Source organism: Harpia harpyja, chromosome 5 (assembly GCF_026419915.1).
Source record: "Harpia harpyja isolate bHarHar1 chromosome 5, bHarHar1 primary haplotype, whole genome shotgun sequence".
In the NCBI taxonomy this organism is placed as follows: domain Eukaryota; kingdom Metazoa; phylum Chordata; class Aves; order Accipitriformes; family Accipitridae; genus Harpia; species Harpia harpyja.
The window spans coordinates 63946423-64090601 of NC_068944.1; the positions used below are offsets into that span (position 1 = coordinate 63946423).

General features: G+C 41.9%; 1 protein-coding gene across 1 annotated transcript; it reads left to right on the top strand.

Moving 5' to 3' along the window:
* Positions 1-14266: 14266 nt before the first annotated feature.
* On the top strand, positions 14267-84718 carry SLC30A8 (solute carrier family 30 member 8). Its single transcript, XM_052786812.1, has 8 exons — positions 14267-14316; positions 71038-71242; positions 75163-75301; positions 79162-79315; positions 79832-80021; positions 80420-80525; positions 82814-82948; positions 83956-84718. Exons 1-8 carry the CDS (start codon positions 14267-14269, stop codon positions 84099-84101), a joined length of 1125 nt encoding a protein of 374 aa, XP_052642772.1. The 3' UTR covers positions 84102-84718.
* Positions 84719-144179: the final 59461 nt, after the last annotated feature.

Genomic DNA, 144179 nt, shown 5'->3' on the forward strand with positions numbered 1-144179 from the left:
CAGCTCAGCACCACACTTGGTCACTGAGGCCAAATGATGCAGCAATTTGACATCCAGTTCCGAAGTCAGATTGCTGAGCACAAGCCAGATGATCTCTGCCCTGTGCTCCAGTGCATGGTGCTAGCAGCTCAGCTGTGCCCAGGCCTCTGCTCTCACAGCAAGGGCAGTATCCTGCTCTGGTCAGAGCCAACACAGACCAGTAAGAATGAACCCCTCCGCTTGTCTTGGGCAGCCAGGTACCATCCCACCTCAGAAGCTACTGCTCTTCCAGACCTGCTGGTGTATATTCAGTGTGTGAAAACTGTCATGCAGTTCAGACCTCGGTTAGAAAAAACCCAGTCTGTAAATTTTAGTTCGAGTTTTGACAAAATCTATGGGGAGCAATTATGCAAGCAGCTATTCCAGCAGATCGGAGGGGTGGGATGCCTGGGATGGAATCCCTGTCTGCCAGTAGTGTCCTCCTCACACCAAAAAATGTGTCTGCCCTTCGTCTGATTCTGACTGAAACGGCTCTTACTCTTAAAAAAGGAAAGAAATCTTAATGCTTCGTTTATTGCATATATTTGTAAGTTTGGGCTATGACAACACCTTGAGGAGTAAAGACAAAACTAAATATTCAGGTTTTCCGATCAAAGAATATACTTGAGTTTCTTTCTATTATTCAAAGGAGGTTTTGAATTACATGCAGGTCTAAGTTTCTCCATTAGAGTGGACAGGTGTCGAATTTTCATATGAAAAAGTCATTTATTATACGTATATTGTAATAGTAGGTAGCTGTTGTCCTTGATGCCTATATAGCACTGACCTCATTTAGGCTGACAGTCTGTGAGTGGATGGAGCTATATGCAGTTAAACCATGGAGCCCTCCCTCAGGGTAAGGACTCCGCGGTGGAGCACTTCTACTGTGCCTGTGCAAGATGGACCCCATCAGCACCAAAACTGCTTCTTGACAGAATTTACTTGCATGACTCAGTTCTGCAGGACTGGACCTCTGGGCTTCTTCCATTAACCACTAACATATGAAAACACCAAATATCATTCCAGCTCCATCTTGTACTCTTCCCCTTCCATTTAGCTTTAAAAATGGGAAAACTGACTGACTCTGTTTCAGTAGGATCTTTATTGCTAGAAGGAAGGATGTGATAGCATCTGAGATATGGCAACTCCAAAATGCTGCAAATCTACTGGTTTAAGTTAGTTACAGGGGGAACACCACTTTGTTGTCAGCGAGTTGGTGTAAAGGACAGTTTGGGACAGTGAAGAGGAACTATTAAGAATTGAGCAACAATTTTGAAGCTAAGCACCCATCTATGTTGTGACCCAGAGAGCAGCAGGAAATGTTTGGTACTTCTAGCTCTCATCTCACATTTATCTATTTTACACCATTCTGCACATCCATACGGATTCAGCAGAAAATTTCTTTGAAATTAAAACAAGAGTGAAGAGAACTTGCAAACGAGAATAAATAAGAAACAAGGGACAGCAACACCTTGAGGCTCTCAGTTATTAGAACAGATTTCAGCAAGTGCCTTGGAATGATCTAGCTGTTTGTCTAGACTTTCTAAGACAGGTTATTCAAGGGCACACGCAGCCTTCGTCAGGACTGGGCTCTGCACCATGTGGCTCTCAACCAGTCACGGAGCTGGAGGGCTGTGTGCTCTTCTGGACTGTAGATCTTTATCGACCCATGCAGTAAACTTGTGCCTCTTAGTTATCTGTATGTCAACCTCTATCCATATTACACTCCTAAACAAAGCGGTTTCATCAAAAAAGGAGAAAACTGTAACACTGTTACATTACATCATTACATATAGCACCATGGTTCTATCAAACCACAAGGGAAAGAATCTTTTGGGAATGTTTTGCTAGTGTAAGTTGAAACCCGTTGACTTTCTTGCTGGCAAAACTACATTTGTTTGTGGCTTTTATTCCTGGCGGGTGCTTCTGGAGCTGGGTCTTTAAATCTGGCAGCACCAAACAGCTGCAGCTTGTGGTGGCCCTTTTGTAACATCTTGCTGCTTTCCTCTCTTTCCATGGACAAATCCCAAAACTATGCGTCTTTTTCCTTATTGCTGACATAATGGTGCATCCTCCCAAAAATAATAAGAGCAGACCGGGAGTACAATAGCTGGCCTTCTGGCTAAGTATTTTGTAAATACCACATGAGTATTTTAGGATTAATGACCTATTTGTATTTGTCAGTCAGGAACATTGTCTGATTCTCTGTCTTTTCACTTTCTTTTGCTTCTGTGTTAATTAGTGTCAACATTGCTTATATACAGAGGAATATTATTAATCTGATAACTGGTTGATCTGTTATTACTGTTTTCCCAGGTCCATCCAGCTATCTAAGGTGATTAGTGGATTCCATACATTTAATAAACTCTAAACATGTATTTAGGCCATTAAAATAAATGTACTTTTTTTAAAGATTTTTTTTAAAACCATGCTTATAAATTAACAGTGAACAGATCAGAAAAATTATTATTTTCTTCAGTTTAAGTAGCAAGTTTTACGGTCACCACCAACTATAGGGCAAACATGATGATTCCTTGGACTTTTGAGGAGAAAGATGTGGATGCAGAGGGAAACAGCTTCATTGCAAGGATCAATGGAACTGCTACTCATTTAATAACTGCATGCAGTTATATGCTGCAACTGGAGTAACACTTGTGGAAGGCAAAAGGGCTGTTCAGAGAATCATTTAAGATTTTGTAAGTAAGTTCAAACACAACATACACAAATTAAGAGGATGAAGAGCTTGCTAAATACTGAAGTCATTTGATCACAAGTACAAATTAAGGCAAAGGCAATGGAAAAGCTTAGGAAAAAAATAGTGGGAGAGATGATAAAACAAACCATTTAGGAAACATCTCCTAACAGAATTAGAATCTCTTTCATCATTGTTATTCAGGCAAAACCAACTTATGCAACAAGGCTGTTAGAGGTGAACAACAGGCGAATTGGAAACAAGATGATGGAAAATTTGATATAGTTTGGAAGAGTAAGGGGAGACCTTAACAACTATCAGGAGAGATTCACATTGGGAGTTTTTTGCTATACCAAGAACTGTCGAAGTTTTGAGCTTTGAATGTGTGCTGAGAGCTAAGAATAGGAAAACATTTTCTTGAACATATATCTTGTTCCTTTTTGCTGATTTTGATGTGCCAAGAAGGGTAAATGTGATATTTCTTTCTCCTTCTAAGAAGAACAGAAAAGGACTGCCCATATGGGCTTACCTTTCAATCACTAAAGAGCGAGAAATGCAACAAATCTATAATTCTTTTTTTTGGGATATCTTGGTATACATACAGGTGCAGAGCTCCAAACATATGCAAACACTAGCTTGTGTATATTGATGGGGAATCTTTCAATAAATGCAGATGTGGCACTCCAGAGGATTGTGCATGCCAGTTTTTGGATGTCACAGCTGCTTGCAGTTAAATAATTGTGCATTGAAATAAATCCATTAGTGTCTGTATATATTTGAAGCACTGCACCTGAATACAACACAAGGCAGCCAAATATATCCACTAACTATAAAAGGTTGCTTGATGAAAACAGATGTCCCACTGTTTGGCTCCAGACATCTGGGTACATTATGCAATGGGGTTGTGTGTGTGATTTTTGACTGTGAACTTTATCACTATAGAGAGGTCAGGTGTTGGCACTTTTGGCATGAGCAGGAGGATGCTTCAGGTGGACCGCCAGACCAGATACCAGGTTCATGTTTCAGACTAGACCTTCAGCTGGGGTACAGCTCCATGAAAAGCAATGGAACACGGAGTTTGGTGCTGGCTGAGGACCTTGCCCACACAATCCTCTCTGGTAGGTGTTTATGAGTAGGGGAATTATTTTCAACACATTATTTGTAAAAAGTCCAAAGTGAAGTGATGCATTTAATTTCCACAGGAAAAAAAAAGAATTCTTTCGTCTGGATTAAAAAAAAATGAAGAAAGCACTAGAAGAGAAGTAGCCGTGACCTTTTATTCAATAGTTCTCTGGATCAGCACTCACAGAGGACATGAGAGATCAGGAGAACATGAACTCCAGCTTCTGTACCCAGAGTGCCCTGAGAAGAGCAGAGGAGAAGGGCCAGGCCAGCTGGAGGCAAATGTGTCTCCACCTCCATCTCTTATCTTTCACCACTGCCTGGGCAGAAGGACTGCATGGCACCTGGTGACAAAGGAGAGCAGTTCAGGGTGGAGTCTGGAGCTGGAAAACATCCATATTTCACAAAAAAATATTTGGAATCCGTCCTTTCCTCATTGTCTTCCACCGGACTTACTCCAGCTTGTGTAAAACGTCATTGGAGCAGGAGCTGGAATTTCAGTGTTTTGGTTTTGATGAAAATGCTTGGCATTGCCTTTTTTTCAGTAAGGAGTAAACAATATTCTTTTTCTTACCAACCCTGTTCCCCCATCACTATGTACTGTAACCTGCAATCTCCCAATCTCCTGCCCAAAGCAGGTTCAGCACTGAATTCAGACCAGGTTGCTCTGGACTTTGTCTAGTTAGTTGAAAATCTCCAGGGAAGGAGATGCCACAAACAACTTCCTGGATAACTTGTTCCAGTGCTGACTGTCCTTGTGATGAAAATGTTTACTCTTATGACCAGTCAAAATCTCCCCTATTTCAGTTGATGAGCATTGTCTCCCATCTTCCTGCCAGGCACCTCTGTAAAGCCTGGCACTGTCTTCTCAGTCACCTTCTCTCAAGCACTGGAAGGCTGCTATTGTGTTCCCACAAGACTTCTCTTCCCTGTTCCCTGTTTCTTCATCCTTGTGGAGTCTAGAATTACATACAGTGGTTTTCAAAGCCATTCTTTCAACTTTCAGAATGTGAACAAGCTTTGTAAACAGGTATTTTTTTCCTCTTTTCCTCGCCATTAACCATTAGAATAATTATTTAATGTCACTGAAACTCAGTGAAACACAATATTCTACCCTGCAATGAAGAGGCTTCTTACAAGAAAGATTCCCACTGAGTTAGTATCACTAGGTCCCATATCAGCACAGAATCTGAGGGCTTTTTAGAGACGTTGAGCTTTTTCCTACATATGCATGCAGAAAACTGTACTAAATAGACTTCATCTGTGCTGGTCCAAGACTACATGGTAATGAATTTGCATTGAACAGAATGATACGAGGGACAGATGATAATGGACTGATCTACTGCAATATGCTGATATGAAGAAAATCACTCCAAACCTTTCTTTCAGTTTATGGAAAGAATTTACATCAGCAATTATAGCAACTGCCTGCTGAGAATATGGTTTAGGTAGTCACACAGTAAGAAAAGAGAATAGTTCATCTTAGAGGGCTGCATGGAAAAGGAAGAATCAGAAATGGAAGCTAATATGAGAAAAAAAAAAACAACCAAACATGAAGAAATATAATAGACAGCAGACAGACCCAGAGCATTTAAATTAGACTTGTATTTATTTGTATAATTTCTCCCATTATTTGACCATTAACATAGCTTTTACAATTAAAGCTTTGGACATTTTATTTCACTATATGTAATAATGCTGTAAAATGACTTACAAAGAAAATACTTTCAAGATTTATCATAATTCTTTTGGTATATTAATGTTGAGATATCTGTTGTACTAGGCATGAATGCAGAAGAAAATAGTCCTTCCTTTAAAGCAATTACAAACTAATGATGTGAAGATATGGATGCCTTAACTCCACACAGAATCATCTGTGGAATGAAGCCCTAAAGAGCTAAAATAGTAGGGGTGACAGAAAGAAATTTGTTTCTGGTACAGAAGTCCAAGATAAAGCTGTGAGAATCACTGCTGTTTTCCTGTGTATGTTTTGACAAAAATGTGCAATTTTGCAAAGGCAAGCATTTTGTTCTGACCAGCAGCAGGGAAACACACAGGGTGAGGAGAATCATTTGTCACACAGAAATTGTGAGATATGTTTGCATATAAACTTTTAATTAAAATTGCTGCTCTTACCCTACTGCTGGTGGAAGCTATAAGGGTGACAAATTAGCTCTCTTGCAACCCAAACAGTATGGATGCTAACAGTTAGAGATTATGAAGCAGTATTAAGTCTGGAAGAAACCTGGTTTATGATCTTACATAGGGATCCATGTAAATGATCCCATTTTTTAACACAGCTGTCACAGTTCTCAGAAATACTGTGATTATAAAGCCAGCAAGGCTTGCAGTTACCCATATACTTAAGTACAGATTTGGCTCTAAATTACAGTGATAATATAAGCATAGGTCCTGGTTAGCTCTGTAGCAAGTTTTGTGCTGGCAAATGCCTGTTCAGCTCATAGTTTCACCAAGGCTTTGCAGGGGAAGGGGGTCTCACTGCAGTACATGTGCCGGAGCTTGCTCCTCATGAAAAGAAAACATTGGCCAAGGTGGGCAAGGGTAGGATGACCAAAGGAGGTAAATGTCTCTAATCTGCTGCTGCTGGAAGCCACAGAGACTGGGAGAAGTGCACGACGTTGCTCAGCAGAGGGGAGACTCTGCTCCCCAGCACTGGGAATTGCCATTGCATTCTTTGGGCCGTTATTGCATACAGTTTCCCAAGCAGACAAAGTGGGAGCCAAAGAGGAAAGTGGTTGTGTCAGGGGTTACAGAACAAATCAGTGCAGGAGATGGGAAGAGACTCACTCCTCAGTAGGAGTCTATTGATTTTTTAACTGCTGGACACATCTGGCTGCTGAAAGAGTCCCAGAACTCAAATGAGATACAAGAACAAATAATTCACAGCAGACCTCAAAGATGAGAAATTTTTGGTTATATCTTACCTCCCCTATAATTTCTTTTCTCACTTATTTTAGTGCAAGATTGTGAAAAGTGATGTAGGGTAAAACAAACTAATAGGATTTTGTCTTCAGCAGTGGAAATATGGATTGTGAAGGAGTGCAGAAAAATAACTCATGATCATCCATAAAATATGAAGGATGTCAATGCGTTGCCTAATCACAGACATATTGGCTTACTTGGGTATCTCACCTGGTCTTCAGCTGCCACTCCAGAGTGAAGCAAAACTCCCATGGGTCCTCTGTCTTCTCTTCTGGTCTTGTTTATCATATCAGAAATGTACACATATGCAAATAGAGCTTCATTCAAGGTGTGGTTCTCTGTTATAGTGCAGGCTGTTTCAGGTCCATGAACAGCTGGGTTTGGTATGGCTGTGTAGTTAGTTCTCACTTTTAGTTACGTCTACACCTTCTGTGCTTTGGGGTTTAAGCAATTGCTCTTGAGTTCACTTGAACTTTCACGAACAATAGTGTGTGCAAAATCCAAATTACTAGAAAAAGCACTTCCTTTCTTTAATTCATCTGTCATGTTTGTGGGTAGGGCTTATCTTGGAAATGGATTGGTGCAGCTGGCCTGCTTGGGAAAAAAGAAAAGACTTAAGTATTAGAATGAGTTACCGATTATATAATCTGGAGAAAAGAGGCTTTATTTCTCCAGAAACTATTAATCTCTGTTTTAAGCTAGTCTTTTTCTCAGAGGCCTAATATGTTTGGGGAACTGTATATCTGGAGGAACTGAGATGGAAATGGGACATCTTCCTCTTTTCTATCAAATTTAAATTATGCCTAAAGAATTATGCAGAAATGGGAAACAGATTTCAGTAATTCAGTGACTCATAGGTAATAAAGAGAGGTCTTCCTCTGACCCTCCAGAGGACAAAATCCACACCACAGTGTCAATGGGGCTGTTGGGAGCCTGACAGCTGAGAAAGGCTTCTCAGTCACATTGCCAGGAGAACGCCTTAGCCAGAGAGAAGTGGTTTTGGCCACATGATTTAAGGGTAGACTGTCACTGAAGGTGTGGACAGGCATTTTTGAACCCTTTGACAGGCTGTAAATACTGTTATCAAATAAAGCACCTTTCAAAATATCAGTTTTGGAGAATATGGCAAGATTTTTAAAACTCTGGAATTTCCAGAAGTCAGCAGGAGTGTGTAATTTTGTCTGAATTTGTATCAGGATCCTACTGTGTTGGGATTATGTTATTAAAAATATAATTTCTGCACCTCAAGAGCTGCAGGGTATGTCTCTGCAAGAGGATGGTTTCAGATGGGATGACAGGAGCCATCCCCAGCCTGGCTGTCAGCTTACCCACGTGCCGTGCTGGAGACCAGCAGAGCTGGTCCTTGCTGGTCTGGAGCCTCTCCCAGCCACAGCTGAGCACTGCTCCACCCTGCTGGGGTCTGCTACCAAAAATTGCTCCACCAGCTCCCACTGTCAGGAAGGAGAAAATGTAAGTCACCATCTTCCCATGGAGGGTCACTCCTGCTGATAAGCACATAATGCCTACTTAATTATGGCATGGTCCTAGGCTCCTTTAATTAATTTAGATTAATTTAATGTAAATAAAGTGTTCTGAAAATTTAAATCGCAATGGGTCCAACCCACAGTGAAGTACCTTTCGCCAGGAACCAAGTATCACCCAGTAAGTAACTCCAATAACATTAATTCTGAATACCTGCTGCTTGTGTAAATTCTAGTACTTCAATCAGTTATGTATATTTGCGGGTGCACATAAGTTTCCTATGGAAATCTATATTGATCTCCAGAGTAAATGCTCTGTTGTATTGGTTGCCTGTTTAAAATGTTTGTGGTCTTGTTTTTCTTCTTTTGGGTTGTGCCTGTGTGAAGTATCTGTCTGTCATTATACATCTAAAAATATGAGACAGTTAAAACGAGCGATTTTTAGGCTTTGGGCAGCACTATGGTTTGGAGTGAGAACATTATGCAGTGGAGTGAGATTACTGATTTGAGATGTGCAAAACTATAACTGATCATTGATTATGTATACATATATATGTATGTAGGTGTATATATATAGATGAATATATATCTCATGGCACTGAACTACTTCTGTAGGCAGTCTTCCAGGGAGGCAACTTGTGAAACATTGCTTCTGATAAAAGCCGATCAGGGCAGGTCTATGCAGAGCTGGAAGGGGTGCTGGCTGTGGCACCCTGTGAGTTTGCTGCCATCCTGTCACTGTGCTCCTGTTTCAGGTCTTGGATGCCAGTGTTAAGCACCCTTATCTGTCTTACCAACACTTGGTCCAAATAATGCATTTCCATCTGTAGAGGTATAATTTCAGCAGTGCCACAGAAACTTATTTATTGGATCAGTGTCTTACACTGTCTCAAAGTCTTTGAAAGTAATGAGTAGAGGTGAATAAATGAGTACAGAGAATTACTTTGTGTAGTCTTAGCATCCAGAACAGATAATCCTCCTAAGTTTTGGAAGTTCTGCTTCATTCTGTCACGGCAGTGTGAAATATGTGCCTGGATCTCACTTGAAATCAGGAGGAGTTTGGAATTCAATCATCACTTTAGCTGTTATCTCTGTAAGTTTGGCATAGTGCTGCAGGTTTTAAACTCTTTCCCTAGTTTCCTGTCTCTGAAAATTACCACTCCTACAAAGGTGCCATATCATCCCTATTGTAAAGGATCAGCACGGAGAAGCAGATATGAGCTGCTGATGTGAGCTATATGTACAGCCTCCCGGTGCAGGAGGTCCTTAGCAGATACCACTGTGAACCACATCATCATAACTGCATGAACATTCTTGCCTTGAGGACGAAGGTTATTGGAAGCCAGTGAGGAGGAGAGAGAACACGCATACATCTCCAAGAGCATCATGAGAGACTGTGTTGGTGCTGCCTTCTTATGAGCAGGCCAGGTCTGAGTCAACTATCTCCCAAAGCAATGACACTCTAATAAGCACCACACATTTTAGGAGCTTTTCTGGTCCCACTGAATCTGTGAAACGGGACCGTGCTGAGCAGTGAGAGGAGTGGGATGGAGAGAAGGGCAAGTTTGTTTGAGTTAGAGAAGCTTTTGGTTCAGCTTGGTTCCCAAATTAGAAGAGGAAGATTGGAGTGCCTACAAGCTGATGGTCCATCAGAATGTTTGTTAATCTAGAGGCCCTCAGGGTAGGCTACAGCTCCGGATCAGTTGCGAGTCCAAAGTTGACCATGATAAAGGACATGCTGCATTTTCCTGACCAACTGGCCTTATCAAGAACTGTATAGTCTCACAGCAGACAACCTGTCCTATCACTTGAAAACCATGGCTGTTGATGGGCCTGGGAACTGAAATAATATTATTTTTCACTTCAGCAGAGTTCTAAAATTAACTCACAATTTATAGCAATAGTAAAATACTTCTGTCTTTTTTATGTTAGTTATTAACTAAGAATATTTTTCACTAGAGGTTTATTTTGCCAAAAACCTCTGAAATTACTTGCATCAGCGAACTATAATATAGGTAAAGCTCCATATAAATTATTTGATATGGAATTAAAAAATAACAAGACAGCAGAGCCTGAAGAAATCACTCGCTCTTTGATTGGATTTGAGACCCCTCGGGTGACTCAGTTGATTTGCCAGGAAATGTGAATTTTAAAAGCAGGCCAACAAAAAGCAGAGCACACCCTCAACCTAAACCAAAAGCCATGCCTGAAAGTTTAACACACAAAGTTTTAGCATATTCTCAGCTATGACTGACTGAGGTTTTTATTATTCCACACTGCTCAGGGGTCTCTTTTAATTAATATCAAACACTGCAGTACAGAAGGAAATACATTAAAAAGGAAATTATTAAATTTTCCCCCAGCTGTTATTGCTAGATGTACCATATTTTTGACTAGTGATTATTAATAGAATTCTACACCGTAATTCCGATGCTGCTCTATTACATACCTTAAGAGGCAAAAATGGTCTGGAAATGAGAGCTCAGGTCTGAGCTACAAGATTATTCATTAACCTCTTTCACAGTGTGACCTTGGGAGACTGCCTCAATTTCCCCATCCCTCAGTTAAGCTAATAACCGCTTGCTTCCCACGGCCGCTATGAGGTTTAATTAATAACTTGGATTTGTCTCAGGTCTGCACTTCTTTTTTTTTTTTGCTGTAGCCTCAAGTGCACAACTCCTGTCATACAATGCACGGGAAGGGAGGTAACAGCATCGGAAAGGATATCTCCCCAGTGCCTGCAGGCACAGGGACACTGGTCTGGTCTCTAGGTCAAAAAGGGCTTGGAGAGGCCAAGAAAAGACAATTTGACTTGCAGACAAGAAAAGTCTCCTATGCAGAAAGCCAGAAAAGGGATGAGTGCTGCCTGACAGCTGTCCTGGTAGCTGAGCACCCTGTAAGAGCAGGAACCTCTCCGGCACGTGGAGATGGATGCTTTTCAATCTGTGAAACCTCAGCAAGGGATATTGCAAAATATCCACACTGAAAGAGTGCATGTATGCAAAATGTATCATAGAATGAGACGTAAATTGTGGAGGAGAAAGGAGAAAGGTAAAGGATATCTTCTCAACTATGGGTAGGTCAATCAGCAGTTTCATGAAACGTGTGCATAGAAACTGTCTGCAGGTACAGGTGGTGCTTGTGCAATTCTCTGTGCCCTGTGCACCCACAAACATCTGAAAATTTGCCCCTGAAAGCAGTGCTGTCCTAATACAGTAGCTGCAAGTCTTTTTAAAAGATAGCGAGACGGGTTTCTGAGGTCTGATACCTACTTTTGAGGACAGAACCACACAGGAGACTGGAGTCATGGCCAGAATCCAAGCACTTCATTATGTTGTGCCATTTCCTCAATAAGAGGCAATTAAAATGCAGCAACTTGTGCTGCTCCACTGCAGTGCAGCCATTAAGCTTCGGTTTGCACGTTAGGGTCCTATTTGGCAAGCAGAATATTTGTGCTAGTTGCACAAAAAAGATGCCACAAGACCATATACATCCCTGAACGCCCAGAGTGACACTTTGGAAAAATCTGTGTGTGTTAAAGTTATGAGGTCTGGTGAGTTTATGAAGGTTTTGTATCTGTAAATACCATGAGCCAGGTTTATACTTAAAAGCACAATATCAGTATTAGATTATTAATATAATAACAAAGCATTCATGGTGTGGCCACCAGTAAAGTTGGCCACAAAAAGGAAAGAAAATTGCGAGCAGCGTTTTTCTATGATATCTAATTTGCAGACAGATTTTTTTGCACACTAATGTTAGCTGGGAACCAGAGCTCTCAATGCCCTTGACCGAAAAAAAGCTTACGAGCTGAAATGTGTAGGCTCAGTGAACATGGAATCAGCGATTTCCTAACAGGGTCTCTGTCTCCAGATTTAGGTTGGAAAGATTGACACAAAAAATGGAGACTCTTAACCTGGATAATCTGTGATTCGAGTGCAAGCACTGTAGAACAGTGGGAGAGATGCAGCACAGGAAAACAGCAGGTCTCCTAAGATTGCTTGTGTGAGATGGCCTTAAGGCCATGGAAAAATCCTAGCAGAGAAGCAATGAAGAAGCAATGCGCAAAAACCTTATCTTACAGACCCAGAATTTGGAAGAATGAGAGAGCAGATGCAGTTTGAGCTAAGGAAGGTAAAGGGAAGTTGGACAAGGTCTGAGAAGAGGTAATGTGACCAGGAGAAGCCTGAAGTAGCGGTACAATGAAAAGGGACTTCAAAAGGAAAATTCCCCAAAATGCTCAAGATAGGCAAAGACGCTCTGGAAAGGATGTATGTGAAAGTTCTTCAGGCAGATCCTATATCTCCTTTGGTGGCAAAACCAGTTTGGAATTGTTTAGTTTTTCTAGTCAAACAGCATTCTGGGAGCTCCTAACATAACCCAGTGCCATCCTCTTTGCTCTCTTCTTGACCTCACCCACTTTTATTTTTTGCAGTGGCTCGGATATGCTCTGAACCTTGTGGCTTACTTTCTTCACTTAATGCATTTTCCTGAAGAGTTAGCTTACAAATGAAGGGGTGCAGGGAGGAGAGCTTTGAGTAATGGAGTTGAAGTAATGGGGAATTTTGAGGCAGTGGTCATGAGACAAGACACAAATGCCCCAAGCTCTCCTATCTCCTGCAGAAGGCAGCAGTCAGTCAGGCTCTACATGGGAGAGGTCCACATCTGCAGCTGGCGCTTACTCAGTCTTAGGAGAACCTACAAATCCCTGTGTGTTCTCGGTGTCCACAAGTAAAAGAACAGTCAGGAATGTAACATATAACTTTTAAGGCCCTTTATCTTTTTTTCTAGAATGCAGAAGTATAGGAAATGTACTGGACTGGGATCTTTGTCTGACTTTGAACGTTCAAAACTTTATTGTCCTGAGGAACTGATCTGCAACAGGCCAGTTGCTCTTTAGGTTTATGACCCTCTATTAGATGGGAGTGGGAGTTCTCCAGACAATCTGCTCTAGAATTTATTGTACTCAAATGATCAAGTGAAAAGCATTAATTTTTAGACCTTCCCCATTATTTTAAATGCTTTCTCTGTTTCTTCCTAGAGCTATTCTGCCAAATGTATAGCGCTCTTGCAGATAATGGTTTATTTGCAGGCTGTAACTACATTCATTACGGACAGAGAAAAACAAGAGACTGTATGGACATTATAACTGCAGAAAGAACAAGTCATATATAAAAAGCCCTCCAACTTCCACATAACAGGAGGGAAAAAATTTAAAGATATTGCAGACATTTAAAAGCAGAAATCACTTAGACTTTCAACACTTCTAAAAGCTTGTAGTACTTTAAAAAAATATCTACCCCCTCCTTTACCGCATCCAAAGAGAGGTGTTCAGGATCAGCAAGATGAAGGTAGAGGAGTCTGTCCACTCTTACATTAATCTAAACAGAAAAAAGTATATGACATCTAGGCTTTGTAAAGCCAAGCTTTAGATCTGTCACTGATGTCTGTTCAAAGGGCCATCGCTGTATTCAGCACAGGAGATTACAGGGCACATGGCACCAGCTGTCCCCCTCCCAGTACAATGCAATCAGAAAATGCCCATGGTGATATTTAGTTAGCTATTAAATTCAATTTAATTTTCATAGTGCTGCATATTTGTGAGTTGGCTGTGCCCAGGGCCATGAAAGAAATTGTGAGTGTTGAGCAGAGTTTTAACAGCTCAGCAGGGGAAGTTGGAATAGCTTGTACTTGGGAAGGTACCGGATGGTGCCTGGTCTGTCCTTCCCGGCACTAAGCAATGAGCAGTCTCACAAAGGGTACAGCCATCTTCCCAACTCTGTTGGGCTGTAAGAATTTGCAGCAGTCTAGATGAATGACTTTAGGAAAACACAAAGTCAGAAACTTAATTTCAGAGATCTCAAATGTAAGCATTGGGAACCAGGGCTTGGGAAAAGTGGCAAGAGGCAATTTGAGGTGCAGAAGGCAGCACTGGTGATGCTGTTGTGGATGGCAGAACGTCTCTGTAACTTCAGTGGGACATGATTTCAGCCCAGGACAAGGAGCGACGATGGTGGGCTCAGCAAGCGTGGCACAGCCGTCAGAGCTGGACAGTGGCAGGTGGGCAGGAGGAAAGCTGTGCTGCTGCCTGCACTGCACACAGCAGCTCTATCTTCTATAGCTGGATGTGTAAGCATCCTGTTATATTTCCATCTCTAAATTAATTCAGTTAAATGGGCGTAATGTTATTTAAGACATTTCAGGGAAGGTTTTGACTTTAAGAACCTCTAGAAGGCATAATTGTAGAGATTTCCAGCTATTGCAGCCTTGCCTTTCTCCAGAGCTATACAGAATCCCTCGCTTCAGGAAGGCTTTTTGTGCCATCAGGTTTAAGAAGAGCACATGCAGAAATCTAACACCAGTGCTTGCATGGGACCTCTGTGGATGTCTGGGGGCATGAGGAAGGTGACAAGTGCAACAAGCACCTGTCACGATGAACACATCTCTGCCTCCTAAATCTCAGAGGTCCTACTTAGAAATGGAGACATTTTGGGGAGATCAGTCTAGATCTGTCCCCAGGGTAAGAGTGAGATCTTGCCTCCCCACTGAGGCAAGGCAAATTTTGTTATTTCCTCATGATAAATCTGTATTATCTCATGTCAAATGAAACTTCAGCAGTCAGCCAAAGAGGAAGGACGTGATTTCTGACTTCCCCATATCTGAAGTTAAGTCCTTCTGTCTTCAAAAAACTATTTGTGAAGATTTCCTTGGGTTACAGAGCTCAAATCAGCAATCCACACCACACCGAGCTTTACTAAGCTTTTCTGGTGATGTTAGTGTGACTCTTGGCATGAATAACTGCTACATTATGAGTATCAAGTTTTCAGAAATTTTGAGAAATCCATCTGGTTCTGAAGTCTTCAAGCCAAATTTAGGGATGGCACATGGTCTCGTACATGGTCTCATGCCTCTCTAGTGCCCAGCTTGCTCAGTAGTCACTGCAGAATCCCCAAGGACTCAGCAGGCAGCCTTCTATTGGAAAATTTCTCTAAATCATTTGTAAAGATTTGCCAAAGGCTTTGGACTTCAAAAGAGATCATTGGTACAGCACAGTTAGCAACTTTGCTAAGCCCAAGAGAGACTGGAAATCCTGCATGTCATCAAGCTTACACAAAAATCACTACGATGTTTGCCGCAAGTCTCGTATTTCAGGGGTTTGAATACAAATCCATCCTTCCTTTGGAAATAGCAATGCAAATCTGTTTACTGCCCAGCTTAGAAAATATCTTCCAGCTCCCCACCTGCCCCAGTGTCCAGAGCTTGGTGGAAGCCTTGCTCAACTGGAGTTGGGATTGTAAATGTTGTGTAAGGGAAAACGATGCTTAGCAGAAAAATAGTGGAAGTGAAAAAGGAAGGCTAAAAAAAATCCCATATATACTTGCATCATCCTACTCTAATTCATCTAATATGTGTCTGTCAAAACTGTCTTTCTCAGCTGTCAGTCTAAACATATCACTCATTGCCATGGATATTAACTTCCTCTGCACACTCTGTTATATTTAACTTTTTTTCCTTTCACCAATGCAGCATAGTTTTTCTCTGTCGTATGCCTCCTATTCTACAGATATTCTTTGTCAGTAATAATATGCTGGTCTTGCTCTTCAATTCCCTAGCTGCCATCACTCGTTTTTGTCCATTTTGACGGAGAAAGACCTCAGAACTCCAGGTCACAAAGTTGTTGTTTGTGCCTCAGTTAGTCTTCCATAAAGCCAAAAAACAAAAACATTATAAATGTTGGGGGAGGTGTTTTTATGTCTATGCTCAGAGATATGTCTGTATCTAAATAGAACAAATCTTTCTCCTCCCCAAACTCCACAAAAATAAAGCTTCCTTTCCGAATTTTCCAGTGCATTTTATCTTTATTTGGACATAAACCATTTGGGAAGAAACTGCTATTATGATACAGACCAGAGAGTGTTATTGATGGGAGAGAAATCGTAAGTAATAGAATAATAATAGGAAAGTGCAGAGATGAAATTGTGGTACCTGAAAAAGCCTTTGCTCCACCCGAAGAATGCTTTTCATCCCACATGCATCAGTTATATGTTTTGGATAAGAGCAGGAAAATCGATTTGAAGTTGAATAGCGAAACCAGAATGTTTTCCTTTACAGAGCACCCATAAACTAATTTGGAATGAAATACTTTACAATTAAATCATTCTATAACAATATATGTTAAATATTCTAGTGAAAATTATTTCAATCTAAACTAAGAATGTTCCTGGAAATCATATCAATTTTCCTAGAAGAAAGGGTGCTAGACATAAATATGATGGAAACCCTGCCTTCTTCCCTTTATAATTAGAAATACAAGACCACTTTGCTGGGGAAGTTGTTGGTTATGGCTGGGAGGATTATGAAGCACAGTTTCATTTGCGATATCCAATGGGAACACAATAACTTCAGTGCTTTAGCTCCCCATTCCCTGCAATTTATGGCATCTCAGGCAATCCAGCTTCTGCTGGGTGAAGTGGTTCAGCTGAGTTAATAAATGCTGTCCTCACTTTATACAAACAGTGCATTGAAATTTAATTCCCCAAAGCACATCAGGTGTGATCAACAGCATCTGCTGTTTCTAATGACCTTGTTTAAAGAAATAAAATGAGTCTCAGAGAAATTATGTTTTCTATGTGTGTTGGGTTTGTGTGGCAAGGTTTTGGTAGTTGGGGGAGGGCTACAGAGGTGGCTTCTGTGAGAAGTTCCTAGAAGCTTCCCCGATGTCCGACAGAGCCAATGCCAGCTGGCTCCAAGTCGGACCCGCCTCTGGCCGAGGCTGAGCCCATCAGTGACAGTGGTAGCGCCTCTGTGATAACATATTTAAGAAGGAAAAAAAGTTGCAGGGCACACAGAAACTGCAGCTGGAGAGAGGAGTGAGAACATGTAAGAGAAACAACCCTGCAGACCCCCAGGTCAGTGCAGAAGGAGGGGGAGGAGATGCTCCAGGCGCTGGAGCAGAGATTCCCCTGCAGCCCGTGGGGAAGACCATGGTGAGGCAGGCTGTCCCCCTGCAGCCCAGGGAGGTCCACGGTGGAACAGATATCCACCTGCAGCCTGGGGAGGACCCCACGCCAGAGCAGGGGATGAGTAAGGAGTCCTCCCCCTGAGGAGGAAGGAGCAGCAGAGACAACGTGTGATGAACTGACCCCAACCCCCATTACCCGTCCCCCTGCACTGCTGGGGGGGAAGAGGTAGAGAATTCGGGAGTGAAGCTGTGCCCGGGAAGAAGGGAGGGGTGGGGGAAAGGTGTTTTAAGATTTGGTTTTATTTCTTATTACCCTACTCTGGCAATAAATTAAATTAATTTCCCAGAGTCGAGTCTGTTTTGCCCATGATGGTAATTGGTTGAGTGATCTCTCCCTGTCCTTATCTCAACCCACAAGCCTTTTGTTATATTTTCTCTTCCCTGTCCAGATGTGGGGGGGGAGTGATAGAACGGCTTTGGTGGGCACTTGGCATCCAGCCAGGGCCATCCCACCACACCATGCTAGGCCTGTTGTGTGAAAAAGATCTCAGCACTAAAAGTAGACAGCCAAGGTGCAAGGCTGCTCTGCACAATTCAGTGGTACTCTCATGTCCATGGGCTGGAACTGACATAAAAAACCATGACAAGCTGCTGCTTTGATGAGATACGTGTTTACGGTCTTGGATAATGGATCTTAAAACCCCCTTCCCCTGCAAAACCCCAAACCAAACAACATGTCTAGGTGTGGATGCCAGAAGAGGTAGGACCCCTGTAAGGGAAAATCAAGAATGAAGGTTTCATGGGTGCACTGTTTGGCCATCCATTGCTCATTTTTTTTCCCTTGCTACATCTGCAGGTGTCCTAACCGTGGCTGTGTGTTCCCACTAAGCTTTGCTTTTGAAGTAGCAAATAGCTCAAAATTGTCAAGGCCACCACACTGGCGTGACAACAGCTTTGATGCTCCATTCGTTTCCTTCCCAAGGTCCCATATGGAGCCGTTGACTCTGCTTCATCCTGTTTCTCCGAGATGATGTTGGTGATGTCCTCTCTCACCATGGGTGAGCTCTGTGTGCCTGCTAATCCCTGCTCATGGACACACATGGAGACGTTCATCTATTTCCTCCATACATCTTAAGAAATGGAGAGTTTTACCAGAACCCACGAAAGTCTGCCTCACTGGCCATCAATAAACTTGTTGAGGACCTTGGGTTTCCTCAGGGCTGACTTTAGACACTGGACCTTTGCACTTTTCTGGGAGGGTTTCTGGGGAGAATGAACCAGAGATGGCAGCTTCATTTCTGGCCCTTTTCCCTTTTTGCCCACTCCCTCTGCTATGAACTGCCTTGAAGGTCTTGTCCTGCTCCCTGTGGCACCAGGCAACACCAGTAAGGCGGAGGAGATGTCCCCCCGTGTCTGCAAAAGCTGGTTATCCCTTGTGCCGGCAGCAGGGTGGCACTGGCACGCCACAGCAACCATGTGGAGACCACTCCAACACCATCTCTGGTCGATGTTATGCTGTGCCTTAGTACACCCAGGCATCCCCATCCAGTGTTGGGGAAATGGACTCCCTTGAGGGGCTTCTCCTTCCCCATGGCTCACAGAGGGTCTCTGGCAGGCAGCTTGCTGAGCGGGGTGTCCCCAGCTCCATACCGTGTGGTGTGGGTCACCCCATTGTGCCTCCAGGTGCATTGGCACTCCCCTTTGCTTAGTGGGAGTTTGTTTCTTTTTGTTCGGTATTCAATTCAAGGTTAGGTAAAATGAGCAAAACCCCTCCCTGGCCAGCAGGACAGCTCTGAAAAAGGTGGAAATGTTAATCTCCAAGTGCTCGGCTCTGAAAGATGATTTATTTGTTTCTGGGGCTGAAGCCTCGTTTGTTCATTTGTTTTATTTTGTGCTCATCATTATCCCAATGTCCTGCCGAGAGGAGGAGGAAGGGTCAGAGAACAACCTGCCTCCTTAGTGGTGAATTACAAAGTGTTCATTCAGTGAATCTTGTTGATTGTAATCTACTGGATGACTTCTGCATGCTTCACTTATAATTAGCTACCATACATTTTCTTGGGATTAGTGACTTGTCAGTATTTTGGGGAGCTGGTGCTAGGAATTTTAAATAATAACAGCATTTATCTTCTGCATGGACACATTGTAGTTAGGCTGATAAAGATAAGTGAGGAGTTACAGCAGGTTTTTCTATGTCTGGGAGTGAAAGGTGGGAGATTAATTTCTTTTTTTTTGTATAATTATAAGAATAATTTCATCTAATAATGGTATTCCTTGTATTAGTAGACATAAGAAAATGAAGTACCTTTCTCATAAGTTAATATCAGGAAATAAGTTTTCTGTCCTGCCAAGCTTTGCACTGCCAATTCCTGGCCTTAGTTGCTGACCAAACTCCTCGTCCCTTCAGACACAGGAGCTCCGACGTGGAGAGGAAGAATTTAAGCCACCATCCAGGGAGGCACGTCAGTAGCTGCTGAAGTGCATTCCTGTTCGAGGCCAAATTTACACCCATCCCCTCAGCAGGTTCCAAAAGACTCTTCAATCTCACGGAGAGGGGCTTTACCAGGAGGCAGATGAATTCAAATTAGAAACAAAGCGTCCCTCTCCCCCTTGCTGAACCATAAATAATAATGGTGCTGGTGAGGAACTGTCACTGCAACCGGCCTTTCCCACGTGAAACTGCCAGTGCTGGGGCATCTTTCTGGAAGTGAAAGTGCTGGGCTCAGAGCAAGGCATGGTGACACTGCCTTCAGGCTGGAAAGTCTGATGCTGGCGTGATGTCAGTCACCCAGCCTTAGCATCTCTGAAGCTATGCTGCTGCAGTTATAGTTATGACTGGTGTATACTTAAATGAGGTTGGTTTTTTAATACAAAAATAATTCCTATAGATTTTCTGTGTCCTTGTGTATGAGAGCATGGGGACAAGCCTTACCAAAGATCACAGGGATGGGTACTGAGCCCCTGGGCCTGGTGCACAGCTGCATCCGAATGCTGAGCAGCACCGTGCTCCCTGAGCAGTGCTTTCAGACCTGGTCCTAGGTGCAAATCAGGATGCTTTCTTTGAAATTGTGCTGCTTTACCCCATGTGAAAGATGGGGCACAGAAGCAAAATCCTTGGGATCTGCTGGTGGGCAAGATTTCTTTTTTTGTGAAGTCCTTGGTCTGCAAATGAAAAACACCACTGGAAGATATTTTTTAAACAGCTGCATTAAACCTGCCTCCATTTCGAGACTGAAATGATTTCCATCAGCTTCCAGTCCTTGTAGCTGATCATCGTTTGAAATTGTGGGGGAGAGAGGGAGACGTCCCTGCAAGAATTAGAGCAGACCAAGTCTCTGTGTGTACAGGATTGGGTAGGTGAGGAAACAAAGCAGAAGCGCTTCAAATTGAAGTTGCATGTTAACCTTTTAATTTTTTAACCTTTCTACAATTTTAAAAAAACCACACTGACATTTCCACATACCATGTTTTTAAGTGGTTTCTCATTTCAGAAGGGATCTCGATGCATGGAAGTTTGTTTTTTGTTTTTGTTTTTTTTCTAATTGAGAAATGATTGCAATTAAACTATTGACCAAAGAATTGCAAAGGAAAAATACTGCTCCTCAGTATCTATTTAAAACCCTGCTAGAATACCAGTTTACTTGAAAATAAAGATTACTGTCTCTTCTGAACAATGAAAGAAATGCAGCACTAGGTCCTGTTTATTTGTACTGTGGCAGCACCTAGAGGCTCTTTACAGAGATGGCACCGTATTATAGCTCTAAGCATTGTCTGCAAACACAGACACAGAAATATAACTTAATAGCCTTTGTCACAAGCACCTACATTTTTAAACACTTGCATCCCACAAGACAGCACTTCTTAGGACCTCCTTGAAGAGAAAGTTTCCTGAAATTGCCATTAATCTATTTCTTTGGTAATAAATGGTTATTAAATGGTTATTGTTATTTGAGATTAATGGCTGGTAAGTGTTAAGGAACTGAAACAGAACTCAAATAATCAGCAGCTGGTATGTGGTTTGAACTGGTGGATAATTAATTATTTATAACGAAAGCAACAGAGGCTATATATTTTCTGCCTGGCAGCGAACACAGGAAGCTTACTGACTACTTTGGTTTTGACTTTTAACAGAAAGAACATGATCAATTCGGTGTTGGAGGCAGTGCACCTACACCTGAGCTTCTCCCTTCAATTGTGGCTCAAATCACCCTTATCGGTTCTTGTCTGAGTAAAGCTAAAGTGCTTTCAATGGCTGAGTTCACTTTACTTTGTCCATCTTCCTCTTGGTAATGTCTACAGGAGGAAACTTTGCTGTGTGTTGGCTATTAAATGTGGCAGATATGGAAGAGAAATCGCTAAGCTGTGTAAGAAGAAACTCCATTTTTCTAACTTTAAATTTGCCACTGAAGGATACAGCTTTGTCAAGGTTAACTTAGCCTTGCACAGTGATTTGGATGGATTGGGATGTAAATCTTGAGGAGTTCGCAAAGAACTGAGCACAAGCACAGAGGCAGTAAAGTAGTCAATATGAAGCAGTGCCAGTATTTGTAACCTTGTCTCCTCCTGCCCTGCGCTTCTGCAATGTGATCACGGACAGAGATGGGGGGAGGACCATCAAACAAATCCTGACTTTGTTAACTAACACTGAGTCCGATTCTTGATTTAAACGACAGCAGAACTAGTGCTGCTTATAAGAAGTACCGAGTAGTCATGCGGTGCATACACAATAAACAGATTTATAGCGTTTTCCCTCCAGCTGCTATTAGTAAGAAAATAAAGGCAAGATTGCCTAAATACAAAAGAGAAATTTAATCTCCAGCTAACCATAGTGATATATGGCAGGGAAAAATACAATCCATCTGTGCTTTCTCTGACAATGCTTTCCACCATTTGTTTCAGAGAAAGACATAAAGTTCTCATAATGCATCTGGATAGCTATGAAATACTCTGACTACTGTGGGAGAGAGAGAAGGCATTTCTCCCTGACTTCTGTCAGCAATGCTTCTTGAAACATAAAGATTATCTCTTGTAATCATTATCCTGCCTAGGACAGCTGCAAAGTCCCTGTTTAGTCAGGGACTGGATGTGCGAAAACCTGGAATAGCTGCACTGGGTAATGCAATTACTCCAAATTTTCTCAGAAGGGGAAAGACTTGACCCCAGATTAGCTAATTTTTTTGAGACTGCACTGTGATTTTTCTCCACATCTCAAAATTTTGGCTGTAATATAGAGTAGACACAGGGCGATTTCCCTTTTGCTCACTCCAGATTAGTTGCCTCTAGTTTTGACGATAGACTGTCTCCTTTGCTCACTTTTTACATAAAAGGGTAAAATGCTGTGGCCTTCTCCGGTGCATCCGTGGCTCTACTCCTCTTACACTTCTCACTTACATGTAAAGATAAACCTAGGAGCAGGCTTGGAGCATGGCTGTGATACCCTATCCGCTTAGTGGCAAGGGACTGTGCTGTACAGCTGGCCTGCCTGGCTCCACTTCAAGTCCAAAGGGCGGAGGCACAGTGATCAGTGAAGGGAATTTCCCGAGGGAAATGCCAGTGGCATCCCATTCCTCTTGCCATTTCTAGCTCAGGGGCTGGACACGTAAAAGGGGCAGCATCCCTGTCCCCTCCAGCTGGTCAGTCCCATCAGGGCACCCTGCCGTGAGCATCAACTGAGAAGCTCCTTTGGTCTGATTTTTTTTTGTGACTCTCTGAACACCTACAGGGCAGAGAAACCCTTACAGAAGTGTTTAAAAAGCTGTAGCTTTTGACAGGAGAACTCAGAAGCAGACTTAAAGATTCTCTTAATACCTTTGAAGAAAGAGAAAACAATGAAAAGTACAGATTTGGGTTGACACTGTCATGTTTAATAGGAATTTTTGCGTCCTGAAGAATCTAAGGGCTGCTCCCTTGCAGGTTTAACCTCAATTAGTCCCTTAACATATGCACATAATTAGTGTCCTTTAGCTAAACAATGTATATGCACAGACTAGATTGTTTTAATTATTATTCTCACAAAGTGCAATAACCTGAACTTGCTATTTCAGATCAGGAGAGGAAATTAAAGGTAAGCACAAAATGTCTTCAAGCAATGATCAAAGAGAATCCTTTGTGTTTTCCTTCTGGTGTTAATTAATGCTGCTTAGTTGGTCTGGTTTGCACTGACAATTTCATTTTTGGGAACATCGGGGCTTGCATAAGATTAAAGGCTAATTTTAAACATACTTGGATTAAGCCAGGCATATACAGCTATTGCATAATTCAGAAGGCTAGTTCTTCTAAGTCACTAGGAATGTCCACCTTGTTTTATAACATGAAAAATTATGCTGTCCCTCTTGCAATGGGAAGTTCCCTCCCCATGGGTAACTTGTTTGAATGACACTCCCACAGCAAACAAGGTGAAAGCATGAGACAGGTCTGGAAAGGTTTGCTCAGGCAAGGACAAACACGTAGCGTTAGTGCAGCCTGTAGGGCCCTGAGTAAGAAGCTTCAGCCTTCTTTTTTTCCCTGTCCTCTCTCTTTTTGCATTCCATTTCTTAGGCAGCATCAGACTGGGAGGGGACCCAATCTGGACTCACAGGGTGAGATTTACTTGATGCAGGCAAGAGTGGCAGAGCTGATCTTCAAAGGAATAGCACAGAGGTCTTCTGAGTGTCTTTGCAGATAAGAAATTACCCAGGGAGATAAAAGCAAAATCTAAGCAAAGTTAAAATCCCATGAGAGTGACACTTTATCAGGGAGTCAAGGCCTTTTCCTAAACCAAAACTTGAATATGAAAAAGGGGAGTAAGGGATCAGAGTGGTTCTGAGTGTGGGGAGCAAAGACCAGGTAGAAGATGCTGTCCCATCTGCTTTGCTTTGCTTTGCTGACAGTAAGCTAATTCTGCCAGAACAAATAATATATATTTCATTTGGTGTCTTCAGTCCTTTACTGTTTTCATTCAGTGAGTAGACAGCTGAAATACTGCCAATGAAGGAAAACAGATTTTATGATGAATAGTCCTACACCATGAAAAACGAGATTAGAGGAACGCCTAAACTAATTTCAGTTTATTGCATTACAATCTTCATCTCGGACTAATTCTCAGCAGCTTTATTCCAGGTTTATGGACAGAAATTTAAAGCCAGTACATTTTATCATCTGTATCATTCAGTCCTCTTTTTTTACTGAAGCTTTGCAATGTTCTCTTTAATTTCCAGGAGAATGAATTTCACCTTTTATAACATTCAAAGACAATTATGCTGTCTTTATGATGAATGATGTCACCCTGATCCCAGCAATAAAAGAAAATGTACTAATGCCAATAAATATATTAACTGTATCAATCATTCTCCTAATTTTTTTTATTTTGTTGTTCAGAAGAAATAGTATGCAACCTTGAGCTTTTAATTGGTTAACACTTCCACAAACACCATAATGGCTCTTTAAATCTTTCTTTTGTCATGAGAATGGGGAAAACATCATGAATAAATAATTGAATACCACAGCACAGCTCAGCACTGATCTATGGGTCATTCAGGAGGTGAACTTGATCTAAAGATTTATTCAAACTCTACAAGACGGTTGAGTTGTTTGTGCTGGAAATAGCTGTATAATACAATATATTTTCACATGCCCTTCCGATTAGAAAAGTGGTCCTCAATGAAATGCAATATTGCAATTGGACAGTGGTACAAAAACATGGACTGAATTCCACTGAAGTCGGAGGATGCGGGTCTTCTCTGACACGGTAATTAAATCAGAATTCTTAGGAAAATAGAATTTAAATCAGAAGATTAAACCAGCAGTCCCCAGCGGGCACAAGAAAGATGACACTGGGGTAGGATCTGCTTCTGCAGCACAGCTCTCCTTGCTGCCTTCCCGAGGAGCAGCAATGCTTTCTGCGCTCTCTCGTTTGGAAACACATCCTTGAGTTTTAGTCACATTTACCTTGCCTATGGTATTTGACAAGCGGCACGTCCCCCCGGATCGCTGCCTTTTGAAGCTAAACAGCTTTCCTGAATGGGATTTTAATTTGATATCTAACTATGCCGCGTTACTTGAGCAGAGCTCTGAGCTTGGAATACGACCCCAGCTCTATTCCCAGCGAACAACACAGTGAAGTACAGAGGCTGAGTAAAAAAAGGCCTTTTTCTTCCCTCTTTATCTGAACGTTGATTTTCACAAAATGGCTGGCAAATGAGGTGGAGAACACCTTTAAAAAGCAAATGACACGGGTGTGACCCGCACTGCAGGAGAACCCAGCTCTTCCCAAACGTGAGCGGCTGCTGCCACCTCGTGTTGCAGCCAGCCCCGCTCGCCCCGCCCCGCCCCGCGCCCCGCCCGGCCCCGCCCGGCCCCGCCCCACGCCCCGCCCGGCCCCGCCCCGCCCCGCCCCACGCCCCCGACGGCGGGGAGGAGGAGGACGGGGGGGGGCTCCTGCCAGCAGCGCTCCTCAAAGTACAGCGAAACAACCTGGTGAGAAAATAATGTAAGATTCTTTGTGGTTATTCCCGCTGCCGATTCCTCCTTTGTTCGCTTCTAGCTTCAGACGTGGTTCTTTATTTGACAGGCTGCGTTTCCTATGCGTGGTTTAGCTGCTGACAGTGAGGAGATGGTGGAAGTGCGAGCAAATAACGAAAGGGTGATGGAAGGGTAAACGGGCCTTCTTCTTCAGCCCAACCTAAGCTGCATAGTGCCTTGGCCGTCTTGTGGGGGTTGTTTGATTTCTCTGCGCCTTTTTAGTAACCTGAGCAATGTCTCAGGTGCCAAATCTCACTGACTTAAAAATCTTCACCCATGGTTTATGCTATTAAGGTTCTTCTGGTTTAAGGAGGGAGGCCGTGCATTTCACACAGCCACTGTGCACGCCAGCTGGCCTGCGCTCCCGTGAGGTGTGTGCTGTTACAGCAACGGCTGGCTCAGCACCGCTTCCAGGCATCACCTCATCCAGGGCACGCACTCAGCCAGGACATCATCTCCCCACACTCAGCCGGGACATCTCCCTGTCAGGCCACCAGCGCTAGCACGGGTCCACAGTGCAATCAGACGAGCAAACTGGTGTTGACGTTGGAAGCACTCGTCCTGCTTGCTCACCACTTGGGGCATCACGCAGCCTTTCACACATGCATCTTCCTGTGCTCTCATCAGCCCAAACCCATGAGCTTCCACATGCCCAAGGACTCCTCATCTCCTCCAATCTCACCTTGCAGTACGAGAGTGGCCTGCCCTGCTTAACCAGTGTCACGCTGTTTGGTTGCTCCCATTTTAGCTCTTGGATTGGAAGTTTCTCTGGAACAGGGATCTTGATCCCCTGCAGTTCTGCAAAGTGCCAGGCAAAATGCTAACTGTGATGACAGTCTAAAATTTGAGAGCATAATTGACATGTGCAATAGGGCTAACTAACTTAAATACAGCTGGAGAAATACTGAATTATCTTTTAGCTGTAAGAGAGCCCTCATTTGTCAAAAGCTATCTCATCTCCTCTAAATGTGGGAAAACAGTGATAAATAATTGAAACCCATGCTGAGGTTTTTTATGGCAATCAGTGTATCTGTGGCAAGTGGCCCACACATGGGTCTTTCTTCAGACAAGATAAGACAGTACTAATCAGCAGCAATTATCTACTGGCAAAACCTAACAAAATGCTGCAAATATGCACTAAATAAACAGTCTGCTTGCCTAATAACTGGATTCTGAAACAAGCTCACAATTGCTGTGGATAATCACCTTATAACTAACCATTGCAAGTTCTGACTGCACATCTACAAGCTGTGGATTTTACAGTCCGCAAAGGAGTTCCTGGCAGTTTTTACGATAATGGTGATAAAGTAAGAAAAACTTTTTTTCTTTCCTGGGAGGGAAAACAACACCCACAATATTGGAAAAGAGCAGATCAGTGAGAGCTACAAACAGGGTACAAAATGTTCTTGCCCATGTTTCTTGGTGCAGGGGAATAAGTTGTGAAGAGACAAGAATAAAGATGGAAAGTCTTGCAAAGCACAGGAGAAGGGTTATGGCCATATTTAACTATCCCTGTCTTTCCTAACAGAAAACTGCTTCTGCAAATAGACAAAGGAAACGGATAGGAAAGCACAAAGAGTAGGTGTTCACTGAATCCACATACCTGTATGGTATTTAGGAGTGTGTGAAAAGCTTTGTGCAGAATGCATTACTCTGAGATAAAGTATTTGATTTAAAAAAAAAAAAAAAAGCAATGGGAATGAGGCTTGGGACAACATTTTTTTCTGAAGACAAATAAGTCTCTGAATAGATTTTGTATGAAATATCACTTGGTTTCTTATAGGAGCAGCTGAAGGGTGAGTCACATGTATTGATATCACAAGATATATGCGTGGGAGGTAAGCCTGGCTCTTGCCTCGCACTCTGTGCTTTAATATAAAACATTATTCACCCACAGCATATATAGTTTTTCCAGTTGGAGTAGACAGGTGAATTAACTGTGTGTGGGCATCCTCTGTGCATGGTGCTAACACAAATAAATGTGAGAAAGGAGAGCTGACCCCATTGATGGGGTTTGCCTTGGCCATCAGTCATCACCTTTGTGGTATGGGTTGCTGCTCTCCATCCCCAGATCACCATCAGTATTGGTACAAGCCGTTGTTGACCTTCTGGAGTGAACAGCCATGGTAGCTGTGAGTTCATATCAGTAATGAGCAATTAGCCAAGTGGGTTATGAATTTAGGTACATATATTAGGCAGATTGGCTGTCCCTTTGGAAACCTGTGAAAGAACATCCTTGGCCCCATGTGTGATGAGGAATTTAGGTGCTTGCTTCTAAGGACTAGTCCATTAAGTCCATTAAAAAGGACTAGTCTCTCAAAGTACAGGCTGGGGCCTGTGTTAGATTGACTGGATCCTGTTTGTACCTTTTAATGCCAATCTGCTATGTGACTGAGTTCTCTAGTCCTGAGTTTCCTCAGTTTTCTTACCCCTGCTTTCCAGCGTATGAAGCTATATATTATGGCCCATATCATAATTCAGCTTAGTCTGCTTCCTCTGGTCATTATTTCTGTGGCTATCTAATGGCTGGACTTTCACCTCTGATCAGACACCTCTGGCTTTCACCACCAGTGTTGCAGGAGAAGACTGCCTTCGTCCTCCCCATTCTCTTGGCTGCTTCGGTGTCTTGTTCTTCTTCCTCTGTGGGGTCTCCGTGAACTATCCCCCATCAGTTTCTCATCTCTCCAGCTTATCCACACAAGTACAGAATCTCACGACTATTATAGCCAAGCCTTTTGATGCTCAGTGAACATCCATGGGATAATACCATCTGCAGTGAGGCTGAATTGGCGGTGCATATCATATCAGATGTACCATCCCCAATGATTTCTATTTCCTGACCCTGTTGTTCAGGTATTGTTCTCCAGTTGGTTTATTTTGCAGAAACGGCAGCAGTCCTTGACTGGAAAAGTGAGCAGTCTCTTGTCAGAAGTGATCTGTTCTCCTGGGTTAAGCTGGGATTTCACAAGGTTGCAAAGTACCATAAAGTACTTTTCTGTTGCTGATTACATGATTCCATGCATATCTGACACTAGTCTGTGCACAATCTGAGGCCATTCATTCCTGAACAGCAGATCGATCTCTGGTGTATCTCTGTGTGTTAAAATCAGGCTATAGTTCAACAAGCACTTAAAGCCAGAAGAGCTACTAAAAGAGATTGTATTGTCCCTTCTCATCCCTACTCAGCTGTTTCTGCCTCCACATTATCTCCTCCCCTGTGCTGAATCCCAGCCCCAAGCTGTCCAGCTGCATTCAGCTCTGCTTTTTGCTGGCTGAGATCAAGAACGTGCCACAGGTGACCACAGGTGACCCTGTGGCACCCTGAAGAAACCAGGCAGTGACAGCTTTTGTGCCCTTTCTTCCAGCTGTCAGGTCTCTTCTCCCAGGTGCTCCAGGCTGTCTGTGTCCCCCTGAGGCACCCAGTGTCACCTCTTCCTGTCCTGCAGGGACATACGGCATCCAGGGAGGGGCCATGCTTCTCTCTTTAAAGTGCTTTGGAAAGGTGATAATCTGAGAAATAAGAAAAGTGCAATATGAAAATGGTTTTTATTACTGTTCCGCCCAATCTAATAACCCCTGGTGCTCACTAATGCAGATATACTTAAAAACATGCACTCCTCTTTTCTGGAGGAAGGTGCCTCGGTTCTCTGAGAGGAGAGAATTAAAATCACTAGCATCAGCTAAGCAGAGTGTGGGCAAGCACCTTGAAACTCCCTCCGAGCTCTGGCAGTGCACCCTTCTGACGGGGAGCTGTGGGCGGCTGGGAGCAGGGGGACAGGTGGGCCATTCTCCCCATAAAATCATTTCAAGCCCCTTGTAAGTAACCGTCCCTAGACAATAAAGAAAACCAAGGGTTTCAAGAGTTCACCCAACTCGGAGTACATTTATTCTGGAAGTTCACCCCTAGGAGTATAACCTGAGTTTTCTGCAGAGGTCACGCTGACTCTGACGACACAGGACCTCTGCAGCACGTTTTCAGGTTGCACAGGGGCTGCTGCCCATCACTGTTTTTTAATTCAGTAAATGGTGGAAATGCCAGGGGTCCTCACCAGCCATATAGACATGACCCTTGGAAAGCAGCAGCATGATCTCTTCCACACCATTACTTTTTATTCCATTCACTCCTATATCTCGGCAAAACAGGGAGACAAAATACCCGTGGAGCTATTTTCATTCTTTGACAGAACAAGTCTGTTGCGCCTTGTGTGTGTAATGTGAAGAACATCAGTCATTTAGAGCCAAACTGCAGTTGAAAAGGTCACAGTCACTGTGACAGAGTAAATGAAATGTTTAATTCAAATAGAATATCAGTTACTGTTGCAGTGGTGCTCAAAGTCACTTCTGTTTTCTTTTCTTTTCCTTAAAGCTCAGCAGAGTATGGTACAGCATCAGCCGTAGGCACCCTTGTGTTACAAAGCCCTTCCAGAAGGTACTTTGTTTTTATTTTAAAGGTTGTATAAACTGAATAGCAGGTTCTGTCTGCAGAACTCTGCCTCCTTTCCATGGATCACACAGGAAGAGAAAGAACTGGGAGAAAGGAGGGATGCATGTCTGTTGTTTGTATATATAGTAGCATCAGTCAGAGAGCTAATTCTGGATTTATTTTTTCAGAGAAGACCGGGTTCTTTGGAAAATGAGTTTTTCAAAAAAGATTTTTTTACACAGGTTGTTTACAGGGAATAAAACAGTTCTGGCTGGAGACATCATCCCTGTCCTTCATCAGCTGGGCTCTGCTCAAGGCCCCAGCCAGCACTGCTGGAAACCAGCCTGGCCCCGATCCTGCCCCTACGGCAGGTACTCTGGGATGGACTTGAGGCTTACATGGACATAGGCATTCAAGCCTCTCCCTTTCTCCATCTTTATCGCAAGGATTTAACTCCATCATAGCAAAATTCAGGAGCAGCAGCTCTATTTATGCATTTATGTGGTTTTCCACAGGAGTGGAGAATTTTGTCTCCTATGCTCATGGTGAAACTCAGCACAATGACCTGTCTCAGCTATGGCTACATCCTGCATTCAACTCAGCGTTTAAAACTACTGTAGGCACCAGACCTAAGTGCTAAGGCTTGATCTCACTTCTCATCCCAGTGAAACACATCATCCTAACATGTTGAACACCAGCTAAACACCAGCAAGATATGCTGTCTTTTTGAAAATGTATTAATTGCATCGTGACTGTCAGCCTGACAGCGGAGCCCTGGGAAAGCTCTGCAGCACTAGTGCTTTCTCGGCTTGCCAGAGCTGTTATTTAAATAACAAGTGGAAGAGCATGAGTGTAAGAGGACAATGTTCCCTGGGACCCGGCAGAGCTCACTGCACTGAGCTTTGCTGTGGGCTCAGTGGTCAGCCAAGCTGCCATATGTCCATGGGTGATGCAAAGAGTCCACAGGCAAACAAAAATTACACCCAAAGCTGGATCACCAATGAAAAATAGATGGGCAGAGTGGTAGCCTGGATAAAATAAAAATATGTGCAATAAAAAATGTGCCAAATTCAGATGTGAATTAGGGGATGATGAAGAAGAGATTTCTGCTGCTGTCTGTGTGGCATTTAGTAGTGACCTACAAAGCATCCAGACCTGTGCCAGCTCATCTGGAGCCTGCGTGGCTCTCTCAGCTCCTGCTGGCATAGGTATTGTGCAGTCTGGCTAAGTCACTCACAGGTGCTAAAGGCTTTGCTCTGGCTCTGCACAGCCTAATGCTTTGTTGGTAGAGCTGACCCGTACTGGCTCGTGCTCGCCAGGGGCTCGGGGAATGCAAACAGGCTGTGACTCAGCAGAGGCACAGCATCTCCATGAGCCCTGAATAAGAGGCCGTGAGTTTCAGCAGACTACCCGAGCCTGAAGTTTGCTGGCTGAATCCGTAATCAAGCATGTGAGTGCACAGCCTGCAGTCCAGGGTCCAGTTCGACAGGAGCATCCGTGAAAAGGGCAGAAGGGAGGGCTGTGCTTCCTTTGGCTCTCTAATTTTCTCAGATTGGCTCTGCAGCTCAATATAAACCTCTGTGATTTTAACACTGGCTGGTTATCCATGCTTCTCATTTTTGACATGCTGTGGCTGTACATTTCCTGGGAAAAAAAAGACTGAGGGAAGCAGAGCTGCAGCAGGAATTCGAAGGTTTAGTGATTCGCACACAAAAAGCCCTCTTCTCCCAGGCATGCCTGCCAAGTTCCCGGTTTCAACCTCTGATGCCTTTACTATTAAATTACAGCCACTGAAGCGGATCCTGAATTGGTGCTTTCAAAGACAACAGCAGTTGCTTTGCTGAATGGCAGGAGTCCTAACAGCAGTTGCAGCAATCACAGGAACAGCAAGATCTCTCTGTTGTCTCTTTGTGGATGTCATCTTGATTTAGGCTCCAAATGTCACTGCTATGGAGGGTTCCTTGTTTGGTGTTTCTCCCTGCTAATGTACTCATAAAATCAGTTCCTTTCCCTTCATACTACACCTATTTCACAACTTCCTGGTTACAACTAGATTTCGTGTGTGCTGTATTTATTTGTGACTTTTTTATAGGGTGCTTGTTGGCTCGAGTATAAAAAGAGCTCTGGTGCTATTGCGAATGTTTAGTGTGTCTTTTGTATGGGACCACTCAGAGCAGAGAATTTGGGGAAATAGAGGGCTCAGATAATGAAGCAATGGGAGTGCATAAGGAGCCAGAAAGATCTTGCAATTAAACAGCACAGGGAAATCATCTGAACAGGGCTGGAGAGCCCTTGGTGTGGCACGGGCAGGTGAAGGCTGCCTGGAGCCTCTGCAATGCGGTGAGCTGCGGCTCTGCCCCTGAAAATCCTGTCCCTGGAGCTTACAGGGGCCTTTCTGACACTGGCCCTTATTACTGCTCACCATGGTTTTCCCCAGTCAAAATCAAACTTTATTAAGGTCACATGTAATTCCACCCTTTCTATTGCTTCTTGCTTTGACAGGGCTGGAGGAAGGCTGAAAATCATTTCTTAGGTGAAGTGTGACCTGTTAGCTATGGACTCCTGTATTCCTGTGGGATATCTCCTGATCAGCAGTGTCCGATCAGTACTAACACTTCTGAAAGTCCCTAAATGCTGTTTGGATGCTGTTCCTCATTTTCCTGAGCATCTCTGTCACTGCATACCAGTGGGACGCACTCATTGCCACAGCGTCACTGCCCTGCAATGAAACAGATGCTGTTACAGCACACCTTTGAGGTTAGGAAAACATCTTCTTCTCTGCCAGGTTCCTGTGTATATACCTGCAGCTGTCTGTTACAGAGGAGGGTCCCTAGGAATTTTATCCATAAATACAAAGCAAGAAAAATATAAATATACATTTGTTTCTTCTTGGCGTGACACACACTCAGAAATATTCATCATTCTGCTGTGCTTACACAAATAAAAACTGGACTGGCTGCAAATCACAGCTAGAAATACAGCTGCAAGATATGTACCAGGGGCAAGGCCATGTTATATGCTCACATGGCAAATATATTTGAGAGAAAGTTCATTGGCCGCCATTCAGCCCCTTTTAGCTGCTGTCCCACAGAAACGATATAGGTGCCTCTTGTGCTATAGAAAGTCACTGTCAATTCGGACCATCTCCAACAGCCTCACAGCCTTCAGCTCGTGTTTCACCCTCTGGTATTTTTTTTTATTTTTATTCTTCCAAAAAGCCCTGAATAGCAGTCAGATAAATACTGGATGCAGCATTGCTTGGACCACTGCACACAGGCATGGGACAAGCTAGACTCTGCCTCTTTCCATCTGGGTGATGGTGACTGTGTCACGTTGGGTTTTATATGCTTCTGTTTCCTCAAAAGCTATTACTTCCTTAGCTAAGTGTTTTGAGGTGTAGCAATATAAATGGGGCAAAAGCAGGATTCAGGTGAATTCATAGAATCATAGAATGGTTTGGATTGGAAGGGACCTTTAAAGTTCATCTAGTCCAACCCCCCCTGCAATGAGCACCGACACCTTCAACTAGATCAGGTTGCTCAGAGCCCTGTCCAACCTTTCCTTGAATGTTTCCAGGGATGGGGCATCTACCACCTCTCTGGGTAACCTGTTCCAGTGTTTCACCATCCTCGTTGTAAAAAATTTCTTCTTTATATCTAGTCTGAATCTACCCTCTTTTTAGTTTAAAACCATTACACCTTCCTATAGCAACAGGCCCTATTAAAAAGTCTGTCCCCATCTTTCTTATAAGCTCCCTTTAAGTATTGAAAATTGTGAGTTGTGGTTAAACTGTAGGTTGTACACAAACAAAGGCAAAACTGTCTTTGCATCAAACTAGCTAAAGTGAGTGTTGTGTAAGGTACGTTATGAGTAACAGCAATATAGAAAGCAGAAGAAATCCATATGTGGTGGATGTGCGCAAACAATCTGTCCTCGTGTCTTTCTCGGGGAAGTCTGACTCAGTAGAAGGCCAGAGCTCTGTAATACTGTTGTAAGTACAAGTGCTGAACCTAGAGCTTTGAAGCTGTCTATAGACTTGGGGAAACTGAACCCAGTAGACAGTATTTTTGCATATCAAATAATAAATCCATGGTCCTTCATGGTGATAGCCTGCAAGTCATGGCATTGTCATATTGGTTCTGTTGTGCAAAATTCCAGTCTTCTGGAAGTGGACAAAGTTTCCTTCCTTGGAGCAGAAAGTGTGTGCCCAGGTAAAACGTATCAATGACACCATTTGGGGGCCTTCAGCCAAACATCACCCTGAAAACAGTTTTGGATTTGCTTAAAACTAAAGCTGTTTGCACTTTTCTCAAGAAAACGATACATTTCAGAGGTTGTTTTTATCACAGATCAGTATTTACTTACCTTATTCTTCCTGATGAAATGGAAGTCAGCAGTAAGTATCTACCTTTGGTAGATTCTTTGAGCCCTTTTGTCTCCAGTGACAATGATGCTTGGTCTGACGAGGTTAGACTCAGACATGTAACTTTTGAATGCCAAAGTCAGGGCAGAACACCACCACGATCTTTACACCAGGGAGCCTGATGGGCAAAGTCCCAAAATTGAATTCCAATAGGGAATTCACTTTGAGGCTTGATTTGTGTGGGCATTGCTCAGATATGAGAGTAGGTCAAGGTATAAACCCTAAAATAGGCAATAGGGATGGAAACGTCTGTATATGCTAGATAAGAAAATTTATTCATTACTAGGCAGCAACTTTCCAGTAAGTTATCAACCAAGCATCTGAGAGAGCAGAATGAGCTATCATACTAAGAGAAATATGTCATAAATATTGTTGCTTTGAGAATGTTGCCTACCTTTTCCAAATATTTTCCATTTTCTCCCCAGTTTCTCTCCAGTCATTGTCAGTGGTAGACCTGAACTGAAAACAGTGTTTTTGTTTTTGTTCTCTAGGAAATAGTGACTTTTCTGTCATTATTCTCAGTTCTAAACAAAAACTTAGAGCCAGCCATGAAACTTCCCATTCAGTAGAAGTTCAAATAGTTTGAGTCAAAGCAACAAAATCTTTTCATTGTGATGATGTCACGTATCAGAAAAAAATGTTTTCTACAATGCACAATATCTCATTTATTGAATAAAATTGGAACATAAATACAAAAAGCATTTTGACACTGTTAGAACAAGCCAGCCGGACTTTTCCCCTTTGAAAAATGCAATCAAATTGTACTCTCAAAATTTAATACAACTGCATTTCCCAATTGAAGAACTGATCCATCAGCTGGCTTTAGCTTAAGAAGTCTGATCCTGCCAATAGGAATAGTAAAAATTGACAGCAATCTAACTGGGTTAGAGTTGCAGAGCTTTGGTCAAACTTTTTCTAGTTTAATTTTTTGTAGGATCATTAATCTCTGGGCCAGGGCCCTGGCTGATGGAAGTCAGTAATCAGCCTGACTTCTTTAAGCCCTGCAGTGGTATTGCCAGGATTAGTGTAATCTATTTGCTCAACTTTAGCTCATGGTTCAGAGAATGAGTATGCTGATCCACAAGAGCTGTGTTGGTCCCCCACAGCAAACACCTTGCCACAATTTATCACTTATCTAAACTGCAGCAAGAAGATGGTGAAAATCAAGTTTCTCTTATTACTTGTCGAAACCAGGAATTGAAGTAAATAATTTACTCAGCAAAGCATCTCCTTTCTTGGAGAACTCTTGCAGTGATCCTTTCTTTCCCCAAATCTGATATGATGTAAATCCATTGCTTGTTCAATTGTGCCCTCTTTTCTGCCTGACATTTTTGACAAGCCAAAATAATCCTTAGAGTGATGTTTTTTCCCTTAAAATGGTACAAGCTGGTTTTACACTTAGTCCTGCTTTCAAACCTAACACAGAGCCCTCTTTTTTTTTTTTCCCCACATTTTAGAGAAAGCATAGCAAGATAAAAAAGTTTTTCCATTAATTCTACCACGTTTGCTGCTCTCCGTCTTCCCTCTCTGAAGTAGGATTGATCCTCCCCTGCCCAGGATGCATAATGAGCTCGTTGCTCCTGCATCTCCACTCAGCAAGTTCGTCCTGCAAAGACACGACAGGTCAGCGTCCTTGTGTTGTTAATCCATTGAACTAACAACTGAAACCTGGGAGGCTTTTTAGCCAATTATAAATGAGCAAGTTATTAATGATTAAAGTTACTCAAGCATGACTTTGTATTCCTCCCTTCAACCCCACTCCCTTTTGAATAGTGCCATCATCAGATAAAGAAAAACCCTGATATTGAAATGTTCTTGTACTCACAGACTTTGACAGAAAGTTAGCAAAAAATCTAATGCTTACTGACTCTCTGTTATGTAGAAGTTGAATTGTTTTTAGAGCAGCTTTGTACCTGATAAATGAACCTCACCTGAGATGAATCCAGAGCCTTGCCTTGTTATTTTCCAGCACGCTGTTACAGACAAAGAGAAAATGAAATTCATAACCTCAAAGGAGAATAAGCACACCAAGGTCAAGGGGTTTACCTTGCATTTCTCACCTAGAAAATATTATTGCTGTTCACTGAACTGCTCTAGACACCTTCTTACAGTGATCAGATCAGCCCTTTCTAAGTGGCGGATCGTTCCCAGTGTGACGTGACCCGAGTAATGCTCTCCTAAGCCCTGAGCATGGTACACTGACCAGAAGGATGCACCATCAGGGGCCTGGTGTTTTGCTAATCTCCTCAGGCATTTCATGGTTTTTTGGAGCTCACAAAGCTTGGACAGCCCCACAGTCATTTTAGCTATCATTTAAGCACATGGTCTTATTTCACGGTGAATTAAATTTTAGGTTTTTCTAGCAGAAGGAAAGCAGCAATCATATATGATCTTCCCACAGTTATTCCAGGCATGTAATAGCTGAAATGTGCTTGAAAGAAGAGGTCTCGGTCAGTGCGAGGAGTTTTAAGACACCTTACCTAAGTTACAAGGTTAGTCTGCAGACTCCCTGGGTAATCAAGGGAAAGAGCATCCTGAGAGCAATTCAGAGGAGGAAGCTAAACTGGACTAAATTTAGGGTGTCCATCCTTCTTACCCTTCCCTCCTACTGGCAGCCCAGTTTCCCAGCCTCACTCTGACTTGACAGTCTCCCTGTCAACATATACTTCTGAGTATAACTCACTGCAGTTTTTTCTCACCACTGTCCATAACTCTGGGCAGATGACAGGGCTTGAGATACATATAATTCCTGATTTATTTGGGGGCGATCTGCACTGTTGTGAGTGAAAATATTATGTAAAGTAACCTAAAGACAGGGAAATTACTACCAACCAGCAAGCTAATCAAAGATACCTTCCTGTCATTACTCAAGCTAGAGGGTAGGCCTGAGTAGCACAGTTTCTTATTGCTTGTTTCTTGTTGTTGGAGCTGCAAAGATTGTCACAAAATCCTCCCACATCATGGAGGGAGCAATGGTCCTGATGTTTCATTTGTATTGCAGCAATAAAAATCAACAACAAGCATAAAGCTTTTATGTTGGATTTTACCTTTGGCACATCCAAGTCTGGGCAAACCAACCAAAGCAAAACAGAACTGCAGGGAAGCATCTGCCATTTCCCCTTTATTCTGATGTGTTCCATAAGCAAATCTGATAAGTAGCTTCTGAAAAAGGTTGTTTGAAATAAGACATTTTAATGAAATGCCATAGAAAGTGGTAGAAGTAATTCTTAATGCAGAGATCACTTTTGTTCTATTATGCATTGATGAGGGAATTTGCATGATCATTAGGGGATGACTGAAGTTTGGAATCTTTTTAATGAATATTACATTCCCATCTATTAATGGGAGGAATGACAGTAAATTCTTCTTGTAGCAAATTTCTGCCATCTGTGTAACTTTTCCCTAGAGCATTACTGGGAACTAAGTCAAAGGCGGCACCTAAATAGTGCAAAGGAAGGAATTTCAGCAGAGTACAAAGTAAGACCTAACCAGTTTTTCATGTAACTGGTATCTTCTCTCTTTGGCAGTTTTCTTTTTCTTTTCTTTATTCTTTTTCTTTCTCTTTTTTTTTCTTTTTTGTTTTGCAATTTGCCCTATACTTCAGAAGGTTCAACTGACCTGTCTTCACACTCTTTTTGTTTCTGCTTTTCTGAAATATCATCAAACACGAACTTCTTTTATTATATTCACAGAAGCATATTTGACAAAAAAGTTTGCACAGGTAAGTAGGTAAAAAAAAATCCAGTCAGTTTTGCAATAGTCTTCTACTTTTAGGCTCACAATTTTCCAATATCTTTATAGTTTAATTAAAGGCGGGCCAGATGGACTACTCGCCTGATTTTCAAGAGCATGGTTACGGTTTTAACCAGAATTTAATGTATATGAAAAAAACACAAGTTTGTTTCTTAACTGAAGTATATATTTTAAAATGATCACTGGTCTTGATTAAGAAGGGTCTGAGCAACAAGTACTTAATCATAGCATGTGCCAACTAGACCTGTTTAGAAAATGTTTCCCTCCCCTTTAATTATTCTGAATCCTGAAATCAGTGTTCTTCTCAGAATGCTTCTGAAAGCAGCTCCCAGTACAGTAGTTGTGATTTGCTTGAATTTACCTATAGTGGGTTGACCCTGGCTGGATGGGCCGCTCTGTCACTCCCCCCCTCAGCTGGACAGGGGAGAGAAAATATAATAAAAGGCTCCTGGGTCGAGATAAGGACAGGGAGAGATCACTCAGCAATTACCGTCATGGGCAAAGCAGACCTGACGTGGGGAAAATTAACTTAATTTATTACCAATCAAAATCAGAGTAGGATAATGAGAAATAAAACCAAATCTTAAAACACCTTCCCCCCACCCCTCCCTTCTTCCCAGCTCAGCTCCACTCCCGGTTTTCTCTACCTACCCCCCGCCCAGCGGCACAGGGGGACGGGGAATGGGGGTTGGGGTCAGTTCATCACACGTTGTCTCTGCTGCTCCTTCCCCCTCGGAGGGAGGACTCCTCACACTCTTCCCCTGCTCCAGTGTGGGGTCCCTTTCACAGGAGACAGTCCTCCACGGACTTCTCCAACATGAGTCCTTCCCACAGGCTGCAGTTCTTCACGAACTGCTCCGGTGTGGGTCCTTTCCACAGGCTGCAGTCCTTCAGGAACAGACTGCTCCAGTGTGGGTCCCCCACGGGGTCACAAGTCCTGCCAGAAAACCTGCTCCAGCGTGGGCGCCTCTCTCCATGGGTCCACAGGACCTGCCAGGAGCCTGCTCCAGTGTGATCTTTCCCATGGACTCACAGCCATCTTCAGGGGCATCCCCCTGCTCTGGCGTGGGGTCCTCCGCAGGCTGCAGGTGGGCATCTGCTCCCCCGTGGACCTCCATGGGCTGCAGGGGGACAGCCTGCCTCACCATGGTCTTCACCACGGGCTGCAGGGGAATCTCTGCTCCAGTGCCTGGAGCACCTCCTCCCCCTCCTTCTTCACTGACCTTGGTGTCTGCAGGGTTGTTTCACTCACATTCCACTCCCCTCTCTGCTGCAGGTTCCCCTTCTTAAATCTGTTATCCCAGAGGCACTACCACCGTCACTGATGGGCTCAGCCTTGGCCAGCGGCGGGTCCGACTTGGAGCCGGCTGGCATTGGCTCCATGGGACTTAGGGGAAGCTTCTAGAAGCTTCTCACAGAAGCCATCCCTGTAGACCCCCTGCTACCAAAACCTTGCCATGCAAACCCAATTCATTACCATAATCAAATCTGCTTAATTTATGTCTGTCTTGTTGAACTAGTCCCTCCCTTTTTATTGAGAAGCTATGTACATCATAAGACCTTTTTGCAAAGGAACATAAAGCAAGATGTAATCTTTGTAACAACAGGGCAACATGGTAGTAAGTAGAACCACAAAGGCATATTCACACTGAAAATCAGTCTTGGCTGAAATTGAGTATTTGGAGTATTAGATGATTTTGGTAGAAAACATTAAAATTTCCATAGAGAAAACTTTTTGTTTGCAAAGTCATTTATTTAGAAAACAAATGGAATTACTCTATTTTCAATTATTTTAACTGGCAGTTTAATTAATTCTTCAATTTATTTTCGAAATTCAGCCTCTAGCCTTTCGACATTGTTGTTACAGAATGACTTCCTATTTCTTTAGAAATCTTGCTGTTATCTGATATCTTTGTCTTTTAGATATCTTTAACCATTCTGCAATATTCTTTGCCTTTCAAAGGCTAAGTAAGTTCATCTCCTTTGGTTTCCTCTCTCCAGGTCACAAATCCTTCCTACAGTTTCCCTCTGAATTCTTTTTAACTTTCAGAATTCCTTATGGACTGTTTTCTGTGAGAGTTTTTCAAAACTTGGCTTTCCTTTTCAAGCATACTTCTAACACAGTCTTTCTTGTAATGTCAATGTGCAGGTTCAATAAGACAGGAATACATCTGACTACTTACTTAAAATGGCTCACCACCCCCTCATGCACCAGAAGCAACTGTCCTCCTCAGATCTGATGTCAAAACTGCACCAAGCCTGTCTGTCCCTTGGGCCTATGAAAATGACTTAAGTTTCAAATCCTTGCAATTGAAAGGATCAGAGCTAAGCAGGATCATGAAGCAGGCTCACCAGGTCTCCATTGATATGTACGACGGAGGGCAGACAGCGTTCCTCAGACAACAAAAGTGCTCCACAATGTGGGTGCGTGAAGCTCAATGTCAGTCATGCTACAGCCAAAAGACCTGCAAACATCGCCTGAAAATGTGCTGCATATTCCTACACAACATGTTTTTCATCTCTTTGGCTACTCTCCATCTTCTGGAGATGGAAGAAGTGAGCTTTGCATGACCTTGCTTTTCCTGATTCAGGGAGCGACCACCACTCCCACTGGAGATTTGCTACTAACCAAACCCAAAGTACTTTAAGCACACATTGCATAAATGCACACATTGGCTCACCACTACATTAAGGAGAAATATGCTTGCATGGAAGGCTCAGAGGAGAGAGGCCGTTTCTTCTGGAAATTCATTCGTACAGTGAGACAGATGACTACTAAGATACTGGTTTCAATGCTCCTACCACAAAAACCTCCTGGGAAGAAAGGGTGAGGGGATTGTTCCTTCAGCCGTTCTTCCTGCACTAGGTGTGGGAGAACTGGTCACTGTGACCTCTTCCTTCAGACTGTGGCTGCTCTTGGGGAAAAAATGAAGCAGCAAATTAAGTAAAGGAAGCAGTTGCTGTCTTCTCCTTTCTTTTGCTGATAGAGAAAATTGAAGCCACTATTATGAATTCTGACTTGGGGCAAGACAAACTCAACAACCCACGCCAGTGAAGAGCTGGTTGACTGCAACTTCTCAGCTCTGGTGGAGAAAAGAGCCCGGGTGAAGTCTGTTTTAACCCCAGTCAGGCTGAAACTGGGGACTCCACTGTCACTGGGGACTTACCAAGATTTACAACAGAGCTCAAAAGTAGAAAACAATCTAAAAAGGAGAAGAAGATACTGTTAATGCAGTAAGAATGGTATAACAATTCAACAAATCCAGTGCATTTCCTTGTCTGTCTGAGCCATGACCCAGTAGAGGTTAAGTACTGAATTGTATTGCCAAAATGTTTATTAATCAGAGTAATTATCTATCTTGCCACTTCCAGGAATCCCAGACATGGTTTTCTTCTATTTCCATGGTAGTATTTTATGGAAACCACTGAAGATAACAAAATGTTCAATTTGGGCTGAAGTACCTGAATCCATATGTAGCCGTCAAAATCAATGAACTAATTTTCAGACGTGCTAATTATCTCTGAGTTCATATGAGAAAAGGGAGCCCATAGCGGTTTGGAATTTGAATAGACATTTCCTATTTTTATTTGTCTTGCTCCAGTAAACCTTTATTCACTAAGAATATGTCGGTTGTTAGCTGTTAATTATTATGCTAACAGTATTCTGCTAAAGGTGGTCTGGAAACCTGTTTTCCCACTTACTGACTCATCTAAATTTTTAAAAATTTATTAAGGCTGTTTAAAATAACTGTGGCATTGATATTTTATCTAATCCCTAGTCTAACAGAAACAGTCAATATCTTCTCTTTGCGTGAGCAGATGAAACTGTATACTGCCACTCTTGATTCCCCAGTTCTGTGATTGGATTTCTTTAGCCACTTAGGCTTAACAGCAGTGCTTTCTACATGGAAAGAGTTAGTATCCATAAAGTTCGTCCCCATAATCTGGTGCTACAGGGGGAGTCCCTACCTCCCTCCAAGGAACATGTGATTCTTGCAGACTTCTTCAGTGATTAAAGGTACCTCAGATAAAGAAATCCTTTGTATGCAGGACAAGCATTCAGCTCAAGACTGAGGCACCTAAATTCTTCCATCCAAGAGTACTGAGGGAGCTGGTGGAGGAACTTGCCAAGCCACTCTCCATCATTTATCAGCAATCCTGTCAACAGGGGAGGTCCCAGATGACTGGAGGCTTGCCAATGTGATGCCCATTTACAAGAAGGGTCAAAGGGAGGATCCAGGGAACTACAGGCCTGTCAGCCTGACCTCAGTACCAGGGAAGATTATGGAGCGGTTCAGCTTGAGTGCGCTCACTGGGCATGTGCAGGACAACCAGGCGATCAGGCCCAGTCAGCATGGGTTTACGAAAGCCAGGTCCTGCTTGACCAACCTGATCTCCTCCTATGACCAGGTGACCCGCTTAGTGGGTGAAGGAAAGGCTGTGGATGTTGTCTACCTGGATTTCAGTAAGGCCTTTGACACTGTCTCTCATGGCATACTCCTTGAGAAGATGGCAGCTCATGGCCTGGATAAGTGTACTCTTCGCTGGGTGAAAAACTGGCTGGATGGACGAGCCCAGAGGATTGTGGTGAATGGGGTTAAATCCAGTTGGCGGTGGGTCACAAGTGGTGTTCCCCAGGGCTCAGTATTGGGGCCAGTTCTGTTTAATATCTTTATCAATGATCTGGATGAGGAGATCGAGTGTATGCTCAGTAAGTTTGCAGATGACACCAAGTTGGGTGGGAGTGTTGATCTGCTTGAGGGTAGGAAGGCTCTACAGAGGGATCTGGACAAGCTGGATCGACGGGCTGAGACCAATTGTATGAGGTTTAACAAGGCCAAGTGCTGGGTCCTGCACTTGGGTCACAACAACCCCATGCAGCGCTACAGGCTTGGGGAAGAGTGGCTGGAAAGCTGCCCAGCAGAGAAAGACCTGGGGGTGCTGGTGGACAGCCGGCTGAATATGAGCCAGCAGTGTGCCCAGGTGGCCAAGAAGGCCAACGGCATCCTGGCCTGTATCAGAAATAGTGTGGCCAGCAGGAGCAGGGAGGTGGTTGTTCCCCTGTACTCGGCACTGGTGAGGCCGCACCTCGAGTACTGTGTTCAGTTTTGGGCCCCTCACTACAGGAAAGACATTGAGGTGCTGGAGCGTGTCCAGAGAAGGGCAACCAAGTTGGTGAGGGGCCTGGAGCACAAGTCTTATGAGGAGCAGCTGAGGGAACTGGGGTTGTTTAGTCTGGAGAAGAGGAGGCTGAGGGGAGACCTTATCACTCTCTACAACTACCTGAAAGGGGGTTGTAGTGAGGTGGGTGCTGGTCTCTTCTGTCAGGTGGCTGGAGATAGGATGAGAAGAAATGGCCTCAAGTTGTGCCAGGGGAGGTTTAGATAGGATATTAGGAAAAATTTCTTTACTGAGAGGGTTGTCAGACATTGGAATAGGCCACCCAGGGAAGTGATTGAGTCACCATCCCTGGAGGTATTCAAAAAGTGCGTAGACAAGGCACTTCAGGACATGGTTTAGTGGGCATGGTTGATGGTTGGACTCGATGATCTTGAAGGTCTTTTCCAACCTAAATGATTCTATGATTCTATGATTAAGGTGTGTAAACGTAAGGGCTTGATTCAGGTGCCAAAACATAGGTGCCTACTGCTTTTCAAGATGCTCCTGTGATCCCTTTGAGATGCTTGTTTGGCCTTCAGTTACAAGTCCAGAAGAGCATGGGTGTCCTGTAGGTCCTGTGCTGTATCTGCTAGTTCTGTGTAGATATCTTAGGTCATCTCAAATGGCACTAGACACCTATGTTTACTAATTGAATAGAACCCTAATTACTATTAGATTGAGGAACATAGAGAGAGTCAGTAGAGAGATTCAGCACTCACCAGGTTGGCAGCTGGATTGCCCTAACCCCCACTAGAGGGTACTGACTATATAGTTTAGGCACCAAGGTCACATATAGACCTTTACTTGCAGACACCTAATTTTAGGGGGTTTTAATCCCAAACTGAGACCCACCCATGAAGTCTTTGTTATAACAAAGGATGAGTTCAGAAATGGAGGGCAGAACATGTGAAAAGGGGGAAACCTCTGTGTGTATGCCTTTATCAGGAACTCAACAACTGATACAAATACTAGCCTGTACTACTCTTCCCCTGAATGTTTCAGTGGGTGCTATGTCTATAACAAAGGTGACTATGAAAGGATAACTTTCTCTTTTTGCCTTCTGCTGTCTGAGATTAAACAGTGCCTCCCCTATGGAAATTCTCAGACTTATATCAGTGAGCAGCTGTAGTCCAGAAATGATTATGTGTTTTTTCAGAGCTGTCCTTTTATTAACACAATTGGCTTAAGCACCAATCACTGCATTAAAAATAATATGAACTTGATTGTGCCCTTCTGTTTCAATCAGGAATATCTACCATATGCTTGACAGAAAGGGACAATATTGAATGGTAGAATATTTGAAAGGCTTCCAAATTTCACCTTCCAGTTTCTTACACTATTAAAAACAATTCTCTCCTGCCGCTCAATGCAATTTGCACAAGGTGCTCAGAAGAGAACAACCTTGAATTGTCTTATGACACGAACTTCCATTATGATAAATCTCAAGGTGAGAACAAACAGGAAGATATGAGTCTCTCTTACAACCATGTTTCTGAATGACATTATAGTAAGAGATGTTCTTTATAGTTTCTGCTGCACAAAATACGCAGAATTTTATTGGCAGCATCTCTCTGACAGATGCTACTACTGTCCTTGTTTAAACCAGCATTAAAATGTTAAACATAACTTGAAAAACCCAGCTGTTATCAGAGTTTGTATTTAATGAAATACAGAAGTAAAAAAAAAAATATAATCCAGAAACTAAAAATGAAATGGGAATTTATTAAAATACAAATTCTGCATTAAAGGTGTGTTGTGTGGGATGCTGAATTCCAGAGACTAATCCAAATAGGTGTAAAATTGACAAAAGAAGTACTAACCATGCATGCCAAAACCCCACTTCCTTTCTTAACCACTCACTGAGTTTAACTTGTTTAATATCTACTTTTAGTACTGTTCTTTAGAAGCATAGATAACTATTTAGAAAGAGTTTTCCAAGCCAGTGCCATACCAATAACATGAAATATCACTAAATAGCTCCTTCCTAAGGACTACAGTCCTGGAAATAGAAGACACACTCTTAGTTTTAAGAGCAGAAAATTGTGCCCTATCTGACCTGTCATCTCTGCATTCATCAAGATAATTATCACAGCTTATTCTGTGGTCTAGAACAAGAACCCCAAATGTTCCCTGGTACACATGGCCAGCCAAGTGTTATTCCAAGTGCCTCAGATTCTTGCCTTACTTTCTGCATTCATTCCTCCTATGGTAGCATAACTGAGATTTTCTGTGGTGATGTGCTGGGTCCTCCAGAAACCTGATCATAGCTTTCCAAGACATCATCTTGCAATCAGGACCTCCCACACAGCTAATTGCACCAGCAGCGAGACTATGGGCAAGTAGTGAGAAGCTGTGGAAATTGCTGTAGAGCTGCTCCTGTGGAACTTGCTTCTGTGAAAGATAACAGCCTTCTACAAATCATCAAATCAGTGACCTGATTAGGAATAGCTTTAGATATCACAGACCCAGTTCTTGCCTTACCTAATCTGATGGACAATTCTGTAAAGTCAGTGGAGCTGTGCAGTAGGTACAACAGGAGCCATGTGTGGTCATGAAATTGGGTCCTGTTTTACGCTTGTCTCATTTAAATGCTGTTATTAACATTGAGTTTCAACAGTGAACGTCATAAGCATAGACTAGCGTATATTACTTGTGTAACATGTTTTTAGCACGTTCAGTATTGACATGCTCACTCATTATGAACACAAGCACACTAAGGGAATGGGTCTGTCTGGTCATTTGGGAACAAATGTTTCAGAGTCTTTCTATTGTTGCTTTACAAAATATGAAAAATGTCTGAAATATCAGTTTGTGGAGGATGGTAAAAGTGTTGCCTAAACAGATCCAATTACTATCATTCTGAAATCTCTTGTTTTAAAAATTGTCTTAATTTTGCTATCTCTTGGGACAGTAATTTCCATTTTTTATTATTTGCACATTTAATTATTAGAATTAAAAGCCTACAATGAACATGTATCTTGTTTGTGCTTTGACACTTTCTATTTTCATTTGTTATCTATATCATAGGTCATTGTCACTGATTTGAGTTTAGCTTAGATGCCTGGGCATTTTTTACTGTCATTAGTCAGCTATGTATATTTTCAGGTGTTTCCATACCTTTAGAATCTTGTCCTTAGTAATTCTTAAGTATTCTGGCCTCCACCATCTCGTGAGGTATTCCGTAGATCTGAAGTAGAATCAAGAAAATTATACCAGAGCCTAGCTCTTACCACGAAGTATTTCTTCTGATACTCCATTAAAGACCCGTACATAAACAACCTCCAAGACAATAAGAGACAGAAAGCAAGTGCTTGCATCAATAAGTCATTAGCAGCAATTAGGACAAAATAAAATTGACATCTTGCTATTTCAGATGACGATAGAAGACAAACATAATTGTAAAAACTGTAAGAATGTAAAAGAGGTATTGGAAATCCATACTCAGTGAACTAATGCAGGCAGCATGAGCACAAGCTATAAAAGTCACTAAAATTTGACAAGCCTTTTTGAGAAACACAGCTCTGAAAGTAGAAAAAAGGCATATGAAGTGTGCAGTGCTCTGTAAGTTAATAGCTGATAGACTGCCTAGTCTTTTCCCAGGTTCCTTTACTAGGTCGAAATAGTCAGCAGCAGAGGGTGTATAAACACAACCAGTTTCCTCTTGCACCTGTGTTACTGCACTGATGTCAGGTGAGTAGCATTTTGTTAGAGTAAAATTTGGTCTATAATGAGAAAGCAAAGCACAGAGGAAATGCCATTTGACAAAATATGGCAAAGCAAGTAACAGAGGGTGGCGTCGATACAGCTCACAAATGCGAGCAGGTGGGAACTGCAGGAAAAGGGACAGGCTATCTACTCCAGCATAACATAGGTCAAATAATCTCTATACTGAATTTGGATCCCTTCCTACTAGGAATCATTTAAAATAATTCAGGCTGATTTAGACACCCAGCCATGAGTGCATGGATCTCCTGCACATATCCTGCATGCATGAAGTGGCCAAAATCCTTAAATCTGGAAATCTGGTTGCTATCCATGGGGAGTTATTTCCCCTCTCAAAATCTGATAACTGGGGAAAACAACATGGCTTTTTTTCTGCTATGTAAATATCAACACTGGTATTTTTGTGCTCATAAAAATCTAGCAGTTTTACATGTGCAGAAAAGATGCTGGATATCTAAACTTGGCATCCAAAATACTCTGAAAATCCACGAAAGTGACTGCTAATGAATATAGCTCAACAAGTCTAACATTTTAGTCTGTGTCTGGTACGAAGTTCTTCTGCTGTGACCACCCCTGATGGGTTCAAAGACAGATGCCTGTGTGGCTGGAGGCACATTATTACCTTCAAGTGCTTTCATGCAGGTTGTTAACCCATTTCTCTGCCAATCCTTATTGGAACTATCAGCATCTATCAGTCATGCATTGTGGCTGTAGCGTTACACAAGTCCTACATACAGAATTTTTTATTAATAGCATCATGTGAGGCCTAAAGCACTGTAGATTCAACATGAAGGTCAAACGATGGCATAACAAAAGAGGGATCTGCTTCAGCTCAAGCAGTCTGTGCCCTTCTGGTCTGATTTGGAGGCCACCGAAGTAGCTGGAATGAGTATAGTCATTTCCAGCAGGCTTTGGAGCTCTCTTCTGGTTGTGTCTGTGAAGTCCTGAGCGTGCAGCAGAGTGGTGTTTGTGGGGCTCTTTGTGTTTATGACTGTAAACATAATCCTTCATTCAGATGCTGTGATGCTGAAAGCTGTAGAAATACCCTAGGCTCATATAAAGAGTAAGGCTGTTCAGTAAAAAGGAGATTTTTTTCCCTTAAAATACTGCAAAAATGCATTATTTCCATTTATTTAAAAACAGCTTCTCAGCAGTCAATGGATGTTTATATTGATGGATTATCCACTTGAGTATAGCAACTTCATGATTCCCAGTTGGTTTTTCTTTTACAATGCTATCAGGTTCCTTTTATCTCAAAATGTTTTCCAGAGAAGACCAGTGCCATTATTCTGCTTTTATAGCTAGAGAAACTAAAATCCTCAGAAATTCATCCCCATGGGCTATCCGTGGACCTACTATATTTCAGTTTGAAAAGTTCTTAGCTGTACACCCTTGTCTCACCACACTTCCCAGTGGATGCATATGAAATGAATTCCTTTAGGTGCTTTATCTCTTCAGAAGAGCTGTCGCTGATGTCCTTGGTGATATGTTATCTGGCCTCAAACTCTTAGTAGGTTCACACTGTAGCAGTGGGGAATTGTATCCTTGTTTGTAAGTGAAAAATTAATTCCAGGAGAGTCATAGCCACTATTTAGCTTGCTGTCTAACTAGGGAAAAATAATGAAGAAGTTAGCTATGGCTTATTTTATGTCCAAAGCAGAGCATTACTTGATGTTTGATTTTCTAAATTTTCCTCAGTGTGGATCTTTTTCCTTCATTCAGAGCTTCCATTCTGTGTCTAGCCAAGAACTGGATGAAGAGGGTGATCATGGACCCCAAAATCTATTGTTACCTGACGTGCGGAAAACAGACTCCACAATCAGTGAGATTGTAAAGTAGGTATGTTTATTCAGCACTGGGCCGCACGGGGGGTAGTCCCACCAAAGTCGTGCGTGCCGCACTCGGCAGTTTGTCTCAAGTTTATACAGTCAAGTGTTACATATTCACAATACGCCTATACATATGCATGACCTATCCCCGCTCCATATTAAAATTAGCTCTGAGAGGTCATTTCCATAGTCTCCTCTCAACTGCGCTTGCGCAGTGCCTCTTTATGGTGGTTGTCTGGTGGTCGCAGAGATGAAGATAGATGACTCCTCTTCGTCACCGCTAGTAACCTTTTTTCTTGCGCAGGCTCAGTGATTTCTTGGTATTCACCCAAGCCGCAAGACCAGTCTTAGCTGGCTCTTGGGGCCTGCTCCTGCTTCTTATCAGGAGCTGTCTTTACCTCATTGGCTGGTCCTTGGGACTAGCTCTTCTTATCAAAGACTGTCTTTGCCTCAGCTAATTTCAACAATGTAAGCGCTAAACATCATCCTTCATCCCCCCTTATTATGTCTACTGAGATTCTTTTGACTCCCCTTGTCTTATACCTCCTTGGAGTAGACATTTCTATATTTGCTTATGTTATAGGCACATTTCTTCTCTCCCCCACCTCGAAATATCTTTCATCTTATTTTTTCCCCACAAAACCTCCAAAATAACGTGTGGCCATTTATTTTGAAACTACCAGTCACAATATGTAACCATTTCATGTGTAATTTATTTAACTTAGTTTCATAGGTAATGCTAAGAGAGGTATCAAAGGTCTCATGAGGCTGGTGGAGTTGCAGAGGGGGAGCTGCAACGTTCTGAACTGAATTTTGTACCATTATTGTGTTCTCCACACTAAATATGTAGGAAAAGGCATGGGGAAAGAACCTTCGAGGATGTAGTAAAATGTACAGTTCCCCAGTCTGGGAAATGTGTGTCAGGATTAAATACCAGCAGGACTTTGTGCTTATTGCAGACAGCCATTATTGTTGGGTCAGGAAGTTTAGTTTGCATACAGGAGATGAAGTGTCTTATCTACCAATCCTGAAACAGCCATTTATACTACATCTCTATTACTGCCTGATGCAGGCTGGCCATTATTAATTTGCTATCTCATCAGGTTTATGTACTTCTAAATTTGTCTAGCAAGTGAAGGTTTTAACAAAGAGCTTCAGTACTACGGTGACAAGTAAAGAAAGCATAGAGGATGCCTTCTTTTAGGGAAGAGTAAAAGCACTGCCATGGAAACAAATAAGGTGATAATTGGTGCAGAGGATGCTTGGCAGACGCAGGGCTTTGCTCTGGAGCTTAGCGAGTACCCTTTGCTCCGTGAATGTGTGTGGGGCAAAAGCCATGGAATTTCAGTCATAAGTGAGATCTCGGGTTGAAATTCAAGTTGTCCTACAGCCGTAACTGTGGTGTAGCTGGAGATCAGGGCTGTGCCTGGGTGTGCACTCAGCCCACTTCATCCTTAATTCCTGGTTCCAGAGCTCCCAGCTGGTCTCTGCATGCATGAAAGAAGGGATCCACCCAAGACAAGAGACTGCCTTCTGACAAGGGGATTGCCTGAGCGCCCAGCCCCTGCACAGCAAAGCTGTTGGGCACCTGCTGCAGGAGCCCTCCAGGTGGAGTTTCAGCCTGGCCTGGAGATTCCCCTGGACAGCTCCTGCTGTGCCTGGATGGATTGACTGACAAGCACTATTTATGTGTTAGATGTGTTGATTAACCTGGCCAAGAACCTGGCCATCCAAGGGACTCACCCAGGCAGTTCCTGCTACAGAACTGACCAGACTGCACATAGGTAAGGTACTTGTAAATAGTGGAAACTGTTCTTGCAGATGCAGAAATGGGCACATAGCACAGCCTTTTGTTCACAGTCAAGATAGTTAGATATTTTGTGCATAATTTAGTAGTATCAATAGAAAAAGACCATGCATGTGATGGAGTGGTCATGCAGGATCATGGCCCAGCTGGATCATAACAAGTGAGCAGAGTTTGGGGAGTCTCACCAGGTCCAGCTGAAGATGCTGCGGCAATGACCCTCACAACAGAGACTCCCATCACCATCTGGACAGTAAACAACCATGGTGTTTGAGGGATTGGATCATTACCCTATGGAAACAACCCCTCAAATCTATTTATTTTTGTCAAAAGCTCTGTCTGTGAGTGTCTGTGCACAAAGTATACTAGTGGTGCAATGCTCCTGGGGCACTGAGAGAACGTGCATAGCAGCAGCCACTGACACACTCAAGACACAGAAAAGAGAAACATGATTTCCCCTCCCTTGGAGCAGCCCTCCTTTGGTGTAGATAGCAAATAGAGCCTGTATCTTACTCCTGAAACTCCTGTTTTGGACTTCAGCTCTTGTGCTAATGCGTATTTTGTTATTTTACTGAAAGTGGGATGTCTTTAACAAAGATCTTCTGCCATCTTATAGGTATCATGGTGATTAAACAGTCTCCTGACAGGGAGAATTGAATCAAATCTTTTGATGGGTAAACATGGGTCCTTCATATCCTAGGAGTCTGTTGTAACTTTGAGTAAGATCTGCAATCTCCTCTGCCATCTTGCTGGGACTTCCCTTAGCTACTACTGGGAGTCTACTTAAGAGCTAGGAACTCATGGCTTCCTTTATAGGGTACATTTTGAAGGAGCAATTAATATCTGTTTTAAACATTTCACAAAACCTTTACTGTCAGAGGATTTGTGCCCTTGGTTAATTGTTCCATTGATTAACTATTCTTCTAACTAACCAGTTTTCTTGCCCAGCTTTCTCTTTTGCTGCAAATTATCTTAATCCACTGCTTGTCCTTCTTGTCTTCCATCCCACTGTACAACCTCTGCAATATCACCTTTCTTCTGCCTTCCCACCAGTCTGCTAAGCTAAGTCAAACCCATTTTATTTCAGTCATCCCCTACAAAAACTATTTTCTAAGTGCCACTTTTCTAAACATTAGTCAGAGGGTCTTCATCTCTGTGGATGTGTAACATCTAAACCAGGACGTGACGCTCCTTGTCAAGCTTCAGAAGTGCTGATGAGAGGAGAACTACTGTCCAGTTTCCAGGATAGAAGATGCCTTTCTGGCAACAACATGACATCCGTTCTATCATGTTTAGAGTATGATTCCCCACAACCATCTTTTCTGCTGTGCTGCTGCCCAGTTCTTTTTCATTTTTCGATTTGTTCCTCTTTCCAAGTGTAGCACTTTTTGCCCTTGTCTATGCTGCACTTCATCTTCCCGACTTCAGATCATTTCTCCAATGTATTGTTTTAAATTCTAACCCCCTCAAGTGCTTCAGTTCCCCTTTGCTCATTATTTTCACATTTGAGGATGTCCGTGCTTTTCCATTACCCAGGTCGTTGATGGGGATATCGGACAGTACACCTAATTGTGCAGGACACAGTCTGTTCTGAGTTATTGAAAATTGAGTGCAATCTTACAGCAATTTGTGCATTCACCTTTAGAGTGTTTTAATCCACTCAATTCATGCTTATTTCATAAACTTCATTAAAAAAACAGAGCTACACAGACTAGGCAGTTAAAACCAAACTGTGGTTGTGAGGAACTGGATGGCTAAAGTACCCATTTAGTCAGATTTTTAGCAATAAAACATTAGTCAAGACTTTTCTAGAAATCTCTCCAAATCTTTGGCAAAATGTCAGGTTTCAGTGGTGGAAAATCTATGGGAAAATAGGACTGAACTCCTCATACTTTACTTACAACATTTTATGCCCAAAAAGCCATTACTCAGTATCACTGCTAAGGTTATGTTTTGAGATCTCCAGAATGTCTTTTACTTTTTATTTATTTTCATAACATCTACTGCAAATGAGCATCTCTCTGGACATCAGCGTAATAGAAAGAGCTGTTATCCACATACTTGTGTGAATAGTCCAAAAAAGTTTGGCTCAGTAAAATCTGGGACTCTGGCTACTGTTAAAGTTATTGCTGGCTCAGGTTACTAAATTTTTTAACTCCTTGATAAGTCATTCGAAACATAAGCTTCCCAGACTGTTTCAGTTTATTACTCTTCTTAAGTGAACTGATCTAAATTAGAATCTCCTGAGATCAATAGCTCATTTTTATCACAGAACAGTTGAACTGTACCATATAGATCAGATAAATCATCTTTCACTGCACTCGAAAGTTTTAAACTGCAAATCTGTGGTGTAAAACTACCATAGATTTAGTGCTGGGAAAATGATATATTATGACTGTTTCTACTTACCTATGGCTCTTCCTGAATAAATGCCATGTTCCAGCACAGCAATTATTTTAATTGCAGATGTTTCCTCAGACTGTGTCTCCTCACTGGGTGACATAGGTGCTGTTCAGCTTATCTACACTGTGAGAAACACTAAATAATATATGTGACTACATGTGTGATCCAGAGCTAAAGGCGTGAGTAGATTCAAAGTGGAAGTTCAAATCACTACCGTGGCCTGTCTTGGTCAGTGTACAAATAACAGGATCATGGAAAATTCGTGCTGGAAGGGACCTCAAGAGTTCTCTCACCCAGCCTCCTGCTCAAAGCAGGGTCAGCTCTGAGGTCAGACAGGTTGCTCAGGGCTGTATCCAGTTGGGGCTTGAAATGCTTCCAGGACGGAGATGCTCCGACCTCGCCAGGCAACCTGCTCCAGTGCCCGACTGTCCTCATGGGGAGAAAGATTCTCCTTATATCCAGCCTGAATTTCTCTTTTTTTCATTTTATGTTTATTGTCGCTCATCGTCCCACCAGGCACGGCTGAGAAGAGCCTGGCTCCACCTCCTTGATGACCTCCTTGTGGGCACTGGGGGCTGCTGTTAGGTCCCCCCCAAGCTGTCTCTTCTCCAGGCTGAACCAGCCCAGCTGCCTCAGCCCCTCCTCACAGGACGGGTGCTCCCACCCTGAGCATCTCGGTGGCTCTCAGCTGAACTCGCTCCCATTGATTGATGCCTTCCTTGTGACATTTTGCCTTCCAAAGATGATTGCTCTTTGATTTTGATACAGCTTCAGTTCATGTATTAAGCCATTATATCCTGTCTACTAATCAAGAACTGCCACAGCAAAGGTCATTACAGGGATTTCAGAGGCAGATGACATGACATTGCATAGAACCACTTGGAATTTTTTTCTGAAAGGATTTTTTTTCCAAAGAAAAATAACCTTGCAACCAAAACAGATGTGGTTTTCATAGCAATTTTTAATTTGTTTTTTGGTTTTTTTTTCTCTTTCACTTCTTTCAACAGAAAAAGTTCTTAAATGTGTAGGAGAGATTTTTTTCCCTCATTTTGCCTAATTCATGTTATGTAAAAATAAATAATGGATTTTTAATGTCAGTTTAAAGTGTAATCCTTTCAAAACAAATAAATCTCACTGCAGACCCTGTAGAAAAGGTGAAGGATCCTGTGAGTTTCAGGGCAGAAGGAAGCCTGATGTAAATGGGGACCCTGCAGGGCCACGCGAGCAGGAACGTGTGCTCGCTACCAGGCAGGTTACTGGTGCGGAGCTGCAGCCACCGACTCCCCACAATTAATCCACTCTCGAGGCCTTGACCTAAGTCTTTCTATGTGGCAAATGTGAAGGGCAAAGTTTCAGACAAATATCAGATACAGACCAGCATTTTCCCATGTTCTTGGGCACAGGTGTTAAAGAAAATCCTGAGAACTTTTTCCAGGATACCATCTATTACCCTGGCCAAAGCATGGTACCAGAAAGCATTTATACTCCTGGTAGAAAATAAGGATAACTTCCGAAGTTTTTCACTGTGCTATCATTGCTTCTGCCAGGCTTGCAGCCATATATTACCGTATTACAGCATCGCCATAGCGATCACAGGAAATGCAGGTAGGTATCCACGTCTGTGAGTTCAATGCTAAATCAATTGCATATTGTGTACTTTAATGCACTTTAATTCATTAAGTCGGGGTTTAATTGTGGTCTGTCCTTCACCAGCATTATTCAGTATTTTTATTATTGCTATGGACAGAGGCATAGAGAACATGTTTATTCATTTTTCAGATGACCCCAATCTGGAAAGGGTTACCTGCAGAACTGAAAAATAGGATTAGAATACTTTTGACAAATTGAATAAATGATTAAAACAAAAAAAGGAGATGCAGTTCAATCAGACCAAGTGAAAAGTATTTATACACAGGTAGTGATAATCATCAACACAAATATGCAATAGCCAAAGTGGGGTAAGCACCAGTATAACAGGAGAAGATTTGGCTGGGGGGGAGGGCACTTAGTAAATCACAAGGTGAACCAAAGTCAGTAGCATTATACTGTTTCCAGAGAAGTATCTAGTGCCATGAGATATATAAGCAGGATTTTGTCTATGTATGTGACACATAGTGGAAATCTTTCTTCTTTCAGCGCTGGCATGGCCCCAGCTGGAGCATGTGCTCGGCCAATGCAGCTAGAAGCAATGCAGCCTCTGGTGAGTGTCCAGAGTAGAACAGTCCAAAACCACAGCCCGAAGGAACTGGAGTTGTTTGCTAAAAGGAAAAAAACAGAGAGGCACGACTGCGGCTTTTAACACATAAAAGGTAGCTGTAGAGAGGGAAGGAAATAATTCTCCATTATGAAATAATGGCTTAAATTACAGTGAGGTTTAAGTTAGGCATTAGGAAAAGCTTGCTAATAGCAAGAGTAATTAAGCACAGAAATAGATTGCATGAGGAATATTCATCATGGGAGGCTTTTAAGAGGAGGCTAGAAAAACGTGTTTAAGCTGTACAGGAATGGGCAGTCCAGCCTTGGGGCTGAAAAGGGGGAAGAGCTGTTCTGATTTTGGTGCTAGCAAGTGGAGATTTACATTTTCTAAACACAAATCTCATGCCTGTGATATGCTGTTGTCTGTGTAGCACTAGCACACAGATGACCTGGAGCCAGTGCTTCATTTACTGAGGTGTGCAAACCCCGATAGAAGGCCTGTTTTTACAGATGGCACCTCAAAATGTTAGGAACACACAGAACAGGGCATCAAAGCAAACACTCTGGTTCACCCCTTGGTATGAGGGTAGCCCAGATGTTCTGCAGGAATTGGGGTCCAGCTGACACTGAAATGTACTAGTATTTATGTGCAGGAAAAAGACTAGCAGAAGAGTGCAACCAACATTTGTAATAATCAGCATGCTCTTACTTAGATGCCTTCCTGCCAGATTTTGCTTAGATCAAATTTTTAATTGGTGTTTAAAAACTCTAGACAGTGGGCGAGTGCGGAGGGAGGCTGGGGAAGTTTTTTTATAGTAGGAACACTAACTTGTATTTTACCAAATCAGCTCATATGTTGGTATCCTAAAGATATCTACAAAACCCAGATACTTTTAAAAGAGGAAACTAGATCCAAATATGTCATCAGGCTTTTAATATTAGAAAAAGCAAGAGCCAGACTCTTTAAATGTCATATTAAATGCAAACTTATCAGTATTTACCAGCTTCATGCTACTCCTGGTATCATCAGGTAGCTCAGGGACTTGATTACAGTCATCATGACAATGCTATAATAAAAGATTACGAATAGCTTGTTGCTGACTTGGGAGCAATCTGGAAATCGCATATCATAAAACCAGCATTCAGTCTCTTTAACTTTATTATATTAAAAAAGTTATAAAAACTTACTGCGTAATTTTTACTGTGCACCATACACAAGAGAGCCATTATTTAACTCTTCATTTAATTTCCAGATGCTGTATATGCACCATATAAACGGTATCCAGAGAACCCAGGCAGGAAACAGGCTTATGGTAGGCAGCTCAGAAGTATGCATGTGTGGAAAATGCCATTAAAATTATAGCTTATCATCTAGTGTGTTTTGCTTCCCTAAACTAGAAGCCTTTCAACCAGGTTGAGCTTAAGGCTGCAAAGTCGATGTCCCTTCAACCTGGCTGCAAGTCCGGGTGGGCGCTGCCTGGGGATCACTGTCATGGTTTAACCCCAGCTGGCAACTAAGCAGCACACAGCCGCTCACTTACTCCTCCCCGGTGGGATGAGGGAGAGAATCAGAAGGGTAAAAGTGAGAAAACTCATGGGTTGAGATAAAGACAGTTTAATAGGCAAAGCAAAAGCTGTGCACGCAAGCAAAGCAAAATAAGGAATTCATTCACCACTTCCCACTGGCAGTCAGGTGTTCAGCCATCTCCAGGAAAGCAGGGCTCCATCACGCGTAACGGTTACTTGGGAAGACAAACGCCATTGCTCCAAATGTCCCCCCCTTCCTTCTTCTTCCTCCAGCTTTGTATGCTGAACGTGATGTCATATGGTATGGAGTATCCCTTGGGTCAGTTGGGGTCAGCTGTCCCAGCTGTGTCCCCTCTCAACTCCTTGTGCACTCCCAGCCTACTCGCTGGTGGGGTGGGGTGAGGAGCAGAAAAGGCCTTGACTCTGTGTAAGCACTGCTTAACAATAACGAAAACATCTCTGTATTATCAACACTGTTTCCAGCACAAATCCAAAATCATAGCCCCATACCAGCTACTATGAAGAAAATTAACTCTACCGGCCAAAACCAGCACAATCACATATGTGCTGCACCTCTGAGATGCGGTGTCCGGGATCCTGTGGTGTTGTCTGCCTTGAAACACAGCCGGTGTGACCCATTTGGATCCCTTACATGGGTACATTGCTACATGCAATAATACAGTGCAAGAGGGACGGTCTTTGAAGTCCCAGCCCTGGACTTATACTGAACTTTCCAGTTTTTCTTTAGCAGAAAAGAGAGAGAAAATATGTACTGCAGAGAAAACCTTACTCAGGTAACAATTTGCAGGAGACAAGAGCAATGTGGGCTGCATTTCACCAAGAAGTTTTAGGCGTGCCATCCCTGTGCAATGACACAGGTATGCTCGTGTGCCTGGGAGCCCCCACGCTGCAGCTGGGCTGCACCCGGCTCTGGTGCTCGAGCACATTGTACATACCCAGGAACTGGAAAGGGACTAAATAAAACTAGCTCACTTTTCCAAAGTCTCACGGTTCTTGAATGTTTGAATGTCCAGCTCTGGTGTCCTGACCTCCCGGTAATATTGTGCGTTATTGCAAAGAAGAGTTTAGAAGTCCTGGAGGAAAGAAAAAGTGCTTGAGCAGCGGCCAGTGCCTGCATGGCACAGGCAAGAAGGATGTGAGCACTCTTTAAACACAACTGCAGTTCGACAGGTTTGAGAAATCCTGGTTGCTGGGAAGCCTTTATGCAGGATGTCCCTGCAAATGCTTTTACCAGGTTGCTCTGTCCTTCTCCTAATTCAAACTGCAATTACAGGCATGATGAAATGAAAAACAAATATATATGCAGTAGCTGAGAAAAACCAATTAGTTTTGCACCGGTGAGAAATAATGCAGAACTCCTTGTGTCTATAACAAACTGGCTCTCAATATATATTGTAATGTATCTTCATGACCCAAATACACTTCGGAAGAACATGACAACAAAATGTATGTTGGAAGTGTAATAAAGGAACTAATGCAGTAAAGTTACTATATTTTATTAGAAGAAGAAAACAATTAAAATGATATCCAGGTAGTAACTTAGGAACCAAATGTCATAGCTGTCTCTTTTGCTGCCAAAATATGTGTACTCTCTTCCTAACAGTCTATTTCCCCAAGGAAAAATAAATGTATCTAAGAAATACTTGTTAGCAATGCAATTACAGGCTTAATTCCCCAACCAACTTCAGACATCATAAAAACAAAAACAAGCAGAAGCCCTTTGCAACAGCAATGGAAAAGAGACAGAAAAACACTAAGTGTTCAGAGAAAGATAATAATATATTTTTATAACAAAAGCTGACACACTCTTTGACAATAACATTTGAGAAGTCATTAGCATTTGTTTTTCAACTGTACTGTCTTTTTCTTTTAAGCTACAGCCTAGAATGAAAAACTTCTTCTAAGGGTAGACTCTGTGCTACTCCTGAACAGGACTTTAGGGACACTCAGACACCAAAGTAGCTTGCCAGACTCTCAGAAAAGCAAAGCAGCTGTATCTAACATTTCTTGGTATTACTTACTTCTGAAGGTCTGGTCCCTCCAAGGAACTTAATGAGACCTGAGTTATTTGGACAATGTGGATTCAGCCATGAGAGCTGAGAAGCTGGGAATCACTTCCAAAATGTTGGCCCTAAGAAAATAAGATTAAAAAAAAGGTTTGAATAAATAAAATAAAAAAGGACAAAAAGTGCTAAACCTTCCTTTTTCTGTGACCATACAGATTAGACTCATATTCATATCACACCTTGGAGAAAGAAAACCTTCAAGAAGCCTGGCACAGGCCGTATGAAGTTTGTAGCTGTGCAAGGCTCATGTCTCTGGTGTCCTTAAGGACTCCCATGCTGTGGTCTAGATTCACTCCACATCTCCTCACATACTTAGCAGTGTGCTCCCTGCGCAGCCTGGGCAACCTGGGCTCTCTGGCTGTCCATAGCAAGGTCTTGAGCTCCTCCAGAGACACCTGTCTTGGTGAGGGCTGTCTCACACTGTTGGCTTCACCAGAAGAAATGCTGGGCTTGGACACTTCCCCACGTGGGCAGTAGACATCTGACACTCCTGACCTGAGGCTCCAGCCTCCACAGAAGTATTCCCACTTGATTTGGTAAAGCATAGACTTTTACTGTTGGAGGTAGTGGTGTACACCACAAAATGGTACCATGCTATGTGCCTGCTAGATCCCCACTCCTAATGCAAATTTGAATTTCTTTGACAAGGGCCTGAAAAGTAAAAAGTCTTTTTCTCCCCAACTACTTTGTGTGATTTGAAATACCCACCTAAGACACTGCAGAGGACTTCTACCGCTTGGTAAAGACATAGTCAGTGGCTATCAAAAGTCTCAATTCTTTTGAAATATTGGCATCAAACCCAAGATAAAAATATTGAAGTTTAAAAATTCAGAATTTTAAAATATTGAACATTAACATCCTTTTAATGATTTTTAAATTGGCTCTAAATCAGGGTAGATATTTTCCTTTTGACAGTCACTTATAAAAGGTTACTGCATTACTAAGTTTCACAAGAAGAGGGAAGTGCTTTTTCTCTCAGTTTGTCTTGCGTCCAGCTTTGGATCCCAAAATGACAGGTGGCTAGAAAGGTTCCAGTCCAAGGCACTGGAGCTTCACTGGGTGAAAAAGCATATTCTCACTATAAATACAAAAACTGTAATAATCAAGCCCCAGAAATCACAAATGCCTGGATCCCTAGGTTGCAGGCAATGCAGTACAGAGATACTCAAGCTGATGCCAGAGGAAGGTGGAGAAGAACTTTGCAGATGACCTCTAAGAAGTCTCATGCCTGGTAAAATTGACCGACTTCACTGGCATTTTCAATTAATAGATGCAGCGAATTTCCCTCTATACATTTAAGCTGTCAGTATCTACTCCCATAATGACAGGATGGGAGGTTTGGGGTTTTTTTTCATATTTAAAGTGTAGCTGATTAAAGTTGAAATAGGATCAAGGATATGCTTTTTTAACTGATGGAGATTCTGGATAATAATGACGAGGAGCTTTCATTTGCAAAAGCCAGCGTGATGCCTCACATGTCTGCATTGGATGCAAATCTTGAGAAATGTCCTTGACTGGGGTCATTAGAACCAGTAGGTTTGGATATGTGACATTTTTAATGTAGACTCAGAAACGAACTGCATTATTATTGAAAGCTGAAGATGAATTTATTGAGATGGTCTGAATAATTCCTCTGAAGCAGAAATTCCACAGACAGCTGCTGTCTCTCTCTTAATGAGTTTCAGAGTCTGTATAAAGAGGAAACCCAAGTCTTTGTGGAAAGCGCTGAAGAGATTTCTTTCTATCCTGCCTCACAGCCTGTCTCCTGAGAAGCACAACCATCAGCACTGACTACAATAAACACAAAACAAAGGTCTAGATTAAATGCTGGGAATGATCTATGGCTTTGTTTTGCTGGTATGCACCTCAGGCTCAAGACCCTTTTGCAAAATGATAGAAACTCATCTATCTCACTAACAAGTTACATGCTTCCAGTGATGTGAAAGAGAAACAGGCTTTATCTGCAATCTTCTGAGGTGGATTTTAAATTTTCCTGAAGTTGAGGGTGCTTAGACCTGATACTTTGGCTTAGCACCTTAGAAAGACTGAGATCCATTGTAAATCAGGTCCCAGGCCAAGTTTATTTTTCAGGCATCCCCGGTCTGTGACAGGGTGTTGGTGTTTGGTAATTTCTAAAGGAAGGATGAGTTGAGAAGCACACAAAGACACTGCAGTAACGGTGGTATTTATGGGATGGGGAGCCAGGAGAAGCCCTTGTTGGGTATGAATTATAAGCCTGTGTCAGGTTCCAGGGTGCACAGCTGGGAAGGCTGTCTTCCTTGTCCTTCCTTCCTTCCTCTTGGTGGCAGAATAAAATTGCTGCTTAATGGCATGTCTGGGGTGGTAAGTAATGTGGTAATCCTGTTTTGTAAGGTTTCTGCAAATGCCCTGGGTCCAAACTATTCGTCCTTGGACCTAAGTCTCTTCTCAAACCAGCCTTGCCAGCCATCCACATTAAGTGTCAGGTCCAGTAAGTGGCTGCAACTTTAAAAAACATTAAAGAGCAACTTTTTAATGTCCAGAAAAAGCTAGGAAGTCCCAGGAATGAGTCAGAAAATCAATCTCTTCTACCAAAGGGGCTTATAAGGGTGCGTAGGTGGGTATAAGCACCTGGGAAAAGGCTCTTGAGAAAAGGACATTAGAGACGCAGAGGTGACAGTGCATTGTGGAAAAAACATGTATTTCTGCTGCTTGCCAGCTGCTGTTCAGAAAGGTGTTTGAGATACCATCAGCTCCTTCGCTCACAGGTTCCAGGGAAGTGTTTGCACAGCTGACATAAGGGAGGCAGTGTGTGGATCTCTGATGGCATAAAACCATTTTTTTTTCATTTATATGATGTACAAATATGCCCCCCTGCCCCCATGAATCTCATACAGAGTATGTGTTCTGCAAGCCGGGAGAAGGGAGGGGAGATTGCAACTCATCATATACATATTAGGCTACTCATGGTAAAAAAAAGCTGCAGAATTTAAATGCAGCACCCAGCATTTGTTCACTGCCTATTTCTAATGTCTCCTGCGAAGGCAGTGCACAGGTAAGAATCTCAATCACAGTCTGCTTCTGCCCAGACTATGGTAAAACACAGACAGCACCGGTGCAAAATTTCCCATTAGCACCGAAGAGCATGTCTGAGGCCAGGCTATGAGAGACGTGAGGCTGGAGGTCTTCTCCCCTTCAGGGACCATGGCTGTCGACAGAATGAACAAACTGAATAAAGCAGAAATAACAACCCGCAGTCCTTCCTGGTGAAATGAAGATTTCAATAACCTGTGTTGCAAATGGCAATAATAAGCAGTCTCTTCTGGTTTGAACCGTTAGGAGAAAATATGCCAGCGCTAGAAATAAGTCTTTAGAGTGATGGCTTAGATTAAAGAGGCTTGCACCGAGCTGGGGTGATGGAGGTGTACTTTCCTCCCAAGCTGAGGAAGCAGAAAGGCAAACAGTGGTTTGACTGTTTCCAGGCAAATCGGGCTGTTTTAATCACCTTCGTTCTCTCTCACATCTGTGTGCACACTGCTGCGCTTGACCCAAGCCAGCAAACAGGAGAGCATGCACCCGCCGCGTGACCAAAGAGCGTATCACAGCATCTAACATGGAGGGGAAAAAAAGAAAAACAGGGAAGGAGGCCCGCAACCTCCAATCTGACACGCTCAGCAAGTTGCCGGTTGACATGTTAGTGACGCCACCAGCACTAGGAAAGCAGCTTTCTCTCGCAGTGGGTTTATTGAGAAGATTATTAAAACCTTTTCATTTAAAAATATTTGGCAGAGACTTCTGCCTAAATCAGGAGGATGTTTTTACCCAAATCTGCTTCCAACAGAGAAAAGAGAGTTTAAGGGAGGAAAAAACCCAAGCAAAACCCCACCGACTTTCCTCATGGCTGCCAAAAAGGGTCTTGAAAGAGCTTGCCTTGTGAGTGAGAGGGACACCAAGAAGTACTCCTTGGTCGTAGACAGGTAACACAACTCTCCGTTTCCTTCACTGCCACTGCTTTGTCTTTGAGAGCAATACGAGATCACCGATCTGCCAATGGGCTGCAGAAGTCAAAGTACGGGGAGTTTCATAGTGTGTACAGGGAACATCTTTCACTATTTTCAAAATGTTTTGTCTGATTTTTTCCTTCCCAAACTTTCTTATTAAATGTTTGATGCATTTAGTAGACAGCAGCCTGATGTGTCTGCATCTGTGATGGATTGAACCAATCTAGTGTTGAAGCAAGTGTCTCCTGCTATGTATTTTATAAGCTTAGTAGATTTATTGTAGGATGCAAAACCTCATGGATTATGCTGCAATTTTAGACTGAATTATACTGGTGCTATTGACACCATGTTTGATTCAAGGCTCTTTCATACCTGAATGTCTAAATTATCTGTTTGGTTGGAAAGAAATGCGCTTCTGTTAAGGACTTGGTCCTACAAAACTTTATTCATGTGGATAGTCTATCAGACTTGGAGCTGATGTACCTCTCATGTGCCAGAGGTCCTGTAAGTAAATGCTTGCCTGAGTGAGGAAAGACCCTCTGAAAACATATGATATGCTGTAGCTTGGGTTAAAAAATGAGTATAAATGTCTATTACAAAATGGTTTTGCAGTTGAACTTATTTTCATTCTTTCTCTTGACTCAGACCAGCAAGTATTTTTAAAAGAAAATAGCTGCTCAGTAACAGCTTAGCACCTCTTGACATTTCCATTATCTCACTGGTTTTCAGTTTATTTATTGCTTGGCTCTCTTAAAATGCGTGGGACAGAAACTTGGCGTAAACACTGTCAGTTCAAATGGAAATCTGTGTCTCCATGTTCTTATACTGGGGTCACTGCCATCGTATTTTAGTCATTTGAGTGTCTGGGTTATTATTTAAATATTATTACATGGCTCCATAAATATACATGGCACTGTCCAAAATGACTTTTGTGGTAATATTTATATTTTAAAAAGATCCCATATAATTCTGCAATTCATTTTAGTTACTGAAGACTCTCAGAGCTTTTTTGATAGTTTGCAATTTTGTGGGCACAGCTTCAGTGCTTGAGGTCCTTTGGCCCCTTGCCACTTCTGGACACAAGGACATCTCTGGACAAACCCTTTACATGGTGCGGGGAAGGGTGCCCTGAGACAGGGATAGTTGTTAGGCTGCCTCATGAAGAAGCCCTCGTTTTCCCTGGATCACAGACAACAGGGAATATCCCCAGTGAGAAGAGGGTGGGATGCACACTGGGGGCAAGAATCCTTTGCAGCTGATCCTCCCATCTGAGAGCTGACTCACTTTCTAGAGGGGTTGATTTCTTTCTGATAATTATTTCTTAATTTAGGATTGAAGTTAGTTGGGGTGAATCACTGCAACAATTGCAATTGTGGGGCTGATTGCTGCAGGTACGTCCAACGGGCCCCGAGCTTGAGGGCAAGTCCCAGGAGGGCTCCATAGCAGAGGTGCTGAGGTGGCTGAGTTATGGCAGTGGTAACGCAGCTCTCCAGGAGGAGGAGGACTTGTCGTCCGGGCATGTGGCTTTTGTGCTGCACCTCCTCTCAGCTTTTTTTGCCAGGTGAAATTTGATTAACTGCGCGACCTAATTGCTCCATCCCAGCAGTAAGCAGAAGCAGGGGCTGAGGGCCAGGCTCTCCCTCCTGTTCGGAAGAGCTGGCAGCTCAGGGGAAGCCCTCGCCCCGCTCGCCCTCGCAGCCCAGCGACCCGGGGTGCCAGCGCGGGTGCCGGAGCCAGCGGGGTGGGGGGGATGCAGCCTGCTGGGCTTGGGCTTGCACAGACCAGCTTTGTGCACAGCTTCAGGTGTCTTAAGCCGATCAGTAGCAATAAGCTCATCTTAGCCTTTGGTATAAATTACCACATTTTTCCGTTCCCTGTGTGTAGGCTTAATGAACAGCTCTAATGCTTTCAGCAGAATTTATTTTGCACATAGATTGCCTATTTCTTTGCTGTCCCCCAGGCTCTTTCTTTTTAATAAATGCCATTATGACAATACACAGGGAACAAAACTGTTTTTATCTTAACCATGTAAAAGTAGGAAGTCTGAAAACAGACCCCTTTCCCTGCACACAAGGCTGTGGGGGAGAGTGTTTTGTACATGCCAGGCCTGTCTGTCGTCACTAGCGGGTTTGGATGCATTGAGGTTTCTCATGCCAAACTTGAAGTGCTTACAAGGGCGTGGGCTTTAACTGAGCTCTCTGAAAACCAGGTCAGCTGTTGGCTTGTAGGGTAATTCAGGTTGGAATGGACCTCAGGAGGTCTTTGGTCCAACCTCCCCCTCAAAGCAGGGTCAGCCAAAAGTTCAAACAATGTTGCTCAGGGCTTTATCCAGTCTAGTCTTGAAAAAAACCTCTCAGGATGGAGACTGCACCACCTCTCTGGGCAATCTGCTCCAATACTGAATTATCCTCACAGTCAATTTTTTTTCCTTATATTCAGTCTGAACCTCTCTTGTTTCAATTTATGACCATTGTCCTCATCCTTCCTCCATGCACAGCAATAAAACTCCATCTTCTCAGTAGCCTCCTCAAAAATAACTGGCAGGCTGCTGCTAGGTGCTCATGAACTGGTGCTCAGGCTGGACAAGTCCAGTTCCTACAGAAGAAGTGCACCAGCCCTCAACCGTCCTGGTCGCCCTCTGCTGAACTTGTGTCAGTTTATTGATCCTTCCTGTACCGGAGACTCCAAAACTGGACACAATATTCTAGATGTCGTCTCAAAAGTCTGTCCCAGGTGCAGGACGTTGCATTCGTCCTTGTCGAATTTCAGAAGGCTTCTGTTGACCCCTTCCTCCAACCTGCTTATGGCAGCCTTGCCCTCCAATGTATCAGCTGCACCCCCTGGCTGGCATCATCTGCCAACTTGATAAGGGTGCACTCCACCTCCTCCTCCAGGTAACAAAGGTATTACACAGGACTGGTCCAAGGTAAGACACCACTTCTCACCAGCCTCCAGGAAGGGTATGAACCATAATGGTAACAGGTTCTGAAGCCGAGCACTCAGAACCTCCTGCTTTATGCAAAAAGTGTTGTCTGTAAGTCATAGCAAGAGAGCTTCATATAATCTCTCTTTAAACTAGGTTTGAATTAGGTGTCTAAGATAGTTTTCTATGGTCTTTTTACGGTCAATGGTAGTGGGAGAGGATAAATTCTTCAGATGATTAATCATTTGTTATGTTATTTTTTATTTGTTATTACCTATCTAGTGATCTAGATAACCACTTATCAAAGTCTAGGGAATATCTTGACCAAATTCCTGAAGTTTCCATTAATGAAGACAGGCCAGATGATTTTATTTCTTGCTGACAATAAATCTGTGTAATATTCACCAGAATTATTCAATATCCCACTTCATAAATCAGTGGATATGCATCAGATTGTACCAGCTACACTGTGAACTAGATTTTGGCTTGATCCAGCATGGATTTCTGAATTTCTGATTATGTTCTTTATATGTCATTATAGTGGGATTTTGAATACCATCACACAAGTGAAACTCAAGGCTTCTACTCTCAAGGTTTTTGTCTTTATTTTGTCTCTGAGACAAGAGACAAGAAAAAAAAGGGCGGAGGGGCAATGCTGAAAGCAGGAAAGATGTGTAAAAACCTTAGGGTTTATCTTCATGTAAAAATTTTTAACACAGGACATTAACGTGACCCGTAGTTATTCCTATCTATCAGTGAAGCTCTAGGCTTGTAACTGATTCCTGTCTGCCAGGCTTATACCATAGGCATAAAGTTTGAAGTGAGCCTGGCAGATGATTTCTTCAGGTGGAGACTGATTTTCTGTAACAAGGGTGTAGAGAATATTTTCTTCTTTTTCTGCCTTCCTGAAGGCAATATGAAAACTCTTATGGGATCAAAGAGTCCTCATCAAATAAAGGCTTTCCACCATTCCTTATGCTTTGCAGAAGTCAATGCTTGGGAAAACTTTAGGTGTTTCTTGTGACTTCTGAAGGGTTTTAGCTGTGGGCCCTGTGGTTAAGTCTCCTTTGTACTGGCTTGCCAGCTGGTCCCAGGAGCACACAGTATGTTAGGGGACTCAGCAAAACCCATCCCATTGCTTTTGCCCTCTTTGTAGGTGACATTAGGATCCTGTAGAAAGGGCTGTGTCTGCCCAGTACTGGCCATACACTGTCTCCATTACGCCCACTTCAGTTATGCCCACTTCATCTCAGAAAGAAAATTAGAACCGAGATAGTAGGAGGTGTGAAACAGAAAATGAATAACTAAGATACCAGCTCAGAAAATTGGTGGTTCAGGGGTATAACAATGATACATAAAATCATGAATGATGTGATGAAGGTAAACAGGGAATGGTCATTCATTATTTCTAACAGTACAAGAACTAACTGAAATATCAGGCAGACAGCTTACGAGTAACGAAGGATGCATTATTTTTACACAAATCATAATTAAACTGTGGAACCCAACACTTTCAAGTCAGCCAGGTTTGTGGAAGAAAGATCTGTAAAGGGCTATTAGACACAAGCTCTGGTTCAGACACCTCCCAGCCTCCAAATAGCCAGGTTATAAACAGGGTCTTAAATGACTTGGAAATATTCAAGATTTGTACATCGGTTGAAATCGGAGTGGTGCCAGCATAAGGGAGGTGACTATGCCTTTGATAAATTTTTCTCTGAAGGCAGTTTCATTATCCTTTCAGGCACCAAAAAATTACTATTTTCCCTTGTGAAGGAGATGATCTCCTGTGGGAAGTGCAGTGATTCCACATTTCCACATTTTGCTCTTTTGACTGGGGATCTCATAATGGTCTAGGAGGACAGCAATTATTCCCATCAGCATGCAGATCAAGGCACCCAACAGATCAAGTGAAAACAAGGAAAAGGAAGTTGTAATCAAAAGCTCTTGCTAATGATTTGTGTGGAATCTGCAATATGTAATAATATTTTCTAATTCCCCCCTTCCAGGCATGACTCAGTAGGAGCCTTTCCGTCACATTCCCCTGACTCTTTTTTACAAAGGAAAGAGTATTTGAAATGGAGGAAGGATTATTTTTTAATCTGGGAGTCTGCATGCAGTGTGCTGGTGCAGAGATCTGATGCTCAAAGGCTACATCTTGCTCTAACACACTCAAAAGGGGTTTATGGTTTGACACAGCTGATCTCTGCACGTTAAGCTTTTGATTCACACATTTATAAATCTGTCTCTTAGATTCTTTTAATTAGTGGCAGGTTGCTCTTGGAAGAAAAAAATAATGGTTACGCACAAGAACTGGCAGGAGTCTTCCTAACTCATCGGGCCAGATGCTGCTCTGTGAGTTCAAAGGGAGCAGCAAATGCTCGCCACCTCTGACAACCAGGCCACTTTTATTTAGGTACCCTTTAGACAGAAAACTGTGACATTTGTGGGTTTACGCTGTCTCTGTTTGCTTTTGCATCTGTTCAACAAGATCTGTGGACAGTGCTTTCCTACCCCTCAGTGGTACTCTGAGGTTTTGTTAGCCGATGGAGAGACTTGAAGATTAAAAGAGGGAGGGGGATCACAAAGCGACCTATTTTGTTAACAGCAAGGAAAGGATTTGGTGGCTCAGAAATCTGCAGGGGTAATTTTGGCATCCCTGCCCTGACAGGCTGTTGAGCTGATCATGACTCATGTCGTTAAGATGATTTTAACGTTCAATGCCAGCTGATGAAAATTGAGTTAAAGGGAAATTAATTTTACATGCAAACTATAGAAAAGCATTGGAAGTTAACTCCAGAGAGGGATCACAAGAAAGAAAAACTTGCATGCCCTGATCTCCAGGGGAGAGTAAGAGAACTACAGTATTTTATTCAGCCATCTGGAAGGAATCAGTTTGTGGTACCTTCTGAGTCTAATTCATCAGAAAAATATTGTACATAAGTGACACAGTGCACATGAGGAGCCTGATGAATGTAAAACTAAAGGACTGGAGAAGGACTGGCTAGTGGGGACCCTGACTGCCAGATGGGCAGCCCATTCCCCAGACGGCCCAGCTCCCATGTATTTATTGTTGTGGGGATAATAAAGGAAATCACTGACAAAAGAACTAAGAAAACTCACTGTCTCCAGGCGTCAGGCATTAAATCTGACCAGTTGCTCTTTCATGCAAGCTCCTCACATACAGTCACCTCCACTGAGCAAACAGAGACCACATGCTAACTGGTCTGAGAAACAGGCTGACTCAGGGAACATGTCGCATCCTTGGAACATCTCAATAATATTTACAAAACCAAACCCACACTGATTATCTACAGTTGCAAGGCTTGGCTGCCAAGGTGGGTCGGCTCTTCTCCTTTCACCAGTACCTCCGCAGTGCTGATGAACACGAGGGACCAAGGCATCTGCAGCTCTGGGGCTGCCTTCGCCTCTTGCCCATCGGTGTGGGGTGCAGGCCTGAGGGGACTTTGGACCCACTGACCAGCTGCAGCCCACACAGGCTGCCCAAAAAGGCAGCTGGAAAAAGCTTGTGATTTCAGTGCAGTTTTTTTCTTGACATTGACTACTGCAGATTGTCAGCCACCAGCATGATTTCTTTCTAGTGAGATTTTAGGCATCTTGACACTTCCATAAATAGTGCAGAAATGCTACAGAAAGTCACCAAGATCCATGTACTTCCCGGAGCATGGGTATCCTTCACACACCTGAAGAAACACTTCTTCTTGGTCACAGAGGAAAGTCCTTAGTCAGAAGGGGGAAAAGAGGCTGGTATTACTGGGGCAGCTAAGCCCAGCCCCACATCATGCCCCAAGGCTAATTTCAGACTCGGAAACAGCAGTGGAGTTTGCTGCATGCCTGGGTAGGCTTGCGGGCTACAGCCGTGCACACACAGGCCTTAAATAGCTGTAACACATGGTTATATGCATGTTATGTATGTGCATCTGGGCAGAATTCACCTTTTGATGCCACAGTGCACTCCCACAAGTCTCAGTACACGGCAGGGGATGTTTTACCAACAGGGTTATCACATTTGGAGCAGCTGTGGCAACAAATGTTGTATCTGGAGAGACATAATGGTTTTCAGTCAAGACTCCTGGGACAGGGTTTAGGGTTTAGGGTTTTTTTTTTTCCATTTAAGCTCATCTCAGTTGAGAGATAAGGAGGAGGGAACATCCTTGGTTACCAAACCACCTCAGGCCCTCCTCTGGGGGAGTCTCTGGGATGCTGTAGTGAAAGCGCCAGAAGTCACGGTCATCCAGGAGCTCCTGCAGTTGCAATGCAATGTGCTCAGCCCCAGACCTCTCTACCCACATCCCATATTTTCTACGCAGGGCCTCTGAGAAGGACAGCACTGAGGGTTTGTGGCAGAGCAGATCTGGCTGGGAAATCACCTTGTGATGGAGTGATGCTCAATGAGCCACTTCTGCTGAACTTCTCGCCTTTCTATGAAATCAGTGGCACAAAGGGGTCAGCATACTATGGAGAATTGATTTCTTTGATTTTTTAAGTGCCTTTGAAACTTTTGGGTTAATATTTTCTATACTCAAGCCATGCTGGAAAATTGATAGTTTTTGTACATATGTGGAAATTTGAGATAAATAGTTCTGCATGCAAAGAGAGGTGAGAAATATCTTTATTCAATTATATTTGAGAAAAAGAAGATTTTTTTTTTCCAATAGTCTTCCTGACAAAGCTGTTGGGAATAAAAAACTGGGGGGTTTTTGGTAGAATTATCTCCATGCTATGCTGAATTTTGTTACTATTTGCATGAGGTGCGACTTTTTGAAAATCATATGGTGTGCATAAAATACACAGCCTAAGAAAGTCACCCTATGCTTCATAGACTGCTAAATGATGTAGGAGAGCCCAAAGAGCTGGGAAACACAGCCAGAGCTGTCATTTCATGTGCAGCTCCCCCCCCCCCAGAGCCCTGCTTGTGCAAGCAAGCTTCTTCTATGACCTGCTCCACTGTTCCTAACGCTGCTTTTATCCTTCAAAAGCATTAATCACATAGTTTTGGGGGCTGCAGGGCTAGACGCACATATAACCAGGGTTTTTCTTTTTTAACCTTCTGTTTCTTTCAATCCCAAAGGATGAGGTGGCATCAAAAGAATTTAAATGAAGAGAGGCAGCAGCAGGAAGCAGAAGTTACTGAAGCTAATCCAGCGTATCACTGTCACGGCTACTCACAGGCCTATGAGAACAGAAAAAGGGAACAGCACCAAGCCAGGAGGAAGCTCTGTGTAGCATCAGTAATTTGCATCTTCTTCATGATTGCTGAGATTACAGGGGAGTATGTTTGCTCAAAGACATCTCAGTTTGGTGCCCAGCACAGCCGTATTCATGCCCTTTTGTACGCATTCTGACAGCAGGGACCCACGACGCACTGAGGTGAACCCACCTGGGATAAAATAACTCTCCTTTCTCTCCAGCCTTTAAAAGAATTGTGGGGTTTTTTTAAGTGAAATTATCAAAATATTTTTATATATCCATTTAAGGATTGCATCTGGGTAGGAATACAAAGATCAGTTAATGATCTGAACTGTTCTCCCAGGTCTTTAAGCTCGGCTAAAAGTGGTTAGCATGTCTTAGCATCATGTCACAAAAGGTTTCTAATAAATTGGGTTACATTTTTTTGGAAAAGATTGAAAGATTTTACATGTTTATCCAGGCCAATGAGACCTCGGCACTGATGAAGGCTGCTAGCAGCAGGATCTGATATTAAATGCAACAGTCTTTACAAAATCCAGGGAAATCCAGGGCCAGATTCACCATCTGCTTTTCTTCAGCTAAGTCAATGTATTTATATCAGGGCACGTTTATCTTTTAAACTGGCCTGCTGGTGTGTCTCTGGATCAATGGAAGATTATCCCCCTGTCTAATTAGCTTTCACTTCTGGACCCATCCTACAATATCCAATTTAAGTATTTGGCTTGCTTGTAGAGCATTAGCTTTCATTTTGTCCCGCTGATCTGTTCTCTGCATGGCTTCTGTGATATTTATACCCACCTGGCTCTTTAATTTCCCCTCCTCTGCAGTGAGGTGAGGTGAGGTAAGGCATGAGGAATCCCACAGACTTTTGCCACATGTCCCCCAGGGGAGGTAACAAAAATCAGCCAGGAAGGCCTCTGAAACCCAGGTTTTCCCAGTTTCAGCATCTCTGGAGCCCCATGAAAATGAAATAGAAAGGTTTTGTCTTCCCCACAGGTAAGAAGCGGAGGCACCGAAAGAGCCGCTGCATATCTGCCTACTCCCCTGCCTGCCAAACCCAGCAGGGACTTCTCCAACTCTTCCCTCCCACACGCTTCATCTGCACGAAGCCCCGTTGTTTGTAGGTCACGTGCATTTCCCCCATGAAAACCGGTGCATACCACTAATCTCCATGCAGTAATTTCCAGTGCCAGAAGTAATGCATTATTAACAAAACCATATAATCAGTAGGCTTAAGTTTGGTGAATGCGGCAATGCTAGAGGATAATTGGAAGGACAGATGATATGTTAACTAAATGTTTCATTTTGCTTAATGAATCATACAGCTTTTTTGCAGTGACAGCTTAAGTAGCAGGCTTGAAGACCATTTTGCTTCAGACCATTAAACTTTGACAAACCAGTTATTAACTGCAGTTACAGACAGCAGTCTATGGAGATTTTTGTAATTATGAACCATACATTTAATTTTTTTAATCGTTAGGCTAGACTGCCTGTGCCTGATGATTGACCATTGAGTGACCGACAATTTCTACCGTTTTGTGGTATACAAAGCTATAAACATCCATTGTGGGTAACAGTAAGTCATAAAGGCCTCTTGTTGGGAGTATTGATACAAAGCAAGAAAAGCCTATAACTATTACACAAGCTTTACTATTGAAAATAAAGAATATGTTCCCCTTCCTTCTCCTCTTAAGGGCAAACAGCTTCCGTGGGCATTATTATGCTAAACAGAAGAAACAAAGCTGCACCACTCTCAAAGAGGTTGAAAAGTTGTGCTGCTTTGAATCCCTAGAATTTTCCAGTGATATTTTTGCTCAAACCATCTGTGCTGGCCCTTACTGCTCTCCCAAAAGGGGCACTGTTGGCTGAGCCTAGTGCACCAACTGCCTCCAAAAGATAATTATCTTCTCTTCTTCTAATGCAGATCCATCACAGTCTCCATAGGTTTGGAGATATCAGTCAAACTGATGACACCCTGTGTACAACCATGATGTAAAAGTGCTTTCCAACAATTTTTAGTGGCTAAGAACCAAATGTGGATTTCAAAGTACTTTATATCCATTTGGGCACTAGAAAGAGAGACAAAACCACGCATGTGTCCTCATGTCAAAAAGGAATGTAAAGACTTCACTGGGTTGCTAAGATAAGCAGACTGATATCTCAGAAACTCACCCAAGGCATTAGTTATGCCAGCAATACACAAAATAATAATTTGCCAACATTCTTCAAAGACAGCAGGCTAGAAGCAAGCTTTTGTAATGCTGTCCCACAGAACATGGAAATACAGTATCTAAAATGCAATAGGGTTTTGCAGGCAGCTTGTGCTCTACATATTTGTTTGTTGAAAGATAGCTGATGCCTTGGTTGTTAACATCTGTGCACTGTCAGACAAGCCTGCTTCCCTCTGCTATGCAAAATTGCTTCCAACTTGAGCAACAGCTACCCTGCAAACAGTGAAAGTCTAAGAGCTGTGTCATGACCAAAAAGTTTATATGCATTTACACATGCACATGCTCTGGGAAATCCCTATTCTGTTGAATTTTTCATTTTACTGCAAGGAATGAGATGCACCCAAATTCTGCAGTCATGCTTAATCCCTTTTGGGAAGTAAGTTTCATGCAGCTGTAAATGGGATGTATAGGGAGGCAACAGAGGAAAATAATATATGCCCTATATGTGCAATATACATTCTCCTGCGGTGACAAATCATACAGTATTAGGTATTCTAATCTAAGTTCTGCATATGGGAGGAAATTAAACAGACAGTCCATCCTGCTGGCATGAAGACTTTCCATCTATAAGGAAACAAGAGATATGTCCCTTTGGCAGTGGTATCTTGTCAAAGGTTTGAATGAGGCATTTTACAATGTTTTTCAGGATTCGTTGACTCTCATATGGGTTGTGGTCAGGAGAAACAGGTGAGCTGAAATTAATTAAACAACTGATGAAGGATGGAAATATATTGCCAAATGAAGAAACTAGATGTTTTGGCTCTATTATTTCACATTTCCATTTTTCTACATATCCACTCTGATGAAAAGATTCCCCTGCTCTAACAAGTTGGCAGGACAGCTTCCTGTCTGTGGTCCTTGTCTTCTACAGCCACCGGCAGCTGGGGTAGTTTAAAGCAATCTTTTAGTTTCTTTGGATTTGCCTTTAGCCCTGAGACATGGTTAGAAGAATTTGGCAAATTAATGATATTTGGCTTACTGGGTAAAAGAAATGTGGTTTCAGATAGCCTAAAATGGTTAGGGTTTGGGTTTTTTTTCAGAATTCACATGAAACCAAAACCCCCAAAGTAAAATGACATTCAGACTCATTTTTTCCAGCTCTAGCAGGAAAATTAAATCATGCATTACAGATGCAAAATAATAGATTAGTCCTGTGAACAGAACATTTTTCTCTATGCTCTCACCAAAATGGTCAGTTATCACAGCTCTTCTACTGGGACCTTTCCTTTTATACTTGTTTTAGTGTTGCCTGTGACAAATAAACAGTTTGTCATCTAGCCATCCAAAACTCAGGAAGAACATGCATATTTTCCTATAACAAACAGGAAATTAATCCCATAAGCTAAGTCTCTGAGTTTTTGCACATACATAAAAATATCAGTGATCCATGAAAAGATAGTGGGAGGATGCTGGAAATGTGATCCCTAATGCTGCTTTTCACGAAGAAATCTGATATTAAAATAGTCACAGTAAAACAGTCCAATAGTAATATAACCACAGCACTAATGTATCACAGCTCTTATTGTCCTTAGGACTGTCTTTCTCTCGGACAAAGAAATTTAGCTTATTTCTTTCTATTAATTCATACCTTTCACTGCATGAATGAGGTACAAAATGAAACTATCTTTGAAGAAGACTTTCGAGTTGTGTGTATGATCACTGAAAATTGAGTGTCCCCTTTGATTCACAGCAAAGCAGGTCTTGAGTTTGATCTAGTCGACTCAAACTTTTGACCAGAGCCATGATACAGACATGTGTTTCACACAGGTGGGCAGATTGCCGGGAGCCTGGCGGTGATCACCGATGCGGCACACATCCTGGTGGACCTGACAAGCTTCCTGATCAGCCTCTTCTCACTGTGGCTTGCCTCCAAACCTCCCACCAAACAGTTAACTTTCGGGTGGCACCGAGCAGGTAGCAAATGTGTCACAGTATGAACATGTGGAATGGGAAAGGGAAGTAATCATAGCCAGGGACTGGAAAACTGCTGATGTCCAACAAAGGTCTGCAGATATTTAGAGATAGCGCACTAATGCACTCAAAGCCCCCAGGATACATGACAAATAGAGCAAGCCAGTGAGCTTCAAAGAAGTAAAGAGCACAGTCATCTCTTATCCACAAACGTCTCTTTCAGTTCATAATTTAATATAGTTTTGGGCTGGTGCTAGCTTTGGTTGAGATAACAGCAACTTCCCTCAGTGACCCAAGTGTGAGGAGGACCAAGTCCTCAATCTACTATGAAACACAAGTTTCTATAAAAGCAGCAATACCCATAAAAATGAGGGTCTACTCAATTTATAGAATGATAAAGCAAATAATTAATTTAAAAAAATATGTTATTCTTGTAGAAAAGTGAGATCCTTTAACATTTACCATTTTCTAAATCCTCTCCCTGCATATCTCTTTATCACTGCTGTTTTTTATCAGATGGAAGTACTGGCAGGTTTTTAAAGTTCTCTGTCCTCAACCAAAATCAATATATTTACAGATGACACCTAATAACAAAAGCCTTACAATCAAACACAGGTGCTTTTACAAAAGACAAGACACCAGCAAAATATTAACTATGAGAAAAATTTTCTGGGTTTGTGTTTCCGTTCAAGATTTAGACACCTAAGTATCAATGTCTACACATACATGAACACATATAAGCGCAGGGTCCAAGCTTCTGATATGTTCAACAGAAATGTAGACTCCATTCAGCTACCTAAACATAAAAGTCTAGCGCTACATCCCTAGGGTGTCTGAGACTTACACATGGGAATGGCAGCTATTGCACGAGACCCACAGGAGGCTGCACAGGATGCCAAGCACAAGACCAGGGCATCTCAAATGCCACCAGACACTCCGAGTTAATAAACTAGGATGTGTTCCCAGTCAGTGAATGGAACAGGGAGCTGTGTGAATCACCATTAATTTGATGTCCATTGTCCACAAAGGGAGCTTAGACGCTTAGTTCATACCTACATGTAGGCATATTAATTTAGTTGTCTCGGTCTGGAAATGAATCCCGTGCCGGGTGTCTTAGGGCTCAGTTTAGTTGCTTATATGTAAGTGATTAATGATGTTTGAAATGCCCTAACATGTTCCACAAAGTCTCCAGCTGCCACTCTGGAAGTCTGTGGGTCATCCATACACCTTGTATCAAGCTGTACATGGTAGTACCAGTGAATCTCAAATGGCTCTAGACACCTATGCACTTGAACTGAGGACTCAGATGATAAATGCTTCAAGGATGTTCAATATGAAGGTCCAGAAGCAGCTTCTGACTCAGGATGTCTGTAGGCCAAGGTTGCTTGTAGCTGCAGATTGTACCGGGGAAGACATATGCCATACTCATCCTATCTTTATATTGCTCCCTAAGTATATTCTACCAGCTTTGCTGGAAACAGGCTGCTGGATGAGGGGGAGGTTTAGTATGACTGAAGCGTGGCTGGAATTATGTAGACAACACACAGCTGAATTTTGCAGCCTTAGCAAACTACTTACCATCAGTTGATCCATAATTACTTTTTGTGTTTATGGTCTCTTAGCCTGGGAAGAAAGGAAAGTGAAAGAGAGACTTCTCTCTTGCTGACGTTGGCAGGTTCAGCCATGTCATGTAGCTTCATCCTCAGTCTGTTAGATTTTTTAGTTTTTTGTCATTGCAGTGCAGAACTTCAAACCCAATCTTTTATTGCCTTTTTATGCTGGTAGCAAAGAGAGCCTTGCATCAAATGTCAGTGGCTATTTAATTGCATTCCATGATAGTTATGCTGCTTCTTGCTTATTTTCCCAGCTATATTTCCAGTTTAATATGCAGGTGGGTGCCTTAATAGAGTAGCTGAGGGCAGTCAGGTGGGTGGCAGAGTCACTGCGCACTGACTACCAAGGTCTTGCAGCTGCAGCCCTCCATGACACTGGAAGCTGTTTTTTCACTGCTTTGCTCAGACTGATAGATAGGGTTTGTCACACAAAGACTGTGTACAACAGGGCTTAGGTTTAGCAGAAGCCATTTAAATGCCTCCTGTCCTCTAAGCCAGAACCAGGCAGCAGAACCAGTTGAGACAGCAGTTCAATGCAATCCCTTGGGTGTGCAGCTTACTTTCAGCAGCGTGGCTTGAAGCACAATATTGAATGAGACTGATAGTGTGAGCCAGACCTACTTCCAGGTAGGAAAGCTCTCTTCAACCTCAATTTCTTTATCATCTCTGGTATGATTTGGAGATTCCCAAACAATCCTACACTATTGTTTGCTGCACTTTGTTAGTGCTCGTGGTTCTGAAGAAATGTAACCGAGAACATCTTGAGTTAAACATTTAGGACTACTGAACTGGTCTGTAAGCTTAGCTAAACTTTTGCTAAGATATGACATTGAAAAGTAATATGTATTTTCACCTATGTAGGTAAAAATGACCTCTTACATATTCCATTGTGGAGTATGCGCACACATGCATGCAGATATTCACACAGGTGTTCAGAAAAGCTGTTGGCTCCTTTCATGCCAATGATAGCATAGCCATCAACACATTCAGCTGGGCCAAGCTTGCAGGGTTTCAACCTGTAACTTGCAGAAAATATAAACACCAGGTATGCTTTATGTTAGCTTCTCTCTATCTACTTTTAAGCAAAACTAGATTTCCCTGACAGCGCACTTCCATTTGTTATTTGTCAGCTTTACATAAAATGTTTATTTTGATAAGCATCTGAAGGCTGGACTGCTGCAAAAGCTGTGACCCTCATAAAAATATATTCAAAATCATACGTTGAGTTTCAGCTGCTTTCATGGACTGACAGTGGAGGACTGTGCAAGTGCTTTGCTCTTTCTGGCTATCTACCGCCTGTCACTTTACTGTGAACTTTCATTTTCCTTGGTATTGTCTCAGTTGTGCTCATAAAGTGCCACATTTACCCAGTCAAGTCACATGGCAATTACTAGTCCCACATCCTATTAAAAGTATGCTGCACGTTCATGCGAACGTCCTCGGACCTCTCCTATGGCAATGCAATAAAAGGTGGCCTTGGGGACTGGATTTATTTGAGCCCAAATCAGAGCCAATAGAGACAAAATTAAATTTTGATGCCCCAGGGAAAAAATAACTTCTTTCGTCCTCATCACTGCTGGTGGCACAAAAATGATTTTGTGGCATTGGCAGGATGAGTCCCAGGAGAGAGGAAGGAGAGGTTTTGCTGGCAGGACCTCGCTGGGGCTGTCACTGCCTTTCAGAAGTGTGAAGGGATAAGAGGTGTGCAGGAACAAGGGAGGCTATTGGAGGGGATTATGTCTGCCAGTGGGTTTGAGTGAGCTGTGCCTCTCTGCTTCCCTCCAACCTGTGCTCCTGTGACCAAGATAATCTTGTTGGGGAAGGAGGGCTGGTTCCTGAGGTCTTCACACCATACTGGCAGAGTCAGGCAATTACATAAGATGTAAAAGAATTGCTCTTTTATGCTCTCTTCCCATTACAGCTCCTTTTGCTCCTCCCAAAACTCCCCAAATGATCTTTTCCATCTCTCCAATTTCTCCAAATGCTACATGACCTCAACACTGGAAAGTAGGAGCAGGTAGAACAGGGTCAGGCCACCACACGCAGAGGGCTGCCCTGGGCAGCCACTGGATTTGCTATGACCAGAAAGGGGTTTGGCCCATTCTTTGTGAGCATCAAGGCTGCCAACACACAAGAAGTAAATCTCCTGGCTATAAAGCTCACAGACCTGGAACTATTACCATCAGTCTCTTAAAATTTCTTGCATTTCTGTCATGACTCCTGTTAAAATCAGATTGTTTTAATTCCTAGAAATTCTGGGAGCTTTGATGTCTATGGTAATCGTTTGGATGGTGACTGGTGTGTTGACATATTTGGCTAGCATGAGGCTACTACACCCTGATTATGATATTGATGCTACAGTGATGCTCATTACCTCTGCTTGTGCCGTGCTCGCCAACATCCTGTAAGTTACGTTGGTTTCCTCTCCATATAAATTTTGAACCTTGAACCTGCTGCTATATTTCAATAAAAAATGATAGAGAGATATTGGCCTCAAAAATATTGTGTTTATGAGTTTCATGAGGATATGGAAAGGGGTAGAGAAAAGAGATCCTGCTTCTCATTGAAGGTTGCAGTTGCTCTCTTCCTTTCTGTCAGCTGCCACACTGGGAAGGGAAATTATGAATGCACAAACTGCAGGAAAAGATTAATTTCCATCTCACTTTTTATCAAATGTCAGAACATTTAAGAACTCTATACAAAATGAGGCCTCATTAATTCCCCAGTTCACAGACTTTCTTGTTTGTGTAAAAATCACTGAATCACCTAGGAATTATCTGCTTATCCACTCTTTTTTACCTAATTTGCCTGATTTTACTGTTCAGCATTCAGAAGTGAAAGAATTGATGACATGTGTGACATCACTGCTTTCAGAGATGCAGTAACCCTGCTGATATTTGCAGCTTTACATCTCTTGCAGATTAAGCCTGATCCTGCACCAGACTGGCCATGGGCACAGCCATGAGGCACAAGCCAGGGAACACGTGTCGGCCCCTCCAGAAAAGGTAGCTCTGAGCAATGCCAGTCTGCGGGCAGCCTTTGTGCACGCCATCGGAGATCTGTTCCAGAGTATTAGTGTGCTAATTAGCGCACTTATCATCTTCTTTAAGGTTAGTTTTATTAGTTCACTTGCCTTCCTTGCAATTAAGGATAACAGTTATTTTCATAGCATTGTGACACTAGGTACTATGTAAATATTTTCTCTGTCTTAATGATATACATTGTAATTTAGCGAAAGACAATTATTCTTGGGAATTGAAATGGCTGTTGAACGTGTAACACTTGCTTCTTGGTGTTTCAACGGCAAGGAGGATACTTTGGTGTCTCTCCATTTCTTCATCTGTAGCACCTTCATTCCCCGTGCTGAGGCTCCCTAACTGGCAAAGGAGGCCAGCACTCATTCTGTACTAGATGAATGGAATATATTATTCTTTGAGATTAACTAATTAAAAATGGCAATAACCAACAATAATGAAATTAACAAAGTGATGTGTTCATATTTTTCTAGCCAGAATACAAAATAGCTGACCCAATCTGCACATTTGTGTTTTCCATCTTTGTTTTGGCAACCACCATCACCATTTTAAGGGATATTTTGATTGTGTTAATGGAAGGTAGGACCTGATTCCAGAATCAATACAGTTATATTTTGGGGTTTTTCTCTCTTCTTCTCCATAATGCTTATACTTGCTGACAAAAGTATAATAGCACACTTCTGTATCAGTTTCCAATATTCTTATAATTCTGATCATACTTTAAACCTAATTACAATTTTAATCAAAATTGTTTTCCACCATTGCATCAGAAGATTTATACATATACCAGTTTTCGTAAAAATCTGTGTACTGGTGTTTTGCTAATGAACTCCCAATGTGTTCCTAAAAATGAGTTGCTTTTGTTTGTTATATGTGTAACATTGCTTTTTATCACCCCTTTGGCATATGAGATGTCTACTCACTTTGTTCATTGTGTAATTCCTTTACCCATGTGAAATTCAAGTCTTTGCCAAAAAAAACCCAAAGAAAAAGATTGTGCTTTGAACTGTGTCTATGAAATAGGCTGAGTGCAAGAGGCAGAAGTTTAAAAGATTTTTAGTTACGCCAGTCCAGAAAAGCAAGCTGATGGAGCTTTCCAGTCGTGTTCAGGTGCAAGGGAGTAGACAATTCTCAGCACATCAGCAGCAAGAAGGACTAGGCTTAGCAATATTTAATCCTGTCAGCTATGGGCCTGAACATTTGATTTGCAAGGCCAAATGACTTGAGCAGTCATAGATGCATGGTTTTGCTTTCCTTACACTGAATAATATAATGCAACCTCTTTCTCAGCTATGAAGACATAAGAATTAAAGGGAAAAGTAGCTCTAACAGTGTAGGTTTTGAATTGATAAGAGTTACTCTGTGACTGTCTGCATGGCTATTTACTTCTCTCTTTCACTTTGCACCTAATTCTATTTCAAGAAAGAAAATTTCCAATGTTGTTTTACAGTAAAGATTCATTCTGGGGTTGGTTTGCTTTCAGTGATTGTGAGGTACAGATACATTTGTGTAGAAGTGTACCTAGACAGAATGCAGCATCTGGCTGTATCTTGGCTGCCAAAAAATAAGAAGATCTCTCGATTACTGAAAAAAAATCAAACTACCAGGAAGGCCTGGCAGCCCCTGACACTCGGAGGTCTCTTTCTCAGAGCAGTGACTCCCAGCTTCCATAAGCAGTGCTGACATGCCAAAATTGGCAATGTTCTGATCCCCTCTGCAGCAAGCCCTTTTACACTATCCTTCTGGGGAGGACTCTAAAGGCAGTTTCCAACCTCCTAAGTACCATATACTGCCCAGAATTTTCTAAAGAGAAATTGGATGTTTGAGCTGGTATGGGAGGTGGCTATTGCCCCATGCATCCAGTCTGTCCCGGGGTGCCAGCCCTACAGCCCCTGCAACTGACTGTGTCATGCAGGCACTGACTGTCCATGGTTTTCTCTAAAGAGCATGTGCAGGTCAGTGCCATATTCTACTAAGTCGGTACTCCATATAGCATAACATTCCTGTAATAAATGGATAGGTCAAAGCATACAACACTGAGGTCATTAATGATTACAAATAATTATTAGACAAAATTAACCAATACTGTGCTTATCATTATTATACTTCATAACTGGTGGCATTAAAAATATTTTTCAGTTTACTGATCCAAGTGAAGCATGCTGACCATAGCTGTTCACGTGGGCATAGAGTGGTTTGCATTTCCAAACTGCCAAGTCTCACTTCAGGGAAGATCTGTAGTTAAATTCCTTGGTCAAATCTGGATTTACATTAAAATCTGAATTTCATGTTGCAACTCACCCTATCACAATTGTCCTCACCCTGAACGAGGGTCATCACCATCATCATCTTTTGTAAGAAGGCTCATCTGGGAAAACAGTCACTGATGTACTCAATAACTAGACCTGGGATCTAATCTCGTCAAAGATTCCTGAGTCAAACCATTTTAATCTTTACGTTTGTCTTTCCCTCTCTACTAAACAGATGCTTCTCTATTGTGTAAATGTATTGAGGACAGAATCCCTCAGAGGTGCTCAGGTGATGCCATAAAATCTGCACTCACAAAAGATGTTGGTGCAAAACTAGGACATGATCTGGCTAAATAGCTCACTTCCCTATGTAAACTGGACTCTCAGAGTATCTCCTAAGACATGCATGAGTCTCATTCTTCTGTGGAGAAGTATAAAATAAGGGATAGGATTAAATTTCACAGTGAACTCTGAAATAGACAGGTTTTCCAAAGTATTGAATATTTTTATAAAATTTATACATCTAACTGAACAAAGGTTCATGAGGCATTTTTCCTCTGATAATCATCATTCTTATCTCTTCAAAATATTTTTTTCCCATCAATTTCTCCTTTTAAGGAATATCAAAAGGATTTGCTTATGATGCAGTGAAAGCGAGAATTTTAGCAGTTGAGAAAGTGGAGTCTGTTCACAGCCTTCATCTTTGGTCTCTGACAATGAATCAAACTATTCTATCTGCTCATGTTGCCACAGGTCAGTAAATTTCTGCAAACAGGGAGTAAGTATTCAGCTGCTGCCTAGTAAAGGTCAGTCTCTCCTGATTGGGATACAACTGACTGTGTATTTGTTGCTTGTTAAAACAAATGTCATCATTTTGTTGGAAAAATAACAACAACAACAAAACTCTCAGATCCTCCTCCCAGAAGCCTTGCCAAAACAACAGGGACCTCTGTTTAGCCCAAAACTTGAAAACTGCAGAGGTTGTGGAGCAAGGAAGTAAACTAAAAGATATTTTAAATAAATTAGAAGAATTAGACCCAGGCTGGATTTTTCTCACAATATTAAATAGATTTTGGAGTGGATTTGTCAAACTTGAAAACTCTTGTTCCCTGTGAGAAAAACTTACAGGGCAAATCTGCATTCCTGATGCATCTCTAGCTGTAAAACAATCTTTAAAGCATAGCTTGGAGTGTAGAGGTAACTGCTGGGGAACAGTTCATCTTTAAAAATATATTTTTTAAATGTAGTCCTTATCCCTGTTCACAAACTGTCCACTACTGAGATCAATTTTCTTGTTTATCTGTTTGCTTTGTACATGTTAAGATTTATGTAAGAAAAAAATTCCACCTGTGTTTGGCCAAGAACAGGTTCAGAGGCGAAGTCCTCCATGAGTCCTCGCTTCCCCAAAAAAGTGGGTCTATCAGCCACCAGAATCACTTGGCACTGTTGCTACTCCCTGACTGGATGAACTAATCTTTATTAAATATTCCTGCTTTCCTCCAGTCTTCTGCCAAACTGAATTTCTTTGTTGATTACTCTTAGCTCAGCTCTTGCCAAAATTGCATATTCCGATCACATTTGAATGAACAAACTTTTGCTGACATGCAGGTTCCTGAAAGGAGGATAAGAAGGACAAGAAACACTTCTCCAAACAAACTTCTTGTTAGAAGTTTGTAAATAGTTTCTGTCAGTAAACACTTACTGTTCTTTGAAGTATTATATTATATGCATTTTGATTATTTTCTGCTTGCTATCTATAGCAGATGCAGTGGACAGCCAGAAGATTTTGAGAGATATTACCCAAGCCCTGTTTGAGCACTACAGCTTCCACTCCATCACCATTCAGATTGAATCAGGAGAGGATCAGAAACGAGACTGCTTCTTCTGTCAAGAGCCCAGGGATTAAAGGGAACAGTTTGCTATGCAAAATAACGATCACCCCTCTTACAGGTCAATGGAGGCTGTATGTGCTGGTTGTATGTGACTGATTAACAACAAATGGTAATTAGCTGAACTAAAAAGCCCTGCCACTGCAAGCAGTGCAGGGACCTTTATTTGTTGGTAACATCTACCAGGAGAGAACATGTATTAGGCCCATCTATCAGCTAGATTACCTGTCCATCAGCGGCTACTTTCAATTACAAGAGAAAGTATCTAAATTATTCTTGACTAGAGCAACAGATTGGCACTAAAGCAACATTTAAGAATGCCTGTTTGTAATCACAGGTAACAAAAAACTAATCAACCTTCAAATTACCAGCAGACCAATTATCACAAAATGTGATGAAATGTAAGTTTCGTGTTAGCAAAGCTCAACACTTACTGAGGATAAAAGAGAAAATTTAAATTAGCACATGGGATGAAGAGATCTGGGAAAGAAAGAGATGGTGGCATGTGCTTTCCCTGCCTTTTGGCAGACACTCCTCCTCCTGCATATTAAGGGAAGTATTAGATGTGCACCATATTCTGCAGTGTGGATCACAAGAGGATTCACTCCATTCACATTTGGCAAATAGCTTTTTGTTTTTTAGCTAGCCCTATCTATTTTTCAGCTAGCCCTCAGACAAACTCTTTTCTGCCAGACATGGGCAGTATTTTCTACTATCAAGACAACTCATAACTTGTATTGCATTACATCATGATATGTTGTGATGGAACATTTGTAGTGGATTTTTGGGTGTCTGTGTCACAAGTTACCACTGGATCGTGACAGTAAAACAGACCAGGTGCTTCTAGAAAAGGAAAAAATAATTAGGACAAAGAAAGACGGTGGGCCATTGTGACCATCACATCTAGTGTCCTTCATGGTATGGCCTGTGGGGAGTTACCCAGTAATGCTACATCCCTGAAGTTATATCAGATAATTAAAAAACCCTTTGGCATATCACACAGCCATTCACTGTACTGGGAAGGGACGTGCCTCCCCTTCAGTCAGCTAATTCTCAGATTCCTTAACAGGATGTGTTAAATCTTCCTCTTCTGCATACCTGGCAATGGTTACTGCAGAACTGGGAGCAAAGAGACAGGTCTCGCTGCAGTGCCTCTGTTTTTGTCCAATCACCCGAATTAAACTCTCACCTGTTCGCAAAAACAAGGGTTGCACTTCAAAATGCATGCTCAACTGGTTCTTCACAAAACAACTTCAATTCTGCCCTTGGCCATTATAGTGCAGCTTCACTTTCCATGCAGAACTAGACGTAATGTTTTCCCACTCCACAATCCTCACTCCCACAGCTATAGGGCTCATTTTATTAACAGGTTTGTTAGAACAGAATAAAGTGGGCAATACCGAGTGGTACTGCGTTTCTAGGCTGACAGCTGGAAAGAGCATTGTGTTATTAAGGTATAAAAAGGCCTTGCTATTTAGAGAATTCAGTTTTATTTGCAATAGGTTCACATTAGTTTTCTACTTTATCATCCTAAGGAGATTAGAATTTATCATTAGGGGCTTTTGGTTGTGGATAATACATAACTATGTGATGCTAGATTGATGTATTAAGCTTGCACTTGTTATCTAGTAGGGGTAACAAGAAATTATTCTGCTTTGTGGAGGCATCCCAGAAGATCTTAGTCAGGTAACCTCCCACTGAAATCAGATAAGGTATTAAAACACAACACGCGCTAAGAAATTCATGAGTATCTCATTATTTACTGGCTTGAAAGAACTGAGAACATAGCAGTGGTATTCAGTACAGTGATAAAGACAATTCTTACTCTTTACAGCTGAAACTCCAGAAGATAAGACACATAAATCAAAGTACAGTAAGAAACCCTAAATGAAGAAATTCACTTGTATTTTGACCAGTTTCTCTGCTGGTATAATTTTGCATAGTTGCCTCCTACCAAAGACAATTCAGCTGTGCTTGTTAAGTAATCTGAGCATCTTTTTCATTAGTTGGGGAGGACAAGTTAATAGTGTTGCCTTCATATGAAAAAAATGTCTTTCAAAATATTTTGAATAAGATGAGGACACAGACCTGGATATAATAGGGAATTTTGAGGAACAGTTCTATGGTCAAGGACAATATAAAAGATAATGAGTGGGTGACAGAAGCATCCCTATAGGACACAGATTCAGTTCTGAGATTTAGGCTGAGGTGGAGATAAAGACCAGAAGTTTAAGACCAAGTGTTGATCTTGGAAAAAAGTATAAACAGACAAGTGACATGATCTACCAAGAAAGCTACACTAAGTAGCAGAGCTGTGGAAAGCTGGATGGAAGCAACACAAGAGGGGCTGGAAAAAAGAAGATTCAGCAGCCAGGACCAAGACTGATGAGGCTATTGTGCAAATGAATTGAAAGGATGGGGAAGTCTTTCATTACGTTTTGGAAAAAAGAGCAGTGAAATATAGAGACATGAGGAAAGAAGGAGGTAATCCAAAATAATGATCCTTAATGAAAGGGAGTGGGGGAAAGTTGTAAAAAAGAAGGTTTAAGAAGGAATTGAGGTAGCAGCTACCAGCCACAAATAATCCAGATGATCCATCAGACTCTCAGAATGGTAGTCTTGGGTATGTGAGTAGTAAAGGTCAGGGCAGGAATGGGGAGGAAGAAGAGAAGTTTGGGTTTGTTAGAAGCAGTAGACCTTGTATTTCACGTGAAAGAATTTAACCACGTATCTTTAGCAAAAGCTAGAGACAGTGCAATTGTCTCTACTTCCTGTGGTGTCATTTACTCTAGCAGACCACTGTAGCAAAAGTGATGCAATGGCTTATGAAAACCTAAGGAAATTTTACCTAAATATAGTAGATTGAAGATGAATTTAGAGCAAATATTTACCTGTTGTTATGAATATTGATATAAGGAGCTGAATCTTTAATGCTCCCAGTATGTATACGAATGTAAAATGTATATTTGTTCTTCATTCCTGTCTAGTCTGATCCTCATTATCTTGATATTATCTTGATACAAGGTTGTTTTCTGAATACTGTCTGACTGGCTGGGGAAGATTTCTGCAGAAATGCTACTGCGATGCACAGAGGCCAGGGCTGAGAACTTCAGAGACAATTTCTAGACTTCTCTGCTTTTATTAACTTTACATCCTTTTGACTGTCTGCAGAATAACTATAAGAAAATTAACAAAAAATTGCTATCTCTAAATTATTCTTGGAACTACTGTGAAACAGAAAAGTGTTTGTCACGTAAGTGATCTGTTTTCCATGTCTGACTGTTTTTTGGTGGAGTTCAGTTCACATGGGCAAGTACCTGGCTTTACTGGCTAACACTGAAATTTTATGTACATAAGTGTATTAATCTTCCTTTAAATTTTAATGTAGTCATTTTGCAGCTTGTAAATTATATAGTTCTCTGTTCCCCAAAAAGCACTCTCTCACTTTTCACAACCAAAATCTAACACATTGAGCAGAGCCTGAGGATAAGGTGTTTGTAGAAGCTCAAGACTTTTTGGAGTAGAAACCATGAAACCGGCAAAGCAAAGCTAAACTTTCCTCATTCAACACTGACAAAGGGCCTAAGTGCCAATATTATGCTGAGATGATGTCATGGTTTAACCCCAGCCAGCAACGAAGCACTTCGCAGCCAGTCACTCACTCACTCACTCACTCCTCCTCCCCTCCCCTGCTGGGATGGGGAGGAGAATCAAAAACAAGTAAAACTCGAGGGTTGAGATAAGAATGGTTTAATAATTGAAATAACCCCCACACAGGCATAATAATAAAACACAATAATAATAATAATAATAATAATAATAATAATAATAATGAAAAGGAAGATAAAAAGAGAGTGAAACATAACCCAAGAAAGACAAGTGATGCACAATGCAATTGCTCACCACCTGCTGACCGATGCTCAGCCAGTCCCGGAGCGGTTATCTGCCCCTCCTGGCCAACTCCCCCCAATTTATATACTGGACATGACATCATATGATATGGAATATTCCTTTGGCCAGTTTGGGTCAGTTGTTCTGGCTGTGCCCTCCACCAACTTCTTGTGCCCCTCCAGCCTTCTTGCTGGCTGGGCATGAGAAGCTGAAAAATCCTTGACTTAGTCTAAACATTACTTAGCAACAACTGAAAATATCAGTGTGTTATTGTGGTGGGTTGACCCTGGCTGGACGCCAATTGCCCACCAAAGCCATTCTATCACTCCCCCTCCTCAGCTGGACAAGGGAGAGAAAATATAACAAAGAGCTTGTGGGTTGAGATAAGGACAGGAGAGATCACTCACCAGTTAGCGTCATGGGCAAAACAGACTCAGCTTGGGGAAAATTAACTTGATTTATTACAAATCAACCGGAGTAGGGTAATAAGAAATAAAACCAAATCTCAGAACACCTTCCCTCCACCCCTCCCTTCTTCTTGGGCACAACTTCACTCCCGGATTCTCTACCACCCCCCCCCAGCGGCACAGGGGGATAGGGAATGGGGTTTACGGTCAGTTTATCACACGTTATTTCTGCCGCTTCATCCTCCTCAGGGGGAGGACTCATCACACTCTTCCCCTGCTCCAGCGTGGGGTCCCTTTCACAGGAGACAGTCCTCCATGAACTTCTCCAACGTGGGTCCTTCCCACGGGCTGCAGTTCTTCACAAACTGCTCCAGCATGGGTCCCTTCCATGGGGTGCAGTCCTTCAGGAGCACACTGCTCTAGCGTGGGTCCCCCATGGAGTCACAAGTCCTGCCAGAAAACCTGCTCCGTGGGCTCCTCTCTCCACAGATCCGCAGGTCCTGCCAGGAGCCTGCTCCAGCGCAGGCTTCCCACAGGGTCACAGCCTCCTTCAGGCACCCCCCTGCTCCGGCGTGGGGTCCTCCACGGGCTGCAGGTGGATATCTGCTCCACCGTGGACCTCCATGGGCTGCAGGGGGACAGCCTGCCTCACCATGGTCTTCCCCACGGGCTGCAGGGGAATCTCTGCTCCGGCGCCTGGAGCATCTCCTCCCCCTCCTTCTTCACCGACCTTGGTGTCTGCAGGGTTGTTTCTCTTACATGTTCTCACTCCTCTCTCCGGCTGCCATTTCTGTCTGTCCCAGCAACTTTTTTTCCTTCTTAAAAATGTTATCACAGAGGCGTTACCACTATCGCTGATGGGCTCGGCCTTGGCCGGCGGCGGGTCCATCTTAGAGCCGGCTGGTATTGGCTCTGTCGGACACCGGGGAAGCTTCCAGCAGCTTCTTACAGAAGCCACCCCTGTAACCCCCCCCGCTACCAAAACCTTGCCACACAAAGCCAATACAGTTATCAACATTCTTCTCATACTAAATCCAAAACACAACATTATACCAGCTACTAGGAAGAAAATCAACTCTGCCCCAGCTGAAACCAGGACAGATGACCATCAAACAATGACAGAAATATTTATAATTATTCAAACTGGAAACGGTTAAGGCCCAAATCTGTCATTAGCATCAATGGAATAGTCCCTTACTGTAACTATAGTTGTAGACATTATCCTGTGTTCTCCTGTTTGAAATGCGAAGTGATTATGAGAATTGTGCATGCAACCAAGGATATATTGCCCACTTAGTGAGAGACATCATGACAGTAATTCATCATCTCCAGAGGAAGGCCAAACAAGATGCCCTTGTCCTGTCCATGGCAGCAATTGGTGGCCTAAGCAACAAGGACTGTGTAGGTCTGCAATATCATTCTTACCAATGTCAAGAGGTTATATAAAAAAAATTTGGCTCTGAGCGTTTTCTCCTTTACTGTAAAAGATAGCATGCTCCGACACACCTTCCTCAGTGCCTTCTCTGCAGCCACAGCAGATGTGCTTTCCTTCCTTTTTCATCCCCTTCAACTGTTGTCTCCTTCTAGTCTCTGCTCTTCTATTTTTTTCCCATTTGTCTTTTTTCAGCAATCCCTCAACTGGCTGCCTATTCAAATTTCAATGCCAGAATGATATTTATCACATATCCTTTCAGCTTACAGCCCTTCCCATTCTGCTTCAACCTGTGGAGTTAGATAAAAGGTCCTCAGAAAGAAACTGCCTTTTGCTCCATGTTTGTTGAAAACATGGTATAGTGAACCATCTTTTTTCCTTTTTTTCGTTTGACAGCACAATAATAACAGGGACTTAATAAAAACAAAGAACAGCCATTCCAGACATCACATATTGGTCCGTGTCAAGCACCACTATATATTTACTTTGTATTAAAGTTATTTAGAACTTTCGCAGCCAAAGACTTATCTGAGCTGGCTCCAGCTTAAGGTACTCTTTCACGTTCTCAAGCCTGCTGATAATCTCTTTCAGCTAAGAAAAATAAAATGCTTTCCCACCTGAGCACACACAGTTTAAGCAAGACAGGAATTAGAGACATCCAGTTGCTTAACTGCCTCCTTCGACTTCTCTCTGCTTGGACTTTGTGTCAGACAGTCAGTGTCTAGCAAGAATGCACTGCAGCAGAGGAGGCTTTGGAGAGCAGCCCAGTGAGAACAGTGGCTGGAATGGAAACACAACAGAGGTTTTTTTTACATGGTTATTAGTGCACATTCAGAATTTTCCATCCCAGGTGTTATGTTGACGAGAAACTTGTCTGCTTTTCACCACAATCTTGGGGTTTGACTTTTGATTTAAAAAAAAAAAAAGGATGAAACAAAATGAATGAGCAGAAGTTAGAAGGGTTGTATTGTGAAACATTCCTGGTGGCATCAGAGGCATTTTACCCCACGGCTTGCACTCCTTTCTAACAGGAGCAGGGCTCTGTAGCTTCGTCTCCCAAACTGCACTACCGCATGCTCTGCCATGATGTGCTTTCTCTCCTTACCACACACCATAGAAACTGCCACAGCATGCAATGAAAGATGTCCTGCTGTGACACATGCCATATGACTCCTTGTATGCTATAGCTACGAACTTCTTAGCTATGGGGACTCCTCCTGAATTTCATGGGCAGAGCGATCATCCGGGCTTTGGTGAAGCACTGACTTCTTTTTTCCTGCCGTGTACTTCTATTCTGTGCTAATTTTCCTCTTGGAGACTGAAGCTGACTGGAACAGTTCATGTAGCTTCTGTCTAAATGAGAAAGAGCAGGAATTCATTAATCATGGCACAACCTGCTAATACACAAAGAGGCACAAGGCACTCTGGGCTAGCTCCCAGTCTAGGCAGTAATTCTGATGTCAAAACGCTTGGAACCAGCGTGCTTCCCAGCAGCAGAGTGCAACCTGGATCTTTAACTTTTGGCTCCTGCCCTGCTTTCTCATTTGCTGACAGGCAAGTGTTAGAAGTGCTCTGAAGGATATGCTGTGCTTTGAAGGATGTGGTGCACTTTGAAGGAGCAGCAGAAATTGCTGATGAGCTTATGAGGACGTATCCGGTCCTCTTCTGCCACAGAGACGGTTTTTGCAAAAGCAGATACTTTGCAGGAAGCAAGAAAAAATGATAAGGGTGTAAATGGGAAATACTGTGGGCTTCAATGCTATCACAGTGCCAAGCATCTGGGAAATGGCTGGGAATGAGCTGCAGAGCTGTACCCTGCCTGCAAAGGGGTGCATCCCCCCTCAATATGCATGAGCAGCAGTAACAATTCCACAGGAGTGCCAACGGGAGAAGAGTGTGAATGTGAAATGAAATTTAACAACTCCCTCTGCCCTTTAAACTACTCTTACAGAATTAAATGCAGAATCAGGGATCATAAAAAAAATGTTCTCTTAAAAAGGATAGAGTTTTGACTTTCTCTGAGTACTTTCTTCACTGTGAGTGTTTCTAAGAATTGATCAGGCACACTCATTTCTACTGTATATTAGCAGAAAATAGTTGGTCATCCATTAGTCCCCTGCTGAGTTTCAGTTGTAAAGGTATGACTGAAAGCTGGTATTAACCGTGACAGAGAGGCTTAAGAACCATATAGGCTTCAATACTGTATAAAAGACATGAGTCAATAAAGCTTTTCAGCGGTAGTTTAATGTCATTAATTTGTATTCTGCTAGCATGTAGAGTTTGTAGCAGGCACAGCTCAGGTTCGTGTGGAAAGAGATGGTCTCAGCCCCCAGAAGGCTCTGCTCTACCAGGACTGGACAGACGAGGGGTGGGAGAGGCAACGCGATGGGGAAAATCAGAGTGATTTTTCTGAGGACACATCTGAGGTCTGTGGTGGAGGCTGTTACACAAACCAGCTTTCTCTGTGTGTGCTTTAATGCCCTGCCCAGCAACACACACACAGTCATATATACCTGTTAGCACTTACCTGTACACACTGGGTTGCATTAAACAGCTACTTTAATATTATAGGAAAGAAGAAAGGAAAATCAGAGAGGACCCATCCTTAACAAAAAAAGACACCAAACACAAGACACAAGGAGAAAAAAAGCCAAAACAAAAGCTTCTTTTAAAGCTGCTACTAGAAGTGTGTATTGGAACACATCACCTTCATTTTCTTTAAACTCTATAGTTTATTCTTTAGTAATGTGTCCACTTAAGCAGGCTGACTTTGAGGACAACCAAAGGCATGCCTTTTTGCCTTGGGAGAGAAGATAGTCTTAAGGGAGAAGAGATTTGCTTTCCATGAGCGTTGTGTTACATCTCCTGTATAAAGTCCAAGCAAAGGAGTGAGCCTGCATAGTGACAACACAGTTAGTCAAGGAGACAGACAGGAATGAACACAGTACTTGTCTTCATCCAAACAATATAAAAAACATTTTATATTTAGCATGGATTTGTCCCTTGCCTTCTCTACCAAAAAAAAATGTTGAAGACCTAACCAGCCAGGCACATTACTGAGCCCAGGCTGCAAGCATGAGTAACTTTTTTACTAGAAACAAGAAAAATGAAGTTTTCTTTTTATGATCCACTAAATGGTGAGAGGAGACACCCTGTCATGGAACAATAAATTCAAGCTTAAATCCCGAGGCTGGAAAAAACTATTTTATCTTTCCTTGTGTAATTCTTCAAGCAACTTCTAAATTTCCCCAGAGTATTTTAAGCCTCAGCTAACACAGTGTTATTCCATACAGTATTTGCCTGTAGAATACTATATTTTGTTTCATCTTTTCACTTCTGTAATTCCAATTCTTCTGTAACACAGAAATACCTTTTAATCAGGCCTGGGTTATTGTAATGGAGGTGACCCCCTACTGAGCACCTTGGCATGAAAACCCACATTCCCTGCAAGGGAGAGGTGCATGAAAAGGAAATATTGCCACCATTTTAGGGCAAGGGCATGAAGGAAATTAGTCTGGCTTTCCAGGTGCTGTCTGTGCAAACCTTGCACATGGACAGGTCTTGCTTCTCTGGCATGGTTGCATCCCTGAGGAGCTCATCTGTAGGTGGTCATTAGTGGAGCGTGCTCAGACTGTCTTAAGTATGAGCCCCCAATCCCCAGGGTGTTTTGTTTTCCCTGTGGTGGGTTATACAGCTGGGAAGTCCCGAGACCAAGGCAGCTTTTATTCCTCCTTATCATCCCCTCCTTTTGTGGTGACCCTGCTTGGAAACAACTTGGGCATCAGCTGTGGAACAAGATTTCAGCTTCTTGGAAAGCCACCACCAGGACCTGGTAAGGACTTCCTCTCATGCAGCTGTCATTTACAGCGAACCCCAGCGATCAAATATGTTCTGCATATCCACTGCACCACATCTCATTTACAGCTTTCCCTTCTCCAAAACACTGACCTCGCTTAAGTGAGCAATGAAACACTGAAAAAAACATTTTTTAAAAAATCAGTGGAATTATTAACTACTAAAAAGCAGCAAAGCACTAGGAAGCTTCTTTGATTATTTTTCAATTTATGTAACAAAACATTATTGAGAGGAAAGAATATAATCAATACTGAGTAGCATTATAGCTAGCTGTGCAGCAATTTAATGCTAGAAATGGATTAAGGTGACAGGAAAAGTCAATGCAGTCTTAAATTAAAGGTGAGGAAAGTCAATGAAAAGTCAAAGCTGGTTAGGAGTCCGTCAAGTAATAGAGGCTAAAGCTCTGGTAAGTACAAAGTGTCTCAGTAATCTTACCTTATCACTGTAGCGCTATGTTTTACATGTCCATTCAAAAGAGTAACTGGGTATATGTTTGTTCTCAGTTTGAACCACTAAACCATTTTAATTCACTGGGTTATTTCAAAGACAATTTGCAAAAGGGGAGAAGTCTGGGGTTTTTATCTTTTTTGTTTAGGGAATAAAAAGGTGGATTTTTCCCTCTTGGTTTTATTTTTACTTTAGGAAAGTCTTTTTCCCTGAAAGAACCTATAAGCTAAACTCACTGGAGAATAAACAGGATTATAACATCACTAGTACCAGAGGAGGCATCTTTGGTTAAATAAGGGGGAGATATTTTTTACTTGCAGTTTTAGCTTAAACTGTGGCTTTGCTTTGTTCTATTAAAACAAATGATAAGGAGAAAAGTCTGCTGCATTCCAGCAACACCTCTGCCTTTAATTCTCTGGGGTTTAGAAACCCTCTGATAAACCGAGAAAGCATAACCTAATATTGCTCTATAACCTAATATTCTTAAACAAAAAGTAGCCTGTGTCTCTGAATTCTGTCACACTACTCAAAAACATAGGTATTCACAACCCTGGTGTGCTGTTGAAAAGCTCTGCTGATGAGTCCTTGAATTCTCATACTCTTAATAGAATATAAGGCTGACCAGAAGAGACTGAAAATGTCATGACTAATTTATTATGATTTAAACGTTAGAATCTTGAATAGCTGTTGAGATGTCAACATTTCTTAAACTTCGTCCAATTCGTAGCAGGAACGAGGTCTGGGTTTTGCTAGTAATGAGGAAAAACCATACTGATGAGGAGGGTTGAGTTCTAGATCTTTGGTTGCTCAAAGTGATGTTTTTGTAGCTTCACTTTTGATGATGCTGAAGCTTCATGTTATGTGTCAAGCTACCTTTTAGTGTCCAGAGATGACCTGGAAAAATCTGTTTTGCCTGTCTCACAATTGCCAGTACCTGAGACATCAGGCAGAGCTTTCTCTTGCTTTTAGCATCCCCCAGGTGTGTAACAGAACTTGAAGGAACTTACATCTCTTGCACCCACTGATGCCAGAGGACAGGCTGTTGTTTCAGAGCAGGCTTTGCTGCCTTGATGCTTAACACTTACCCCACTTGGTAGAAGAGCTGTAGTAGTCACAAATTATATGTTCTCTGCTAAAATACTGTGTTTAACAAAGCTGCTTTACCTAAGCACAATCTGTAGTATGAAGGCATGAGAATCTGCCCTCAACCTCCAGGACCAATAGGTGGTATTTCAAAACACAGCGCTTTGTGACATGAAATAATGGTAAATCCACACTGACGTATGCATCCTGTCTTTCCCTCTCTACAGACGACCAAACTTTCTGACAAGTAGGGGAAATGATTGAAATCTCTGCCATCACAGAATACAGATAACGAGGCAAAGCAGTTAGCACACTGGGCAGAAATTCTGGGGCTGCCAATGTTCAATTCCAGTTTACAAATAATTCCTTGCACCACAAGAGCAGGAGATAAAAGAGATATAACAGATCTAACATTTCACTGTAGTGTTGCCAACTTCGCTGACTCCTCTGACTGGCGTGGTTGGAAGTGCAACTGCAAATGGTGTTGGCTTTTATTCCAACAGCCACATTGCTCAATGCAGTGTTTGTGTGTCTAGTTCCCACAGAAACCTAGGCGAGAAGGTTTGCAGGGAGAAGACTTCAGGACTCAGTTTGCTTGCTAATTGTTTTTCCATCATTCTGTTGATTAATAACAAGAGTACACACAGGAAAGGCTATGGGCCACCATCAGGCTATAAACATTGATTTATTTATTCACTTTTCTTGTGGTGGAATATGTGAAAGATGTTTGAAGTCTGTTTCAATGGTAGTGTTGCTCTCTAACAGAGAAATGCACGCTGCTATTTAGAGGTAAACACCTAGGAGAAAGTAACTTAAGTAGCAGCAGCCAGCAGACTGGATTCATTGATGCTGGTTATGTGCAAGGGCCTCTTTAAAATGACCTATCCATACCTACTTCTTTCTACAGTGAAATCAAATCCAGACTTTCCTCTGATTTTAGTCAGTTCATCAGCAGACTCATGAGGAATTTAGGCTTAGGAAACCACCCCAGCTGACTTGTTTCTGAGTCTGAAAACACCATGAAATACAGTTTGGCAGCCTCAGTGATTACACTGATCTCCTTTATAGACATGAGATTTGCATGGGAAGTGTGTTTCACTCAGTCTTACTTGCCCCACTCACAGCTGGCCCTAGTGGCGTCTCAATGCTCAGGGTGTCTTTGGTCTGGCAATGGCTGTGGGTAACAAATCTCACGGTGGAAATGCGACATTAAGCCTGTCCTCCCTGGCTTGTGTTTCCTGACTGCTCCAAAGGCAGAGACAGGAGACAGGGGCTGGAGGGCATTTTCAGTGAGCTTCAGACTCACTGCTGCTGCATAGCCCCTTGCACCAGCCTATGTTTTTGCCATGTCCAGACAAGACAGCAGAGCATGGAGCACTCCTCGGGATGTTTCGGCGTGCCTCTGTGGCAATGGTATCACGGACACCTAGTTGTGGCATCAGTGACAGTTTTCTCTTGCTGTCTCTACTCTTCCAAAAAGTGCACATGAACCTGGGAGTACTCTTCTTGTGAGGGCATCCAGAAGATTTGGCCTTGAGAAAAATAAGTGGGGCTATGAAAGCTGATTGCTGAAGTATTTAGTAATTTTAGTTGCTTAAGGGAAGAAATAGAAACTAAAGAGGAAGGACATGCCAACTTTAATGAGATGTTGCTGCACCAAACACAGTTTTGCAGAGATTTTAAAGTTCATGGGTTTTTGAAGAGTCAGGCCTATACTTCTGCTACTATTGTTTCCATTTAACCTTGCCTTCATAATCAAACTAAAATTGAATGAGTTTTTAGTCCACAAATCCATCACATACACATGCTGTTCTAATCTTACTCACACACCAAGGGAATTTGTTTCTCTGGCTAAATCCCTAACACAACATTACACAGATAACATGACAGCTTATGTAACAAACACAATTTGGGCTGGTGAATGTGCATGGGGAGTGTGGAAAAAAAGAATAGAATAAGAAGTAGGTTCATATAGAAGGGAAAAGATTGCTGTGAATTATTCTGCTGTATAAATATTTCCTTCAGCTGCAAGCATGCTGGTGTGGAATGAGATGAAGCACCAAGGTTAACTTGAAAAACAGAGCATTGCTTAGTTCTTAAAGGAAAACCCAGGTGAAATGCTTTCAGGCCTTATCTACTCCCATTTACCTCACTGTTATATTGCCCTCAGACTTCAGAAGTAGGAGGTTTGGTCACAGAAGAGTTTTTATAACTTTTTATTTTATTATGGTTGCCCCAAATGGCCTTAATCAGTTTCTCTGCTCCTCCTAAGGGCCTGAACCGGCAGCTGCAGCTGAAACACACAGCATTTCCCAAGACCTCCGAAGACCTTATCCTTTCACTTGAAAAAAACCAACCTTAAGGAGCATAGCACAAAAACAAAGCTTTTATGCTCCAAATGCTGGATTTAGCCATCATCAATGGTGGTGTCATTCAGTCCCTTCCTTCTGCCTGAGTGTGGTCCAGGTATTGCTCAGGGCTATGAAGACTCAAGCAGGTCGTGATGGTACACACTGTAGCAGAAGCTGGGAACAAGGCTTGCTTCTTCCCCCTCTTATTTCCTCTCTGCTGATACTTCAGGAGGACAGTATCTCAAAGTGTGGAAACCACAAGCCATTGAATCAACCAATGAAAACATCTTGTTGACCTGACTCATAAACTCACAGAATAATTTAGGTTGGAAGGGACTTGTGGAGGTCACCTAGTCCAACCTACTGATCAATACAGGCCTAATTAGAGTAGGCTGCTCAACTCTGGTTGACTTTTAGATCCCTCCAAGGATGGATGTTCCACAACCTTTCCGCGCAACTTATTCCAATATTTGATCACTGTCACAGTAAAAGTTTTCTTTATATCAGAAAGGAAATTCCCAAATTTCATATTGGGTTTGTTGCCCTCTGATCCTGTCCCTGAGCACCTCTGAGAAGACCCTATCTCTGTTTTCTCTGCACCCTCCCATTAGTCAGTTGCAGACAGCAGTAAGATCTCCCTGATGCATCTCTTCTCCAGGCTGAACAAACCCAGCCCTCAGCCTCTTTTCCTACATCACATGCTCCAGCCCCTGACCATCTTGGTGCCCTGTCCACTGAGTTGCTCCAGTCTGTCAATGCTTTTCTTGTACTGGGGAGTCCGAAATCATAATCACAAACAAGTCCTTGACCAAAGGAATCAGCCATTAAATAATAATGAAATTTCAGCAGGAACTTTGGGGCCCCATGTCAAAATTTTCTTTAGTCTTCTATCAGGACATACCCATCTTAGCACTAAGATCTTTACAGATTAAGATGAGTTTGTCACTTTGGAGTACAGACTTTCAAGAAACACCAACCTTACCCATGAATTCTCACTTGGAGCTGAAATTAGGGCCTTAATGTAAAGTTTAATATAAAGACGAATGTAACCCACATCAATTCACTGAAGTTGTTTCTCTAATCCTCTTATGTGAATCAGCCCTTCTCCCTCAGGGGACACAACATGCATGCAGAGCTTCATTATCTCTATTCTTCCAAGCTTAACTGAGGCAACCTATTCACAGATGAGGGCAGAGTCTTTTCCAGTCACAAATTTACTGATGGGACTAGAAGGAGCCTGATGCAGCATGCATGCTGTGTCTGCTTTTGTAAGGCACAGGGTGATTTTGAAGGGTAGTTGTTCAGAAGATGCAGTTTTGACTTTTCTCACTAATACTATTAGCAATTTCATCAATGTACAGCTTACATGCAAGTAGCAAGGTCACTGTTATGTGTTACAGCTTCAGAAACACAAAAGGATGTAGGGATTGCCTCTCTGAGAGTCCCGGCACAGGTTGGAGCTGACCAAACATCTCATTCACCCTTGGTAAACTGTGCTTGTTAGTTCATATTTGGGTTTCATGACCTTTTCTTTTACACTGCATTCTGTAAATCTGAACAGTTTCAACATACCCCTTGTCCCCTTCGATGTAAAAAACCCTCTCCATGGAAGTGTTTTTCTCTTTAATTTTAAGGGCACATTTAAAGACTTCCCCTGAGGCAGACCACGGCAGTGCCTCAGGACAGCTCTAAGATCTCTGTTTCCCTTTATGAATCCAACAAAATGGGATTTTGATTCTATTTTAAAAACTTAAGCTGCCAGTAACAAACAATTATTCATCATGGTTCCCATTTCAGGATTAAGTACGCTTGACACAACTTAAAAGAATGTTGCCCATTTCTTGCCTAATATATCTTTTTTTTTATCTTTGTTTTCATTTTAAGATAGTTTGTTTCTCCAATAGAAAAGATGGTTTCATCTGAGATAACGCAGACAGAACTGGTTCCTATTTTTCTTTTTTATAGTTTGCCAGCTATATTCAGTAATTCCAGTGCTGCTCTCTGCACTGATCCCATGTCTATTGGGAATTTTCTGTGTACTTGTATTCAAAAGCTGGCTGGTGGATTCAGTATGACTTTTGCTTTTTTTTAATTTTATTTTTCTTTTTTCTGGCATTAAGAGAAAGGCAACTTCACTTCAGTTCAGAGTGCGGTGATTTTAATTGCTAGCACCTCAGGTAGCATAAGGGCTGACCCAATGGGTAACCAGAGTGGTTTGGCATTTGTGATGGAGAGGAGATGGCAATTACTTTGTTCACAGTATCAGAGCAGCATGTTTCTTGCTGCCTTGGATGCTTTCCTAGGATTTTAAATGCAGAACACAACATAATATTATTTGCTTTATCACTGCATCTAACCATCACTGATAGGCAATAGCATATGGCAAATCTGGGGGTTTGCTGTGGCTTGTACCATGTAGCTATCATGTGGTGGGAGTTTAGGACCCTGGCGCCACGGAGAAATTTTGCTGATTTTACCCAAATGCCTCTTGGAACATGTCCATTGGGGAAGGAAAAAAGAAGCAATCTGTATGAGCCATTTGTCAAGTATGGGGCAAGAAAGGGAGAGAAGGGCACAGCTATGACCTTTCCTAGGTCTTTTCCATGCCCTGTGACGTACTGACACTAAACAAGTCCTGTGACAGATGCATAAGATCATGAAAACGACTTTGTGTAAAGGGGAGACAGATGAGCCCGCAACAGCTGTAAATGGCAAAGAACCACACCACAGCACTGAATGCATCCTAGTGATTACGTAAAACACACCACAATTATACAAAGGCCTTTTGATAATCTTTTCAACAGCAAACTGTTGGCCATCCAGAGTGTTCTGGAAGATGATTAAATCTTCATTGTTAGCAAAACATAACTGAGTTATGTGTTTGCTGGCTACCTTGGACAACTGCTGTGCAGATAAGCAGATACTCATGCCCCCTAGCATGCTGTAGCCCAGACTGAATTATGTAAATCATTATCAATGTATAATGGCCCTCGAAGAAAAAACAACAAATTCTTTATCCAGGGTCTTCTTTCCTTTCCAACTGTGCCTTGTTACACTGATGAAATAAAGTCCTACTACTGGCTGTGTGGCAATGCTGGGTGCCCAGAAAGCCTTCAGTTTCTGAAATGAGTTAGATCAAGGCAGAATCTGGCTTAATGTTTAGGAAAGTAGAGGGGACTCTGCACCAAAGACAGGACAAACAAAGAGGGGACTCCACACCAAAGACAGGATGAACAAAGGTCTTCAAATCTATCAGGGTACAGACTGAGCATTTTGGGAACAGTCTCAGCCCAGTCACCATCTATGACTGTGTCTGAACATTAAAAGAGCAAGAAATTCACTTTTGGAAAAAACTGTTGGTGAAATACAATTTGATCAACTCCATCTTAGCTCAAGGCAGAGGTAGGACCCTGAGCTGAATAACTGTGTGAGTGCCACATGAACGCTGACATATTCATTCTCACCTTTATGAAATTATTATACCTACTTCAGCTTAGAGAGAAGTGACAGGCAGGGAGAATAAGTGATTTGCCCAAGGTCACAGTCAAAATCTATGGCATGGATAAGAACTAAATCGTGATCTATTGAAACCAAGTTCTGCATTTGAACTGCAAGATGACCCTTTCTTCATTTTATGGACAGGTATGTAGAGGACGTACCGATGTGAAAATGCCACAAATCCATAGCTGTTGTATATAAATACCTCTCAGATACCACTGCACATCCCAATCTGTCCTCCATTCCTTTTGCTGGCTCAGCAAGGTGTCACATAAAATTAGACTGAGAAGTTAACACATTAAGCATTTATTGATCTCAATAAGTTACAGTCAAATATGACCGGTGTCTTAATGAAGAGAAATAAAAGGTCATCTACAATGCTCCTACAGAAACTGTGATGCAATACAAAATGTTAGTTATTTATTAGAACAGAATAAAAAAAGTATTAAAGTCTTTAACTCTTACAATACCAAACAACTAGGGTCAACATCCAAGATTATCCTAGCTTTGTCTGATCTACTTCTAAGACATCCCAAGTAACTAGTACGTACTCTGTTATCACTATAAAAATCCTTGCCTAAAGTCACTTACTTCTAACAAAAGTTATTTCAGTTCTAAACTAGCAGCGTTAAACAGACAGTAGTCACTGCTTTGTCCTTTCCTTGGACAGGGTATCAAACAGGAGACTAAAATTAGCTTTATAAAATGAAGCCTTTTTTTTTTAATGGAAAGCCTTTCTTCACTTTGGTTCCCCAGGAAGCCTACCCTTGCCCTCTCTGCACACATTAGCAGAAAAGAAAAGTCTCAAACTCTGCAGGTGAAATCTTTACTTTCCTCAAGGTGATGACAAAATATCGATCAATTTAAGGCTGTAGTTTCACTCCTGGCACTTAGTGAGAAACAAGAGAAAAGAAGCCCATAATGAAGATCTCTGCCTTACAAGACCCAGTCTCTGACGTCTGCATTTGGATGGCCATCTACTGAAGCTACATGTTTTTGCCAGCAGCTTTCTGTGACTGGGAGCAAGAAGCATCTTTTGCTAGAGACAAGGAAACTCCTATCAGTCTTCAGATGTCCTTGCTGTGATCTAGCAAAAACTTTGGAGCTAGGAGTGATGTGGTACTTACTTACTGACTTGCAAACCCTTGAAGAGAGAAAGCCTGGGGGGTAAGGCAGGAGAATTCCTCTTCGGCCCCTGAGCCTTAACAGAAAGGCAGATTAATTTCTCTTTCACAAATGCTCTATTTAGTTCAGAGGAGACATAGCCTAAAGGCCATCCTGATGACCTCAATTTTATACTTCTACCTCAGAAAGCTTGACGAATGTGTTTGAGCACCTCAGGAAACCTCTTGGTGAGGAACTGGATGAGAATGAGGCAACACTACAGTAACCAAGAATGTGGGGAAGTGTAAAAAGGACATGAAAAAAAACTGACATTGTTTTATACTGTCACAGTTGCAGTCAGTCTTTTGCAACTCAGTCCTAGCACTGAAGATTCAGGTCTTGATCCTCAGAGCCACAGGTTTCAGTGAGAATTAGGGACCAGGTTGCCTTTTGGAGAGCTCATTCTCTCCTAGCAGGTCCAAAACGCATTCTTGCTTGGAGGCCCTCACCACATGCTGCAAAGTTTCCCTAATGAGGGCACCTTGGGGACATCAGTAGTGAAGGTCGCTTCGTGTCCTTTAAGCTTCCTCTTGGCAACCCTTGCTCTCCCCGTTCATTAACGTTTGCCATAACACCATCAAACCCTGTGGCTCTTCTTGACTGGATGCCCCAGCTAAACCCTTCCAGATTTCAATTTCCCTCAGCCCTAGAGAAAGCAGGTGAGTGATGAACACTTTGTCGTTCCTCCTGACAGTGGAGAAGTCAGAACAAATAAAAGATATCTTCACAGCAACCAGGTCGTTTAAACTCTAATAAACCTTTTGTCTCAGCCCTGCCCTTTGACTGACCCCATCCACAGCAGCTGGGCAGAGGGAGCTCAGCCGGCGTGCGGGTGGACCTCAGTGCCTCGCTGGGCTCTGCCATGCAGAGCTACTGCTCTGGTGAAACTCCTGCTGCAGCACTTCAGCAGGACTCTGCGAGGGCTGCAGTCACGCTGACAAGCATCCAAAACGAATAGAACAAAGAAATGTAAAAACAAGAGATTAATAGATGAATGGGAAGCGAGTTGAAATGCCTTCCTTCACACCAGCACACCACTGTATTTCACTTCAGCAAAACTGTTTTGGCCTCAGACCATCATCATTGAAAATAGACCTTGGCCTGTATCTGGGCCATATCATAGAATTATAGAACGGTTTGGGTTGGAAGGGACCTTAATGATCACCTAGTTCCAACCCTCCTGCCATGGGCAGGGACACCTTCCACTAGACCAGGTTGCTCAAAGCCCCATCCAACCTGGCCTTGAACACTTCCAGGGAGGGGGCATCCACAACCTCTCTGGGCAGCCTGCTCCAGTGCCTCACCACCCTCACCGTGAAGAACTTCTTCCTTACATCTAATCTAAATCTACCCTCTTTCAGTTTAAAACTGTTACCCGTTGTCCTATCACTACATGCCCTTGTAATGTAAATAATGGGGACGGAAAAAAGTATTACTCTGTCAGGGCAGTCTTCTGTCCTAGAGGCTGTGAAATGTCATTATTGTGGGATTACTAGACACCAAATTAAGTCTAAACTCATAAGTCTACGGTAGCATTTCTGTTAAACAAAACATCTTCCTCTGTAAGATAACTTCCGTAGACACAGAGAAACTTTTAGATTGCAAAAATTCCTCAGCAAAAGACACCTGGCCAGAAAAACTCACTGATAAAGGAGAATATTCTTCCTCAAACTACCCTAACAATCCTGTGACCAGTAGAAGAGTTTAAGACAGGCACTGGGAAATGCAGCCATCTGAGCAGTGGGAGAGAGCCATAGGGAAATGAGAACATGAATCTGACAAAAGCCTTTCTTGCCCCCAGTCCTGCTTGCTTTGAAATTGCTCTTCGGATTATTTATTTCTGCAAAGCCAAAGTCAGATTACTGCCACTTTTTAGTATACCTGGTGCTGACAACTGTCAGTATCTCATTGATTCTTGCAATACTTTATGGTTTATCTCTGGAAATTTACCTCTGGAAATAAGTGACTTGGTGCCAATCTCAGCTCCTTTTGCTAAAAGAAAAAAAAGGCAGCCACAAGGTCCAACCCTAATGGTCATTGGGAAATTTGAAAATGCAACACAAATGCCTCCTTACTACCAGGCTCAGGAATCGGGTAGTAAATAGAATAAATTTAACCTTTCATTCAATCTTGTGAGTTTCAAGCCAGTCTCATATTATTTGGAGCTTGAGTGTGACCTTTGAATGCTTGGGGACGGGCAATAATAAAGTCTTCTTGTCTTCTTTGACAAAAGGTGGTGCCCTTCTGTCTTTTTCGTTCTTCTGAGGGCAATTTCTCTTCCAAGCTGGCAGCCTATCCTTGTCCCATGAGGCATTTAATGCAACAATTATATTAAAAAGAAACAGGAAAGTCCAGACAATTGCACTGGAGATAGCCATTTTCTTTCTTCTGATTTAATTTCTCCTCTCTTCTTGTAGTTTCCTTCTTCTGGTAGTCATGCAGCTCTGCTTACACACAAAGCCAGACCAGAGTAAGGGGCTGCTCCTGCTGTGGTGGTGGGGGTTGTCCTCATCTCATTACTTCTATCTCTGCTCCCACCCTTTGCACCTGTGTAGATCCCCGCTCCAGGGCTGTGTAACACTCTCCTTTGGGGAGTGTTTTGCATGCCTCTAAAAAAAGCATCTAAACTATTTTGGGAACCTTCCTCATAAGGCAATGGATGGTTTAGCCAATATTGGACACATCAGCTTAAAATTAGCATTGGGAGAGACTGACATTTAACTTTACTGAAAACTGACAGCTATGATTCTGGATATTCATGTTTAAATTTATTGCTGCTTATGGGTTTGGGGGGTTTTTTTGTCAATTTCATATGTTTGAATGACACATATTTACCAAAATTGGATTTTATCTGACCAAATAATGGCAGACTTAGTCATAAACTTTCTGAGAGGAACTGATGAATTCCTGACATGTGTGGACACCATGGGCACAGGCAGACCACTTACTGGCAGTTCAGGAATTGATTGCCTTCAGGAAACAATGCCTGCTTATTTTTCCAGTAATGAAGTGCAATTTTCCCTTTATTTTCTGGTGCAATTTCTGCCATGGAGATATTAAATGTAATTTCCTTTCTGATAGTTGCATTAAATTGTATTCATTAGCACTTTGTATAATTAAGTTTCCTTCAAAATTTGGATTGAGACTCCTTTCCAAAATATTTTTCCTCCATTTCTGGAGACATTTTCATCTTTATGCTGTGTCAAATGCTGTCTTCAAGATTGTACAGAAGCTGCTTAGTAGTCTCTTTAACACTTTCTGTTACTTGGAGGACTTTGCCTTTCCATTTGCAGCTGTACCTGGAAAACTATAAACTGAGCAAGTATTTGCTCTACTAGTGATGATGTTGTCCATTAACTGTAACTATGAGGAGAGTGCCTCCTGATTTCTCATGAAAAATACAATAATTTTTAATAATAGAAAGTAGAAAGCAAAGCCTTATCCCAATATAACTTTTATTTTTATCATCTCTGAGCAGATGTTCAAGCTTCCTTGCTTTTGACATGTATTAGCTGATTCCTCTGAAGTAAGAAAAATGGTAAATCTCCTCATTGTTGTGCATGCATCATGCTGACTACAATCAGGAAAACCTCCGCTACGGTAGGGAGTATGCAAATCCTTTGCGGCAACATCATTCCCCAAACATCAAAACAGGAACATTTTGTTGCCTTAGCAGTCCTGGACTACATCAATGAAAAATACAACAAATATGCAACAAGGGAAGATGTCTTGAAACAGATCTTTTGCAGGATCCTATGTTCTGGGATGTTTTTTTCCCATGCTGTGGGACTGACCAATTAGGCAGTTTAATAGTACAAGTCTTTGAGTACAAGAAAAAGCTGTTCAAGATAAGACACTCAAGAGCACAAGTATGCATTTGGGAGAAGAAAAAGGACACATTTTATACCAAAATATAAGTTAAAAAAATTCTCTGTGGTTTTTTTTTCATCAAAGAATGTAATGAAAGACATAACTATACTAATTGACTATGAATGATTAAAATAGAAACCCTCTGAGCCTGCTTGCATGTCCCAGGCTGTATAAATTTGGTAGAGAGATGGCGTCCATGCTGTTCCTTCACCAAGGAATTCCCAGCTATGCAAGGACACACAGCCACTTCAAAAGCTATACCATGCCATGGGATATAGCATGGTTACCTCCATGTCAGCTCTATTCATGCCTTGAATCTGACTTGCTTTATCCTGCTTTATGTATATAACTCGATGGTTTTGTGCATCCAGGTGTGGGGGGGGGGTGGTTACACATATGGGAAAAGATGAAAGCAAACATAGTTTCCCAGTTTAAAACATGCTGTTTAAAACTGTTTTGATGCAAACTAAGGAAAACTCAGGAGAGTTAGCATTCACAGCACCATTTTGCTGGTATTTACTGAGAAATCAGACCTAATACAGACAGCGTGATACATTCCTGCTAACTGGTCCACCAGAGTAAATAAAATCATGTTCAGTTCTTTCAAAAGGTATTCCTTAATAAGAGATTGTGTCAAAGCACCAACACAAGCATCGGAGAGAAATCAGAATGACCAAGAAAACAAATCAAAACAGACAATCAAAAAAAAAAAAAAGTAAAACCAGGAAAGGTAAGAGTTTTTTTCATCTGCATGCTTATCAGCTCTGAAGAACAGCCTGTCCCCTTGCACTTGAGCTGCTAGAAATCCCTACTGCAGTGGGAAGGTTATTCCACATGCAGGATGTCAAGCTGACAGTGTGGTCTTGATGCAGGGGCCCTGGCAATCATCAAAGCAGCGGCGATGGATGGAATGTTGACTATAGATGACAGCAAGAAAATAACAAGAAGATATGGCAGAAAGCAGCAATCAAAGTTTACAATGACAGAAGCTGCAGAAGTAAAGATGCCTTATTCCCATGTGCCATGAATAAACAGGAATGAGGCTGGTAATTCCATAGGACATGTTAATATTGAGTGCTTATGCAGTGTCTTAAACCTACGTATATTAACTTTGTGTAAATATATGCCAGCATAAATCAGACGAACTTTGGATTTCTGGATTAAAGGTTTCTGAGTGTGGATTTCATTTCCTGACAAAAAACAGGCTTTGAGGGAAAGCAGATGTTTTCCATGAATGTTTCTGTTGTACTAGAAAGCTGGTTTTGTTAAAAAAGGAGAAACATCAGAAAGAATCTTCTCAGGACTCTTCGAAAAAATAGGCCAGGGAAAAAGATTATCCTGCAGATGCTTTTTTTGTAGTATGCAAGGAAACAGCTTGATGAAAACATTCACATTTGCATAGAGGAGAGATGCAATAGAAGCAAAGTAAGTTCACATCCATGTTCAATTGGTTTTCTTTTTCCAAGATTTCCAATTATTTCACATGTATTAATACTTGTAACACTGGAATGAGAACACCCCTGGAGGTATTGTATCTGCATTATAACCCTGGAGTTTTATTAGAACTGTTGTGCGATTTTTTCAAAACTTTGAATGAAGAGGAAGGTAAAGCCAGACAAATTTTCCTTACACCAGCATGTTATATATTTCCTCCACTGCATTGCAGTATAACAACTGCTTTCGTTGGCAGAATGACATTTCATTACCTAGACATATGGGAATTGATTTAAAAAATAGCTAAAGAATGAAAGTATCCAATTAATAGTAATAGTTGAGCATTAATTCCCATTGACTGAAATTTTTTACTAAGCAGTGTAAGTATGAACTGCATACAAATCCATGAAGACTACCTGCCTAAACTAATCATACGAAGGAGCTTCTAACCTACTCATTTTGATTACTAACTCAGGATTTAGACTTTTTGTTCTACCTCTAAATAGAAAATGACATTTCTTGTCATGATGCAACATCCCTGTTGTAACTGCAGAAGCAGGACAGGTCTCTGACAACCAGATTGCAGGAATTTCCACTTCTCCATGTCAAATGTTGAGAAGGAGGGCTCTGTCTCAAGGAACTCTTATAAAGGAAGCTGAGGGACCAGCATTTCAGGTGTTTTGAAGGGTAGGGAAGAGGAAAGTATTTTCCTAGCTAAAAGCAAATCCTCTCACTCTTTTCAAATGTATCTAGGGGGCTAGGAAAGCAAAAGTAGTATTTAAAAAGGAAATGCTTGTAGAAGCATTGTCTAGGAAGACAGGGATTGGACAAAATTATTAACTAAAAAATCATTTTCTGCACATCTGCCATTAATTTGCATAATGCTATCTTAACTAGTGTTCAAATCAAAGCCAGTTCAAGCAAACAGAAAAGTCCCTGATTGAATTAATTACAAATTTGAGAGACAAGAAAGGCTAAGCAGCAAGTATTTGCAGGTTTACTTTGTAAGCATATAGTAGCTCACACCATAGTGTGGTGAAAAATATTCTATTCATGCACCGTTCTGTTATCATAATTGCCAAAATGGTTCAGTATCATTTTAGTTATTAAGGCACTAATGAACCTTTAAACGCATGCAGAGTCCCAATGATGTTATAGATTTACTTGCAGGATGAGGAGTGAAAACCTTTTGTGTGTCTGCTTTTGCCAAAGTAGAAATGTTAATACTTTAAGGAAGAGTTCATATAATTTAACTTTATCTAGAACTAAGGCATCTAGTCTAAGCTAGTCACTTCAATGCTATATAAAATCAATGGAAACGGGTAGAAATCCCAAAGGTAATTTGTAAGTAAATGAAAATCTAAGAACAGGGAGAGGCAAACAGGCCACCTAGTCCTGTACTGTGTCTCCAGAAGTGGTCGGCATAAGATGCCAAGTGGAAAGTACCAGAACAGCTCAAGCAAGTGGGCAAACCTGCCCACAATACTCCCCAAACGCTGCAGCTGGGAGGCTGTGGGGCTCCTGAGGCCAGGAGCAGCATCTCATTCCTCCCCTCCGATGACAGGTGTCCAAGAGACAGGGCACAGCTCAGCCTCCTCCAGGGCTTCTGTCTTGCCACTGGCCATGGGAAGAACACAGCTGCCTAAATGCCTCATTTGTAAATGATGCAGTCAGTTGTGATGTTTGTCTGTGCCCGGCCGCTTCTCACCAGGCAGTGTCCACACAGCTGAGGAGCTGCTTTTGCAAAGTCTGGGAATTACTAATTCAGCTGACTCAAAATACAACTGCACCACAAGCCCTTCCACTGCATTGCCTGCAGGGTGGTCACCATACTCATCATCGACCCTGCAGCAAACCAATGCAAGAAGCCATCCCAAAAGGCCGTTAATCCCTGAGCACAGCACAGCAGGTGTTCAAACTAGTTGATGCACAGCTAGCACAAGAAGTTGCTGAGCAGATCTTTAGTGCAGCTGCGGATCTGCTCCCCAGTACGTGATCACTGAATTGGCATATTATTTATAAATCCTTGATCGACAATATGTATCTTTTATTTTTGGATGATCAGAGTGGCTTGTTATTTTTCTCTTGTACATCTTGTACAAATGAATCTCGGTCTGCAGACACAACATCTATGATGTTGTATATCCACATGCATGCAAAAAATCTTACCAGATGTAGGGGAATCAATAGGAAGGTGCTAGATTCCACTAGATTTATCCTGACACCTGACTCTCCTTGTGGGATGTCAGTCTTCCATTCACAGATGACTGTTGTGAACTGACTATATATATAACTTTAAGTCTGCTTTATTCTGACAGGAAGCTGGAGTCTTTTAGCAAATCATTCAGGGTAAATAACAAGCAGACCAGTTGTTTTATTATTAAAGTATACATAAAAATGGCCCTCCCTCAGATTGTAGTTATTTTTAAAGGTATTTCCTAATACGGCTGTCTGCTGTATGAATCATGATCTGATCCTGGTAACTTGGCAACTGCATTAGTTATTTTATATTTGGCAACTCACACCGCTTGAAGAGATTGAACAGATCTTCTTTTCTGTAACTAATCTCATTTTCTAGTGCTGTTCTAATTGCCACACAGGTGGAGCCTATTGCTCCCATCACTGACAGGAACCTAGCAATTGCAAGGACTTTATACATTCCTTGTTGCTGATGCTGTGAATTTTGGAGGAAAACTACCACGAAACAAGAATTTATTCTGTTAAGAAGCACATCCGTGAACTGTTTGAGGCACTGGGAGACGGGAGGATGAGTAAATCCAGTAATCCCCAATTTGTGATTTAGGAGGAGTGGAAGTTTAAAAAGAGCAATTGAATGAAAGGAAGAAAAAAGAAAGAAAACAGATGTTCTTTCCCTGGTCTCAGGCAAAGCATTGCCCCTGTCTCCAAATCACTCTCAAAACACTTTTCAGGCTATCACCAGGAAAAAGAATTACTTGTCAAATACGGATCTGAAAAATCTCAGATCCTCTTGTTTCTCTGTTAAATGATGAACACAATAGAATGGAGATTAACTGCCCATAGCTAAGAATCAGGCTGGAAGGAAAAGAAGCAGAAAAAAAATAAGAAAAGCTTAATGTTTTAGGAAACATGCAAGGTTAAATATCCTGTTAACTGTCATGAGCAAATGGCAGTCCTGCAATTAGCATTTAATCAAATCTGAGGAAGGGACTTAAATGCATTGACTTTATGACCCCCCCTACTAATTAGCTGGTTCTACCTATGAAATAGAAATATTTTCTTATTAAAATCAAAGTTGTATCTACTAACATTGCATCCGATCTAATATTAGATAAAATCTAATTATTATCTAAATAGTATCTACATAATCTCCTGGAAGAAAGTTAGAAGGAAGATTAAATACTGTTATACCAACTCTGGAGATAATATAACTGAAGTAGACATGGAGAAGAAAAAAAAAGAAAAACCATCTAGACACAATACATCTGGACACAGTGCAGCGTATGTCTTTCCCCTTCTCTGACTCTAAATGCTGAGATGTGTTGTATTTTTTCAAATAACTTAGTCTGCATTGGCTATGTCCATACTGCTAAATTAAACTGTGCCAAAGGTCCTCGGAATGATAACTCATTCATTTACAGTGGTAAACTCTTAAAACAAACCCTGGCATGATTTTGCCCCAAGCTGGTTAGTTGCCTCCTAAATACTTCCCAGGCAAGGTTCAAAAGTTGGCATGGCCAAACAGTCATTCCCATGGGCGGTCTGCATATGGTTAACCTGTTTGGGGACTGATGGGTGCAGGCTATGGCATACCAGTTGGCCTCAGTGCTGGAGAACAGTCCTGGACATATTTAATTTACCTGTGTGGTCACAAACTTCTCAGGGAAACTTGTCTCTCTCTAGAAATAATACAAACTGTAAATTTGGCTGATAGCAATAAGCAGTTTTAGGGTCTTCTCACTTGCTGCAGAAGCTACAAACACATTAAGGTGACAGAAAGGACTGAATTGTACTGGATCCCAATTTTAAATCTTGTTGAAAGTGAATGCCCTATTTTTTCCAAATGCCTTTCTTTGCAACGCTGCTGTTTTACATGCATAATTACATCTGCAGCACAGAAACTGCTATCAAAGAGCTAGTGGCTTTTTTCCCATCCAGAATCCTTGCTTCTTTCTGCCCAGTAGCCTTTGAATCAGACAGTAAAGACAGGTATTTTTCTGTTGCCAAATGCAATCAATTCTAAGTCTAGACCTGAATTTATTTTATGACATGGAGAAAATGTATTAATTTCCCCTTTATCTCTGCTTCTGGAAATGTATCTCTTCTCAAATTAAAGTGTCTAAAATTTGCTAGTACTATTTGATTTATTCCCCTGGAAAGAGAAGGGGCACGCTGATACATTTTTAGAACTGACCACCACTGGAAGTGTTCAGTGCATAAAAAAACCTGTGCAGAATGTGTAGAGAAAAGTAATAGGAATGTTGCAACTGGTGTGAATGGGGAATGAATGGAAATGTCTGACCATGTTTTGAAAACACCTGGCGATTAGCAGCTCATCACAATCCTAGCATGCAGCGAAGTGTAGCTTCTTAGGACACCCAGGTCAGAGACAAAGGACAGTGAGTAAATCCTGACAGCTCATGGAAGTGGGATGGGGTGGAAAGATTAATCACCACCAGGACTAAAAGGGTACAGAAAGGCATGTGCAGAAATCAGCACATGGTTCCCAAACCAGGAGACAAGATGAGGACTCGACAGAAGGTGTCCTGTCCTCCACTAGGAACCCTGGACAGGCCTGAATTCAGGCATCTTTGATGCCAGACAGACTGCCTGTGTATATACATGTCCTGGCGCTTGTTTTGGGGGAGTGTGAGAGCGCATGAGTGAAATCAGGTTTGTTTTAAAGTAAATCACCTTCCAGTCCCATTTTCAGGGAGCAGCAAGAGCAGGGCAGCTCCACGAAGGGAGATGAGCTGGGAGCCGAGGGTGACCATGCACAGGCAACAAAAGACTGAAGTAGCTGTGCTATGGACAGCGGAATATGTATATTGGTCTTAGCTTTGCATATCTAAATAAGAATGCTATGTTTTGATGTAGATAATAGCTTGGCTATCAAAGATCCTACCTGTTAAGTGAGATATTCTGTAGCACTTAAGGGACAAACATCTGCGTGCCTTTGTTTGAAATGTTGAGTATGAATGCTGCCATTCAAAGGACACTTTAGTGTGTGATAAATCCAGAAGATCTGCTCATTGTAAGCAAGACATCTTCTCTGGACAACTCATAGTCACTTGGAAAAAGTGTAGAATCATTGAGTTTAGATGCCTAAAAGGATCCCCAGAATGTCTAGCAAGCTAAGCCTTGAACAAAGACCACCAGTTCTAAGATGAAAACTTATTATTAAAAATGCTAACAAAAAAATGATATCCCATAAAATAAGTAAGGTGGAGATTAAACAGCAAGCTATTATTCCAGAAAAAGTAGAAGCAAAATACATCCCATTTTCGTTCAATTCTGTTATCTATTTTAGAACTTGTATTCCCAATTTAACCCATGTAGAAAATGAATTCAACAATATACAGGGAAGTGAATGAAGAAAATAAATCTTAATCAGAACTATAGTAAAAAGAATGGGCAAGCAACTGGAGGCTTTAAAAATGAGTCAAGAGGAAATCATATATTGAAGTGCGTGAATGTATGCTTATATACATCAACAGCCTGAGTGTGGGTGCTCAGTATGCTATTGTTTACATGCATGGATAAACAATATGTAAAGCAAAATAGGTTAAATAGCACAAGACATCTTAGCAAACAGAACTGTCAGCTATTGTAAAGGGCTTCAGTATAGGAATAGCTCATTAAAAATCCTATCCAGAAAGATGGTGGGAGGAAAGAGGGGAAAAAAAGTATTCTTGGAAAGAAATACTAGTAGCAATATGCAAGATTTTATTAAATATTAACACAGCATTTGACACATGAAAAACTGTTAATATTAAAGCATAGTACTGAAATTACTTACATTTTTCCTTCTGATTTATTTTAGGAAAACAATTTTTTCTTCTTTTTCCTTTCCCTAGAATTCATTTACAAATCAGATATCACATCTGTCATTCTCTTGTCCAAATTATTTGTACAGTTCTTATTTAAAATTGGTGATTTGGGTTAGGGCCATAACTAGAATTATTCCTTGCCTAAGGTTTCAATGAGGTGGCAAGATAATTCATTCTCAACATAATCTCTGTAGAGTTCATTTCAATTTATTACTCATTTTAAGTGAACTAATCTAAATTAAAATCTCCTTGAATCAATACCTCATTTTTATCATAGAGTATTCTGTCTATATCATACAAATCATTGAACTGCTCCCGTATCCGGCAAAGCTAAAATGGCTTTGTGGTGAAGATGGCCTTTTTTCTACCAAATGGACTTATACACAAATGCCACAGAAGGTAGCTGGCATTAGAGCAAAACTCTCCCCAAGCTGTACGCCTCTCAGAACATTAGCTCTTTGTATGTTCATCAGCCAGCATACTCTAACCATTTATCTTTGCATCATTACAGGGTTATCCAAGTAAAATAGTAGTAAAATACTAACAAGGTCCAGGAATTTATACCTGACATGGAAAAGAATTAATTTTTTACCCTTTCGAGCTCCCTTTTTAGTTATCAATATGAATAGTCAGTTTGTGTTGCTTGTAAGCAACATCATTGAATTCATTTTGTGACTGATTCTAATGCTTTTGTTGTTGTGGGGATGGAGTGAAAGAATTTTCTGAACAGATTTTGTTCTCATGTTGCATCTTTATGTGAAGGTAATGACATTCAGAAAGTAAGGGATGGGGGGTTTGTTCTCCTGACAAAGGCAATAAAAAACTTTTAGAGGACTGACTTAGTCATGTTCTGTTCTTTTCATTATTCTTTTATGTTCCACTTGTATAACATAGTCTACAGTCAATTCATAAAATACAATAAAAAAATCCTGGTTTATACACACACGAATTGTCATGGCTGCATAAAATAGGTGCTACAGATACTTTATGTCTAGAATCCCAAATATCCCTACATATTTCTTTCATTTTTTTTCCTTTTTACTTCTTGGCCTTCTCAGTTATGCTTATGATTTTTCAAGTGCAAGAGATATGAAAAAATATTTCAAAATGCCCTCATTCAGCAAAGCACTTCAGCATGCACCTACCTTTAATCATATGAATGGGTCCCTTGAAGTCCTTTGGACTTATGTGCTAAAATATCTTACTGTTTTCAGTCTCAGTGTTATGGAGAACTGAATACTCTGTGCACCAACAGCACTCTTCAGCACATGCTTAATCTAAGCCAAGGGTAGTTCTACTTTAATCCCTAAAACCAAGCACATATTTGGAAAGCCCAGAGGAACCAGTGACTGATGTTACAGCTACATTACTGCAGTGAAGCTTTCTTCCCATGCCTGGGCATGCCTTAGTGAGGTCTTGATGCCCTGGGGAAAAGCCAGCCACATCCTTCCTCCCATCTCATACACCCTAGGAGGTGTTTTCTGACTGATTAGAGGACAAGAAACCCAGCACACATCAGAAGGTAAACCTGGCCACAGCACTGAGTGCTAATCACGTTGCTGTCAGACAGTTTGTAGGTGTTAGAACCAAAAAGAGTATGTGAAACATGGCATGAGAGGCATGAGATTACAGAGGGATGCACACAGATCGGCTATAAAATGCCTGACCTATTTAGCCCCTAACAGGGGCTCACAATATGCAAGAGCATTCAAGCTCTTTTCTAAATGAACTTTTCTAAAATGCCCATGCATAGCCCTCGATCGGGGTTCCTTGCAGAGTCACTGCTATGTGGTCATGCTTGTGCCTTTAGGTCTGAGAAAACAGTGCACTGTAAATAGATGTGTGATTGTGTGGTCACATTTCAAAATAAATCACTTCAAAATAAATCAAAATAAATCATCTAAAGATTTAAGAATGTGCCATTCATGTCCATGAAACTGTCTTTACTCAGAAAAACTATTGCACTATTTAGTCCTTAAAGTACCATGTACAAAGGCTACTCTTTTAGATCGATTGACTCAGTTTTGAGTTCTTCCCTTTAAGTAGAGGAATGGACTGTGTAAAGCTAAACTATGCTATGGTGTTGGAGTGTATATAAGTCTTTAGCTATATTGCATGTTTTACTGGTTCTCTTTCTTTCTCAAGACCACATGGCTATGCTATATAAGAGAGACACTATTAACAGCTTTGTGGAGCTTGTTTTGAAAGAAAACATCAATCTCTTGAACTGACAGGTTTTACAAGAACAAATCTGGATCTTCCAACACCTTCTTCTGGCTTTACAACTGTTCTTCCGTACTGCCAATCTCCTCTACCTCTTTAGGGGAGAAAGTCTACTGGAGCCCAAAATAGAAGCATTTTCACCAGGTTTCTAAAATGCAGTTCCCCTGTGTAATTGCTGTTGCCCCTAACAACTCTTAAAAATGTGACAAGTGACAACATTTAGCCACCAATCAAGCTATATTTAAAATTTGAGAGGACAAGACTCAAGAAATGTATTATAAACACCCTGTGTTGGTCCATGGGTACAGGTCAGAAGCAAGACCTGGTAAGTCTATTCCACTTCTAACTGCTGATATGCTATAACTAAGGGATTAAAATAAAGTGAAATTAGCACATCTCTGATGCATCCCCTTTCTGACAGAGACTAGAATGAACAACACTGTGGACTCCACTCTGCTTGTCTCTGCCTTGGCATTAAACTCAAGAGATCAAAATGATTTCAGATAGAACACCTTTAATATAGAAATAGTGAATAAGCTTATATGAAAAGAGCATGTAGTTCTTCTGATAGTTATGCATGTTCTCTCAGACTCTGCTTGAAATTTCTAATGCTGAAATTCCTAATTCCCTAACGTTTCAGTAAAAATGCACAAAAAGAAAAAGAAGATCCCCAAAGTTCTGGTGAGATAAGGAAAGGTGAAGAGATACCACACTGTTCACTCTGCATCAGCCTTTCATTAAAAAGGTATTTGCTTTGCTGGGAGTAAGGGCTGGGAGGAGGTCAGACCTTTGGTAGATAAATCTACTTGAAATTAGCTCTGCTGAATAATAAGGGCTATAACATATCATGCACATTGTCACCAAGACCAGAATTCATAGGCATATAAGTATTTATTTTATACTATAAGATAAAAATGCTTGTTTAGGCAGACATCAGATTCAGGCTGTTACGGAGAATGTACTCTTCTGAGAAAGAAGCCTGACCTAGATTTCTTTCCACATAAATAAAGTTGCATAAAATAGAATTAAACCTGTTGAGAAACATAGCAAAACTGTAAGCTTTCATAACACATAAACCTTTGTCTGCAGTATTACGACTAAATCCTCTGAACAGCAGATGATGAAATGGACTACAGTTTCCTTCTGTGTTTCCATGACACACACATTTACTTTTTTTCATAAGTCCTTTTCAAAAACTCTTGGATGATCTGATATGAAAAAGCAACATATACCAAAGCAATGCATTAAGGAGAGCTGTTCTCCTGCATGGAGAAATCTGCAAACAGGCTAGGAAGGATCTTGATTAAGTCCAGAAAGCAGCTCTCAAAGGAATGGCACTGCAGGTTGCTGAAAAAGCAAGTTTAAAAGTGTTTCTAGTCCTGTTTATTTGAATGAAGTGTGGCTTTCCTCTTTGGGAACAGAAAAGTTTGAAGATCTCTCTATCTCTGTGGAAACCACCTTCACTCTCCTTCCCAAATGCCGTATCAAAAGCTGTCACACAGTGGGAAGAAAAGTGCTTTACAAAGTAAGAAGCCATTTTTCCCTCATCTGGCCTGAGGTAAAAAGAAATGTCAATATACATGTAACTGCTAGCTGAACCTTGAAAGGCTAGGAGCTCTGGTTTGGCAGCAGAATTACTCTAGTTCAAAGAAGCTAATATGTTGTGGCCTTATTGCTTCAGGCAGACCTATTTATCAACGTTAGTGATAGGATCACACAGAGAAACTGGGCAGGCGTTCAAGAATCAGAGAGGCATTAACCATACCGCCTTGTGTGAAACAGTGGCTTCTGAGGAGCAGTAGACAGGGATCAGTTGTCCTCCCCTAAATCTTCTGAGACCCTCCTCGTTCCCAGCTGACCACTAAATATGCCTCTTTGCCTGCTCTGTTCATGAAAAGAGTATTAATTACTCTTTTTAAATCATCAAAGAGAACAATAGGTGTTACTGTTGGAGCTTTGGTTTTATTCTACTGATGTTAGAGCAAAGTTCTGAAACAAAACACTTGACAGTTCTGTTTGGTCTGGGAACAAAACCAGAGAGCAAACCAAAACCTGTGATCTGAGCCAACCTTGGATATGAGATTTCATCTACATTGAGGATGGAGCAAGGTCATCATATCCATGTGGGAATGGGGGTGAAGCTAAACCTTGAACTTGGATTTTGGATGCTGAAGGTCAAAAGTGTTCCCATAAGAGGTTTCAGCTCTCTTCTTAAAAAGAAGAATGACTAAAGGTGTAAACGTTAAGAAATTTCAGACAAGCCTAAAACTGGTAATATCCTTTGAACATTTGAAAATCACACCTCCTTGTCGTGAAAGGGAGAATGCACTACCACACTCCTGCATCAGGGTGGCACCAGAAAGCCAAGCCACTTGCCAGCTGCTCCATTCCTGCCAGGGACCCCAGACTCTAACCGGGGCTCATACTTGTACCACATCTGCTCTTTTGCCAAGGGTGGCCCAGCCAAGCCAGCAGATTTGTCCTATGTAGGACAAAGCCACACTGACAATTTGGATGTATGGTTTGTGGTTGGGCTTCCTTCTAGTCAAAATACATAAACCCAACTTCAGTGGATTTCAGTCCCGGATCAAGAATCAACAAACAGCCTGAAATTTTGTCTTACACCAAAACCTAAAGCAGAGAGTTTAAGTTTTTCTATCACTGTTCTAGCTATGTCAGCATTGTTGATGCTTATTACTATGTTATTTTTATAAGGTTGTAGGCAAGGCATGTATTTTAACTGGATGAATCATGCCGGTAGTCTAAACTTTTATACTCTCTTCCTTCACCCATCATTCAGTACACATCACAAATCAGCATCCCAAGTAATTGCAGCCAGACTTGATTTCTTACACAAAGTGTCATGAGTAAAGAACAACGTTGCTATTTATTTGATGAGCACTCACTGATTGCTTTGTTATTGACAATTTACCCTACAGATTATTTGGGACTGTAGCAAATGATACTGACATCCACTTCTGTATTTATGAAAGTGAAATTGCTCAGAGACTGAGATGAAGATTTTCAATGGCTGAAATGCTTAAGGAATTGAAAATGAAGACAGAGAAGGTATAAAACCACATTGTTTGTCCTTGAGATACAGACAAGATGTGCAAGTGACTGACTCAATGCACATCTTTCCTGTCTCTCACCTTCCTAAAGTAAGATTTAAGTGGGATTGACATGAACATAAATCTGGCTCTGGTTCTCAGCTCTTACAAGATTTAGAGGATGTGTATAGAGAATGAACAGAGATATTCAGGTGATCCTGTCTATGATTCTGCATAGAAGATGGCCCTATTTTCACCTAAGAGGTTGTAGAAGTGGTATTATTCTCCTTAGATGAAGATGGGAATGGAGCCAACATCTCTAGACCAAGTGACCTGAGCAAGGGCTCTCCAATGAAAAAAAAATTACTGTTCTTCCTCCTCCGACACTCCTGTTACGTGTTATATGAACAGCTGATATCCTCGTATTATCTGAGAAGGATATCCTAAGGCATTGAAGTACCTTCTCCATGGATCCTCAGGGGGCTTATGCATGAACTGAGCCCCTCACCACATTGCACTGCCAGGTTCAAGTGTAGAAAAGCCTGGAAGAAGACTTTGAGGTCCCTAAGAGACCTTACTGATAACAAATCAGTAACCCCATGGCACGTGGTTGCAGAGTGGGGGCCCTGAAGGTACTGATATCTTCAGTGGCAGCTGGGTGGGAATTTGGTGTCTAGCTGTTTTGCAGCTGAAATGTCTGTTGCAGTTTCCTCATAACAATTCTCCTTCCACACCAACAGTGTCTCCCCTTTTATGGGAAGGACTCAGGAAATGGCTATACCCATAATTCTCCACTTTTTATTATTTCCCAGGTTGTCACTCAAACTCATGATGAAAAAGGCAGCTACAATTTATGGTATGCCGAAGGCCCATCTGTGGGAAGCTAATAGTTTTTCCTCAGCCACTTCCATATTTATTTTCTTTTTCATCATCTCTGTAACTGCATTTGAACCAAAGGCCACGGCAATCATGGCAACCACCCACACTGACAGCACATGCTTTCATTTTTCTTGGCAACAATTATTTATCCAGCTTGTCAAGTTGCTGATGACATTGAAATAGCATCTGTTTCACACTGTCTGCATCACTTAATGCAAAAAGACACAGTTCTCTGGCCCATTTTATTGATTCTTGTGACGTTTCCCTCTGTTTAAGTTTTCTGTTCTTGGCACCTTTTCTTTTTCTTGGCCTTGGCTTGTTAACTGTATCCTTGTTCATTTTATTAGTTTATTTGCTGCTGCTAAGTAAAAATTTCATTCCTGCAGTGAGCTCTTTCCGAAGACCAGTCTCCAAATCTTTCTATTGTTCCCTGTGCTGTCTTAGAGCTCTGCAATCCACACATACTCCCTGGAGCAACTCTTTACTTGATCCGCAATAAATCTGTGATAAAACACAGAATCATCTGGAAAACAGTATGAGACTGCTGTGCAATAGGTAAAATAGTCACAAAAGGAGATGGCAAGCCAGGCCTGCCTGTCACCTTGTGTTGCTCTGCTGAAAGGTGTGACTCTCAGGAACATCATGGTAATGACCACCTCGTATTCCTGCTGACCCCAGGAGAATGAGGTCATGGTTTAGACACCAAAGTCCTCATCTCCCAAAGGCAGCTCAGTTCAGACAGTACTGCGTAACTTGAGGCCCACCTCATTTCTAAAACCCTTCAGGATCCACATTTTTAATCCTTTATCTATCTTACTTGAAGGACATTTTCAGAGAAGTGTAAGCACCTGGGCTCCATGGTGGCCCATGTGGGTGGTGGCTCCATTTTGTTCTGCTTTTTTCCAATGAGTTTACCTTCTTGGAGGAGAGACAATGATTTGACTCCTTCCCCAACCAAAGTGGGAAGAAAAATCTTTTGCTGTTTCCCTCTGGACTGCCTTACCAAGTACATTTATACAGAAAACGTAAGTGAATAAGTCTAGTTATCTAAGGCACTCACTGTGAAGATGGTGAGGAAGGATTCCAAAACTTGGTATTTGATATAAGAAAACAGAAAGCTAACTGTAATGCATTTTTAAGAGCATTTCACTGAAAAAAAGGGCCAACTTACTGAATTTGACATATTTCATCCAGCACCACCTTCTGGACCAGAAGTCTTGTATTTCAGCCATCTCCAGCACCCTTTGGAGTACTTGCAATACTTGCAGTTACTGGATTTGGAATACTTACTCATGCTGTCCTAATGCAACCTCTAAAATAGAAACACATTGCTTGAATTCCTGCTGGATCTGTTGCACAACTGGTCAGTCCCAGAGGGTTAGCAAGTTTGCTCGTACTAGTACACAGAGTTGTTTGCACATTTACATATATGAAGACACTGTAGATGAAATTCTGGCATTAGACGCAAACTCAGTCACCCCAGATATGTAGATGTCAAGCATGACTAGAATACATTGGTACTACCTCTACTTCTTTAAATGTGAACTTCTTGTTTAATTGCCCTATTGTACACATTTGCCCCCTTACATTTCCCCCTTGTGAATTTGTCTTTCAACCCATAATTTGAAACCCTTGCTTTTGGTGTTCTAAACTAATCCCTTTCCCTCCCAACGGCACCATATGCCTTAGATTGCCTTAAGACAAATGCATCTTTATTCTTTGGAGAATTGCTAGCAGATTGATACATTTTTTTAAAGAAATTAAAGAATGGATGACTGAAGATTATAAATAAATATAAGAATTCATGGTGAGCTGCATTGTTCTTAGGGAGCTGCATTGTATAACTACTTGACCTCTGTACTGTTTTATGTCAATCCCTTGCAAGGTTCAGTGCTGCATTCTGTATGTGCCTAGAGCATTTGATATTCAAGCTTAATATACCACACTGTAAATCACATACGTGTGTGGTTCTTGGACATTAATGAACTTTTTGCTTGACTGAAACTAACTGAAGTGTCCTTGGACTTGCTAAAAAGATACTAGCCCCACTAAATTTCAGTCAGAAGTGAGCTATACCACTTATTAGTCAATATAATCTGGTAGATTTCTGTGATTAAAACGTAACAGTCTCCTGAGCAAATTCCACCACAAGGAGTGACTCTATTCCAAGCCCCTTAGGGCACGTCTATGCAGGAAGGAGCAAACTGAACCATACTCCCTCTGCTAACACTCTGAAATGGCCAGATATAATCTAGCATGGGTCCAAAAGCAGCATTAGTGTGGCGCGGTGCCCAAGCTAATAAGTCCTGCTGACAAGACTAGGATCAGATACAGAAGTAGGCTGGTGCTGTGCCAACACTTTCCCCTCATATCACCACTCATAGCTGTCTTCTCTCACAGGGTATTTCCTCTTCACTCCCACATTTTGGTAATCATGGGTGCCTCAGGCTGCACATGGTTTAAACACTGGAGCGAGGAGGGTGGTCTAATTCCCTGGACGCTTTGGTTCATACTGTATCCAGGCTGCTCTCCAGCAAGTATCCGCAGGATCAAATTTCCTGCATGTTCACGCTGTCACATCACACCCTGGCAACCATGTGTGGTTGATCTCTGTAAAGCTAGAGGGTCCATGCGGGGTGCTCAGTCATCTCTCATATTGGTCTGACTGCACCATCACACAGGCAGCCCTCCCAGATGGTAGGTCCTTCACACCATGGAAGCATCTCACACCAGGCTATCTCCTCAGAAGGGCAATGTGCACTGCCACTCCCCAAGACCAAACCTCCTGCCTGCCTGGAGTACTAACCAAGGTCCTCCACCATCAGAGAGCAGAAGCCAGGTGGAGAAGGCACTATATTGCCCTTTTGGCAGTATATAGCACAGAGATAACACTCGGAATTCATGAATACACATATTTCAAACAGGATCTGTCTTTAGCAGGACAGAAAACATTTTTCTTTTGGAGCCCAACATCCATGATGCCTCAAGCTTTCCATCTCTGTTGCTGCCAACAGCTTGACCTTTCATTCTCCCTTCCTGCATGCTGCAGTGCCAGGCAAAAGGGAAAACAGCCAGGACCCACATGGAGATGCCCCACTCCCGAGCCAGCTCATTGTCTGGTTGAGGCTGCTTGCACCACCCGCTCCGTGCTGCCTTCCCCTCAGCCGCACCTCCAGAGGCCAGCCTGCCTTCCCCAGCCTGGCGTTCACAAGGGTTCCCTGCACAAGCATCTTTTCCTGAAAAGGACTTGCCAGTGAGGCACAGCCTTGCAGTGTGGGTATCCCAGTGAGAGGTCCTTGTCTTCTCCAGGTGCCTGTACGAGAGAACTCCTCTATTGGGGGTTTCTGTACAGCCACAGGTACAGGTATTGTCATGACGGTGTTCCCTAAAACTTTCTGAAATATTACAGAACTGAACATATGGAGGCAAGCAAACCTCAATGTCTGAACCCTAACTTGATTTTCCCCTCCCAATGCCCAACTGCACATACCCTCCCTTACACACCCCCAAAAGATAGAGTCCGGTCTTTCCAGGACTTTGGGTACTTTTATGGTTATGCAAGCGCTGTTCTTTGGGGACAGACTATGGGGTCTGTTGTTCGCCTATGGCCTATGTGATTGACCTCACACACTAACATATTTAGGTTCTTACAAGGAATAAAGTGTGAGCTCTGGTTCTGGGCTGCCCACCCCTTCTCCTTTGAGGGTCTTAAAGGCGAGATTATTCCCCTGGGGGGGAGACTATATCATAAAGTTTGAGATGGAGAATCAAGGTTTGGGATGAGGACTATTGCAGGGGGTTCTGGGGTACATGTTATCACATGGGATGCCCCAAGCATCATGCCTGGAGCTGCCCTCAGTGCCTGATGTTTGAACAGTGTGGTTGGTTCTCAGGACTGACCTGACAGAGCAATGTAAATTGAGAGTCTCACAATTTCTATTAAGAAAAGGGTCAGTCTTGGCTAATGCTACCTTCAATAAATTTAGGTTGAGAGATTTAGACTGCAGTGAACTTTTCCAAGAAATCTCTTCTAAGTGTTTGTAGCAAATCCAGATAACTCTTTGAAAGACTTTTGTGGCCACAGATAATTTCATTTTCTTATTATGGCTGTAGAATTAATTAGTTAACAGGTATCCAAGGAGTTGTTTGAGAACAATACGTTCTCCATACCTTATGTGGTGAAACCACAAACTAGAGGGATGGGGGCTGCGAGGGAACCACAAGGGATCAAAAATACATTTTTAAGCACTTGACTTGATTGTTTTGTTAGGTGGCAGACTTTTCCCTTAGAATATGAAGTATCAGGGCTTTCTGAGGCCAGATAATGACCTGGCACCATAAGTCCATTATCTGGGGGCAGATTTTAAATGCATTGGATTGACATAAAGGTGAATCATTATGGTAAAGAAGAGCTCTGGATATACTTTACACAAAAACTGAGCAGACACACTCTGAAGTCTATCATTTAAAGTTACAATGCTCCTTTACTGGACGGCAATGATAGGATTAGCATTGCAAAAGCCACTGTAACTGTGTTGGAGTGGTATTCTGGGAAAGGAACTCAACAGTGGCAAGAAAACAGAGATGAAATGGAACGGATCTGAGAGTAGCAACTTGAAAGAGCCCCTGCAGCCTCTGTAAGAAATTGGATGGAAACAATACATGATCTCACAGGGCAGGATGGATATTCAAACTGCCACAGACTTGAATGAACATGGGGCATGATATTCCCTGAAGTTGATTAAAGTCCTATTGTTAATTTCAGTGGTACAAGACTGAGTCCTGGGGTCAGTTCTGTGCAGGGGAGGGTGAAGAGAAGGTGCAGTGAAAAGAAAAGAAGGCAAAATAAAAACAGAAAGGAATTTTCTGACTGCCTTGATTCATGGACTTCAGCATTAACTTTGCATTACCTCTCTGCACACAAGCCATGGAGTCAGCCAGGCCCCTTTGACCCTAGTTTGTTGCAAGCAAGTCTCAATGTCTCATCATACACGAAAGCCGAATGTGGCCCTCACAGGGACATTCACACCTGTAGCTCTCAGCCCCAGTTAGGCCCCATAGGTTCCCTCTAGTTAGTGAAAAACAAAAAGCTTCTCCACAGGTTACTCAAAATACCCAAAGGAAGATCCTGCTCTGACAGTCCACTTGGATAGTTTAGCTCACTCACTGCTACGGACAGCATCTAGACATTACATAGGCATGCAATTTAGGTTCTTCAAAGATAGAATCCAAAGAGATTCTTCTGAGGTTTGGGGCCCATAATCTTTTGCAGAGGTTGCTCCCACTTTGCTAAAAAAAGGCTGAAAAATTCTTCTTACATTGCATGACGTGCACTGGTAATGCCTTTTTTGGCACAACTGCTAAACACAGAATAAAAGCAGCGTTTGGTTGGACCAAAGGTCTTCCTAGCCCAATATCTTCTCTTTAACAGCAGCCATAAACAGAGGCTTGGGGAAAAGTAAGAATGCAGGAAGCATGTATCGTATTTCCCGCTATTATTCTGCCAGACTGCAGGCAGTGTCAGCACAGGACATCCTAATCCAAACATGGGTTTCTATGTGGTCTATGTTTCTCTTCCGTGAGCATGTGCATTTTCCCCAGAACCTAGAGTAATTAGTGTTACACAACTATAAAATCAGCACCAGCTCTGCAAAGTGAAGATGTGTGTCAGAAACTGTCTTGGACAGAAAGAAAAGTTAAGTGGGGATGACTGTGAGCCTTCTTATCGTGGAGAGAAGAGAATTCATCTTCTTTTAGAGGGTTTTTTGGAAACTCCTTACCTATACTCAGCTATTAGACAGACTGTGGAAAAGACGTGCTGCTCTTCCTCTATCTGTATTACGAATAACAGTGCTACAAGAGAAAAATATTAGTGTTGTTAGCCTGGGAAAACTGTGCAGTTCTTGTAAAAACTGATTCCTTTCCATGCCTTTCCATCAGGGATGTGAAAGGGGGACAACTAAAATCAGCAGATAAGGACCCCCTGACAGCTGGGAACTAAAAGGTCCACGTTAGGACTGAGAAGCTTATTTCAGAAGGCTGAACTTCACTGGTAGCTTGCCAGGGGTCTACAAATCAAAAAATCCTGGAGACTACTGAAACAGACAAAGAGAAAAACATTAGCTTCCAGATAATTAGATATGACCGTATAAAAAGTACTGTATTAATCACAGATACACATAGCTATTGCAGTATTCATCACTTGACTGCACTAGCTTGATTAATGCATAGGTCCCTATGGTTTAAAATATGGGCATGTAAGAAATCAGAACAAGTGCCTCTTACTCTAAGCAATACAGGAGTCTGAAAAAGCACCTAGCCCCAAACTTTGTCATTCCCTGGAATAAATGCTGTAGATTTTCCAGAGAACTCAAATAATAATAACTGCCAGCACAAAATAAAATATTCACTTGCACAACTGTAAAAATAAGACAGTAGAGTTGTGCTGTGGTCACTTTGAAAGCTAATTAACTTGCCAGAGTTACTTCACAAAGCTCTGAAATATGTATCAGGAAGGCACAACATATAAAAAAGCAATACAGGCTTCTCGTTAAAGCTTTTCTATCCGTAAAGTGCTAGAGGCTAAACTGCATGAAATACTTGCTGAAAATCCCCTCATAGGTCTTTTCTTTGTCATAGTCAAAAGAACATTGAACTGCAACTGTTGTATTTGGCAAACAATATTAGAACCTGCAAGTGAATTCAAAATATCTATCGCTAAGAGTAAGACAATTCAACTGATCGTAAATTGAAACTGCTTGAGCAGGCTGGAGAGAACACTTGTCTGTTGCTACAATAATTTTTGCATGCACGCTTTTCAGCAGGGTGTCAGCTCTACAGGCATGACATCATTATAAACCTCTTGCTGGTATAGCAGACCTCGAGAACTTGCCACTGTTTCTGGTCTATGGAAATAGCAGACGTACATTGTAAACAAACTTCTTTTTTTAATGAATAACACGCCATTTCAGAATTTTAGATACATAGGGCTGAGAGAGACCCCGGGGGGTCGCCTTGTCTCTCCTCTTGCTCTGAGACAGGGCAAATTATGCCAGACATGCCTGACAGATATTTGGTTTAGCTGCTTTAAAACACCTTCAGTGAATGGGATTTCACAATTCTTCCGGAGAGTGAGGCTGCTCCAGCATTTAACCATTCCTATAATGGAACACCTTTTTTCTTAATATACCAGTCTCAAACTGGACTATTTACTGATTTGAGATAGTACATATGACTATGCAAATTTATCCCTCTGTGTCCTGGGTTTACGCTGTCTTGAAGAATCATATTTATCCAAGTTCCAAGTTAAGGTATTGAAACTTCCCCTTAATTTCTGAAAGTCAGGCGGGAAGCTTATATTCACAGAAACTGTAACCACACTAATATGTACAATCTGACGCCATATCCATAAACCAAATTGGCTGGCTGGGGGTTATTGATAATGTTGCAGATCTGAACAAAAGCTCAGCTCAGTTTTAAGATTGGAGTCTGGGTTTTTAGACTGGAGGGAAAAATCAGTATTTATAACACAGAAGTAGGGAAAATTGGATGTTATTCAGTAACCTTTGAAGCAAACACTTCTACAAAGAAGAAAAATAGCTTTGTGATTTAAAGTTTTTATAATACTTAGTTTATCCAAATAATCTGCCAGTGTGAATTTCTGGAAATCTGACAGAAAAACTAAGTAAGTGCATCAAATCAGAAATAGGATAAAATTATCTTCAGCCACTGCATTCTCATCATTTACAGCATAGGCTGCTTCATTTGCAAACTTCCACCAAGCAGTTCCAGCATACACCATACTCATAGAAATCAAATGCATGGATACAAGTATGACCTGAGCGACGCTACATGCTGTCACAGGGACCAGAGCAAAAATAGCTGTTTTCATGGTTGGAAAAGAATTCACTTCAATAAACAGTTTACACAGCCATTTGACAAAGACTAACAATTCTGCTTCACAAGCATTTCTACAGGAGCCAAGCGGCTGATTAGCAGGCAATAAACAACCTTATAATAACAACCACCCCATTACTAGATGTTAGGGAAGCATCAACGTGGATTTTTATTTTTTAACTACGTGATGAGAGAGCTTCACATTCAGTTGCTGGCTTGTTCTGGGACAAACCAGAAGTCAAAAGAACATCTTTCAATATCCATATGATGATAGAGAGTAAGTTTAATCATCTCTCCTCTTCTCCAGAAAGATTAGCGACGTGACTGAAGGAACACTCTGTACACTGCTTTTATTCTCAGAGAGAGAAGATAACTCATTATAGGTGTAAAAATGTGCCTGCAGCCTACTGCATATTGAGAATGTGAACACAGAGTTAAGAAAGTGGGACATGTGAGGCACAGTATAGCGCATAATGCAATGAAAAGCATTCACATTGCTCCAGGCAATTGGTATAACCAGCTATTCTCCCAGTATGAGCTAAGCACCATGCTTAGTTGGAGTAAAAATGTGCAAGCAGTACTAAACAAAACTATGCTTTTTTTTTTTCTTCCTTGAAAATGGGGAACGGGAAAAGCACCTACTAGTTTTTTAGTTTTTTATGAGATATTTCCTTCAAATTATAATTCACTGATTTATTTTCTTTCCTTAAACAAATGATGCAAGTATCTCACACATTAAGGTTTCATGGCTTCTTGCTTATTTTATTTCTTGAACCAGTAAGCAACAGTTAGCTAGTTCTTGATCAAACAGGATATCTGCAACTGTATTCAAGTCCCATGCTACGATTGCTAGACTAGTAAATATGATGGCTTCCATGATTTTTGGTCCTGTTACTTTTTCTAGTGGTAAATGAATACTGTGTATGCATGAACAAGTGAGCCAGTCAGAGTTTTAAAATGGAAGCAATTCTCCTGGGTTTCCATGCAGTGCTAACTGCTCTTCATGGAAACCATGAAAAGAATTTTATTAAGAAACTACTGATACATTTTTCTCACTCCCAATTTTACTTTAAAAGACTGAAGTGATTGAGAAATTGAAGAAAATTTATTCTTATCCACCCCCAGAAACTCTCTATGGTGTACAGCCCAATTTTTGTCAGGAACTAGCACAGAAATTATCCAGGCAGGGCTAGAAGGACACACCTGGGACTACTGCTCAACAGGGAGAAAAATCATAAAAGCACCTTCAGAATATGCTACCACGGTATGGTGGACTTCGAAACCACTCTTGGCAGAGGCTGGGAAAAATGATTAAAAACTGGGCTTCATGATTTCATTTCTCTTATTTTCTTCTTTCTTACCAGAAGAGCTTTGAATTAGATATATATTTATATTGCTAATGAGAATATCTATAGCTATATTTAAAGGGATAATTATTTATGATAAGGGATGAGAGCACCTTTTTTTCTTTTGGGCTTAATCTAATCACACTCTGATGGGACTTGAATTTCCTTACATGTTGATTTACATGACATGGTTGAATTATTTTGACCTGGAGCTCTGCAGTGCAAGACTGACTAAATTTTGCTATTTCACTCTAATTTATGCAGTTACAGGGGAATTGCCTTCTGCTCACAAATAAAAAAATGAATCATAGAATCATAGAATCATTTAGGTTGGAAAAGACCTTCAAGATCATCGAGTCCAACCATTAACCATGCCCCCTAAACCATGCCCTGGAGTACCCTGTCCACTCGCTTTTTGAATACCTCCAGGGATGGTGACTCAACCACTTCCCTGGGCAGCCCATTCCAATGTTTGACAACCCTCCCAGTAAAAAAATTTTTCCTAATATCTAACCTAAATCTCCCTTGCTTCAACTTGAGGCCATTTCCTTTTGTCCTATCTCCAGCCACCTGACAGAAGAGACCAAGGACTCATGAAGGACTGAGCAGCAGTAAATGGAAATGGGATTGGTGGATATCCATCTCTTGCAGACATGTCTCACTTAAATTTCTATAGTTACTCTGTTATCATGCAGTTATTTGTCTTCTTTCATACTATCTGCCAAGTGCTGGACAGATGGAAATCAACCTGTGACATCATTCCTCTGGACTTCAGTTATTGGAAGCATTTGTAAAAAGAAAAGAGATAATTTAAAGTAAAAATGTTCCTTGTTTCTCATAGTACAATGAACTATTTCAACTGTATAAAAAATGTAAATAGGTGATAGACTAGTAACACTTGGTTATCTCTAGGCAGGCCCCATTCCAATTCTGACTGAATTCAAGGGCAGTATGTCTGTTGGTTGACTTTGAATCAAATGTTGAATACCTATCCCTTTACAGAATCACTTCAGTGTGTACCTAACTTAGAGCAGAAAGCTGCAGTTGTACTCAGCATGTTTGTAAACAGCAGAGCATTGATAGAGCGGTGAACAACATACTGACATTTTAGAATAGAATAGAATAGAATAGAATAGAATAGAATAGAATAGAATAGAATAGAATAGAATAGAATAGAACAGAGTATTTCAGTTGGAAGGGACCTACAGTGATTGTCTAGTCCAACTGCCTGACCAGTTCAGGCCTGACCAAGTTAAAGCATGTTATTAAGGGCATTGTCCAAACGCCTCAAATACTGACAGGCTTGGGGCATTGACCACCTCTCTAGGAAGTCTGTTCCACTGTTTGACCACCTCCTTGTTTGACCCCAGAAATGCTTCCTAGAGGTAGCATTATAAAGGTAACTTTAAAATCTCCCATGTTCTTGGCAAATTACTTGACTTTTCCCTGTTACAATTTTCTTTTCCTGTTCTCCCTAAAAAGTCTGTTGAGTACAGATAAAACGTTAACCAGTCCTGAAGCTTCTTGTGACTAGGCTAATTCAGGATAATCTAGCAAAGAATTTCAATTCTCTAGCCCAGCTCTTGCATGTGTGAAGCATTCCCCATCACTCCTTTAAAATCCAGCATTGACATAGGCAGTCTGCCCGAGGAAGGAATCTTGGCCCAGCCATCAGGTATCTTGAATCCAGCTTTGAACAATTTTCCATTCCCCTGCTCTACATCCAATAAATACACATGCTAACAAATATAACTACCTTTGAATAGCCAAACTTAAACATTCCTTAGCCTGAGCCTTTCTTTCCTTGCTCCTGACCCTCAGCTTGTTGATTTTTCAAGCATTAAAAAAAATGTAATTTTGTGAGGTTAATGTAAGATGCAGGAGGGATTGGCTCAGTTGCAGGAGCAGTCACAAGCTTTTCTTCATGCTGTCAGTAAAGACATTTTGATTCCAGTCTTGCAAAGCACGTATGTTCTCATGTCCTCAATTCCCATTCCTCTGTTCTAGCCACCAGTGGTTCACCTGCTGTCTTCCCATCTCCACCAAGCTGGAGAGGCTTTTGGAGATGTGAGAAATCCAGCTGCTCCCCCACCACCAGCTGGTCTTTTGGGGCATTGACCTTCCAGCCAGATTCTCAAACTAGGAGTTGTCTCCCAGCTAGGTACAATCCCGTAGGTGTGTGCATGGAGTAGTGGTGCCTGAAATGACCAGTAGAAAGTTATGTGTGTCCCACCTGGAACTGCCTGTGGCTGGAGCCCTCACCTGAGATGTAGGAGACCAAGGCAGAAGTCCTTATTCTAGTCCCCACACCACAGGGTAATGTGAGTTAGGCTTTCAACATGAGTCTTCCTTTCTCAGCCAGTGCACATTTCATTAATTTACAGAGTCATAAATTTGCAAGAATAAAGGCGGTTAGCGAGGGCACTTCCCTGAGACATGGGATCAATCAAGCAGAACGGAGATTTTAACCTGAATTTCCTATGTGATTTAAAAACTAGGAAGCTGATTGATCTCAGCAGCATCCTCCATCCCTTAACAAACCCCTCATAGACATGTCTCAGAATTGATTCTTCAGGGCCTAAATAGCCTGGGAATTAGCCATTACAAAACTGCAATTAGGTTTAGACAAGGCCATTTAAAACTAACCTCCTCTGAGAACGGAGAGCAGGTAAAAAGAGAAGAAAACAAGGACGTCCCAGTGCTTCAAGCAGGTTTAGTTCCAGTTCTGAAAGCTAAATGAATCTGGAGCACAAAGGTTTTTGCTCAGACTGTTGTCCCTAAATTTCTTAGGTGTTTAAACAATCCCTGTTTCCTACTTCCTCTCTAAATCGTCTCCTGTATTTCAGCCCCTTGCATCTATTTCCATAGACAGTTAGGTGAGAGTTTGTTATCCTAAAACGTAGTTCAAAACTGAACCCCATAGCCAAATATTAATAATGGGAACTTCTAAAAATTGTCGCAGGAGCTTTTGTGGAGTATGAATGAGTGTCAATTTTGTGTATTACATAAACAACTGTACTTCACTGCTCTCTCATTGCTTTTCTGACTGCATTTTGGAATAAGATGTCACTTACACCACTTTCCATGAGCATATGAACCAAGACTCAAAATGTCTTTAGCTCCCATGTCAGGAAATTTTCAAGCAAATTCCATGTTAGCCTGCATAAATCACATTCTGTTCCACTTCACGGAGGTTTCTCAAGCTTTTTCAGTCTCTAGCAAGTATATTGTATTAATATGTAACAGAATGTACCACTTAAGTTTGCAGGGTTTTCCTTTGTTCATATTCAACACTTTCAAATCTTTGTCTGATAAAGTTTTCTTTTGCCTTCATTACTCCTGTTGGAAACAGAATGAACAGAAGTTCACTCCTAACAAATTTTGCTCTTTTATTGCGATTTCCTTTTTTCTTTACAGAAAACATTTCCCTCATTTTATAGCTCAAAATTGGCCAGACGAGACAGTTACTTGTCTGGATGAATCCTTTCCTGCAGTCCCAGTGGGGTGCTACCCACTCATTCAGTACTATAAATGTGGAGCTGTTCTGCAATCAGTTATTAATAGTGTCCATTAGCCCTCCGAGGTGTTTGCAATATGACTGCAGAGGGCTAGTACAATAGAGGGAAGTCTGGGATGCAGCACGAAGGAAAGGCATGTAGAGCCGCCTAACAGCATGCCGCTACCAGAGGCGGCAGTTCTTGCAGAAGGGAGCCAGGAGCTCTGCCGAGGGCAGCGTCCACGGGCTGAGCGGTGGTGGTGATGCGTCACAGGGCAGGGTCCCAGCAGCCGCTGGAGCATCTGTCCCTGTAACATCAGGGTCTTGGCCCAGGTGAAGCTCCCAATGGAGGACACAGCCCTGCAGCCCCAGGCTGCAGGGGTGCCTGGGGCCTCTTGCTGGGGCTGGGGCTTGGGTGGGAGGTGGGCTCATTGCCTGCAGGAGGTATGTGCTGGTGGAGGGCCTTTCTTCTCACCAAGAAAGGAGCTGCGGGAGATCAGCAGGCTGCAGAGCAGCAGAGATGATGAGAAAGAGCTTGTCCAGATCTTCCCCAAGACCCTGCAGATGCAAGAGCCTGAACATCCAGCTGTACTGAAGCAGACACAGGGAGAGTCTGAGCTTGTCTGGCTGGGAAATGGGAGACTCCCACAATGACCAAGGCGGGAAACTTCTGACTTCTGGCATCACGAGGATGGGACTTTGACAGACTGAAGAAATGGGCTGACAGAGCATTGGCAGCCAGTCATGGCAGGTGATCATTCCTCTCTGCTCAGCACTGGTGAGAAACATCTGGGTGCTATGTCCAGCACTGGGGGTCCCCAGCACAAAAGAGACACAGGGCGATGACAATGATTAAGGGACTGGAGCATCTGTCATATGATGAGAGGCTGAGAGGTGTGACTGTTCAGCCTGGAGAAGAGAAGTCTTACCCAAATATCTGATGGGGGAGTAAAGAAGATGAAGCCAAGCTATTCTTGGTGGTGCCCAGTGAGAGGAAAAGAGGCAACAGGACAAATTGAAATACAGGAAATTACACTTAAAAGTAAGAAAAAAGTATTCTACTGTGAGAATGACTGAGCACTGCAGCAGGTTGCCAAGAGAGGTTGTGGAGTCTCCATCCTTGAGACCTGACTGGACATGACCCTGAGAAACCCACTGTAGCTGATCCTGCTTTGAGCAGTGAGGTTGCACTAGACGATCTCCAGAGCTGCCATCCAACCTCAGCTGTGTCTTGAGAAAAACTGCCTCTTGTCAAACTTTTCAGAGCTGTTGAGGATGCCGAGATATTAGCTTACTCTCCTGCTGAGTGTTCAGGACTGCTCAAAGCCCAGGAAAACAGAACACACTTTATAGCATTTTAGAAAAGGGCCTCTAACTCATGGCACTTATTTATGACTCACCTCAAGGTACTGTAGCGTTGCAAGCACGATGGAAACTGTGTAGAATATTTTGATTTTTTACAACTTTTTTCTTTTAATAAGCTCTGCTTATGTAGCAATATAATTACTAGCTTGGTTTCCAGGAGGCTGTTTGCATGCTGTGTATGATTGCCTGCAGGTGAAGAACCTCTCAAATTCAGAGAGAGACATGCAAATGACACTGAGGATATAGTAGCCCTACCTAAGTATGTGGGAATTGCAGACTTCTACCCACAGTAAGTAACTTAATGAATTTTGACACATGAGAGGGGGTTATCAGGCAGAATTAGAAGTACTAGGCTGGGGGACCAGCCTATCCTATAACAATGAAAAATATCTATTGTTCTCTTCAGCCTACCAGGAGATATAGGGAGACTAAAGTTGTTTAAGTCATTTAGGTGAGATGCCTTTTCTTTCCCATTTTTATGATGATCATTATATTAAATGAAACATATAAAGAATTTTAAGATACATTCATATATTTGACTATCATAGTCATCTTAATTAGTTTTCAGGCCAGTCTTTTCCTGCATAACCTTTAGAAGCAACACCTTAAGATCTTTATCCCATATCTAATTGATATCTTGAGTCTTCATAGCATCCTGAGTTGTGCTCAGACATGTATATACATATGAACTGAATTTTGGCTCATGCAAAAGAGAAGAATTTTTTTTCTTCAATCCACACATTTCTACTGTGCATTAGAACTGTGATTAACTTCTTATAGTTGAATCAGCTTACAAAAAAATATTTATTAAAGAAACTTCACAATAAACAAAGACATAAAAAGTTCTTCATCCTGAACTAAGTCTCTTACCATAACCTCCAGACACCTGGCTCCATAAGGGACAGTAGAATGTTTAGAGTTGACCAGAAATTTTCCAGCAATACAACTTTTCATCAGAAAATGCAGATTTATGGAGTGGGAAGGATTAATTTGAAACATTTCAGGCTTTTCAGACTTTCATCAAATTAATTCCTGCTGGTCTGTCCTCAGGTTAGGTATCTTAGAAGCTGTGGCATCACTGTTATCAGGGTGTTCAATAAAACTAACAGTTTTGACAACTTCATTAGAGTTGCTATCTGCTGAAATCAAGCAGCACACCAACTTCACTAGATGCCTACAAGGTGTGGGAAGGCACCATTCACAGAAAGCTTGGAAATGTAAATGTTTCTTTTCAAATTCAGACTTTCAAAAAATGAAATTCCTTACAATGCAGAAACATGGGTTTTGGCAAGCTCTAATACCGTTTGACTTTGCAGTGCACTGAACAGAGGTCCTGTCCATAAATCATTACCAGGAAACTGCATTTAGTTCCCATTGATGCTGGGATTTTTGCCTGAGTCTAGACTTCAGCTTTAAGCTAGAAAAATATAACATCACTAAATCCAAATTAATACATCTGTAGAAGGACTATATTAACAATGTATCTTGCATCCACAGACATTTGGGGGGAACAGTGTCTATGAGATACAGCTTATCAGGTAGCTCCCAGCCCTGGGACCCAAAATACAAAGGCTTAATTTCTACTTGTAGGAATTGCTATTTTGTGCCTCTGTTTTCCCACCAGTAAGACAGGATAATGAGCTCTTCCTCCTTTAGAAGCCTTTTAAGATCTACTGGGGTTACACTGATTAAGAAATAGTGATATTTGGTTTTGCTATTATTTAAAGTAATGAAAATTAATAAGCCATTGAATTAATTTGAATTTTCCCAACCTCCCCACCTGGATTTCTTGCTTATTACATCAGGCCTCCACAGAATTACTTAATAATGTCATATATAAACAATATGTTATTATTATGATTTTTTAATATGGTCAATCCACAAGAAATACAAGCCTTGATCCCACACTGTTAAAAAAAAACACTGATGGAAATCTGTGCTTAAACTGCACAAAACATAGCTTGTTAAAAAGAACGGGCCAACAAACATAATACTCCTGGAAATGTGGAATTGACCACCATGAGATACAAATATGCCAAAAACTACTCTGGCCTAGTCGGCAAGCACATCTTGAAGCATTTCTGCTTACAGACTCCTAGGAATCATATTGCCTATTGCTAACCTACAATTTGCTGAGGTATAATTCTCCTTGGAGCTGCTCTAAATACAGCATGGCCAGCATTCCCACTGGGAGCAAGCCCAGAAGCTGCTCCCTGGTTCTTCCTCCCATTTCCCTATGTACATCCCCCTCTTGACCCATAAATTCGCATCCTTGGGAAGCTGGCAGGAGGGAAAGAACAGGGAAAACATTTTTTCAATCTTGTATCAATTTGGCTCACGGCTATGTGTATTAGGAAAGAGGGCACGGAGCAGTCTGACCCACTGAAATTCAGTGTCAGTTTTCCAAGTGTAGCCCAGTGTCCTTGTATGATTTTCTTTCCAGCCCCCTCTTTACTTTTCAGCTACTGCTGCACACCTCTGCTCAGAGCTCTGCATGATGACTTTTATGTCTCTCTCCTCAGAGAGACCTTGAAAAACCTGAGCCCATCAGCCTATCACAAGTTTAGCCTATTTTTACTAATGTGCATTACCTGACGGTTCTCAATTATACTTTAATAGTCCCTTATGAGGGCTCTTATCAAAAAGTCTTTTGAAAATCCAAGTATGCTGTTTCCACCGGGTCCCCTGTATTAACACTCAAAAGAGCTCTAACAAGGTAGAGAAGCACATTTTTTTTCTTAGAGAAGCAGTGCTGCTTTGATCCTGAGAAGCTATACTTATCTGAGTATTGTGCTATTCTATCCCTAATTGAACCCTCAATCAGGTTCCCTGCTATCATAATAAAGTTCACTGATCTGTAAAGCCTCAGATGGTCCCGAGCCTCATTTTGAAGATAAGCATCATGCTAATGAGTTTTAAGTTTTCAGGCCTCCTTGCTGTAAAGACTGTAATATATCATTGTCAATGTTGCTCCTGTTTAATGCTTTGTTTGTTTTCAAATCCTTGGATGAGTATCAGTCAGTCCATGTGATTTACTGCTCCTGGGTTTCACAAGTTGTATCAGAGATAACTTTCTCCTTAGGAGATTCTGTCTATTAAAGGCCACAATGTGATTTCAAATAAAAAGTGCCCTTTAAAGAGGATTTTCCCCATGTTCCACCATAAAGATTGATGCACAAGTGTACTTTAATTCCTCTGCTTATTCCTATTATAGCTGATAGAAAAGAAAAAAAATCATAGGAGTGGAACTTTATTAAAAAGTACTTTTTTCAATGTACCACTGTCCTAGGATATTACAAAACTCACTGTGAGATCATAGAGGAGAGTTTGCTTAGCAGGACTGAAGCCAGCAACGTAAAACCATTCAGGTAATTTTCAACACTTTAATCCATGAGCGAAAAAAAACCTCACAGTTTGTCTGAATCCCCTCTGCAGGTGCCTCCTCTCCTCTGAGTGTAAAGAGAGCCCAAGAAAACTCCTAATTTAGGTGCATCAATTGAATTCCTTAAAGAAAGAGGAGTATGAGAAGAAAAAACCCCTCCAGAGGTTAATTTAGAGTTCCTCAGTCAGGCTTCTGCTCTGAAGAGCATCTTTGTCTTCTCTAAGAGCCCACCGCTTTCCACTCACTGTGGGCCTTCCCAATGCATCCAGCTACGTCAGCTCCCTGAAGCACACATTCCTGTATATTTAGCAAAACAGTGCTATATCCCAATCCTCTGGGTAAAGAGTGTCCCCATGTTTCCCAAGGTTGATGGTTTTTTTGCTGGAAGACTCTTATAATGTTGTTCAACTGTCATCACTTTTAAGAACCCCTTGGTTTGAATGTAATTTTGTTCATAGTGAGGTTGCACAGCTGGAGAGGAAAATATGAGCTGAAACAGTGACACCACTTTTGAGCATTAAGTGGAAGAAAGACATGCTCTTTTGTCCATAAATAAAAATTATGTTAATTTTCCCTTTGAAAATCTCTGGACGTTCATACCTAGGAGGGAGGAGCAGGGAAAACTAGGGAGATGGAGACAACTGACTGGAGATGGTAATCCAGGCTGGTGCTCTTTCCTGTCTTAGGGAATATCTACTCAAATTTGATCAAGGAGTATAAGACTTTGAGAAATTGTAATTTTTCACATGGTCAGGAAGGAGGTGGTTTGAATTTTTAATATAATTGCCAAGAAGATTTGGATGCAGTCAATCTTCAACCTAAGGATACGGACTGCTGAGCACAGTTACTGAGTACACAGGTTGGATGTATTCTAGGCATAGATCAATGTTGTGCAATCGCAGAAACTGTTATTTGTCATGTCAATACCTCCCAATATCTGCAAATGAAGCGCACTGAATACAAGAGGATGGACTCATAGCTACAGCAGTGGACTGTTGCCCTGAGAAACCAGATCAGCAGCTGACCCAGCCACAGTACTCCAGTCGCCCACTAAGCAAACTGCACAGACCAGACCTTTCAGAGCCACTAATGGTGTATTCTTCATTTTCTGGCTGGCTGAGCTCACAGCGCCAGGGCACTGATTTGTGTACATGCTGCGTCAGCTGAAATCAGCAATAACTCCCATCAGAGCACATTAATTAGAGATGCTCAAAACATTTTGGCATGATGACACTTTATCCAAGTCAAAATATTGCACAGGTGGCTTTAATGATCTTGATTTTGAGGAAAAATAGAACCTGTTGGTAAGGACACAAGCATAGCACAGTAGCAGGAGGGTCAAGTCCCCACTCTGCCAGATTTGAGGTAATCATACACACATGAAAAGCTTTGTTTCGAAGCAGGCAGTTGAGCAGGGACATCAGCCTGAGCTATGTCTACACTGGCAAGGGATGCAGCATGATGGGGATGAATCTGTGGAGCAGAACAGCTAGTGCTGAGGGACCAAAGCCCAAATTACAGGTGTTTCCAAGGTTAGCGCTACTCTGGTTTGCTGGACTGAATGTCTATCAGCAGGTCGGAAAGCATCAGGTGTCCTCCAAAGCACATCCTTTAGCTAAGTTTCACCCCAAAGGAATTAATTCAATGAGGGTGATAAAGAGTCACTTCAGCTTGCCTCTGACCAAAATAGAAAAATTAGTGTGTGTGTACCCAGACACTCCAACATACCAAGCTTGTGGTCTCACCAAGAAATATTTTTACTGCTCCAATTTTGCAGTAAAACTCAAAGAGTTTTCAACTCAGTGTAGATCAGAAATTAATTAAAAATGTCAAAAGGCTCTCTGCAACAGAGCTGTTGGCATGCAAGTATCTCTCCTCAGTAAAACATGCTGTTGCACACCATGAAGAAAAAACATTGTTCTGCCTCTCAAGTTGGCATGGAGAGTCATTGATATGTTTGATGTTAAAGTCTAACTTGATTCCCTATTTGAAAATGAGAAATATAGTCTCCTAACCCCACAGAAGTATGGCAAAAATTAATGAACTTTTATAAATTATTCACATACTATAGAGCTGAGGGGAAAAAAAGAAAGTTTGACAAAAATATTATAATAATATTCTGTAGTGAATAAGATCACTTACTGGATAATGAAGGAAAGACAAAGTATTGTACATTTGTCTATTAAGTAAGCATCATTTCTTCTGCATGGAGATAAATACTAGGGCCTACAGAAAACCAGTACATGACAATAGGCTTTAGAATGGTATCATCTGTATATACTACATAATTTTATAGGAAATAATATATAATAAGTTATATGCAAAAGGAGACCAAAGCTAAGATTACTTTATTGTAACCGCGAAGTACTTAGATTTGCAACCTTACGGAAGGTAACATAGCTTTTATAGTGTAAGATCTCTCTCTCTCTCTCTGCCTAAATATCTCTCTACTAATATAGCACACCAGTGGAGTGAGATCGCTCCTGAGATGTTTGCTCACCTGTGAATTAATAAAGGGTTTAATTATAAGAGACTTGAAAATATTAATCCATCCGTGTGTAAATAAATTATTTACTTTATGCATCCATTTTGGGGGCTGGATTTGGGGGAGGCTGAGGAGATGTCTCTATCTATGTGTGTGCATGTACTTTTAGGGCTCAGTAGCATAGCGTTGCTCTAACTCCAGGAAAGCTGTTATTCTGCTGCTGCTATGATGGGCAGCAGCACTGCAGGTCATGTTCACAGAAACAATCTGCCGACACCCAGACCTAATTCCTCAGCAGGATCTCAGTGAGAAATTAGGAAATTCAGACTGATCTCTGGACTCTGAAATGAAATTCTGGAAGTACAATACAGCTTTATTCAGATTGATTTTTTTCTCAGGCTAGGTTTCTATAGAGGCCATTAAACCAGCAAACCTACCATTCTGTGTGGCTCCACAGGAGCCCCAGGACACCTATCAGAAAATACACAACCTGACTGCAGCTTCCAAAGACTTTTGTGGCTATCTCCAGCCTCAGACACCCTCCCTCCAACCCCTAACACACTGGGATATGCTGATTCAGAAAGAAGGCTGGTTCTGTGGAAATTACAATAATGGAGGCTTGTTCAAATCCAGAAAATGAAATCTTAGAGATGCAAGGTTTGCCTGGGTACATACACCTTGGGAGGCTCAACCAGGGAAGAGTTGCTTAAGTTAGCAAATGAAGACAGTGTAGGAACAAGACAAGGAACATATTTAAGTGTGAAATTAGAAGACTGTAATCCTAAAAAGAGAGAGCTAGAGGAGCCACAGAGGCTAAATACCCAACCAGAACCCAGAGATCTGAACAACCTTTTGAAAGGCATCAGGTGGCAGGGGTGCCCTGGGAGCAGAGCAGATCGAAGGGGCCATCCCACCTGTGTTTCCATTCCCAACTTTGCTCTCGCCGTGAGCGCCATGGCTCGCTTTCACAGCCCGTGAATGGGAGGTAACGCTCCCTCCAGCCCCTCAAGGGTTTTGCTCACTGAGGTTGTTATGTGCTTTGACAGTCTCTCAGAGGGAAGAGTACTCTAAAACTATCAAATGCTGCCGAAAATACAGTATGTGTTTCTTTTCACAAACTCTCAGATTAATTCAAGCCTCAAGTAACAGCTATTCAAGTGTCCTCTAAATGTGAATGGGACTGAGGATTTCATTTTTATCACTACAGAGCACTAGGCATTTTATTAAACATTGGCCAAGCTGTCTGCAGTGCAAAACTTACTTTCCCCAGCAGAAGTACAACACAAAGTATGAACTCCTGGGTCTACCTTTAGCTTTATGAGAATCTGACTAAAACATGGAGAATCTACTAAAGGAACTAAAATATTTGTGCCCCACACAGTGTGCCTGAAAAAAAAGCTTGCTTTTCCCTGAAATGCAGTTGTTCCTAGAACCAAGACTGGAGAAAATATCACAGATACACGACCATGAAGACAAGTCTATCTGAAACTGGGTACATACCTTGTTATTACCCAAGTTCTAGCCAAATCAGGCCTAAAGTCTGTATCAGTTTAAAAATATGTAAGGATCTTATTTTTGATAAAATACAGCAAAGATCTTGATTCTATTTCTTACTTGAAGAATTGGCTAGCAGCCCTCAAACCTCATGATGATGCATTGATTTAGTGCTTAGAGTGGATGAAAAAAATATGAGACGCAATAGATAAACAATTCTGTCTCTTGTCATTAGCGTTGGTCTCTTGAGAACAAGGACAAATGCTACAAATGCTGCAGAAGCAGGCAGAAATAGTGATGGTAGTTTCTATCTAGACAGTAATGGTAATAACAGCAGTGAAGTTGTGGTCTCCCAGACTGCTGTGTGTGCTAGACAGGCCCACGGGGGAGCTTCAGTAGCTACTTGAGTCGCTAGACTACCCTGAAATTTATGCTGCCACATCTTCACTGCTGCCTAGCCAGCTACATTGGGTATATATGTCTTTACTGTAGTCATACATCTTATTACAATACTTTTGGGAGTCTCCAAGTCAAGTACTGAGGTCCTTCGCTTAAAACGTGAAATCTGCTGCTTGAAGTACAAATGGCACCTTAAAAAGAGAAGGCCAAGTAAACAATCGGTCAGCATTCCTGGAAAAATACGGATAAACCCATAAAAGTTTACCAGCATGGTTATGAAGATGGTGTACAGGAGGTCCCACTGGCTTCAGCCCCACTGACTGCATGAGACTGCGCAAGAGCCACCTGTATTGGAGCTGGCATGTCTCTTTGAAATTACTAACTCAGTTTTTGTTACAACAAAAAGTACAACTCCAGAATCTCCTGGGACAACTTATGCTGCTTTTTACACAGCTAAACAGCCCTTGATATTCACTACAAGACTTCCATTGAGACACCACCGAGGCTGTCATCTACAATCAATATTATTGACTGTTGCCTGGTTTCTGGCCCATGCCTATGGTCCGTGAAAGACCTGGTGGGCAAAAGCTGTCATAAAAATCCTATCATTTGTAAGTATTGTCAAAAGCAAATGGTCTGAAAGCAACAAAGATATTCCTATGCTTGTTTTCCTGCCACCGTGTTGCAGATAAACTGAAGCCCAGATGATTAATGGCTATCACAAATGTCAGGAGGCATATGTGATGGCTGTGGGGCTCCTGCAGTCTGGGGCACTCATTTCAGAGCCTGAGGCAGGAGTATGTGTGAGTGCCAAATCAAAACTGGCCAGATATTGGACAGTGGATCCTGCTTTGCACCAGGGACTAAAACCAGGATCTTCCACTCTCATGGGTGTCCCACACTCCCATACAACCGTGGGGCTTGTTGGACATGTGTTGCATGCACTCCCACTAGGTATGGGAGAAAAAGGTTCAAGCCCTTGGTTTATGTATTTAATACTAAGTGAAATCTCAGTAAAGACCCTGCAGCTGCCTCAAGGTTAGGACATGCCTGCTATATGGTGGACGGAATACCGGAAATATTTTCAGTAGCATCTAATTGCTTTTCATCAGCAACCAAAAGCCAACATCAAAAGGCCTTCCTCTGAAACGGAAAACTCTGAAATCTCAAATCAGTTCCTTCCCAGACTGAGGTGTAAGACTGCAGAGCTAGAAATTGAACTTTTTCCTAGATTCAGTTACTCTGGCACCACACAAGCCTAAGCAGTTGGGTTTTCTCTCAAGGTGACTGTGCAGAGGGATCCTGACCAAGCTGTAACAGTATTCACAGGCACAGAAGTTAGTGATGTGTCAGCCATTAATACTGCTTAAACCTCAGATTTACAGAAGGATTTTCTTTGTGCTTCAGTGCCAAAATTCACTGGATTCTTCTTGTGTAACTGATTACAACAGGAGTTGCTGACAGCTCTATCAGACAGATAAGAGCACTTGAAACTTTTCTGCACTAACGTCAAAAGGACCTTAAAATGTGTACTGCCCACCGACACAGAGGATGACGTTTTTATTTTTGAAAGGGCTGCACATTGCTGATCACCTCCCAAGCGATAGGCACAAAGCCTCATAAGGGATGCAGCTCCTTGTGAAGTTTCAGGGGTGGCATTAACTGCTAACAGAAGACATCCCAAACTCCAGATACTGCTAGCTGCCAGAAGCCTTTCACTTCACCTTTAAAAAAACCAGCCGCAGTGTCATTTTGCAGAAAGGCAAAAACTACATCCATGAGCAAACTTGTTCAGATCCAGTTTGGCATCATGTCTGTGTGGCTGTAAAGCACAGATCATCTGCAGCAGCAATTAAAGTTGGAGGAGGAGGAAGAGGTCAGTGGACCAGTCAATAACCAGCGCACCTTTTCCCCACAGCTGGCACACAACCCTTCTGCAGCTTGTTGCTTAATTAAGGTTTGAAGTTTTCTGTAGTGCACTTCTGCCATCTAGAGGCTTTCCTGCTCTTCTGAAAATCTCCTCTGCCAGGAGGGATTTTTTTCTTTTCTATATGCCAAACATTTCCCATCAGGTATCAAACCTCTGATTAAAGGATGACAAGGCTAAGACTGATAACACATATGACTAAACTAGTATTAAGAATAGGTTGGAAATAGGAAAGAGGTTTGTTGTGGATCGTAGCTTTGGTGGACTGCAGCTTTTATCACACAATTATATTTCATAATAATCTCTCTGAAATAAAACATTTTGGAGCAAGGGGGATAATACAGGAGACCTGAATCAATATCTAAGATAAACCATTCTAAAACCCCCAGTGCAAGACACTGATATTTTTAACATTCTCTGAGACTGGAAAAGAACAATGTTTATGTTTATCGCCCAGAAAATAATTTGACTTATAATGAAGGTTGATCCTGTGATTAATACAAACCGCACTGCTGTACACACCGCAGTTAAACATCCCTAAGCACATAAAAGTAAGGGGATTTACATAACAAATCCCTCCACTCACCCTATCACACAGCAACCCACCCCACGCTGTTAACTCTGACCCCCAAGACATACTTAGAACATCTTTCAACATCCCCAGCTCTTGATGCAAGTCTCAGATATTTTGC

What these genes read in the sequence shown, in the direction of transcription:
- SLC30A8 (XM_052786812.1), top strand. Translation starts at nt 14,267, where the DNA reads ATGGTGGGCTCAGCAAGCGTGGCACAGCCGTCAGAGCTGGACAGTGGC. An exon ending in TTTCGGGTGGCACCGAGCAG is followed by an intron (nt 75,302 to 79,161) that starts GTAGCAAATGTG and finishes TTTAATTCCTAG; the next exon opens with AAATTCTGGGAGCTTTGATG. An exon ending in TTTGATTGTGTTAATGGAAG is followed by an intron (nt 80,526 to 82,813) that starts GTAGGACCTGAT and finishes TCTCCTTTTAAG; the next exon opens with GAATATCAAAAGGATTTGCT.